We start from the raw sequence: 113,263 nt of genomic DNA, 5'->3' as shown, positions 1-113,263 counted from the left end.
TTTAAGAGAAATTCCTCCCGTTTGATAAACTCCAATGTGAAGAAAATGCTTGGTAAGGTTTTCACATAAATCTGTTGGCTCTGTGGGACAGCCTGTGAGAAGTTGCCTTTCAAGGAGTCCAGATGGTGCTATTTGTGTTAATCTACTTTAATCTTGAAAAAGACTGACCAAGTCCACTCCCACAATTAAGGAATTCTGTGAATCTGGGCCAAAAGAGGTTGTCAGACTGCAGAGCTTAAAAGCCAAAGATAGGCAGGTTACAGATCGCCCATTTGGGGCAGTCTGTACCCTCCCCTTTCCCCGTTGTATCGGGGCCTCAGCTGCCAGAATGGCAGCCGCTGAGGCCCCGATCCGCCACTTTTCAGGCTGCAGGGAAGCGGCAAAATGCCACTTCCCCAAAGCCTGAAAAGGGGTGTCCTTGGGGCTTCAAGCCCCAAGGATACCCCGCGGCGACGGGGAGAAGGAGAAAGGGGCCGCTTGGCCCCTTTCTCCCTTGCTCCGCTGGGTGCAGCCATCTGAAGGATGCGCCCAGTGACGCAAAGCGGCACCGCAAACCAGGAAGGAGCTCTGAAATGGAGCTCCTTCCTGGTCCGCGCAAAGGGCTCACTAGGCGCCCTGGCGCGGAGTGAGGACGTCACGTCCGTGCCGCCCCGTATAGAGGCGGCATGGCCATGACATCCTCATGGCGGCGGCCGTCTGGAACGGCCGCCGTCATTTTTTACACGCAGAGCGCGTATTAGGGTTAGAGAGGTGCGGAAGCACCACACCTCCCTAACCCTAGTACGCGCTCTGCACGTACTTTAATGGCGGTGTATAATGGCAGTGAATCCAGCTGCACAAAATATCACTGAAAAAAGGAAACAAGAGACTGTGAAATTCAGTTCTTGACTGCTCAAGCAGAACTGCACATCCTTCCTTCCTCATTCAGTAAAAAAATTAAAAATAATACAGTAGAACTTTGTTTATGAATGAAGGAAAAAAATAAGGCATTATTAAAAGTTCATAAGGACATTCTACTTCTGGTGCCCCTTATGGTTGAGAAAGGTTTAGATAGGACACACAGTTTTCCAAAGGATTCCCATGTGAGTACCTATATAGCAAAAGAAGAGAAGGAACTGGCAAAATCACCTCTGAAGATTCCTTGTCTAAGAAAATCCTATGAAATTCATGGGGTCACCATAAAGTCAACAGGCAACCCTAAGGCAAACCTATCATGGGGTTTTCTTGGCAAGATTTGTTCGGAGGCCGTTTCCTGCGAGGCCGAGAGCATAAGACTTGCCCAAAATCAACCAGTGGGTTTCTTGTCTGAGGTGGAAATTGAATCCTGGTCGCCAGGGTCGTAGTCCAACACTAAAACCACTGTGTCACATGTATGGTGTATAAAATGGGTTGCTCTTGAATATTCTACATAGCTTCCATCATTTCTGTTTGTGTTCATGTGGAACAATCTCCTTGGTGATGCATTTGCCAGAGATCCTGCTGCATACTAAGGGAACTGCTATTGCCATCTCTTCAGGATCTGCCTTTGCACTTGCTGCCAATGATCGCGTGAGAAAGCAACAATTTCTGCTGGTAAAGAAGTGTCAGTGGAAGTGATAGCCCATGACAAAGCAGACGTGAGGTTTAATCAGCCAAGCACAGTGTGCAGAAACAGATGTGGCAAGAACCATGTTATAAAATGTCATTTACACTTTAAAGATGTCTGAGTCATTTGGGGGGTGAGAGCTAATGACATTTTATTTTCCTAGGAACATTTAAACTGAAAATTTTTCTTCCTCAATTCTAGCTCAACATAAAACACTATTTGTCCAGAATACAAACATAATGTCTATGAAATTATGAAAACTATGTTTTCCAGTTCTAGGGATCACAATTACATAATACGTTCATAATATTTTTTATGATATTATGAATGAGGAAGATTATGGGACTTGCAGTCCAAGTTGTGATATTTTTATATTGCAAATATTTTTATATTTGGCAGACAGTGGCCTGAACCCTATTGGAAGTCCCAGTAATAGTGTTATTGAGCCAATATTACATAAGTCCCATCAGTTCAACAACTCTGTTCTAGCTGGGACAACCAACTAGATCCTGGCCATTACTTCTACTTTTCCAAGTATCTATTTACAGTTAAATAAATTGAATACCTCTACTGAGATGCTGATCCATTATTTAACTAGGTAGTGAAAATTTTCAAATGATGGTAAGAATGTTGGAGGGCCCAAAGGTCTACCAAATCCAACATTTTGTTCATATAGTGGTTGGCCAACCAATGACCTATGGAGAACCTACAAACAGACATGAGTGCAACAGCACACTTATGGTCCACTAACTGGTATACAGAGACATTCTCTCTCTGGTACTGGAGAGGGTGTGTGCGTATCCATTGAGTCTACCCAGAGTGACAGCTTCATTGCCCATGAATTTACTCATTTCTCTTTTAAAGTTCCTTAGGTTGACAGCCATCTAGTGGCAGTGAATTCCACAGTTCAACTATGCACTGTATGAAGAAACATATCCTTTTAACTTTCTTTAATCTCCCACCATTCAACTTCATGGATGACTCTGGCTTCTAATACAGGTTGAGTATCCCTTATCCAAAATGCTTGGAACTAGAAACATTTTGGAGCTGGGATTTATTGGGGTGTGTGTGTGTGTGTGTCAGGATTTTGGAATACACAAGTAGCATAGTATATACCTGTAGTATATTTGTGAGGCTAGAAAAAGATGTGAGGATCTGTGAAATGGCAGAAGGCATGGATTTTCAATGAGCACTGTGCTTTGATTTCTGCCATTTTTGAGAGAACAAAGTGGGTGCTTGCAGTGTTCTCTCATTCATCTCTCTCCAGCCTCACATCTTGTTCATTCATTACTTGTGTTGTGTATGAGATATGAGGCTAGACAGAGACTGGGGATCTGAGAGACAAACAAGTAGGAGTACTGCAGCCATTTCCTTGAAGGTGAAACCAGTCAGCCTGTGGCAAAGACCTTCAGGTTTTGGAGGTTTTCAGATTTCACATTTCCGGATACACGTCCTCAACATGTATTATGAAAGGAGAAAAATTTCTCCTCTTTTCCCACATGACAATTTGTTTTATGCTTCTACATGCCTCCTCTTACTTGCCTTTTTTCTAAGTCAAACAGCCCCCAAGTTTGACCTTTACTTATGCTCCTTCATCATGTCAGCTCTAGATATCCTTTTTCAGCTATGGTTGCACCGTAGATTTATCCAAGGGCAGTATGATGATACTAGCAGTTTTATTTTAATTTCCTTATCTTATCTTCAATTTTATGGTAATACTGACTAGCAACAGCAAAGGCAATTGGTCTGGGGTTGTTTGCAACTTTGTTCCCCCTCTGGAAACAAGCAGCATAAAAAAGGGGAACTATACTTGTGTGTGTGTGTGTATAGCAGTCATTTCCCTTTGCTTTGAGCAATATACTCACACATAGTCAGTGTTATATTCCCCCCCCCCCCCCATAGTTACAGAGTACGGAAAAGGTGTTCCTCAAACTTCACTTGTTCTCACAAATCTTGATTGGGCAAATTGGGAAAATTCCCCTTGCGTTTTAAAAGTTATATATAAAACCATTTACTGAGACCCTTCCATTCAAAGTGATGTACTTTACAGATCTTTGAGAAATTCCTAGACAAAAGAATGAGGAGGTACAGGTAAGTGGGCATGGGGAAATGTTATTTTTAGAGGAGAAGGAGGAGAGATCATTGGAATGCACCTTTATGGACACCTTGAGTAACAAATGATGTGGAATTTATCAATTCAAAGATTTAGCAATCTTTTCAGTTATATAGAGCCAGGTGTAGAAGAACATGGGCAGATGGATTCTTGCACCTATTTAAAAATTATAATAACTAGGCTGAAGCTTTTGTGGCTTCTGGTTTGAGATAGAAATATTAAAAATTAATATTACTATAAAGCAGTAGTATGCAAAACTTTTTACCCTTGGGACCACGTTTACATCTACATGCAGGTATTGTGCCCCCCGACCCAACATAGTATATGAATTTTAAAAAAATATTTAGCATGCATATTTTCACTTGCACATTCACGTATATTCATATTTTAATGTATTATAAGGAAATAAGATTGTTCAAATTAGAACAGTTTTATTTAAGTAAATTTAATATTTAACTCAATGCATGAATAAATTTTATATATAAAAATTTGGGAAGAGTAGACAAAGGAAAGGTTAGGGTTTCCAAGTGTCATGCCCCTGCTTGAGCAACCCCCCCCCCCCATGGATCCCATCCCACTGTTTGAGAACCACTGGTATAAAGTCTGACATAAGTCGAAGGATGGTTTTGTTTGGTTGAGGTACAGCATTAAGGCCATTTTGTGTTGCATAAAATTATTTGTTTTTGTCAATTGTAAGAGGTCAGAAAAACCTGGAAAATCAGGCACTCTTTTTAACTGTCGTTTTGGAAAACTTAATGGATTGTTGGACTGACAGTACATGGCCAAGGAAAAAAAGGACAACTTTGATATTTAAAGGAGAGACACAGACTTCTAGTTTCATGTGTGCTGTCTCATTGATCAAGGATGTCTCTGAAATGAAGGGCTGTGGTGACATTGTGGAGATAGACAAATTGAACATGAGTCAACACTGCGATGCGGCAGCTAACAAGGCCAATGCGATTTTAGGCTGCATCAATAGAAGTATAGTGTCTAGATCAAGGGAAGTAATAGTCCCACCCTGTTCTTCTCTGGTCACCTGGAATACTGTGTCCAGTTCTGGGCACCACAAATCAAAAAGGATGTTGAAAAACTGGAGCGTGTGCAAAGGAGGGCGACTAAAATGGTGAAGGGTCTGGAAACCATGTCCTATGAGGAATGACTTAGGGAGCTGGAATGTTTAGCCTGGAGAAGAGAAGGTTAAGAGGTGATATGATAGCCCTGTTTAAATACTTGAAGGGATGTCATATTGAGGAGAGAGCTAACTTGTTTTCTGCTGCTCCAGAGACTAGGACCCAGAGCAATGGATGCAAGAGATTCCACCTCAACATTAGGAGGAACTTCCTGACAATAAGGACTGTTCAACAGTGGAACAAACTCCCTTGGAGTGTGGTGAAGTCTCCTTCCTTCGAAGTTTTTAACCAGAGGCTGGATGGCCATCTGTTGGGGATGCTTTGCTTGTGATTTCCTGCATGGTAGGGGGTTGGACTGGATGGCCCTTGTGGTCTCTTCCAACTCTATTATTCTATGATTCTATGACTGGAAATATATAACAAGAGTAGTGCATATATAAACATTAATTTGAGGGAGGAACAAGTAATTCTAGTACTACATCAACATAAGATTTGCCTCAAAAAGATTGTGACCTAAGTTTCTACACTTGAGAGCTTTTGTACTAGCCATTATCTCTGGGCTGATAGCATACACAGATTCATTTCACACCTGGAAATCTGATGGCATATATTCCTGGTTATTGCATTTTCATATTCTCCTCTAATCCTAGCTTTTTCTAGGGTGTATTTATAAATATTTACATCTCATCTTTCTGTGAATCCTTCTTAACATGGCTTTCAGTTGCTCCACCTCAACAAGCATATCTGCTGTTGTCTTGTTTCCCCAGCTTTCTCTTCTTTTTCTACAAGATGTTTAATGACAGTGGCAAGACTTTCCTATATGTAGAGAGGGAAAATGGGGGTGGAGGATGGAGTTAGCCTTGTTAGTTCCACCAACATTTCCTGTTGGTATTAATGCTGAGATGCACACACAAGGCCTTTGGATAAAAGAGGTCCCCTTTGGGAGGCAGAAACAGAAATGGCATAGGCAGGAGACCAGATGGGTACCATTTGGATATAGAGGACTATTTTGACTCCAAAGGATTGGAAAGGAATTGGAATTGCTACTGAGAGCCAAGGTAATGTAGTAGCTACAGTGTTGGATTAGCATCTGGAAGATCCATTCACACCTTCACTGGCCCATGAAACCCATTATGTGAGCTTTGACCAATCACTCTCCCTTTCTCTCCCAGTTTGACCTACGTCCGATGGATATTGTGAGGATAAAGTAGGGAAGAAAAGGAATAGGTGCCACACACCCTGACTTGAGTTTATTGGAGAAAATATGGAATATAAATATAAAAAACAAATAAAAAGTGGGAGGATTCTGATTAGGGCCCATACTGAGATGATGTTGAAAGCCACTCAAGCTGATGCCAGTGCTGTCAACATGTTTTACCTGATGCCTCACCCATTAACCTGTTCTACCTGCTTTCTTGAAATGTTTATGGGCTCTTCCTGATCACACTGTCCTAAAACTCCAAGTTGCAAGCTGGGTTTAGAAAAATGTAAAAGCATACATTCTGGACGATCTCCTTTCCTTCTGTCCAGATTTTCCATTTTCACTTGAAATCAGTTAATTTGGTCATCTCATTTGACTATCCCAATGCTAGAATTGACCATCCCAATGAAGTTTCATTCTACTATATTTCCACTTTTAATACAATGCAAATTGTGTATTGCAAATGTTTTCCTTGTTGAGTTGACACAGGGGCTGTACAAACAGCCACTAAGGGGCAGCATGCAGTCATCCCTTCTTCAGCCGGATTGGGGCTGCAGCAACCTCACAATGCAGCACCGATCCAGCCTCTGGAGGGTGCAAAAAGCAGCTCCTCTTTGCATCCCCCAAAGGGCGCCATAGCCGCGGTCGTGCGGCTATATGGCACCCCTTTGGTGCTGCATCATCTGGATGCAGCACCAGAGGGGCATCATGGTGCCCTGGTGGCATTGTCCAGGGCGTGCGTCATCTGGAAGCGTCGCCCTGACTCCGTCTTCAGGCCAGCACAAAGTGCCAGTCTGTACAGGGCCTTGGTCTTAGAAATCATTGTATTAGCATTTGAGTTCTAGTCAGTGTAGACATTTCAGACAGCCTTATTTACAATATGCCCCATTCTAAGAGCTCAGGAAGATGGTGGATAACCAGAATTTAAAAATTCCAATTAAAGCAAATCCAAGTCTCTCTCCATGCAATCAATTTGGACCAAAAATATCTTATAACTCTTCTAGAAGGTGCTCAGTCCCAGGCTTTGGAAAACCTCCAAGTGGAAGGCCATTGTACAGTTGTTATATGGCCACTCAAAGTGTCTCATTCCTTGCTCTAGCAATTGTAACTTGGCAAATAGATGCTATTCACTGTTGTGCTCTTTGAAGGATCAGTGGGATATAAATTTAACAATAGTCCCTTCCCATCAGAAGCCAAATCACAGTGTTTTGTACCAGCTGAAACTTCCAAATCACCATGCAGTATGATTTTAATTCTATGCTACTGCAGATCTAGACTGTGTCACAACTAGAAACAAATACAGATGGATTAAAAATGAGTAGAAAACTTGTTCACAAGCAGCAAGAATAGGGCCTCAAAAACCTAGGGAGATTATCAAACTGGGGAAAGTGACGGGAGGCAGCTATAGCAGTTAAAATTGGAATAATAGTGCTATAACAGCGTAGTGTGATATTCTACCCAGCCTTGTGAACAGTCATGTACCTTTGCAGCCCCATCGTCACCCCTGTCTTGGAGTGCTTTTGACTCTAGTCTACTAATATGAGTGGTGTTTACCTGGAGAGAAAAAACAAAGGCTGGACTATAGCACAGCTAGATAGATTATCACACCGGTGAAAGTGACAGGAGCATACATTTTCCAAAAAGGGAGTCTTCATTATTTCTTTAGAACATGATCCCCTTCTTTTCATTTGCAGATTTCCATGGCTCATCCCTCATTGTTCTCTTTCCTGTTTGCTATGGAACGTGGTGCCCAGGCTCCTATATATTTTCAGTGCTAATACACTGGATACATCTGCCTTTCGAATCCAGCCTATGAAAAGTTCAGGTGAAAACTATAATAGTCAGGACCAAATCCCAGGTCAGAATGTTCCACTGTTGTTGCTGCCACTCCTCTCCTCTCTTTTCTTTCACACCAAGGTTTTTGTTTGTTTGTTTTGTAGATAACTGCCAAGATCATACCATACATTTTATATGGACCTTTGCAATGACAGGCGAACCTGTGGTCCTGAATTGCCCTCCTTTCAGATACAAACACATGGATGCTTCTGGTCTGCTCTTTAACCTCACCTGGTACAAAAATGGCTCAACGGAAATGATTCCTTCGGAAAGCAGAGGAAACAGAATATGGTCACACGGTGATGCTCTCTGGTTTTTACCAGCTTCTCTGGAGGACTCTGGGGAGTATGTCTGCACCCGAAGGTAGGCATGAAAGCCATGAGAATATCAATACACAGGTTAACTATGCATTGTGTGACTGATCATCTGCAACAGTCACTGAGGACTTATTAGTGACAGATTTTACATGGCAGATCTGACATGCTATATTATGTGTTGATTTGTTTTTTTCTTTGGAATATCTTGAAGATTCTTGATTTCATAGTGCAGGTAATCATTCTATTGATGCATATCATGGCTGTTCCACATCCACACTGTGTTCTTAGTTGCTGGGGACAATTCTTCACTTTCTGGCCCACCTTCTGTTGATGTGCTTCACTGTATGCAGTGAGGCTGGTCCTCAGACATGTACTATCAGGGCCAGGGTTTGCAAGGTAGAAACACTCTTGGACTCCTCAGTTCCCTCTGGGTTTAGGAACAGTCTTAGCAGAAGCCAGAGAAGAATTAGATTTTCTTAGCAATGAACGTTTTGTATGAGCTGTCCTTGTTGTAAGTATGCAGTGGTGGCTTGGGTCTTTTTGTAGGTAAGATTAACTAGCTTTGCAAAAGAATTTCTGCTGGAGATAAAAAAAAAAAAACAGCTGGAAATATTTTAGATATACAAACTGACAAATAAACAGATCAATACACCTCCTTGCATTTTTGGACTATTCTTGGTGATGTTACTATAGACAAGGAATGCAGAACTAGCAGTCACAGGAAAAGATATTGCAAAGGCTGTGGCACAGATGAATATGGATGTGCTCAACCTCCTGCGGAGCTAGAAAGTACGTAATGTCAAGGAAATATTACCTCACTGATCTCAGCAAAACATGTGTAAAGGAACGTATGCAAGACTTCCATTTAAATTTCAGAGGAAGAGTAAGTGTAGGACAAAGTGTTGGGTGACAAATTCAGCTATTAAGGCCAAACAAACATTGCTTCCATCCTTTGCTTTCCATGGACATTATTTTCTAATGGAAAGCCGAGTCTATGCCAGTCATTCCAGAGTAGCAATAAGCAGGAAAAAATATTCCCTTGAGCCTAAACTTCAGTATACAGAGGAAAATAGAGAAGCCACAGAATTAAGCTGGAATTATACCAATTGCCTACTCTGAAAACCACAGTTCTATCAGAGTCTATAAGGAGATTATATATATATATATATATATATATATATATATATATATATATTTTAGAGGGGAGTTGTCCTTGCCATCCTTTGAGGCTGAGAGAATGTGGTATGCCCAAGATCACCCAATGGGTTTCCATGGCCTAGTTCAGATTTGACCTCTGGTCTCCAGAATCCTAGTCCTATGCTTAAACCACGACACTATGCTGGCTCTCGTGTGTGTGTGTGTGTGTGTGTGTGTGTGTGCGCGCGCGCGCACGTGCACACACATATACACATGCATATACTTCGACATCTATATCTATCTACATCAGTACATTTATCAGAACTTGGCTCCTAACTTGGCATATAAACCAATCTAAACATGCCCTGATAGCCATAGGTATGCACTTCTGGAATCTATATTGCTTTTATGATGCACAATGTTTCTTTGTTGTTTCAGATGCATATTTTAAATGGCTGGCTTTCTCAAAATAAAAACAACTTATTAAATCCAGGTTCATATTTTCTAGGGTGGAGGACGAGGAACAGGAGGTGAGTGGGTTGGTGAAAATCAGGTGTCAGGCCTGGATGAGCAAAAGCTTTTTCAGCAAAAGAAAAGTTGCCATTGGATGTGACATATTGGCCACCTGGGCAAGGATAGGCAACTGGCAGGGCTGGAGGAGGGCTGCACCCCCATTCCATACTCCCACTCTTTATACTAAACATTGCTTTAAAAAAAAAAGACTTTGGAAGCACTTTTGTCATGATTCCTCCAGCTATTTTAGGCCCAGGAAAGGCCTTTGCTTTAAATTAAGAAGCAAAGTGGAAGTAGGCTGCTGATTTACTCCCTGATTTAAAAAGCACCTTTTCTGGGTCTAAAACAACTGGGGTCACATTTTGCCAACCCACAGCTAGAATATCTAGCATTCATATTTAATTTGGTTTAAAATATTAAACATGAATAGAGAGCAGTGATTTTTGTGTTTGCTGTACTTATCTCCTCTTCACCTATTTTTCTGCTTCCCACAGGAATTCAACTTATTGTTCTGATGTGTCGCTTCATCTAATAATTGTCAATAAAAGTGCTGCACAAGATATCTCCTACCCACAGAAGGCCTTTGAGTCAAGTTCTGGACATCTTGTTTGTCCTGTCCTGGAAGATTTTATACAGGATACAGAGTATGAACTGAGATGGTACAAGGTACAACACTGACTACTTTCTCTGTGGTTATTAGAGGATTTGAACATGGATCACCAGTACTGAAACATACAGGATTAGAGCCATCTCAAGGCATTTTGTTCGCCATGGCTTTCTTGGGTGCTCTTGCCCCACTCATATTGACTTCGTATGTAGTAAAGCCAATCAATCTATTTTCATGTGAAGCAAATTCCATAAATTCCCCTAGCTGTCCCTGGCAGCAAACATGCAATAATAATAATAATAATAATAATAATAATAATAATAATAATAATAAATTACATTAATGCAATAGTAACAAACATGCACTGATAACAATTTCCAGCCGTTTTACGACATCTGAAGCAGCCACATCACTCTGTCTAACATAGAGCACAGTGTTGCACAATGGTTGGAATTAAAGGCAGATTAATATAGTAATTGCTTGTATGGTGGACGCCACACATAGTAAAATTCAGATTGCTTTGAATCATGTCACAGAGCTTGGAAAAATTGCTTTTCTGGGCTGCAATTCCTAGAATCTCCATAGCCAGCATGGCCCAAAGAGTAACATTTTCGAGCTCTAGACATAGAAAAGTCCATTGGTTTAAATGAATGTTTTAGCTTAGGTGTGCCTAATACTACAATGGATCCAGTTGCCTACTTGGTACAACAGTCAGTCTTTGTATCAACTAAACATTATGAGACAACATCACAGTTTCAAAAGAACTCTCTTTTTGTTTTCTGACACCCTCTGAAACCACAAGGAGTTTGAACCTAAAGTTTCGAGAAGTTAGTTTAGAGTTCTTCTGCTCTGAATATTTATTTTATCTCTTTATATGCTGCCTTCTCCCCAAATTGGACCAAAGGTGGGTCACAGGACCCAAGGTTTTGTGGAAGTGACGCTACTATTGAGGGAAAAAATGGACATGAAACATACCATTTAAAGTAAAACTTATAGCTTTAGAAATGCCTTCTGCCCTGCTGTTGAAGGCAACAACTCCCTGTCCTCTTGGCCTTCCAGTCACATTACTCAAGGCTTAGCCATGTGTACATTAATGTCTGGGATTGGCAATGGTTCCCCAACCATTACTTCCTATTCATAGGAGGCACATTCCAGCTTTAGAGCTGCAGACTAAAGCAAAGTGTGTTAGGCTGAGATCTTTATATCACAAAGTAGAGTTCTACCCACAGTCTTTATTGTACTTGTATGATGTTTCCAATGACTGGCTCAAGCTGCATCCTTTGTGTCCCTATCAGCAGTAACAATAGATTGTGTGAGGATGTGAGAAAGGGCCTTCTCTGTTGTGCATGCCGGCAGTTATACCACTACGGAAATGCGGGGTGTGTGGACCTCACCAGGTGACACCTAAAGGGTGTGTGTGACACCATTGTTCTTCAAACAACTACCTTTTGGCAGAAACAGGCTGTGGCATCTGCCTGCTTCCCTTTAAAATGCTTTAAGAGATGGTGGGAGTGGGGTGAAGCTCAGTGGGAGGAGAAAGGACAGACTCCCAAAAATTTTTAAATTAAAATTTCAATTATTAAAAAAATATTTTTAAATTTCTCATTAGAAACATCACATTTTAACCAACTCTTTACTATATATATATGTAAATACATTTAGGTTGTGTGTATGATATCGTAATTTAAAGGTATAATTTTAATTTTGCTAGATGTTTTATATCACCATTATTAGCATTACATTCAGTGGTGTATGGGAATTACGATTTACGAGTAACATTATTGCTAAAAACATTACTAAGGATTCTGTATGGTGCAAAATGGGAAGAGGTCAATGGGGGGGGGGGGTTACATCATGAGTTACTGCACCAGGTGACACCAACCCTAGTGACACTTTCCTTTCAAATATAGCCTATAGCACACGGTGGGCTCCCATCCAAGTACTAACCAGGGCTGACCCTGCTTAGTATACCAGTATTAAAATAAGACTCAACTGCTAGCTCACTCAGCTTTTGTACATGGGATGAAGAAGAGGTACCATCTTGTCCTTCACTTCAGGGAGCAAACTATAATGAGCTGTCCCTATGTATCAAGAAATAATTTCCAGAAGAGCAAAAAATGAAGACATGTTGGTTGTATTTTATCATTATCATTTTATTCTTTTTTATTATTGTTTTAGGACTCTACACTTCTGAATATAGACAATAAAAAGTTTAAAACTACAAAGGGCACCAATTACCTCACAATTCTTTCAGTGTCAATGGATGATTCAGGCTTCTATACTTGTCAAATGACCTTTGAGCATGAAACAGTGAAATACAACATCACCAGGACCATTCAGCTACAGATACTTGGTAATGAATTTATTACTGCTTGTGCTACTGGAGGGCTGTGCACACTCTACTCTTTTCTTTTTAAACAAATATCCGAATTGTGTATGAAGGCAATTTGTGCTTTCTACCAAGATAAAATGACATCTTCCAGTATGCATGGGAGATATAGGGGGCAGTTATTCATTGACAGTGCAGAGGTCCTGAGTTCAAACCCTTGCTATTGTTTTCTAAGACAGAAAATGACACATCTTAAAAACCTCGGACAGTTGCTGTCAGTCAGTATGGACCAAGGATGGAGAATATGTAGTCTTCCAAAGGTTTTCAGCTGCACCTCCCATGATCCCACTCCAGTGACCATGCTGGCTAGTGCTAATAAAAGCTGTTAGTGAACCACATCCGAAGGACCAAATATTGCCCATTCGTGAGGTAGTGGATTTGGCCTTGATATAAAGCAACTTGCAATAACATCCTCTGTATAGAGGGATGTACAAGACTGGTGCTTGGAAAGATCACTTTTTTGATCTACAACTCCCAGAATCTCCCAGCCAGATCTTTATGTCACAATATACTACACTTGATCTTAGCCAAAAGGCCGAGAAGCAATATGTCACAATATAGAAATGCTAGCTAAAGGATTCTGGAAATGAAAATTAAAATAAATAAATAATATTTTCAGTCTTTGCACAGGACCCGCATATTGGCTATTGAGATCTTGCCTGCCCTTGATCTCTCATTTCTGTAGCCATAATAAACTGAATTTTGTCTTAATTTAGAAACACAACCCTGAGATCTATGGTTTGCAGAACTGTGTGCCAGATATTCAACCTTGCACTTTTGCAAAGGAATTGCAAAAGCATGGGCTATATGTACCCTTGACTATAAATAAGAGTTCCTGGAACATGCTGTTCTGTCACTGAACTGTGAAAGACAGAAAAAAGAAAAGAAAAAGAATCTGCCTATTCTTTCTTAGCATTACAGCTGTCAACTTTCAATGCTATGAACTTACTCAACACAACATTCCAGCTCTGTGTTTCCGATAACATATGTTTTGAAATTGTACTAGAGGACAAAAACCATTGGCTAATGGGTCAAGGGCAGTGTTGGGAACAGCCAGCCCTTGTGAGAAGGAGGTGAAACAGTTCTGCTGTAAAAAGATGCATCTGTTTATAAAACTGAATAATTTTTCCCACAAGAAAATCCCAGAATGTGGCTTCAAACTGAATGGGAAACTCAATATTATAAGTGAGCAAAGGGGACAAAAGATGCATGTATTGTTTTTCCCTGTTAAGAATTTTGGATTTTGTTGATTTTCCTGCCAGTATGCATGCTGACCAGCAGATGGCATTGATGTGTTTTATCTCTTCAAGTTTAGTGAGTAAACAGCACCCGTTTGCAAGAAAACAAACTCATTTTTAATTTCCTTTTAAACATGTTGGGAACCCCTGAAGATTATAGATGATCACATATATGCATATACTTAGCAGAGTTTGGAGAATCGTCTTTTTTGGACTGGAGCTTCCAGAATCCCAAGGCCAACATGACTACAATAAAAGAATAACTTTTGCAAACTTTGATCCTGATTTGGGTGTTTCTGAGATGAAGGGCTCTTTTAAAAGCTGACTCTCCCTCCCTGCAACTTGCAAGATGAAAGGATGGTCCAGAGTTCCTTTTATGTCCTCCCAACTCCCAGTGAATGAAACCCAGATATGGCTTTCCTCTTCACTAATGTAGGAAAAGATAATCATGACCACATCAGCTAGAATTGGAAGATGTATGTATTAGCTACATCTCCCTAGTTATGTCTCCTGTCATAACTCCTTCCCTCCAATCCACCTTGTAAGCAGCGCAGCTTTCAGTTACATAAATCATATTCTCCATTAATCCACCTACATATTATAACCACAATTCTTAACCCTGCCTCTACAACAATGTGTGTCTGTGTATTCTGACATATACACCAACAATACTTCATTTTAAATGGTTCTTTTTAAGATCTTAACACAAAATGCATTTCAGTTCTTTTAACTATATTTTCCATTAATCCATGTTGCAGCCAAAATTCTCAGTCCCTTTTATCCTACCATCCTTAACTTTTTTTCCACTGTATACATAACCCATGGTTTCCCCCCCTGCTATGCAAATTTAAACACATCCCTTTGCCTTTGCTTGTATATTATTTACCTAAATTGGTATTATCTGAAGCAGAAACATAATCCTAAACAAAACAAACATTTTCCCCACAAACGTTTTCCCCAACAATGACAAATTTCATTTCTCCCTCTTAGCATATTTTTTTCAGTTTCACTTCACATCTTAACATACACTTGTTAATCTTTAAAGTGCCACATGATTCTTTGCTGATTTACGTTACAACTGGGAAACTGTGACTGTAATATACCCAACTAAATTTCTTCAATATAAATGATATATTCATAAAATCTTATTTTTGAAGCTGTATCAAGGTGATGATTTTGCTGTGAAAGAAACAGATTTAATAGTTATCTTATGCTTTAGGTTTCCATTAGTAAAGGTACTGAATCATATAGTTGACACTATTTTCTAAAGCTGTGGTTCCCTAATTTTGGTCCCCCAGGTGTTTTGGACTTTAGTTCCCATAATTCCTGACTGTTGGCCAAGCTGGCAGAGGTTTCGGGGAGCTGAAGTCCAAAACACCTGGATGATCAAAGTTTGGAAGCCACTGATCTAAAGATTCAACATCACAGCACTTTATTTCCTATCCTGTGGTCACACACATTGGTTACATGTATATTTCACCTTTCCTCTGATTTGCTCAAGGTAGCTTACATGAAACTTTCATCCGCTCCATGTTATCCTCACAACAGCCCTGTGAAGTAGATCAAAAAGGGAAAGAATGCCTGTCCCAAGGTTACCCAATGAACTCCATGGCTCAGTGGGAATTTGAAGCTAGATCTTCTAGCACTAGTCCAGTATTCTAACTATTACACTATACTAGTACTGTGAAAGAGAACTTGAAAGACACTTCATTGCATGTTTTAAATACTCAGGATCAGACTTCAGATTTTATATGACCCCACCCAGGGTTGCACAGTTTATTCTGAACTTTGAGTTTAGAACAGTCTTCTTTCCTCTCATGCTACACGACAAACCAGGGATTCCACTTTAACAGAGAAAAGACCAGAAGGTGTTGTTTTTTTTATTGTTCCAGTTTGCTGTTTTGTTGGTCAGTGGGCTGCGTCACCTACCTGATTTGTTCTTCCTACAAAACACACATGAACAAAAGAAAGAAGCCCAAAACAAACCCTGCAATCTTTCTCTAGGAAAAAAAACCCCTAAAATTGTCTGCTATATTCCAGTGAACCAACCCTGGGGTGAAGCTCCATGGTTTGTTTAGCTGTTTTTGCTGAAAACAGCAGTGATTTAATGGTGCTTACTAGTACTCTACTTGTTCATGACATGCCAGTTTTCCTTTTTCATGTCATATGGATGAGCCAGTAGCTTTATTTAGTAGAATCACAAAGGTTTGTACTCAAAGCTCAGTGCTGGCAGAGCAATATATTTTGACAGGGAATGATTCGATGTAACTTTATGGCACAACTCTTGATTTTTTACCATGTTGTGTCTTCTTGATAACATAATTGTTCTTTTTGCAGTGAACAATGAGAAAACTGTGTATTGCGGTGAGTTTTTAACCTATTGATTCACAGATCTAATGCATTTCTTCTCCACTGTGAATTCTTGCTAGGCCAGAAAAAGAAAAGCATACCTGTGATTGTCTATCCAACTCAAAATGTTACACTTGCAGTTCTTGGTAAGACCACAAACTTATTCAAGAGATTTCTAAATGCAAAGTGATGTTACTGGTTAATTACTTAATGTAAAGTAATTCTTTTTGGTGGAAGTATAGCATTAATAATAATAATTTAATAATTTGTTTTATTTATATACCGCTATTCCAAAGATCATAGCGGTGAACAGCAAGTTAGCTAATTAGCAAGTAAACTAATTTGCCCCCAACAGTCTGGGTACTCATTTTAGCGACCTCGGAAGGATGCAAGCCTGAGTCGAGCTTGGGCCCTTTTGCTGGTCTTGAACTTGCAACCATGTGGTTTTGAGTGAATGGCTGCAGTACAGGCATTTAACCACTGCGCCACCAGAATTAGAATTATAATGGGTCACACTGTCCAGTAAAATTCACTTCAAGTGTCTTAAGTTGTCGAACTACAACTCTCACCCTTGGCTGCTGGCCATGCTGGCACAATGACCTTGAATTGCACATCATCTGTTGTGAAGATGGTTGCCATCTTCTCCTCCTGCTCTCATACCCTCCAACATTTTACAGATGAAAACCAAAGCATGCGTGGCCAAGCAGAAAAAGTATAAATGAGGAGGAACACATAAGCTAGGAGAGGCTGTAGCAGTGTGCTTTTGCCCGAGTCTACAGGGAAGGACAAGATACTAGCCCTTCCTCTCTTCTGCCCATTGCCAAGTTAAGTGAGTGCAAGTCACTTTTACATTTTGAACTCAGTTTGCAGCAGTTGAAGTAAGCTAAGGGCAAAGGGGGAAAGTGGAGCGAAAGAGAAACTGTAACATTTTAAAAGTAGCTGAAAAAGCAGGACAGTTGGAATGTATTCACTGAGAGTAATACAGACTCAGGCAAATGAAGCAAATAGCAAGTGAACCAAGTCTATATAAAACCCATATCAAGTCTTGTGAGAGGAGGGCTGTCATAAAAGTTCCACACTCCCATGAGATCTCTGATCCTGTGGAAGCCTGGAGTTTTTGTGAAATAACCTCCACTTCTGAGACAGGGACGTAGCCAAGGGGGGGGGGTTCTTGGGGTCCGGACCCCCCTCCCTTCCATTAGAAAAATGAATGGTGTGTGCTGCCGCGCTGCCGCACTCAAGCCCCATTATAATGGTGGCACTTAGTCTGGACCCCCTCCCCCCTTCCCAAAATCCTAGCTACATCCCTGTCTGAGATTTGAGGGAAGCTTTATATTGACCCACCTTATTAGTAATAGTCAGTTTTGAGCTGGCTTGGCAAACGACAGGGCCATCCTGTATTGCTGGTTGTAAAACATGGTATAATTTGCGCCCCTCATATATACCATCAACTATCTCTTTTCTTTCTTCTTTTGTCTGGATCAATATTAACATTTCTTCCTTTCTTGAGAAATAGATGTAGCTCATGGCAAAGGATAAGCACAATGCTAAACTCATCTCTGCTATACTTTTTCCAGTTGCTGTTGTTGTTGTGTGCTTTCAAGTAATTTCTGTCTTATAGCAACCCTAATGTAAACCTATCACAGCGTTTTCTGAGGGCTGAGAGTATATGACTTGCCCAAGGTCACCCAGTGAGTTTTCATGACCAAACTGGGATTCAAACCCTGGTCTCCAAAACTGTAGTCCAACACTACACTACACTGACATTTTCTTAAGTGTCATTGAAAAAAAGGTCTTGAGGAAATAAGACTGCTGACTATTTTGTATTAGAGTCCGGTGGGGTAATTGTAGATTGCTGGGGTTTTATTTGGCATACCTAAGCAATTTTTTCTTATCTTTGCCTTTTTGTCATTCTGATAACTCTAGTATTTGATGCCCTTTTCAAAGAGCTGTCTTCAACTAGTATTGCATCTGTAGAGGGCTGATTACATAAGAGGCTCTGCTGATGTCATAGAACATTCTTATGCAGCAATGAAATATTCCCGGACACAAACCACTACACTTGACTCAGGCCAATCTGGATTATTGGAAGGCAGCCCTGACTCAAGAAGGATGTGGTTAAACCCAATATTGCTAGCCAAGATAAACAGAGAGGGAGATCAGTTCAACTATCTTGATTTGTTTGCCACAGTTCTACAAGGATTGTGTAATCATTACAGACACAAATAATGCAAAGTTTTGTTTCATCTGAAAAACTAATGGCCTTTTTATTTTTGTTCATTTGTTTCTGCATATGCTGTTTTGTGTTCTGTAGTCCATTTAATTGTGCACATGATCAAGCAGGCTTCAGTCCATTGAAAGCTTACACAAACTTTATAAGATATCCCAAGATTTTGCCCTACCCCACCTCACAAAATCACAGCTAAAGGCACTTACCAAATTTAGATGCTGATTTTTCCAGCTACTTGCCAACATTCTCTTACAGAAAAGGATGGATGGAGAAGTGTTTACTTCTGAGACATAGAAATATTGTGGGTTTTGGGGGGGGCTTTACTAGTCTGTGACCCTGTTTATATGACTGAAGCATAATTCTCACTTTAATATAAACAGTGTATGGTATTTAATATAATTCCTTCAGAGAAATTATGGGATCTACTGACTTTTCTTTGCCTCACCATAACACACTATAAGTGGCTTTCTGATTTTCCTTCAAACCCCACTTCTCTGCTAGTGCTGCTTTTTTCTGTGAGGCCTATACATGCTGCCAAACCTTATTCGTACCCTTGGGGTGGGTATTTGCAAAAGATTTGAGCAACCAACTGGTCAGTTGGTTTTGAATAATACTTTAGTATAGTAAAAGCATAAGTTTTATCAAAACATACATACAGACTGCAAATAGAGGATACAATTTAAGATTGTAATAAAGCAAAGTGACATAATAGGTAGTAATATGAGGCTCCCTGAATCTTGCAACACAGTGTGGAGTAAATGGAGTGCAAAGGTGGCTTCCATGTCAATGGGGCAGGTAAACCACTTTGATTTTCCTAAATTGGATAGCTTCCTTACAGCTACCTAAATCCTGGAATGGATTGCCTGATCTTTGCCGCAGACCATTGTTTGTGTTTCTGTTCTCAGGTTGGGAGATGACTGCAGTCATAACAGGTTGCTGTAGGCTCAGTGGCAAGCAGCCTTTGACCCTTGCCCTTGATAATTATTGACACAACAACAACAACAGCAACAACATTTATTTATAATGCCCTTTCCACCAAAGGGTGGTACATCAGAACATATACAATAAAAAAGAATGATAAAATACCCCACTATAAAATGCTAAAATACTACAAAAATATACGAATATGCTAAAAACAAAACAAACAAAATTCTCACCAGTTGTTACCTATCTTGGCCACCTTAGGTGCACTCAGCAACCTAATCTGGTGAATTGAAGAGGAAGGTCTGCAATCCTTTATGAAAGCGAATCAGATCTTCCTCCAGCCAGAGTTGCAAAGTAAGACTGTTCCACAAACGTAAACCCTCATAGTCTTGACAGAGCTGTATGCATGGCAGAACTGCCAATGAAGTATGCAGAATGAAGGAGTGGTGCTATTCATTGCTGTACAACATACAGTTCTGTTTCTCTTAACCTCTGATTTTCTTTTTAAAACAGATTCTCGACTGACCATCCCATGTAAAGTGTTTGTTGGAGCAAACAGCCATATTTATACTGATGTCTGGTGGCTAGCCAACAAAAGTTATATTGGTACAATTTTTAAACAGGGGCGAGTTACAGAAGGCGAACCTCTGTAAGTACTGTTGAAAACCCATGCTATGTTTTCCTTCCCAGTTGGTAACTTCATAAAAGACCTACAAGTCATCAGCTTCAACCTTACTTTCTATCAGGTAGATACAATGTTTACCTCAGTGAAGTATGGCACAGATCCCATTTGGAAAGAATGTGGAGAAAGTGATACTTGCCACATCATAAAAACAACATTTGAGACCTCTTTAAACATATATCCAGTAGTAAAAGTGTGACCTTTAGGCTGCATGCAGGCCTTGAGATCTCAAACTGCAGCCCTTGAAACCCTGCATAGCTCCAAGGCCCCTGCTATATTTTTTGCCCCCAAATAGCTCAAAATAGATGAATCCATATATCAGTCCTGTTCTCTCCACCCTGCAATATAGGCCCCATATAGAGACGCCAAAATAAAGCTACTTTGGGTCACTTTGGAGGTATGCAGTGTAAATAATGCACGTGTCCTAAGAATCCAGAAGCCATGCCAAAGCCACTCTCCAGTCCTAAGGACTGGAGCATGGCTTTAGCACAGCTTCCGGACTCTTAGGATGCATGCATCATTTAAACAGCATACCTCCAAAGCAGCTTTATTTTGGCTTCTCTATATGGGGCTATAGAGTGATAATAACTACTCCCCAAGGTTCTCTCTCTGAACTTCATTCCCTGCATGGAATTTTGAACATGGTTTTTCGTGACTAGGGATGATGGCAGATTTAATCCAATATATATGGAGAACTTGCTGTTCTCAATGCAATACAGATAGGTTTATTAGTGAATTAAGTATGCTCTCATGTACTACAAAAGTGCTGCAGCTAGGGATGTTTTCATCTCTATCTATCTATCTATCTATCTATCTATCTATCTATCTAATATAATATAATCCTGTAAATTGCTCTTTCTCATTTTAGAAAATTTGTAGAAAATGACAACAATTACGTTGAGGTGCCACTGATTTTTGACTCTGTCAAGGAAATGGATTTCAATACAGATTTTACGTGTGTTGCTCAGAATAGACTTGGGCATCAAGTGCAGGCAACACAAGTCAAGCCGGAAGGTATCTGTCTTTGTACAACTACAATTGTTGCCACAATTGTAATTTGTAGCTGTGGGTTTAGCTCATCAGATTTATTACTGGAATCAGTGCCCCACCCTTTATTGCACATAATTACAGCTATATATCAATTGCATTTATGCAATGTTTAGTGGGGTTATTAAGCTTTCAAATTCTTGTGGTAGGTCTGCAGTTCTTACCTTTCAACTCATCTGTGATTGAACCCTTTAAGAGTATCATTTTGCCTGTATCTGGAAACAAGATGAAGGCTAGCCTGGCTCCAATCTACCAGTATCTCCTGGGCTATGTCGTGCACATAGATGTATTAACAGATTTCTCACCATTTGGTTATAGATTTCCATTTCGCATTTTAACCCAGTCTTCCATAAAGAGAAGGGAAAGAAGAAGAAAAACAAAAGAAAGGCAAAAGATGCACATGTTTAGTTGGCCAATATTGCCAAGGGCCAGTTAGGTGCATTACTTCTTGGTTTTGTCACTTGGGTTTCTCTTTGGTTGGGCTCCATATCACATTCAAAATATGTGAAAGCACTAATCATGTGGGTCACTCAGGTGATTTGGTTCTGGATCTTTTGGTTAGTTCCAAATAGAGGCACAGAATCAATAGGACTTGTCTGTATTGAATTCCCAAATTGCATTAAAAATTGAAGAAAAATGGAGGATTGACACAAGTTGAATTACCATGTTCCCAGTTATTTTTGTTTGGGGCTAACAATGGGATTTAGGCCATAGCTTTCCAGGCCAACATGGCATCCAGCATATAATAACGGTAACAAATATATTGCCAAGTAATTTAAATACCAAATAAATACTAGACTCTTCAGACATAGTGCCTAAGGACACTTGCACACTATACAACAGTGCTATATTCCACTTTCATTGCCAGAGCTGCATCCTACAGCATCCTTGGATATGCAGTTTGTTTAGTCAGCCTCTAGGGCTCTCTGGCTGAGAATTCTAAATTGCCATTCCTAAACTGCAAATCCAGGATTCCGTAGGACTACCATAGGGCAAAACCATAGACTGGAATAATTGTGCTATAATTGTCTAGCATGAAAGGCCCTACCTCAGACTAGCATCCCCTAGGGTCGTGTGGCATAGAATCATAGAATCATAGAATCGTAGAGTTGGAAGAGACCACTAGGGCCATCCAGTCCAACCCCCTGCCATGCAGGAAATCCAAATCAAAGCATCCCTGACAGATGGCCATCCAGCCTCTGTTTAAAGACCTCCAAGGAAGGAGACTCTATCACCTTCCGAGGAAGTGCATTCCACTGTCGAACAGCCCTTACTGTCAGGAAGTTCCTCCTAATGTTGAGGTGGAATCTCTTTTCCTGTAGCTTGCATCCATTGTTCCGGGTCCTGTTCTCTGGAGCAGCAGAAAACAAGCTTGCTCCCTCCTCAATATGACATCCTTTCAAATATTTAAACAGGGCTATCATATCACCTCTTAACCTTCTTTTCTCCAGGCTAAACATCCCCAGCTCCCTAAGTCGTTCCTCATAGGGCATGGTTTCCAGACCCTTCACCATTTTTGTCGCCCTCCTTTGGACACGCTCCAGTTTCTCAATGTCCTTTCTGAATTGTGGCGCCCAGAACTGGACACAATATTCTAGGTGGGGCCTGACCAAAGCAGAATACAGTGGCACTATTACTTCTCTTGATCTAGACACTATACTTCTATTGATGCAGCCTAAAATAGCATTGGCCTTTTTAGCTGCCGCATCACACTGTTCACTCATGTTCAACCTGTGGTCTACTTGGACTCCTAGATCCCTTTCACACGTAGTTTCATTCAGCCAGGTGTCACCCATCCTATATCTGTGCATTTTATTTTTCCGCCCTAAGTGCAATACCTTACATTTCTCTGTGTTGAATTTCATTTTGTTAGCTTTGGCCCAGCTTTCTAGTCTATTCAGGTCATTTTGAATCTTGATCCTGTCCTCTGGGGTATTAGCTATTCCCCCTAATTTGGTGTCATCTGCAAATTTGATAAGTATGCTCCCAATTCTGTCATCCAGGTCATTGATAAAGATGTTGAATAACACTGGGCCCAGGACAGAGCCCTGTGGGCAGAGTGCAAACAGTCCTTCATACCCTCTTTCCCCCTAAATTTTTGTGTGAAATTTGCCTAAAATTCATCAAAAATCCCTGAAAGCAATGTTGAAAATACCCCCGTTCCCACACAAGATTGAAAATTGGCTGAAAATGGAAAGTGGAGTTTGCTTCTGAATAAAAGAAAAAGATCTTAAACGGCAGGTTATGTATTTAATACAGTGTATAGTTAATATTTGCTGGCCGCTTTGTTGAGTGTGAGGCACAATTTATCAGTCTCCCTCCCAGTCTTGGGTGGGTCCTGATTGGGTCACATCTTAACATTATTGTTGACTGGTGAGTTTCTACCCTGTTTACTGAATAAGAGACTGCACTATTCTTTGCTGCATGTGGGATGCTGGAGAAGACTACCTTTGCCCTGATCTAGTGGGGCTGCTCTTGCTTCATAATCTTCTGCATGTTAACGAAATTTCTTTTTGCAAGGATAGAATATTCTTCCTGGTTCTTGTTTATCTTTTGTGCAACTTTCCATTTCTGGGAACAGATTGCTCTGTTTGAGGGAGGATGGGATAGTTAGACAAATAATACCCTTGCTCCCTGATTTAGACTGAGCGAAGTTCAACACCTGATTTTGTGACTGAGTTTTTCTTTTCTCTTTATATAGACCGCCCTTTGTCTTGGTACGTGGCAGTCATCCCTGTGGCTTTAGCTGCTGCAATTGTGGGAGGAGTGTGTATGTATAGATGCTGGAGGCAAAGATATGCCCGAGGATATATTCTAGCTCCTGCTCAGTCCTAAAGAACAACATTTTTTTTAATATCCCAAAAACATATCAGAAGATCTGCTGGCTGAAACTAGAAATTCTGAAGAAATGGAGTAGTAACTTTGACAGAAAACCCAGATACTATTTCTTACAATGGTAAAAATACAATTGACTAAAAACATTGCAGTTTCTTGCCTTTTAGTTGTACTTTCCCAAACCCTGCTAAATAAGATGGACTTCCTCATCTTATTTAATGGTTAAGCCTGGAGATAAGCTGGAAGAAGAGCTTTTCATATAGAAACATCTTGCAGAGACTATGTTTAAAATTAGGAACATGGAATTAACACCACCATCAACAACAAATGTAGATCAGATTCAAAGTAGTGATGAAAAGAATATGAAATATTTGAAAATGCTCAAAACTCATATTTTTCAAGTGTTGAAAAACCCCGATGAGAAGAATCCTGGATGGACAATAATTTTCACAGTTTGGGACTTATTATGCACAAAATTTGCACGTGGTTGTTTTGCTCAGGAAACAACATTGTATGATACTTCTAGCTAAACTAACCAAATTGATTTATCTATTCTTCCACTGACTCTCCTGATAGTCCTTTGGAACTAATTTGATCTGTACTGACCCTTGGTTATAGAATTGGGAACTAAGTATATTATGTTGGGAATATTGTACTGTTATTTGATGGTTATGTGTAATTTTAGCAGGAGATGGGAGGGTAAGGGGATTAGGGTAATTTTACTATTGTCTGTATATTCATTTGATTGGATTGCTGTTACCCGCCCAGATCCCATAAGGGAGGGGCAGGATATAAATAATAATAATAATAATAATAATAATAATAATAATTATTATTATTATTATTTCTACATTTCCTGAGCAGGGATTTATTCTGTGTAAAATTTGCACATCGTTCATTTCTATAGAAAAGACTGTTTTATGCTCAGAAAACAGCATTTCTGATTATTTTTTAGCACTTTTGTGCCTAGGAAATGCTGTTTTCTTTGCAAAACAACCATGTGTAAATTTTGTGCAGCGGAAGTCTCAAATTACGAATAGCCTGGAAACACTGATTTTCAGAGAAATTACTCATTGCTATAGTTGCAAAGAAACCTAGTGAAGAATTACACCCCAACCTCAAAAGGAGGTTAGGCTAGTAGAAAGAGCTACTGTACTCTTTTCTTTTCTATGTTCCGTTGCTCCTGCGTCACAAATTACCTTTGAATTTTCTCTCAGTACCAAAATCAGTTTGGTACTTTGCTGGAAATCAGTTTGTTATAAGGCAATGGGAGCTAATAGACTCTAGAAATAAATTTCTCAGATATTTGAGATATCCTGGCAAATGCATACAGTGTCATGTTCTATATTGTCTTAGAGAGATTTGTTAGCACTTTATATATTCAATAATTAAGGAGCTTGTACTGTAGGAGACCCCTGGGATTTTTCTAGTGGATATACTTAAATATTTGAAAAGGTTATAGTAAAAGCCTTTAAAATTAGTTCCGAAAAACAGAGGTGCACCAGAGACAAAGCTGAAATATCTTTTTGCAATGATTGCTTTTGTGAAATAAAAGAATAAGAAAGGAAGGAAAGGAGGGAAGGAGGGAGGAAGGGATGGAGGACAGTTTTCATTCATGCCAAAGACTTTCACCCATGCCAAAGACTGGTGTCATAGTGTGCATACACTGTGCCTTTACATAGACTTCTCCATTATTTACTCGGTGACCTCAGTCTACGTTGTTCCATTTTCAAAATATTTATTTAATGACTGTGTATTAGTTGGATTGGAAAGTGTAAACAGATATAATTCATGCTTGAGATACACTGGTTTTGTTTTGCTTTAGACCAGAATCTCAGAATGAATAAAAGACAACTATTATGTTAAGTTCTTTATGTTTTCAAGGGGGGCGGGGGAGGAGTGTGACAGAAGTCTAGCTTCATTTTGAATGGGAAAAATATCTACATTTGGTTCACTGTCTCACCTTCAATAAATGATGTGATCACTACTATAAATTACTTCTGGTCTCTTTTTGAAATCTCCAAATGCTACTGAATCATCTCTATATCCACCAAGGTGTTAGCTACTTTAAATAGACAGATTTGGATGTTTTAACTTTGTGGTTCTCAGGATCTACCAGCAGTCAGACCAACAAACAAACAAACTGGAAATCAGACATTTCTGGAAATGGGATATTGTTTTGAAAAATGGGATATTGTTGGTGTTAAATGGTGTTTATGTGGGGACCCTGCAATCTGCTCCTGAAGGTTTCCAGGAGCAGCATTTCACTCTATTTTCCAAAAAAGAAACATTAGTAGAACGTTTTTGGGCTTGAGAGATTAGATGTCTCTCCTCAGGCTGCATTTCCATGGTATCAAATTATGACTTAAAAAAAAATTGGCACAAGGAGGATGTGGTCAGAGCCCTTTTTGTGACAGTGGAGGAAAGACAGAAACCACAAACCCTTAGAGAATATGTTCTCACACAGTATTTGCATTTTTTAAAATTGCTTCAGCCAAGAAAAAAAATAACAGTGTAATGATTCCGAGGTCATCTGCCAATGATTGTTTGCATATGTTAAACTTGGTCAGACTGAGAGATTCCTTCTGGATACAATAACATGCATGTTATAGAACATTTTATAGGCCGCAATTTTATTTTATACTATTTTTTGCTCGATTATTTTAATTGTTTTAATTTTTTATTGTAAAGTTTTAAAACAATTTTATTTGTGATCTGCCTTGGGCCCCTTTCGGGGTGAAAGGTGGCATAGAAATGAAATGAAATGAATAAATAAAATACCCTGTGCTAGGTTCAGTTTAGGGTACCCATAAATCAGAAATGACTTGTAGTAGGCACACAACAACAAATGTTCCAAGACTGATGGAACCTTTAGCAAGAGCACTCCTGCTGAGGATATGAATTCCACTACTGCCAGTTTAATAGTAGATTCACAATATCTTTGTAGTTAGAAGTCTATATACGATAACTTTAAAGCTGTACCTGACACAGGGAAAAGGAAAGAGCAAAAAATGATCACATGTCATTCGAGTTTGTCTGAGTTCATTTGCCATGTTGTGCAACTTCCTTGGTTTATGACGACACCTTCTGGCAGTGTGACCAGCCACAATTTCTGGTTTTATTCCACCATTTCCAGAGGATGTATGTACTTTATTAAGAGAGTTAAACAAATTTCTAGCCCAGAAGTTTCTCTGTTAGTGGTGCTATTTCCAAATGCAGAGCTGTTAAGGAAGAGAATAGCAGCAATGTATTATTTGCATCTGTCTCTCCACAGATTCCAGACACTGAGGAAGAGAGACTCCTTCCTACTGCTGTTGATGGAAAGTGATTCTCTAGTCACTCTCCCATGTGGTTTCCACAGTAAAGTAAAATAAACAGACTAGAGTCATAACTGAGCATGTTTTCCTGGAAAAAGAATATTCCAGTTTTGTGCCAGAAAACTAATGGTTCTTCCATTTTTTAGTTTTGGAGTTTTGTGGTGCTGTGTCCCAATATATTGATGACACCCAATTCTATTTCTCCTTCCCATCTGATTCCAAGGAAGCTGTCTTGGTACTGAACCATTGTCTGTTGTCAGTAATGGACTGGTTAAGGGCAAACCAATTGAACCTTTTTGCTAGAGGAATCTGTTGTAAATTGAAACACTTTGCTACAGGAATTAATGGAAATAACAGCTGAGTCTAACTCTTATGGGGAAAAGGCATTTTCAATAGCATGTAATGAAAAGTCCAGTTGAACTTCAATAGCTTAATAATCAGAATAACAGTTATTTTCCTCAAATAAAGAAATGTCAAAGTGGAGCAAAGATGATTCATGAAATCTGTAACATTTTTTATCTCAATCAGTCCATATTTTTTCCCTAGTCCTCATTCTGTTGAGTTCAAGGGTAGGTATCTGTAGCTCACTGGGAATGTAATTATTTCATTCACACTTCTTCATTCATGATAGAACATTTTGTTGTTGCCATCTTGTCCGTCTGAAATATCATTCCCCAGCCTGCAGAAACATTGGAATGATCCAATGTTCAGAGCAAGAGTGGAGCCAAAAGCCACAAATTACTGTTTAGGTGTCATGGAAACCTGGTTAAGCAGCAAAAACAAACAAATGAAGACTCATATGGTTAAAAGGGTCTAAAAGGAAATGCCAGGAACAGGAGGCAATCTTCCTTTCTCCTTTTTAGCAGGATATAGTATACATGAAGACAGACACACTGCAACAATTATTTAAAACTACATAATACAAAGCGGGCTCTAGCTGCCATCATGTATAGCATCCAAGGGGAAATAGAAGCTGTATTCAGGAGATAAACACTTCAAAAGCTCGAAAGCATGGTAAGACACTGCTGGCCCTCTTTCCCTCTTACCTATGGAAGGGAAAATCATGGTTGCATTTCTCTGAATCCCATTTTCTTACATTTTTTTTGTATCGGGTTACAAACCTTAGGCTTTTTTTAATTCCCATATTGCCATTTCATGCACTCTGAATGTGTGCACTGATTTATACTTTTTACCTAAGGTACACATTACTCAGCAGTCTGCCTTTTGAACCATTCACATTTGTAAAGCTGCATTGTTTAGAGCACATTTTATCTTTCCAAAATGCCCCATAAAGCTCACAAATGTGCAAATTCCCAAGGCAAGGATAATTTATTCTCATAAAGACTCTCAGGAAATGAAAAAAACAAAAACCAAACAAAAACCAATCCTCTACTTTTATTGAGACTGTTGAATCCAACATTTCATCCCTATTCTTGCGTAAAAGCATTATTGTACTTCTTTATATACTATTACTTATCTATTATATAAATATAAGTATTGGCCCATACAGAGAGGCCAAAATAAAGCTGTTTGGGTCACTTTGGAAGTGTGCTGTTTAAATGCTGCATGCATCCTAAGAGGCCAGAAGCCATGTCAAAGCCATGCTTCAACCCCAAAGGACTGCAGCATAGCTTTAGCACAGCTTCTGGACTCTTAGGATGCATGCATCATTTAAACAGCATACCTCCAAAGTGACCCAAAGCAGTTTTATTTTGGCCTGTTTGTATGGGCCCTATATAATATACAATAAAGTATGTTGCATTTGAAGCTGTCGCTATAGTTATGTGCCTTCTAGTTCACTCTGACTTATGCAAACTCTCTTTTCTTGGCATAATATAGTCAGATGAAGTTTACTATTGCCTCTTCTGAGGCTGACAGTGTGTGATTTGCCCAAGAGCACATAGTGTGTTTTCATGGCCAAGCAGGGATTCAAACCCTGGTTTCCCAGAGTCCCAGCGCATCACTCAAACAACTATACTGGCTCCTATTATTCTTAGTAGTATATTACTGCATTTAAATGGTAATTATACTATTGTCTTTTAATTTCAACAGATTCTCTAGCAAAGCTGTAAGAAAGGAACATCAAAATCTAAAATAGGAAAAGTATCAATAAATATATACAGTACATACAATAATGGCCTAAAATCAGTACTACACTGGCTCTTGAATGCCTGTGTGACAAATGTTCTTTTCCTCCCACTAGTCTTTTGTTTAGCTTTTTGGAACAATAGGAGGACAATAAATTTTCAGGATTGGAGTTTACCCACAGTTAAAGTAATCTGAGTGGAGATTGCTAGAGGTTAGGAGAGAGATGCACAATCACCCTTAGTCTGTCCCACAAGAGTTCTGGCTAGATGCATACATCTGCTCTGCCATCAACCCACTCCCCCCATTTTTTGCACAGATTTCTTTAAATTTTTGTACATATTTGTAAATATTCTTGTTGTGTGAATGTACCTCAGTAAAGGACATATTTTACATATACTAAAATTATTAATTATTATTATTAATGTTTATTTATATAACACCATAAGTCTAAAACATTGGTAAAATAATTTAGGTGACCCATTGAATTTAACATAACATCCTTCCAAGGCCTCCACTTGCAAAGAAGGTGTTGTTTGCAAGAAAGATTATATTCAGACCACAAAAATTTCATACATGAATATTGTTTATTTTAAGAAAATGTATTGTTTGCAAGAAAAGCTTATGTTCAGAGTACAAAAGTTTCATATGAATTTTTGGTCAAGGAGTCATACAGCGTTGTTACATTGTTGGGTTGATGCAGTAAGAAACTGAAGTCAATGAGACAGTAGCAAACTAATCATGGTTACTTTTTTGTTTCCTTTTTTACAGGATTCATGTGTCAGTCGACCAACGCAATGCAGCAGTAAAAAAGACAGAGACTCTGCATTGAAAATTTCCACTCTACTAATCATGGTTGGTTTTGTGCTGATGTGAGGTGAGTGAGCTTGATTTTAAATTTAGAATTACTGTATAAGCCAAGTTGCACAAAGACATCTACTGGCAAAAAATGATAACAATCTGTCTGTCTGTCAAACATCCAGCCGCTGGCACTTCAGTAAAGAAATTCAATGAAGACAATAATTTTCATATCAGAGGCATGATGGAATAGATGTAAAGGTATAAAGGAAACACTTTGGTTCTTTGAAAAGTGCACATGTGCCAAATGGAATAAATCATGAGTGCGTATCTCACAACCAGCTCAGGAAGAGGTCTTAATGGGAGAGGTGGAGAGGACAGAGGAGGAGGATTGGCAAGACAATGATGAATGGGAGACTGTGCACCAAGGTATGGAAAAATTTAAAAGCACTGTATACTGTTACAGAAGAATGTATGTAAATTTCAGCAGTTATTTGATGATTGATGATGCTGTGCCCAGGTATTCTGTAGGTTCTCAGCTGGCCAGTTGTAACATTTGGTTTCTTGGAACATCAAAAAATGGATGACAAAAAAAAAAAGATTCCATACAGATTTCTCCAGCATCCCAAGACAGGCGTATACTGAGCTGCCTTGTATGTCATTTTGGGAGAAAGGTGGTATATAAATCCAATAATAAATAAATAAATGTGAGCATGGAGGGAGTGTCTGTGTGATTTGATGTGTCTGTGTGACCATCAGTTTTCAAGCATATTATATAATCATAGAATCCTAGAGTTGGAAGAGGCCACAAGGGCTGCCCAGTCCAATCCCCTGCCATGCAGGAATCAAAATTAGGAATACATAATCAAAACACTCCCAACAGATGGTCATCTGGCCTCTGTTTAAAAACCTCCAAAAGAAGGAGATTCCACCACACTCTTGTGGCACACATGTGAATGCAGCCACAAGCCAAGGCCCTCAGAGTTGAAAAAGCAGAGCTGAGTGAACAAACTTGTCCAAGTAGTAGCTATTGACTGACACACATAACAGAGTACATATAGAAAAACTCTAGCGCTCCCATGATAGATTTCTCTGTCTTCCTTGTTCACTTGGGCAAGTTATAGCAGCACCAAAAATACCTCCTCACAAGATCCTGACACTTTCTTTAGCCTGAGCTGATGATTCATTCCAGGAACTGTACACTGTTTAAATATATGATGCATTTTTCTGTTACTTACAAGAGGAGGTTTTTTTGTAAAAAAATAATAATGGCAAAAGTGAATGAAAGGAGCATTTATTTAAGACACCAAAGTAATGTTTTTATTTAAGGCTACATGAAGGAAAAACCTGACTGAAAGAGACACACCCTCAGCTGGGCTGGATAATGAAATATAAATAATAAAAATAAACCCACACCCACTTACCAGCATGCATTGCAGTGTGGCTGAGTAGAATGACTCATTCAAAGAAAAACTGATTTACTCCTTTACTTCTTTTTACTTCTACCTTCTGCTTCATAATAGAATTGTACGTCATACTTAGTACTAGGTACAGAATACTATTCCCATCTCCATTTCATTCAGTAGCTCTAATGAATAAAAGTTCTGGAGAGCTCTATAGCTTGCTCTTGTCTGTGTGGCATTTTAGTTTATTCTAAGATTTTACTCTATTGTGTCTTTAGAACAGAAAGTTATTCAGTTGTAGAGGGAACATTCCTTCTGCTCAGCTACACAACATCTGTTTTGCAAATGTAAATTCAGTAATATTTGAACCAGAATATTGTATGGAACCACACTGTTAACTGGGTGCAGATGCAAGCAGAACTTTAATGATTTTTTTAGATGGGTTTGAAAATGTACAGCCATATTTAACAAAGTTTAATGAAGTTAATGAAAAATATGACTAGTTAAAGAAAAAACAACATTTACAGTTAAACATTCAGTACTTCAACTGTTGACTAGTTAAAGCATATGTTAAGAATGAGGGTGAAATAGAAAAACAAAACTCATCTAGTTACATCATATACAGTTTGGCTAATAAACATAATAAATGTAAAGAGCCCTGGTAGTGCAGTGGGTAAATGCTTGTACTACAGCCACAACGTTGTAAGTTCGATCCTACAGGAGAGCTCCAAGGTCCACTCAGCCTTCCATCATTTCATAGACTGGAGTACCCAGCTTGTTGGGGGCAATTGGCTTATACATTGTAAACCACTTAGAGAGTGTTAGTTCACTGATAAGTGCTATAGAAATATACTTGCTATTGCCATTGCCATAATAAACTGCACTAGTGAGTAAAATAGAAGAAAATGCACACAAGTAGCATCATAGATGCAATTTGGCTGAGCAGAGAGATTCTTCTTTTTTCTTGGAAAAACTGATTTAGGGGCTGTACAGATTGGGAGAAAGGGGCAGATAGAGGCCACCTCTTTCTCCCCCGGATAGAGGGGGAGATATATAAATTTCAAAAAGCAAACTTTGATTTTGCTATTTTATAGACAAGACAGCATTTTACTCTGCCATTGTATTTAATGGAACTTGAGCATCCACCAATTTTGTTATCCACGAGGGATTCTGGAACCAAACCCCAGAGAATAACTAGGGCCCACTGTACAGTCCTTCCAACATCTTTGACCCAAGTTCTTCAGAATCATCAAGGACCTGTTTTTAAACTGTGTGTGTGTGTGGTAAAGACCAGAATGAAGACAATATATGTAGCATACACAACCATCACAGAAGGGGCCTAATAATAAGTAGCTCAATTATTCTATAATAGTAACTAGGCCATATTCTGACAGGTAGGGTTGCCATAAGTGACGACCTCCAAGCCGGGACAAATGTAGGACAAATGTAGGACAACATTTTAAAATGTAGGACACATTTTTATAAAAATGGAGGACGCACAAAAAATTGAGGTTTTTTTAAAAAAATGTTAATATAAATGCATGTTTTTAGGCATGATCAAAATGGAGGACATTTTGGCATTATTCTTAGACAGATGGCAGAAATGTACTTGCCCTCGGGTTCAACTTTACTTCTCAGAAGTGTGTACTTGGGCAAGGGACTGTGGTTTTTCTTCACTGTGCATGAGTTTGTAAAAATCACTGCAAGTTACATTGGCCGTGCTTCAGAGGCTTGTTGATATCAATATCACCATCATCATCATCATCATCACTATAATTGTCCAGGAAAGGCAGACTTGTTAGCATTCAAAGCGACATAAATACACAGAAAATGCACTTGCATATATTTAATAATAAAAAATAATGAAAAAATAAATAAAAAACAAGGCAGGGATGTATATATTTGATAATAAAAATTAATGTAATAAAATAAAAAACAAGCAATAATAAAAATTAATAAAATAAAACAAAAACAAGCAATAATAAAATTAATGAAATAAAACAAAAACAAGCAATAATAAAAATTAATAAAATAAAAAATAAAAAGCAATAATAAAAATAAAATAAAATAAAATAAAATAAGTATTTTATATTTTTAAATATAATTTAAAAACCCCAAAATACCAAGGCAGACCTAATGGCCACTCTCAGCTTTCGTCCTCCTCCTCCTCCTCTGGCCCAATTCTGCCCTGGCCTTCAGGCACCCTTCCTCCGGCTCCTTCCTCCTCCTCCTCCTCTCCCCCCTCCTGCTCTTTATGATGGCTGGCACGGGAGGAAGGCAAGCAGGGCAGGTGCGCGCATGCGTGCGCGCGCGTGGAGGGAAGCAGGGCAGGCGCACGCGCTGCCACTGGCCCCTGCTGAGGCCTGGGCGGCGCGCAAGCCCTCACACTGGAGGCATGGTGGCGGCGGCGCTTCTGCCGCCAAGGAAGAGGAGGAAGGCGGAGCCGGAGGAGGAGGTGGGTTGGCGCCGTAGCAGTTGCGTTAGCGGCAGCGGCAATGGCCGGAGCGGGCCCCCAAACCGGGAACAAGGCACAGGTGGGGGCCCAAACCGGACCGGGACCGGGAGGGGCCTCCCGAAACCGTGATTGGCACGGGGGCCGCTGGGTTATGGCAACCCTACTGACAGGGGACCTTGAACAAAAAAACTATAAAGCATGACTGGGAAGAGAAACAGCTGAATTGGAATATACCCATAAACTCCAACCCATCAACAGTGGGGTGAATGGAGACAATGGCTTCCTGACACACTACACACATTAGAACACTGGTTAACATCCCAGCCTCAAAAGGGTGTTAGCACATCTCCTTTCTGGTTTGTAGCTTGCACATGACATACGTATTTCCAAACTTCCTCCACCATTAATATGGTCTTCCACTCATCCTGGCCTTAGGCAACAACTTTTCACCTTTATTTGTCCGTCAATGACCATAGTTAAAACTAAACTTACCACTGCATCACCATACCCACAAGTTTTGCATTTTTATGGCCATTCATATAATCTGATTATAAAGGTCCTTCTTGGACATGAGTTCACTCCATGCATCTGAGGAAGCAGACGTAGTCTATGACAGCTGGTGCTACAACTTATTTTGCACAGTTAATCTCAAAGGTGCTACGTAGCTGATATCCTAGTTAACATGGGCACGATTCAGTAATGTTGGAAATTTCAAGCTATCATTGTACTAATGATCACATCATTTACTGAAAATAAAGCAATAACTAGCCAAATATTTTCTGGAAATAAAGTTAGGTCTGTAATAACATTGCACTTCCCTTTCAATTTTTCATGACAAGCAAAAAATTAACATGATATGTGCTTGTCTTTCATCTTCTAGTAGTCATCTTCCAGTATATAAAAAACAATCCTTTAAGCTTAACACCATATAGTTTTGGAATGTATAAAAATTGTTTATGTCTTCTCTCTTACTAATGCAAAACCTTTAAATGAATACTTAGAAGAAAAATGAAATGACTTTAAAACAGAGGCCACTGAACAAATTTGGAGAGGTTTGCGGAAATACAAAGTTAATAAGTGGACACTGTGACACAATACTTGGCATGAGAAGAAACCTACTCTATTGTTTCTTTCTTTTGTTCACAGAAACAACCATTGTGAAATAGAGTGTCTTCTTGGAACTGAGTTAAGAGGCTCTCAATTACTGTAACCTTTTCAAATATTAAAGTACAACCATTGGAGAAATCTTGGGGCTTCAGACTTAATTATTGAAGGCTGAGTCCCTTATTCAAAACGCTTGTCACCAAAGGTGTTTTGGGTTTTGGACTTCGTTGGATATTGGAATACCTATATTTGAATATAAATGTACACAATGAGATATTTTAGAGATGGAGCCCAAGTCTAAACACAAAATTCATTTATGTTTCATATACATTTTATGCACACAGCCTGAAAGTAATTTTAAAGTAACCTAGCATGGGCTAAAGCAGTGATAGTGAACCTTTTAGAGACCAAGTGCCCAACTCAATGGTTTTCCCACACTGGGGGGGGGGGGGGGGAGACTTCCGGGAGGTGGGGCTGACTTTCCCGGAGACAGTTAAAGGTATGGGGGGTGGGGGCTCCTCTTTCCCCATGCTCCCATGCCTTCAACTGTCTCTGTGTGCCCACAGAGATGGCTTTGCATGCCAGAGAGGGCACATGTGCCATAGATTCACCACCATGGGACTAAAGTGTTACTGGACTGCTTTAATCTCTAAACATCATAGCTGTGGAGGGGGGGAAAGGAGCGGCAATCCAACAACATATGGAGAGCCTTACTACTTCTAAAAAAAATCTTAGTAAATAGGGCATCAACAACATCTGGGTGAGTCACACAGCATCTTCAGTGTCTTCTCAGTCATGGCAGGCAGCTGGATTTCCCACATGGAGTATTTTCAACAGTAACTTTTCTACAAATTCACAGTTCTTCACATTCTAGACAGTGTTCTTCCCAAACCATTACAGTACAATCCTGTGTTTTCCTTTATGTTCTTCCTTTCAGCCAAATGCAGCTGTGTGCAAATGTGTGGCTTCCCTTAAACACAATTGCAGTGCATGGGTAGTTGGTTTTTTTTTTTGAGGAGGGCATGATTGTCTTATTTGTAGCAGAAACGTGGTCAACTTCATTGATATGACTGGGGTCTTTATCTATGGCACGTTACAGACTGCCTGAAAGCAGCGGTCTGCCGCCGCTGCCATTAGTGGCGCCGAGGAGCCCCAGCAGCCAAACCGCGTGGCTCCCTGGTGCTGCAAAAAAGAAGCGCCAAAATGGCGCTTCTTGTTGCGGTGTGCTAATGACGCCGCAAGGCGCCAATGGCACACTCACAGTGACATTAGTGCTGCGTGACGTGTCCGCTACATCAAGATGGCACTGCTATGTCAAGATGGCGGCGCCCGTATAGAATGGGTGCTGCCATTTTGTACATCCCCAGGACGTACTAGGGTTAGGGGCATGTGTAAAGCACGCCCTTTCCTAACCCTAGTACATCCTGGGGACTGACTTTACGCCCGTGCGGAACAGCCCTATCTTTCTGCATTTCCCATTATGGGGCTACCATATTTGTATTATGTTTATAAAATTAATATTTGTAATTCTACAATTATTAGAAACAAGCAAACCACTAGTGATCCAATGGCTTTTTAACAATCACTTCATAGTGAGATCCCCATGGAAGTGTGTAACAAAAAGAAGAATCTTTTCATATACAAACAATACCTGTGTTGAAGTCTAGAATTCTATCACAAACAAGAAGGCGGCTCCATCACACTCCAATGGAATGTATTCAACACTTGGAGAGTGGAGAAGTCTCCTTCTTTGGAGCTGTTTAAACAGAGGCTGGCCATCTGTCTGGGGTGCTTTAAAAGTAAATTCCTGCATGGCAGGGGGTTGGACTGGATGGCCCTTGTGGTCTCTTCCAACTCTATGATTCTATGTAAATTTTTAAACCCTTATAAAATTTGAATTTATCATATACAAAGCTGAAGTATAAAACACTAAAAGTCAATTTCGCATAAACTATTTCCCAAGCCGATGTAAAAATAGCTTGCAATTTTTCAAGGGGGAAATCTTATCTAATTCCAGTTCAAGTTGCTAATGAGCACATGTTTTCCAGTAATATCTTCGTGATAAATCAGTTGGCACTATTCTTCCAGAGTGCAGGCTCATCCTTCCTGGATATATTCCAGATTATACATATTCCACAGCCTAACAAATCAAAAATGAAAGGAACAAAACCAAGTATCCCATTCTACTCACTATCAGTGGTGCTTATATAAAGTGACTGTTTGAAACTTTATCTTCATGTTGAAAGCCCAAGAAAAGAATGAGCATAGCTAAAATTCCCTTCAGAGGACCATGCCAGTCCTGAAAGAAACACAAGTGACCCCCATATGGTTGTTTTTGTTTTATCCCAGACAGCCCTGAGACATTGTCATGTATCACATGTTCAGCAAAAATTGGCCAATTGTTGACCCACCATTGCCCAGTAGAAGTTTGGGGTTAACCTCTGGATGATTTTTGTCATTCCTCTTTTCCCATTTGGTACACATATGTAGATCTCCCCTCCACAAAAATATAAATCACAAGCAGTCTTACCTTTAAAAAGACACCCCCCCGCTTACATCTCTCTCTCTCTCTCTCTCTCTCTCTGTATGTCTGCCCACCACCAGATCAGGATAGATCACCATAGCATTATAGTGTTCTAATGACAGAATAGGACAGGAAAAGGAGACAAGCCCAGGGGTGGTGGTGGCAAAACAATCATTTTTCAAACATTTTTTTATCTATAGGGGAATTTTAAAAAAATGTTTCCCAGGGCTCTGTTCTGGGTCCCCTTCTGTTTTCTCTCTACACACTGTCCTTAGGAAAACTCATCAGCTCTTTTGGTTTTTCCTGGATGACACCCAGCTGTATCTTTCTGCCCCTGACCTTTCTCCAAGGCTTGAACAGCAAGTCTCGTCTTGCCTTACAGCTGTCTCACAGTGGATGCGCCATCGGCGTTTGAAGCTCAACATGTCCAAGACGGAGCTTCTTGTCTTTCCTCCTAAGCCCAACCTTCAACACTCCTTTTCTGTCTCTGTGGACAACATTTCCATTCAACCAGTCCAGCTAGCCCGCAGTCTTGGTTTTATCTTTGACTCTTCTCTGTGGTGTATCCCTCAGATCCAGACCACAGCCAAGGCTTGTAGATTCTCTTTGTACAATATTGCCAAAATCCGACCATATCTCTCCGCCTCTACTGCCAAGATCCTGGTCCATGCCCTAGTGATCTCACGACTTGATTACTGTAATGTCCTCCTGGCTGGACTTCCTCTTTCTCACCTCCGTCCTTTAATCTCTGCCCAGCATTCAGCTGCACGCATTATCACTTCCACCCACCGCTCTGACCACATCTCTCCTGTGTTGGCATCCCTTCACTGGCTCCCTCTCCCTTTCCGCATTCAGTATAAGCTCCTGCTGTCGACATTCAAAGCCCTCCATGGACTGGCCCCTCCTTACTTATCAGACCTTCTTTCTCCTCACCTTCCCACTCGGGCCCTCCGTTCTGGTAGTCAAGGGTTCCTGTCTCAGCCCAGGATTTCCTCTGCCCCATCCCAGATTCGCCCCTTTTCACTTGCTGCCCCTCACTCCTGGAACCTTCTTCCTCCACAAGCAAGAGTCATAACTTCTTTAACCAGCTTCAAAACGGAGTTGAAAACCATCCTGTTCAGAGAAGCCTTCCCAGACATCGCATAATTGTCGCTTACTATCTGATGTTCTGTTGTTGACTGTTTATTGATCCATTTCCTGTATTGCTATGTACTGTATATGTATTATCCTACTTGTGAGTATGTATTTTCCCTGGATAATGATTAACCTTCCATTTTGAAGCCAAGCCCTCCCTCCTGTCCATCTGCCTTGGTCCAGGCCTCGGAGGTTGAGAGGAACTGCTGGACCTCTTACCCTTTCCCGTCACCACTCCCTTCTCCTTTTGTGTCATGTCTTTTTAGATTGTAAGCCTGAGGGCAGGGAACCATCTAACTAAAAAGATTGCATGTACAGCGCTGTGTAAATTTACAGCGCTTCATAAATAAAGGTTAATAATAATAATAATAATAATAATGTCCACTCTCCCTTTCCCTTCATCCCCGATAACATTTTCCCACCCAGAGTACAGCCATTAACCAACCGTGACCACCCAAATTCACCATTAAAGTGAAATGTAACTTCTGCACTGCAAATTAAAACAGGACAGTTGTGGAAAAGGCAGTCATTAGCAGATTTTTTTAATATTTGTATAGAAAAGGGGTTTCACAACACTCCTCAGTGGGAGAAAACCAGGAGAGCAATGCTGTTTTGCAGTGAGACCCAAGCAAAGGTATAATTATCCAGTGGAAGTTCGAGTTTGCCTTCCTTGTGTGATAATGTTCTTAGTTTAAGCATCTTTCTAAAGTTTTGTCAAGCTGTCAGATTTATGAATAAAGAAACTTTTTCTAAGACTATCAGTATTCCCTACCCTCATGTGCCTAGGCAGAGATAAAGAACTTTATCGCACTGCGTTCCTTCCACGCGTTCTGAGAACGGAACGGAAAGAGTAGGGATGAGTGCGGAATGAGTGGGGGACGGATTTTACCGCACGCATCCGTCCCTCATTCGTTCCGTTCCCCCTCTCTTCCGTTCTTAATCCGTTCCAGAGGGGGAAATTTTTGAGAACTGCTCTGAACAGTTCTCAAAAAGCGTCCCCTCTGGAACGGAAGGGGCAGGGAAGAGAGGGGGAACGGAACGAGTGAGGGACGAGTGTGTGCGGTAAAATCCATCCCCCACTCATTTCCGTTTCCTGCTGGACCGGGCCGAGAACCCGGTGCGATAAACTTCGTAGTCAGGATTTTAGGAAGGGGGGGGGGGTCCAGACTAAGTGGCACCATTATAATGGGGCTTGGGTGCAGCGGCGCAGCAGCACACACCATTCATTTTTCTAATGGAAGAGGGGGGGGGTCCAGATCCCAAGATCCCCCTCCTTGGCTACGTCCCTGGCCTAGGACAAGTACCATATTTCTGCCCACTGCCTATAGTTGATTTTTTCAATTAAACCTCTCCAGGGCCTACTAGCCATTAGCTGAAACAATAGTCTTAATCCATGGACCATCACTTTGAGTAACAATGTTCTAATGACAGAGAAGGTTAAGTAGGAGAGAGCTGGTCATTTTTAAAAATATAAAGCTGACAACTTTTCTTAGTGTAAGAATGTAAAACCTTCAAACAAAATTCTTAATCAAACAGCAGGAAAAAAGTCAATACTAAGAACATTCAGGTACTTTGAAAAGAAGAAAAAGGGTTATTTCTTTTTCTTGGAAGGTATAAAAGAGTACAATCAAAACAAGGTGTGATGTGGTTAAGTGACCTGATTTTGGATAAGTGTCAGGAAGCAACCTGATCTGATGCACCATTTTGCTTCTTTCTTCTCATTTATTCTCCTCCCCCCATCTCACATTAATGTGAGCCAAAACAGTTACGCCTGCCATAATTTTGTAGGTTTTTTGGCATTGTTTTCCTTTGCTTCATCATTTAAATCCTTTGTTGCATGTCTCTAAGTTTTACCCTCGACTTATCCAATGGTCATATCAAAAGCCATAATTTTGTCCCCAAAACCTGCCCTCGGCTTATACATGAGGTTGACTTATAGTTGAGTATATACGGTAATAGGAATAAGAATCAGAATCCATGTGCATTTGGGAACCATGTTTATTCTGTCTGGACTTTCTGCTCTTGTTAAGGAATATGACTACATTGGTGTAGTTATCAAGCTGCTGAAAGGGCCTGTCTCCTTTTGGAATAAATTCCAAATATTAATATGGCATTTGGTCCCTGAAGTGAAAATAAATTTAGATTTAATTGCTGGTTCCAACTTGAGTAGATCTATTGACTCAAATGGACATACAGAACTGTTGTTGTTTTTGTTGTTGTTGTTGTTGTTGTTGTTGTTGTTGTGTGCCTTCAAGTCATTTTTGACTTACGGTGATCCTATCATAGGGATTTTCTTGGCAAGATTTGTTCAGGAGCAGATTGCCTTTGCCTTCCTCTGAAGCTGAGAGAATGTGACTTGTCCAAGGCTTCCATGGCTGAGTGGGGATTTGAAGCCTGGTCTCCAGAGTAGTAGTCCAATGATTAAACTACTACTACAATATGCTGGTTTTGCTCTATTTGGGATTCATAATTGGATTTAGGCTAATGTTTTACAGGCTTTTGTCGTCTAGCCTGGTTCCAGTTCAGCACATAAATCACAGAAATTTTATGAGAAAATTGTTGTGTACACTTAATAAAATCCCAAAGAGTTACTTAGTACAGGGTGTTCTTTACAGAGTGTAGCAGCATGCCAGTCGATCTTCTTTCTTGGCTCAAAATATGTATGAATCAGTCTGTGAAGTGAGATCATATTAACATCATCAATATGACAGCGAACTATTCTCCATGTGTCCTGGGCTCTATGGTTGTGCATTGATCAGGGGCATGGTTGGTGCAAATCCACTAGATCTTTCACCAGATGGCCACCAGAATTTAGTGGGCTATAGTCACTCCAACAAGTCATTCCAACAACATTCCAATAATTTTTTTTAAAAAAATCCAACAAGTAAGTGAAAATCCAATGTAATATTGTGTTGTAGAACCTGGAGGTAGACAAGTGGACAAAGTAAGGCATTTGTAGGTTTAAACTGTTGTTAAAAATGGAAAAGATTTTACATGTATATGTGTTTAATAGACAGTCAAGGTGTCATAATGGTTTGAGTGCTGGAGATCAGGGTTTGGTTCCCAACTCAGCCATGAAACCCACTGGCTGACCTTGGCCAAGTCACATCTTCTCAGCCTCAGGGGAAGGCAATGGCAAACTTCCTCTGAACAAATCATGCCCCAAAAAAGCCCATGATAGACTTGAAGGCACACAACAACAACAACAACACATGTTTAATAAAATGTATTAAATTGTTAAATATATTTAAACTACTAAGAATATATATAAAAAAGAATATAATCATAGCTTGCTCCTGCAGCCATTTGGAATTGTACCAGCCAGTTACTGTGGTTTCCAGGAACTGTTTTCATCATCCCATGAATTGAATAATGAACAGCCATTTTTCTGCAACTCAGATTTGTCAACAGTATTTCATGCTTTCACCACCCTGAGGTGTGACTCCTGACATCCCTTCAGACTGAAAGCCTTTTGAAATGTCTTTTCATGCAGAAAATCATGAGTTACCAGTAATTTATAACATGTGGTTGGGTGGGTGGGTTGCTAGAAACATATCAGGCCAGAGCTCCATGACTGGACAAATTTATAATAATAATAATAATAATTTGTTTTATTTATATACCGCCATTCCAAAGATCATAGCAGTGAACAGCAAGTAAGCTAGTTAGCAAGTAAGCTAATTAGCCCCCAACAGTCTGGGTACTCATTTTAGCGACCTCGGAAGGATGCAAGCCTGAGTCGAGCTTGGGCCCTTTTGCTGGTCTTGAACTCGCAACCTTGTGGTTTTGAGTGAATGGCTGCAGTACAGGCATTTAACCACTGTGCCACCAGGGCTCCTTTAGAGGTTTTAGATACCAGCAGGCCAAAAAAATCTGATCAAACTTTCATCTTGAAGTGCAAGAGGTGTGAGACTCCAAGTCCAGTTCTCTTTAATACTAGGCCAGCCATTTCTGTCACAAGAAAGCTATCATTTCAATAAGGCAAAAATCAGTTGGGGAAAAATTGAAAACTTTCAACTTTATGGGGGCAACCCCCCCCCCCCCCCCCCATACACACACAAAAAAACATGGAATTATCATCATCTCATTCTTCAGACTTTCCTTCATTCTAACTCTTCTGTATGTATTATATTTTGTTTTAGAGAGTACATGTGAGAGTGACTTAGGCTACATCCGCATTGCAGAAATAATCCAGTTTGAAATCACTTTAACTGCCATGGCTCAATGCTATGGAATTCTGGGGATTGTAGTTTTGTGAAACATTGAGCCTTCTCTCAGTCAGAAAGCTCTGGTGCCACAACAAACTACAGTTCTCAGAATTCCATAGCACATATGGCAGTTAAAGTGGTGTGAAACAGGATTATTTCTGCAGTGTGGATGCAGCCTCAGAGAAACACTTCCTACTAATAGCAGCTTTATCTGCTGTCTCTATATCTGCAATCTATTCTGTATAAACATTAATAAAAACACTATATTGGTGAGATTATTTTATTTACCATTTTTGTGCTTGGGAACAATGGAGGAAGTTCAAGATTAGGTACATGTTTCACTTTAATTGGTGAAGCACTTTTATCTTCCAGGAATGTTGGAATGAAACCAGATACTGGATCTTGTCATGTTGCCACAAAGTGTCAGTAAACACCAAGAAAGTTGTACAACAACATGGATTAAGCCAAATCCTTGAATGACCCATGGATCTAAATTGTCTTGGTTAGTCCCACTAAGTTAATTGATGAATGCTGAGTCAACACAGATGCATCTCATTGATGCAGTGGATCTACTCTAATTGAGGTCGACAGTAGGATTTGGCCCATATGAATGACACTATTCTTTTTCAGCAGAGAAGGAAGAACTCAGTGTCTTACAGCTTTATCCCATGTGCAGGGAGAAATGGACAAACGAGAATTACATCTTAGCAAACATGCATACTATTACGCCACAAGAATTTAAAATGCGCACATATATTATGTTCAGATTGGCTGCAAATGTCTATTCCATGGTGAAAAACTATGGCAGTAATCCATGATAGGCTACACTGCACCATTTGGATGTAGTGCTGGAGGTGCATCATCATGGTGCACGCCGTGTGGTCCGATGTGTGCTAAAATGGTGCCCTGGTGGTGCGTTAGGGTGTGAAGTGTCAGGATGCTCAGCCCTGACTCCGCCCACAGGCTGCCGCTTTTTGCTGGTCTGTAGAGGGTCTTAGTCTCAAAAATGCTATAAGATCCCTTTGCAGAGTGATTTTCCAGACTAACACAGCTATGCCTTTGCATTCCATACCATAGAATGCAGATATACCCAGTGAAGTAGATATCTGTTCAGAGGCATAAAGATCAAAATGCTTATTCATACTTCTGAGCAGCATGTGGGGTGTATGAGTTTAAAAATATAATGAAATAACTTTTAGGGAAGGCGAGGACAAGGATATTTCCTAATAATTTCAAAAGGAATCACAGTCTGTGCAAGCCTGAACATTTGCATACAATCATTGGCAGATGATTTCTGAATCATTTGAGTGTTATTTTTTTCTTGTCCTGAACTAACAGAAAGAAAATGCTAGTACTACGCAAGAACATATTCTCTAGGGTTCATGTTCCCTGTCTTTCTTCGTAGATTACAAAAGAACTATGACTGCATCCTGGTTTTTTTTAAACAATCACCACTCTCACTCTTCTGTGCACTTTAGTAGATTTAACTCAAAGCTTAACTAATATTATCATGATTAGAATTTGTACTACAGCTGGAATTCCAAATGAGAGGGGATGATTGAAGTATATTTTATTTGGAATAAAAACTGCAACTGCAAGTCACAAGTAGGAGGAGTGTTATGGGAAGAGGTGACAGTGCACCTACCCATTCTTCAGCATCACCTCTGTTATGCAGAGTACTGTATAATCACTAGACGTAGATCACATGTTGCTTTAGTTTTATTAGGGAACACCCCTTTTCTCCCCTTGTCTTGTTCATGGAGTCATGTAGTTCATGTCCATTCTTTTTCTACCCCTGACTAGAAATTAACACATGGTCTCATGCACTATTTGTTCTACCCTGTCATTTGGAAACCTTTCTGCATTTTTGAAAAATAATCAAATGAAACAGAATAGGGTTAATAGAGACTTAGCAGCCATGCCAACACCACACAACCAATTTGGCTGCTCCCACTGACATCTATGGTGGTACTAACTGTATCCAGAAAAGAACAAGTTGCCCTCTCTTCCTGGCCATGGCTCAATGCTAAAGTTTGGGGATTTGTACTTTTGTGAGAGCCAGCATGGCGTAGTGGTCTGATTGTTTGACTCTTCCCAAAGAAAGCTAAATGTCTCACAAGTTCCCAGAGAAAGCTAAATATGTCACAAAACTACAGTTCCCAGAGAAAGCCAAATGTTTCACAGAACTACAGTTCCCAGAGAAAGCTAAGGGTGTTACATACCGCCATTAAAGTACGTGCGGAGCGCGTACTAGGGTTAGGGAGGTGCGGTGCTTCCGCACCTCCCTAACCCTAATACGCGCTCTGCGTGTAAAAAATGACGGCGGCTGTTCCAGACGGCCACCACCATGAGGACGTCACGGCCGCGCCGCCTCTATACAGGGCAGCGCGGACGTGACGTCCTTGCTCCGCGCCAGGGCGCCTAGTGTGCGGACCAGGAAGGAGCTCCGTTTCTGAGCTCCTTCCTGGTTTGCGGCGCCGCTTTGCGTCGCTGGGCGCAGCCTTCAGATGGCTGCGCCCAGCGAAGCAAGGAAGAAAGGGGCCAAGCGGCCCCTTTCTCCTTCTCCCCGCCGCCGCGGGGTCTCCTTGGGGCGCCCCAAGGACACCCCTTTTCAGGCTGCGGGGAAGCGGCGTTTTGCCGCTTCCCCGCAGCCTGAAAAGCGGTGGATCGGGGCCTCAGTGGCTGCCGTTTTGGCAGCTGAGGCCCCGATACACTGGGGAAAGGGGCGGGTACAGACCGCCCCAAATGGTCGGTCTGTAACCCGCCTAAGTGTCTCACAAAATACAGGGCTTGATTCCCAATTTGCAAACCCATTGGGTGACTTTGGGCAAGTCACACTCTCTCAGCCCCAGGGGATGGCAATGGTAAATCTCCTCTGAACAAATCTTGCCAAGAAAAACCCATTATAGGTTTGCCTCAGGGTTACCATAACTAGGGCGCAGTACACACGGTGCTAAAGCGCCGTGCTGGTACCATACTAGGGTTAAGGGACTGCGCAGCAAGCACACGGTCCCTAACCCTAGTATGGTGCGGCACCATAACAATGGTGGCACCCTGTGGATAGGGCGCTGCCATTGTGACATGACAGATGCATAGCATCCACATCCATCCATTGGCACACTCGTAACGTCTGCCCTGCAGGGCAAAGGCATGGTACAGACCTCCCAAAAAGGGAGGCCTGCTGGCACCTGTTTTTCCTCCACAGGGAAGCTGCAGCCACCAATGGTGCACACATGACATCACACGTGGCGCAACGTGTGGATGCTATGCATCTGTCACATCGCAATGGGGTGCCCATATAAAGGGGCGATGCCATTGTTACGGCGCCGCACCATATTAGGTTTAGGGACCGTGTGGTTGCCGCGCTTTCCATTAACTCTAGTATGGCACCAGCAAGATGCTTTAGCGCCGTGTGTACCATGCCCAAAAGAACCCACTTTTCATCGATTCTTTTTCCTCCGCAGGGAAGCCGTGCAGTTGAGTGGCTGCGGCTTTCCAGTGGAGGAAAAACAGGTGCCAGCAGGCCTCTATTTTTGTGAGGTCTGTAACATGCCCAGAAAACACAACAACAAGCTATTTAGCCTTCTCTTGTTAGAGAGCTCTGGTGCCCCACCAAACTACAAATCCTAGGGTTCTATAGGATGGAGCCAGAGCAGCTAAAGCAGTCTCAAACTGCATTATTTCTGCAGATTCAGCTGGAATCCAACCTATTTCTGCAGAGCAACTCTGGTGAACAAGGTCTAAATCTCCCCCTGCCATGTAAACCCACTGGATAACCTTGGGCAAGTCACACTCCCTCAGCCTCAGAGGGGAAGGCCATGGCAGATCTCCTCTGAAGAAATCATATCACAAACATCCTGTGAGAGGGTTGCCATAAATTGGGAACAACCTGAAGGCCCTACAGCAATAAAAATTCCACAAGTCTGTTTCTCTTTGGTCCAAAACACACGGCAGAAATAATCTGGTTTGAGACCGCTTAAACTGCTGCGGCTCAGTGTTAGGAAATTCTGCGAACTGTAGCTTTGGGAAACATTTTATTTCACCCCGGGGACTGAAGTTTTGTGAGACATGTAGCTTTCTCTGGGAACTGTAGCTTTGTGAGACATTTAGCCTTCCCTGGGATGTGTAGTTCTGTGACACATTTAGCTTTCTCTGACAACTGTAGCTTTGTAGCTTTCTTTGGGAAGTGTAGTTTTGTGAGACATTGAGCTTTCTCTGTCAGCTCGCTCTCAGAGAGCACCACGTTTATTGGTGCCACAAGAAACGTTCCCAAAAGGGCTAAGGAGGTCCAAAACCCACTTGCAGAAGTAATCCAGTGTGAGACCGCTTTAAGTGCCCTGGCTGGGTGCTAGGAATCCTGGGGGTTGTAGTTTCCTGGGCCCCAGAGAAGGCTCAAGGTCTCACAAACAAACACCACAGTTCCAAGGATTCCCTGCTGCACTGATCCAGGGCAGTCCAAGCAGTCTGAAAGCGGGTTCTTCTTCTTCTTCTTTCTGCCGTGGGTCTGGGGCTGAATCCAAGCGGCTTCTCCCAGCCTGCCAGGGGTGGGCCTGGTCAGGGTGGAGGGAGGCGGGGAAAGCGGGGCTGGGCTGCAGTGGGGCCTCTCTGCCTTCTCTATTATGCCGGGATCCGCGTTGGGCCAGAAGGCGGTGGTCTGGGTCGGTTCAGGGTTCGGGTGAGTCTCCTCCTTTCCAGAGAGTGGAGCCCAGAGGGAAAGGAGAAAGGGATCCCCCTTGGACCGGGGCTCCCCCTTTCCCTCCCCGCTATTGCTGGACTCCTTTTTAATTTTATATCAAATCTAATGCCATACTTAAATGTATTTAATTTATATTGTATATTTAATTCAATTTTAGATTTACAAGGGGAGGGGGAAGAAGGGAGATGCACCAAGAGAACCATCAAACTTTATTGTTGTGCTTGTTTCTGACCGATGGCGACCCTAAGGTGAACCTCTCACAGGGTTTCATTGGCAAGTTTGTTCAGAGGGGTTTTTATCATTACCACCCTCTGAGGCTGAGAGTATGTGACTGGATCAAGGTCATCATGGCAGAGACAGGATTCGAACCCTGATCTTCTGAGTCACAGTCCAACACTCCAACCTCTGAGCCACCCTGGTTCTTAAGATGGAGCTACACTCACTAAAAGTATATAGAGAGATCTTGTAGCACCTCTGAGACTGACTGACTGAAAGAAAGAAGTTGGCAGCATAAGTTTGCTTCCTGAGATGTATTTGTCCAACTGCATCTGGGGAAGTAGACTCAAGTCTAGGAAAACTCATGCTGCCAACTTCTTTCTTTCAGTCATTCTCAAAGGTGCTACAAAATCTCTCTCCATACTGATTCTACAGACTAACACAAGTATATCTTTGAACTTACTTAAAGTGGTATCAAACTGTGTTATGTCAGCAGTGTAGATGCTTTCCTGTCACACACTCTGTGCTTTTCTTTAAACTCTCCTGGAAGCAAAGGAAGGGGCTGAATGCTTGGACCCCATGGCTTCCTCCCTCCTCCTGTGTGGATCTTCTTGTTGGCATATTTCTTGGGTTAGTTACCTTAGGAAGTGGTATCTTTTTCCCTAGGGCTTCTTTGTGCCTTTTTTGGCCCCCCAGAAAGTCAAGGCTGCCCTCTGCCTGCTTGATCTGCTCACCTTGCTCTGCGTTTTCTGGGTGTCCATCAGATAGGCAGGTAAATCAAATCAAATCAGTCTTTATACTTTATTTGCACTTTGATCGACCCTGCGAGATGTGCTATACCTTAAAACAGTATAAACCATATAAAAATACAGGAAGTTTCCATACAATTAAATTATCAGATTGGATTACAACACACTGGGGATTATTGTTGGTTATAAAATTATAGATCAAGGGTATGTTGCCATTAGTCTGGCCCCTTTTTGATAATTCAATCTCTCTAATTTTAACAGCTTTTTTTGACAGCCAGGTAAGTAAAGCTGGATCCACACTGCAGACATAATCCAGGCTAACACCACTTTAACTGCCATGGCTAAATGCTATGGAATTCTGGGAATTGCAATTTGTTGTGGCAACAGAACATTCTACAGCTAAATGTCTCACAAAACTACACTTCCCAGAATTCCATAGCATTGAGCCAGGCCAGTTAAAGTGATGTCAGACTGGATTATTTGTGTAGTATGAATGGAGCCATAGAGATGCTGAGAGAGAGCCTTGAGTTCCATATGCTGGCTGCATTGGTGACTGCTACTTGCCTTGAGTTTGCAGCTGATGTGTAAGGAAATCTGGGACTATTGCCACACTGCATTGGTTTAATGCTGCTGTAACTGTCATGGCTCCATCCTATGGGATTCTGGGATTTGTGGCTTTGTGAAGCACCAGCACTTTTTGGCAGAGATGGTGAAAGACCTGGTGAAACTGCAAGTCCCAGGTTTCCATAGCATTGAGCAATGGCAGTTAAAATGGTGTCAAACTGTATTAATTCTGCAGTGTAGAGAGCCATCATAGCATAGCAGCTTGAGTGTTGGACTACAACTCTGGGAGACCAGGGTTTGAATCTCTGCTGGACCATGGAAACCTACCTTGGGCAAGTCACATTCTCTCAGCTTCAGAAGATGGCAGTGGCAAACCCCCTCTGAAAAACCTTGCCAAGAAAATCCTATAATAGGCCTAAAGGTATCCGTAAGTCAGAAATGACTTTGAAGGTACACAACAACAACAACAACAACAACAACAACAACAGATGCAGCCTGTGTTTCCCACGCTGTGAAAATGTCCATGAAAGTGCATTGTGCTCTGAATTAAAAAAATAATTTCTATGCTCAAGGGGAAGGTTATCAAAAACCAATAAATCTGGAAGAAGTCTCCTCTTAATGATATAGGATTGCATCTTACATCCCATGAGAAGGTGTCTATCTCATTGTGGGGAAAAGGTGGGATATAAATCCTTGAAATTAAATAAATAAATAAATAAAATACTTGTGGAATGGGAAGCCTCTTGCTCTTTTGCTCCCCCCCCCCCCATCTTCTTCAGAGGGTCCTCTAACCCCCTGAAGTAGTTTGGAAAGATGGGGAGAGGACATTAGAAGTATTCTTCTGAGGTACAGCTCTCAATGAGGAACTTAATAATTTATCCTGTCATTTTAATCTTCAAAATTAATATTTGCAAAGACTTTGAAAATGTATTGGCCAAGATCAGAGGGATAGCAAAGCCACCATAGCTACACTCCATTTCCTGATCCGACCCCTGAAACCCACCTTAGAAGTCAGCCAACTCAGGCATCAGTGTTTTGTGGTGCTGGGAAGCAGGGTGCTGTTGGATGAGTAGAATGAGGTGGAAGAGACCACAAGGGCCATCCAGTCCAACCCTCTGCCATGCAGGAACACACAAAGCATGCCCAGCAGATGGATTTCCAGCTTCTTTGGATCTTTTAAAAACATCTGAAGAAGAAGACTCCACCATGCTTCAAGGGAGTGTGTCCCATTGTCGAACGGCTTTTATGGTCAGGAAATTCTTCCTAATGTTAAGCTGGAATTTATTTTCCTGTAGTTTAAATCCATTGTTCCAGATCCTATTCTCGGGAGCAGCAGAAAACAATCTTGCTCCAACCTCAATATGACATCCCTTCAAATTTTTAAATATGCAAACCACCTCTGAATAAATTTTGCCAAGAAAACCCATGATGGGGTCGCCTAAGAGTCGCTATAAATTAGAAATAGCTTGAAGGCACAGAACACACACACACACACACACACACACACACACACAAATCATGTTATCCCCCAGCAAGCGGCGGTGAGATAAATAATTGTACCAGGACACCATGGGATCATACACTGTCATTTTAACATCAAGACATCATACACTGCCAGGAAGGGACTGGTCACATTATCCTGCAACACCCCATTCACCAACACTACAGAACTCCAATGGCTGAGATGGTTGACTGACTTTTAAAGTGAGTTTCAGGGGTGTGTATGATTGTGGCAAAGGTATCATAATCCTCAATGTGAATAGAAAACAGTCACGTGGTTGTATGGCTGTCTTATGACACTGTAGCTAACAGGATGTTAGTCCTCCTTTATAAAGTGTGCAAAACCACTGGTTTTCTTATTTTCATGAACAGAGCAGATTCACTGTCTCAGGACTGGGTGTGATTGCATTTTTAACTAGTTTTAAATTTTTTGCTAGTTTAATTACTTTTTTACTTTTCTATGGCCGGTTACAGACCGGCACTTTAGTGCGTGACGAGCACGCACTAGGGTTACGAAAGGGCGGTGCTTCCGCACCGCCCTAACCCTAGTGCGTGCTCATCATGCACTAAACGGCGGCGGCCCTTCCATACGGCTGCCGCCATGAGGATGTCACGGCCACGCCGCCTCTAGACGGGGCGGTGCGGACGTGATGTCCTTGCTCCATGCCAGGGCGCTTAGTGCGCCCTGAACACGGAGCAGGAAGGAGCTCCGTTTCAGAGCTCCTTCCTGGTTTAGTCCGCTGGGCTCAGCCTTCAGACGGCTGCGCCCAGCGGACTAAAAGAGAAAGGGGCCAAGCGGCCGCTTTCTCTTCTCCCTGCCGCCGCGGGGTGTCCTTGGGGCTTGAAGCCCCAGGGACACCCCTTTTCAGGCTGCGGGGAAGCGGTGTTTTGCTGCTTCCCCGCAGCCTGAAAAGCGGCGGATCGGGGCCTCAGCGGCTGCAGTTCTGGCCGCTGAGGCCCTGATACTTCGGGGAAAGGGGCGGGTCCAGACCGCCCCAAATGGGCGGTCTATAACCCGCCTATGTTATGAATTGTTCTTTTTTAAAAAAAAAAAAAATAACTATGTTAAAACTAGAGAACTAAATACAACGACAGCAATAATATAATCCTGATGATTCATTGCTCATAAAGTGCTTATTCATACATGAAAGAAATAAAGACAGATTCCTAAACTCTGAGGTCATTCATGTGTTTCTTTCCATGTATTCCTGAAAAACCAAGTCTTGTATGCTTCGGATTCAGGAGGAAAACAAAGTAAACATGGTATCTGTAGGAACAGGGCATCCAAAGAATTTCTCAGTCCTTGAGGATTTTGTATGTTTTTAGCCAAGAGGAACACAGTTTTAATGCAATCACACAAAACAGAGAGCAAAATAGACCCTTTCAAAAGATCTTTGATAAAACACTTAGGAATATGGCACATATATTGTCATAGGTAGGGAAATAAACCATAGGTGGGAGAAAATAGCTTATAGTAATGATTAGATAGGGAGATTGAGCTCCATAGGGATGGTTGGTGTAGATGAACAGAGAATAGAAGCGAATTGGAATGGATCTTGGGATCAATGGAATGTTTATCTTTAGCAATGTTCAGAGAAGGCAGTGCTATTTGCTGGTCTGGAGAGGTGGACTGCATTCCAGGATTTGTAGGTGGTGAAACATTTTAAAATGCTATGAGTCAGAGTGTAAACTTCAGGACTGAGCATTGGATTTTTAACCCTCAAGCCTTTTAAGCTGAGACAGAAATGTCACGATTCTCATTTTGGCAGTATGCATATATACTAAACCTTCTTTAAAAATTCCAGTCCTGCTTTGCACTGCTGAGTTTGGAAAAACTCCACTGATATATGGCGCTCCATGTAAAGCTTGTTACATTTCATCATGTTCCTAAAAGAGCAGGGGATCCATATTCTTTTTGTCAAAGCAAAACTAAAAAGAAAAGGAATGAATTATGATCAGTTTGAAAGCCAGTTGTTAAGGGAGGCTTAACAACATGCTGTTTTGGATTCAGGTATTACAATGTGCATGGCAGATTTGTTGTGAAAGATTTTTCACTTCTTATTTTAGTTATTAAAAACTCTCCACTGTACTGTATCAATTTGATTTCAAGTGTTATATAGTTGTCATCGACTGTAATAAATTTCATTTCATTAACAAACTAACAGTAATGATAACAATAAAAACAATTCAACAACTAGAACTCTTCAACTTGTTTTTAAAAAACTGTTATACTATAACATTTTAGCTAAACTTTATTTTAAATCATTGTATTTTGTCACTGGTCCCAGGGAGGAAGAAGACCAGGACATAAATTGAACAAATAAATAATATAAGCAGCAAAGCATAATAACAAAACAAAAATACTTATTATCCACGTTATCCTTCAAATTATGAGAAAAGAGATTCTGCCTAAGCATTAGAAAATATATCCTGCCAATAAGAGCTGTGTGAGAATGGAATCAGCTGCCTCAGAAGGCAACCCTCTTCATTGGAGATTTTTAAACAGATATTGGATGGTTATCTTTCAGTGTGGAAAAAGACATTGACCACAAAATTACAAAATATGGGTCTTCCGCCAGATACCCTTCAAACTATGGGGCACTCAAAAGCTAAAACAGCTATACTTCAATGCATAAAAGATCTAGATCTCCAAAATCATCGTAGTCGGTCTGCAAGATATTTCAACTATTGGGATTGGGCCAGTTCATCCATTATGGCAAATTACTTGATGAACCTAACAATACCCAAACACAGGAAAGCATTCTCGTTAGCTAGACTAAATGTATTACCTTCAGCACTACTCGAGGGCAGATATAGTAAGATTCCTGTGCTTGAGAGAATATGCCCTTGTAACACAGGAGATACTATTTCATTGTCGTTTTTACAGTGAAGCCCGTAAAGTCCTGATCTCCCCAATCCTTCTAAATAAACCAGGGAGATCTGAAACTTTTTATTTAAATTATCTTTTGTCAGATTGTAACTCACAAATAACTTGTAAAGTGACACAATTTTGTGTGTCTGCAATTACTTGCAGAAAAAGCAAAATTAATTCTGTTAGCAGAACACATTATTCCCGATTTACCTTAATCCTATCAACTGTAGTTGTTCTTTATTCTTATTTTAATTCATTTTATTGTTGATTTAAATTGTTTTATCTTCCCAGTGGGCAGATTTATCCTCCTGCTTTTTAAGAGCACAGCACCCAGTTCTGTAACCAACCCTACTGCATTGTTTTTAATGTAATACTAATGTATCATTATTTTTTTTTCTTTCATATTTTTTTTTAATTTTATTAATAGACTACAAATATACAAATACAGGTTCACATACATTATCACATATCGAGCATCTATGCCTTAACTACCTTACTGCAATACGAACATAACCATTATAACATACTCAACAAACTCTAAGCTTTCTTAAAAAACTTCCCCCCCCAAACTTCGATCTTCTATTCTTCCTACTTTCCCCCTTTCACACTTCTGCATTCACTCTGACATTCGTACAACTTCCTTTCCTTTTCCCACTGTTTATAACATGTATAACCATTAGTGACTTTCTATTCACCAATATATCATTTGTAACTTCACCCATTTATATAAGACTAAAATACATAAGTAAAAAGAATTGTTGAGATTATCTTGACTTAGTCCGCTAATACAAAGTAATCAGTACAATTTCAAGTCTCAGCAGTCATATCTATTTCAAATTATTCCATCATGTCATAACAGTCCTTTGCCTGCTATGTTTAAGTAATAGTTCTTGTACATTCTGAGTAGTACCTAGTTACAGCCCCGCGTCGCATCTTCTTCTCTTTAAGCTATCCAGATCTTTTGTAAGTACTCCGTTACAGGTTTCCAATATTCATCTATCATCTCTGCTGATTTTCCTCTCAAAATGTGTGTTAACTTGTCCATCTCTATTACTTCATAGAGGTTGGATAACCATTCATTTTTGTCTGGGATCTCTCCATTCTTCCATTTTTGAGCTAAGAGGATTCTTGCTGTAGTAATCGAGTAAAACAGAATTATACCAAAATCTTTTTCCAGGGTTACATCAATCATATTGAGTAAATACAATTCCGGTTTTTTCTGTAAGGGAGTTTTTAACATTTCTGATAATGTTGAATTAATCATGTCCCAATACTTCCCCACTTTTACACAAGACCACCAGCAATGGAAGAAAGTGCCAGGCTCTTTTTTACGTTTCCAACAGAGATTGCTGCTATTTTTATATATTTTAGAGATGATGTCGGGAGTCAAATACCAGCGAAAAAAAAGTTTATAACAGTTTTCTTTTATTCGTTGTGAAGCGGTATATTTTCTAATATTCCGCCATGATTTTTCCCATTCTGCCAATTTTATATCATGACCAATATTCCTTGCCCATTTGACCATCACTTCTTTTATTGTTTCGGATTCTAGGTCTTCTCTCAATAGTAAATCATATATCCTCCCAATCATACCTTTCTTATCCATCAAAATAATTTTAAAAATTTCAGGGTTTTTATTCTTTCCGTTAAATCCCCACTGTTTTTTATCTAAATAAAATCTCTCGTGAATTTGCCTGTAAGGGAACCAGTCAATCTTAAATCCTTCCAATTCTAGTTCTTCTCTAGATTTTAGTTTTATTTCACTCCCCTTAAATTTTAACAATGTATTATATGTGAGCCATTTTTCATACTGAATGGTATCTCTTCTCTGGAAATCCTCTGTGGGGGACACCCATTCTGGCAGTTTAGTTACCCAGCGCTTCTTGTACTTTTCCCAGACATTTAATAAGGACCTCCTGATACAGTGATTGTTTACATCCGGATTAATTTTCACCTTATCATAGATTAGGTAGGCGTGCCATCCAAATCGGAGGCCTGCACCTTCAATAGCTAACAGTTTGGCATCTTCCAAAGTGATCCAGTCTCGTAACCACGTTAAACAGCAGGAGTCATAATATAATTCAAAATTTGGTATAGCCAAACCACCTCTTTGTTTTGCATCTTGTAATATTTTTAGTCGAGATCTGGGTTTTTTCCCTTGCCAGATAAAAGATGAAATTTCTTTATGCCAATTCTTGAATACTTTTTTGTTTATTGGGATCGGGATCATTTGAAAATAAAAAATCAATCTGGGGAGTATTGAGAGTTTAATTGCTTCCATCCTTCCAAAAAGAGATAGCCTAGTCCTACTCCATCTCCTCATATCTCCCTTTATTATTTCCCATATTGGCTTGCAATTTTTGTCAAATAGATTTCTATTATCATTAGAGAGGTTTATTCCTAAATATTTTACATATCTCTGGGTCTGTATACCTGTCCGGTCCAATAACTCTTGTTCTTCCACAGGTGTTAAATTTTTGGTTAAGAAAGCTGATTTATCTTTATTTATTTTACAACCGGTAGTTGCCCCGAATTTATCAAATTTTAACATTACCCTTTCTGCCCCTGCGTTTGGATCATCTAATATGATTGCCAAATCGTCCGCATATGCTCTTATTTTATAGGAGTGCGTCTTTATTTTTAGTCCTTTGATCTCCTCGTCTCGTTTTATGTCTTTAATTAAAAGTTCAATAATCAGATTAAAAAGTAGTGGTGAAAGGGGGCACCCCTGTCTCGTACCTCTTTCTATCTGGAAAAATTGTGTTCTTTGTCCGTTGATACTAATTTGGGCTTGCTGCGTTTTGTATATTTCTTTAATCCAATGTCCGAATTTGTTACCCAGTCCCATTTTCTCTATAATATAATGCAATGCCTCCCAGCTAACAGTGTCAAAGGCTTTTTCCAGGTCAGCAAATAATATGCCTCGTTTCTTGTCGTTTCGTGACTGATAGAATTCTAATATATTCAAAATTATTCTTATGTTATCCTGCATATGCCTGTCTGGAAGAAATCCTCTTTGTTCGGTATCAATCCAACAGCTCATACAATCCTTCAGTCTGTTAGCTAGTATGCTTGCAAAGATTTTGTAGTCTTGATTTAGAAGGGATATGGGCCTGTAATTTTTCGGGTCCTTGGGGTCTTTACCTTCTTTAGGGATAACCACAATACATGCCTCTGTCCATGACTGCGGGATCCCTTCTTTCAGTATGGCATTCATAGTTATTTTTAAAGGTTTGCCAGTTCATTTGCAAAAGTTTTATAAAATTTGACTGTAAATCCGTCTAAGCCTGGAGCTTTGCCCTCCTTGGCATTACTTATTGCTTGAGTGACTTCTTCTAGTGTTATTTCCTGATTTAATCTATCCAATTGTTCCTCAGTTGGGGTAGAAACACCAATTTTATCCACATATTCGCAACATTCCTTTTTGTCTGAGGGCCGTGCTTTGTAAAGGTCTTTGTAAAAATTAAGAAAAACTCCCTTGATATTCTCATTTCGAACCAAAGCTCCTTCTTCATTTTTAATCTCGGATATTATACCCCTGATTTTTTTTTGTCTTAATTCTGTGGCTAACCATTTACCTATTTTGTTAGAGTGTTCAAATATGGTTTGTTTTGCCCTTTTTAGGGTTTTCCCTATTTCCGAGGTATTTAATAGATCTACCTTTTTTTGGAGTATTTTAATTTCGTCCTTCATATTTTTATTAGTAGGATTTCTCTGTAGAATTCTTTCTTTCTGTTCTAGTTCTTTATATAGGCCATTTATTTTTTCTAACTTTTCCCTTTTTTTAATTGAGCTCTGTTGCATGCAATATCCCCTTAGTATTGCCTTGCAAGCTTCCCATACGACAGTGTTTTTTGTTTCTCCTGTCCTGTTTTCTTTAAAATATTGGTCAATAACTAATTTTGTATTACAGATAAACTCTTGGTCCATTAACAAGTCTTCATTGAATCTCCAGCTGTACTGATACGTTGGTTCTTTTAGAGTAAAGGAAATTTGATTATGGTCTGAGATTGTTCTTGGGTAAGAATCTGTTTTAGTTAGGTGCACTATCAGGGATTTGGAAAAAAAAGCCATATCAATCCTGGAAAGTGAGTTATGTCTTTCAGAGAAAAACGTGAATTCTTTCCTGTTCTTATATAACTGTCTACCCCCATCAACCAAGTCTAGATTTTGAATCATATTGAAAAACGCTCTAGGGAGTTTCCCCTGATTTGACCCTATTTTCTTGTCTGATTTTCTGTCAATCTCTGGGTTTACCACTCCATTGAAATCCCCAAGTATTATGATTTCTGTATATCCAAGTGTGTTTATCTTCTCATGGAGTTTCTTATAATATTTCCCTTTATTTATTTGGGGACCATATATTCCTACCACTAAAATTTTTCCTTTACCCCAATCAACCTCTATACCAATGTAACTTCCATCGGTGTCATTAAATAATTCTTTAGGGTTTAGGTTCTCCTTAGCATATATTACCACCCCTCTCTTTCTCACTTTGGCTGCCGAGATAAATTCTTTACCTAATTGGTGACATTTTAGATATTTCTTGTCCTTGGTTTTAATACGAGTCTCCTGTAGGCAGATCAGGTTATAACCCCCTTTCCTAATTACATTGAACGCTTTCTTTCGTTTAATTGGCGAGTTCATTCCTTTTATGTTCCAGGTTGTTATCTTCATCTTCCCTTTAATCAATTTTTATACTATGAAATTCCTATAATGTGTCTCCAAACACTAAAATTAAAGCAACTTCAGTTAGTCTCTACTTTAGGTCTCAATTCTGTTTTACTCAATATCAACACTTACCTATTCAGTATAATAGTCAGAATTCCAGATCCTCTCTCGCGTTCTCTTCCAAGTCAATGTTCGGGTCCGGGTCCTCTCCTGCTGTTTCTTCTCTTGACTGCAGTTCATCACCTAGCGACTCTTCATCTTCGGGTCTCTCTTCCTCGTCCTCGTCTTCTTGCTCATCATTCCTTGTTCTGTAATTTTCAATTTCCTCACGATATTTCCTCCAGAATTGCTGAGCTGCCTCCACCGAGTTCAAAATGACTCTCTTTTGTTTCCAGTATAGTGAGATTCCTTCTATCTCGTCCCATCTATATGAAATCCTTTGTTTTTTCAAAGGATCTGTCAGAAATTTGTAACTCCTCCTCCGTTTCAAAATATTTGAGGGCACATCTTTATACACATGAACCTCTTCTCCTTGAATAACCAATCTTGTTTTAAAATTCTTCTGTAGCAGTTCATCTTTAATGCGTTTTCTCACCCAATAAATGACAATGTCCCTCGGCAGTCCTTTTTCTTTTGCTACTCTCGAGTTCAAACGGTACATCCGGTCTATCTCCCAATTAAATTCCTGAGGGATTTTGTCTAAATATTTTGCCAAGATTGGAGTTAAGAAGGCATATAAATCCTCGTTTGGTTGTTCTGGGACTCCTCTCAATTTTAAGCATGATTCTCTCTGTTTTAGTTGTACCTTTAATACCGTTTCCTGCTCTTGTTGTTGTATGGACGAAATTTCATCTACTCTTTTCTCTAGTTTTTTTGATGTCACTTCCAGTTTCTCTATCTTCCCTGTTATTTTAGCTATGTCTTTGTTAATTTTGTCCAAATCATGCCTAATTAGCCTAGTCTCAGCTTTTAATTCCATTGACATTCCATCTCTAGATTCTCTAATTTCTTGCTGTAGTTCTCTTTGTGAACACTTTATTGCTTCTAATAATTGATTGAACTGGTCTTCACCTTTATTACTTGCATCTGTAGAGAGTCTTCTTTGGTTGTAATTTTTCGGTGGCATATTTCTTAATGTGACCGGCATTACTTTCCACAAGATCTTGTATTCGTGTTGGAACCTGCTTTGTTGGTAGCAGCCGTTTACTTCCTTCACTCCCACTCCTCTCCCAATGTAGCAATGCAGCTGTTCTTATCTGCTAGTGTCCTTGAGTATGTAAATCACAGACTGCTAGAGTAGTAGTTTCAATTTATAGCTTGTCCTCCTCTGATTTCCCCCCTTTAGCACAAACCCCCAAACGGACCTCAATGCAATACAATACAATCAAGAAGAAAAAGAAAAGGAAAAAAAACAGCTCAAAAGCGACCAGATCCGTCTCCGTCACAGTAGTTTCCCAGTTGAATAATGAAAATAGTCTCTCTTCAGCTTACAGAGTCCTTTAAAGATCGGGGTTGAAGAGGAGGCACAAGCGAGGCTAGATTTTTTTTTTTTTCCTCTCCCCCCTCAAGTCCTCCTTAGCGACCTCGGGGCTCGAATCCTTGAAATCTTTTAAACTGGATGCAATAGGATTCCTTAGAAAGAGGCAATAGTAAACTAAATACTCCTCAGGATAAGTTCCTTCTCTGAAGTCCAAACAGATACTCTCCTCTATTATTATTGTTATTGTTTTTATGTTGATACACCAGACCGCCAAAAGCTCCTGTGAGAACAAATTATATATTCCATCCACATGGACTCCGCCAAGTAGTCTCCCTAAGGTCAAAAAAAAAAGTTCCCAGGGACAATGAAGTTAATGTTGGAAAGTCTTTCCACAGTGCGAAAAGGAAAAAAGATAATTGTCAGCTGAACTAGTTGAGTAGTTGCAATAGGTGGGGGCGGCCCTAGCGCCGCAAAACGGCTGCACTCACGCGGACGTGGCTTGCTCTTCCTACCCGTTCCCTCTGCTTCTCCTTCTCCTTCTCTCACACCGGCGAGGCATGCGCCTTCGTCGGCGAGCTGTTCCGTGGGAAGCATGGGTCCTGGGAGGTTCTAGGTGAGCCCCTCTGTTACCCCTTACTTTCAGGGTTTTTATCGCGCCCAACGAAATCACCAACGGGCACGCTAATCCCCGCGAGAGGCAAGCACCTCTCAGAGCCTTCTCTTTGAGGTGCTTATCGGGCGGCCATACCACCGGAAGTCCAATACTAATGTATCATTATTAATGCATTATTTTTTATCATTATTGTTTTAATGCTGTTGTTGTTGTTTTGTTTCTTTTATGCTGGTCTTTGACCGTAATAAAGTATTCTAAAGGGGACTAGCACTTGGGTTTATTCCAGCTTTCTATAACTATATGATTCTGCAGGGTTGACCAATTGTAGCTTTAGTTGTATTTTCTGTCAGTTTACTTAGGAAAAAAAAATTAAATTAAAAGACTAGGGTTTTGTATGTGTGTGTGTTCCCCTCCATCTCTTAAAACAACAACACCCTGGTGCTATATCAGCTTCCAGTATTGCATTCAGATGTTTGTTTTAGTCACAAATTGTATATTTAAGAAAACATACAAACAGTTCCACATTTTTAAGAATTTGGGAAATTTACTTTTTTAAACTACAATTGCCAGAATCTCCCAGCCATCCTTGCCAAAATGGCTGGAGAATTTGGGGGGGGGGGGGAGGTTGTAGTCCAAAAAATAACTCTGCTGAGGTCTGAACTTTCTGTATGCTTAAAGAACCCCTTGATGGATGTCGTCCAGTCCATGTTTTTGTTTTATTTTGTAGCCCTAGAACCTAATCTATATGACTCGTTCCTTTGATGATCTTCCTGAGGAAAATGATATATAGGAGAAGTTGGTTTCTGTCCAGCTTCTCCTGTAGTAAAGACAGAAACAAAGAATTCATCCATCATTTCTGCAACTTCTCAGACTTTCTATAGCAGTCCAAGCACACCTTTGTTGTCTAATGGTGTAGGGGGATTTCTCCCTGCCTTTCCCAGAGGCAGAAGATTCCCATTTTCAAATAACTCTTCCCTTGAGCCTTCCTTCTTCCAGGGTGCCCCCAGTAACCAGCAACAAAGCTCAATGTTACCTGAGGGGTTTACCTTGGCCCTTCACCTAACTCTGGCTTTCCTTGTGCTTTCCTTCTCCTTCCCATGGAACATGGAACAAACACTTGTTTGTTGTTCTGTGCCTTCAGGTTGTTTCTGACTTACTGTGAACCTGTCATGGTGTTTTCTTGGCAAGATTGGTCCAGTGGGGTTTGCCTTTGCCTTCCTCTGAGGAATGTGATTTACCCAAGCCATCCAGTGGGTTTCCATAGCTAAATGGGATATTCAAACCCTGGTCTCCAGAGTTTTAGTCCAGTGCTGAAACCACTACCCTACACTGGCTCTTCAGCCAGTCATATACGTGAATAGAGAGAAGGAGTTCTTGTAGGAAAGATTTCATTTTAACTAGATAGCTATGGGCCAGTATAGACAGGCCAAAATAAAGCTGCTTCAGGTCACTTTGGAGGTATGCCGTTCAAATGACACACGTATCTTAAGAGGCCAGAAGCTGTGCCAACTTCGCCAAAGCTGTGCTCCAATCCTTTGCATCATTTAAACAGCATACATCCAAAGTGATCGAAAGCAGCTTTATTCTGGCCTGTCTGTACAGGCTCTTCATCACAGGAGGTCATATCTATGAAGACCACTTTCCTTTCAGGCACAGCATAAGCAGTTATAAAGCACAGAACAGTCAGTTGTATTCATTCATGTTTAAAAAGAAATATATGTCCTCTAACATATTTTTAGTACACAGGTCTCTATTCTAACTAATGGAGGAGCTGCGATCTGATTCTCTGATGTCTATGGGGAAAAGTAGGGGTCTGGATATTTTAATCCAGTTTTAGAATTGTAGAGTTGGAAGAGACCCCAAGGGCCATCCAGTCCAGCCCCCTGCCAGGCAGGAATACACAATCCAAGCACTTCTGATAGATGACCATCCAGCCTTTGTTTAAAAACCTCCAAAGAAAAGGTCTTCAATCATGCTTTCCTGGGATACAACAGATTAGTCAAACATCCTTGCCTACTCCTCCATCAGTCCAAAAGCTCCATTGCATTACTGGATGCTGTCTTTATATAACCTCCAAACTGAAGGATCTGGATGTTTTCAGACATTTTCTCAAACAGTGTTTGCCGTTGGGTGAGTGTTGTCTCTTGTAACTCTCTAAAGATCCTACATAACGTTGTGTCTAAAAAGAAACACCTACTCATTGACCCTTGGGTTAGCTGGAAGTAAGCCAACACTGATACAACTCTGTTATCCATAGTGTCCAGGGAAATAGCAGGGTTCCATTATCTCAAGTGGTTTGACAGCCTCCATGATGCTTGTGGTGTTCTTAAAGAAAATCATATGCTGTGTCTTTAATAATACACCTTTAACCCTTTTTTAAAAAATATGACATACATTATTGACTTAAAAATTTTCCTGTCAAATATTGCTTTCCTTTGTTTTTGGTTTTCTTTCCTGCAGTTTAGCAAGATCTGCCCTTTGTCCTATTTGCCTTCACAGCTTTCTGTCTTCATAGTGTTAACCCTTTTTCTACAAGGGCAAAGGTGGGAATTTTACAGCTTTCCGAAAGCTCTTGGACTGCAGCTCAAAATAATAACATGTCACTTTTGCATTGTGGGTATTAGCTGGCCTCAGTGAATTTCACTACTCTCCAGTAAAAAAAGTTCAGTTTCTTCTTCCCAATTGGGGCCAACCTTCTCATAAATGGAATACATCACATATGCTTGCTGTATCACATTTCTCTCTGCCACCAAACCAATGAATGGTATATCCCCCCATACATAACACCAACTGGAACAAAAATTGGTTTTTTTTTTTGAGACACTTTTTATTCTGCTTGTTATTTGTAGGAGAACCCACTCCTGACTATAGATAGCGAATTGGTGAATTGGAGGACATTTCTTTTACAGTTGTTTAGGTGATAATGTAGAATCCCTAGCTCCCCCCTTCAGTCTCCAGTTTCACTTTCTGGGCTTCCTTACTCTCCATTTGAATTTCCTCATGAATAATCAACCCCACCATCTCCACTCTCCCAGCTTCTTATTTTGAAATTAAACCTGGTTGAGTCTGGGAAAGTTTCAACTTCTGTGCTGATTGGATTTGATAGTATTAGGGTCAGTAGTATTCCTAGCCGGTTTGGAAACTGTTGTGTCTGTGCCTACTGAACACTTCTTGAAATTAGGTCCGTATTACTGCTGCTGCTTCAAGGCAGAGTGTATCTTGATTGTGTTGTTAGCTTTTTTTACTCAATCAGTGAAGGGGAGTTAAATATTTCTATGCTTACAACACTTTTGTCTTTGATGGCCTCCCTGATTTTTTAAAAGCAAATAAGATCTCTGCTAGATCAGACTAAATGCTTACCTAGTCTAGTATTCAAGCAAGAACAGAACAGATGTCTATGGAAGCATGGAAGCAGGGGTATTATGTGTCTCCATGGTCCCATTCCCACTGGGCTATAAAGCGAATCAAGAATCGGATTATAGGAACATTGTTCCCATTTGAATTTGCGGCTCAGATGGTTCCTTACCTTACTCTCCCATTACCTTAATGAAAGAACCCACATCACCATGTCTTTGAGGTGCCTGACCATATGGGTGCAGCCATATGCCCTGTTTTCATGTCAGGCAGGACAATGGGCGTCTCTTTGGTATTATCAGTGGAAGAGTAAGGTAAGGGGCATGTGGCGATACTGGGTCTATGGCATGGGGACAGATGAGTGTGTAAGTACCTGCCTATTCCTGCATCAGTACAGGGACTGATTCGGGTTAGCATTCAGGCCAGGAAAGCATGGATTAAGCCTATGCTTTCCTGACCCATCTGCTCAGCCCCTGAATTGCTTTAGTGCATCAGGTTGTTCTTTTTCTCCTATGTGCACATCATTAACTTTTAGGCTGTAATGGGGATCATTTAAAAGGCTGTGAATATTTGAACATTTTTCTATTCCTTTACCAGGAACGATGATATTTGCCTTGTGGTGGACTTGTTGGATCTCTTTGGTTTATTCTTCTCTCAACTTTTGTAAGTCGGCTCTTTCTTATTCATTTGTTTAGTTGTATTATCAGCATCACAAAATGCAAACACATTTGGTTTTGGCTTAAATTACAGAAATGTACTAATCTGTATGCTTGTACATGTAACCAGTTTTAAACAAATTACACTGAGCCCTGGCTATCCATTTTGGTTTGGTTCTAGGACCCCTGTGGATGCCAAAATCTGTGGATGCTCAAATCACATTATATACATGTGTAGACTGATTGTTTTTTTTTATAAACTTATTAGTGTTTTCATATTTTAGTGCCTTTTTGTTAAATGAGTTCACTGTAACGTGTATTAAAAGATGAAGTTCTCAAAGTAAGCTCTCCTCTTAAACTAGCATCTGAAGGAGATGCTAAACAAACTACATGTTCTCTCTTTCTCCCTCCTTCCTTTAATAGATAGTTTCATTTTATAAGAATGCATCCAAACAGAATTTCTTGTCATTAAGCAATCAAACATGCACATAAACTGCTAAAGGAAAGGTTTTTTTGGCTGTACAGTTGGCCCTCCATTTTTGCAGGGGATCCATTCCAGACCCCCCCCCCCCCCAAAAAAAAAACACAAAAAAACGGAGGCTTGTGCACATCCAAGCCCCATATCCAAGCAATACTATGCTTTTAAGATAATATAATTTCCTAAATTTCCAGGTTTTGAGCACAGCCGTGTATCAAATCGGACACAGGACTGATTTTCTGGGCTTTTAGTGCATTGTATTTGCACTAAATGGTGTTGTTCACAAGATCACGTTCTATCACTATTGGAATCTTCAGTATAAGCTGTAAACCTAGTTGCTAGTGAGCACATTCCCCCTCCTGGTTTTTGTTTGGAACAGGAATTAGTAAATGGAAGTACAATACAAGCCCTGTATCTGCAGGGGATATGTTTCCATACTTACCAGTGATAATGAAAATTGTGGATAATAGCAAACCCTATATTTGTAGTGGAAGTTGACCATAGAGTCATGCTGGAGGACCTCCAGAGACCTAGAGGGACCATATTTTTGGATGCAGGTAAGTGAAGCAGTGGTTACTGGTCCCGCACATATGAGGGTTGTACTGTACTGAAAACTCTTATTTTCATCCAGTTCACATTTTGCATTCTTTGTTACACTGTGGGGAATGCATAAGAGAGCAGATATCAGCCACCTCCTTGCAAGTCCTCTCCAGGTTGGGCTTCAGATTGCTATTCCCATCCTTTGAGAAAGAGGGAGTGAGGGAGCAGGAAGTCTATCTTAAGCCTCTAAGAACTTGTGCAACTGAGGAAGCATGTTAAGTAGAAGAAGGGAGGATAGGAAGTAGAATGCAGGGGAGGTACAGGTGAAGGTAGAGAAGAAGGCTCAGGTTCAGTAGCTTGGATCTAGTCTGATCAGCCTGTGTATTCCTGCTTTCTATGCATCCAAGCCTTAAGAATAATACATTTATCATTATCAAAGAAAGGTAGGATTGGCAGAGATGGAGCTAGAAGCAAAAAAGAATTATGTGCAGGTTTGAAGCTGGCTTTTAATATTATTCTATCTGATAATGAAGTCATAATGATACCCAAATAGCTAGGGTCCTGGGAGGACACCCACAAATTAATATGTTTTAGGGCAATTTAATATTAGCTCAAAATGAGAGTATAGTATGATCGGGGCAACAGTGACCTTGGATCACACCTAAATGTATACCATGTCCAAATCACACAGGAGTCCAGAGGCAATTCCAACTTAGTAGTAGTTTTATTAAGGAAATTCACAGCATACACACAAAAACATGTGTTCTTGCATGTGTGCGCGTGCGCACACTCACACACACAAGAACTAGGAATCAAAGAATGAAAGCTGAATAGATTGAGTCTTTGTTAACAACAACAAGGCTTGCTTCCAATTGATGGAAATGAAGAATAGAAAACAACCCCATAGCTGCTTCAAAACAGGGGTGCAGATAGCCGTTGAGGAGAATCTAGAGGAAGACCAGCAGCATGGCAGTCTGCAGGCAAACTAAATCCCAAAGAACTGGATGCTAATGGCCAATATTTATGCCGTGAAAGTGCTTCGATGGCAGAAATCAAAGCCTTGGGGTGATTAACTATACCAAATGTTTTCCAGGAAGGAAAGTTAGATGGGAATTGCAGTATATGTCCATGATGTTTTGCCTGGAAGATTGATGGGAGCAGCAACCATTTCCACATCAAGGCTGAGAGCTGTAGATTCCAGAGAGAGGTGTTATTTCCCAAGACAAAGGACAAACTCACACCCTGGAAAGAGAGAGCTTTATCACAAAGAAACCACCACCTTCCTTTCTCAGGCTACCCATCAACTTCCTATATTGATCAAAGGGATTATGTTGATGTCTCTATGTGATCTATTGAGAAGAGTACTTCAAATCCCTCCCTAGCTGGAGTCGGCTGATCAGGGGCCAACTGCATGTCTTGAGAAGATCCCAGCTCATTCACAAGTCACTTTTGGTATCAAAAATTCCTTTTTTAATCTGAAGTTGATATAAAAATATATAGGGGCCAAACATGGACCTAACAATGAAAGCATACAATCTGCCTCCAACACAGCAGAATAATTAATACAAATGAACTTAATTTTTTTTCCAAAAGCAAATAGTTATATGTAAACTTTCTGGTACTGTATTAATTTACACATTTGAAGTATATCATTTGTTCCAGTGATACAGTAATGTAAACATTACATTAATTTTATTTATTTATTAGGTATAGCCTTTCCCATCTATGTTCCTGCAGGAGAGCCTTGGGTTATTCGTTGTCCACTAAGACCACTGCCTTCATTGCAATCTAACTACAGTGTGACTTGGTACACAAATGGTAGTGATATACCCATAACAACAAATAACCTCTCTAGGATCTATCAACGTGGAGACTTGCTTTGGTTTGTCCCTGCAAACATAGAAGATACAGGAAATTATCTGTGTGTCATTAAGTAAGTTCATAAGAATTTGATAATTTTGATTAAATGTAGCAATTGAATACCTTAGGCTTAAGATAGTCCAACACTGATGACAGGTAAAGGTGAACACTGGAGCACTAAAGTATATAGCATTCATATCCAAATAATTCTTCTGGCAGCATAGTGGTATCCCTAAGTCCTTTCACATTTATATCAGAATAAAGCCAATTCCTTTTTCTTTTCTTTTTTTGGTACTAGATTACTACTGTTTGTGTTAAGATTCAAAACCTCATTCTGATTATAAATTCCAAGATTTGTTAATGTTCAGCCTGGTTGCTCAATGTCCTCTCGAGATGCTAGCAACACTTATTGTGGAAATAAGCTATTTCTTTGTAGTTTTCATACTGATGCAATATGATAAAAGACTGGAAATTACCTGGGAATATTTCTTCTAAAGATATGTAATTCTATAAAGGTAGTTCATGAACAGTGAAAAATAGGACTGAATAACTGAATTCTGAACTTGCTTGGGGTATATTGTTGCCAGAAGACACAGAAATAATAATTCATGTTTTCTTAACTTGGAGGTGTGATTGCTATAATGTCCCTTCTCTAATGGGCTAAACAGAAGGCCCAAAGGAGCAGCTTGCTGGTGCCCCTTTGCACACTGGATTGGGGCTGCAGCAATTGCATGCTGCGGCCCCGATCTGGCAATTTTCCGGCTCCAAAAGAAGCATCAGAAAGCTGCTTCCTTTTGGAGCTGGCAAAAAGCAGCCCTTTCAGTGGCGGCTTTTCCCTATTTCTTCAACGTAGCGTGTCTAAGGAGTTTATCACACTAGCAAGATCCCGTGGGAAAACCGCAAGAATACAGGAGTTAAACGAGATTTAAAGTACATTCTAATTCAAACCAAACTTACAAATTCGGGGAGTTTATCACACCAGGGGACTGCCCAAGTGAAATAATGTGAAGTTAAACCAAACGCAAAGCAGAGGAAACTAGCAGGGTTTTGTTTTTTTTTACTTTTGGGTTTACAAGGAGTTTAAAACCAATTTAAAACCGCCACATTAAAACACTATAAAACTGATTAAAAATCATACAAAATTTAAAAACAGGTAAAACATACATCTATATATTTTTTTTAAAAAAACTTTCCCTGCTTAAGCATTAAAAGCTTACGGTACTTCAGTAAGAATGTTTTGCTGGTTGGCAAAAGGAAAGCGGAGAGGAGGCAGAATTACACTATACACTTAACTGCTTAGCCTATATTACTTTGTGTTGTATTTTGTTTTGGCTTTTTGGTTAGTCTGTTCCTTGAAGAATAGAATAAGGATAATAAAATCTGGAGAAACAATGAGAATATTATGATCTAGGGTTGGGGCAGTGATTTTTAAACTCCATATCATAATAGTCTAAGCAGTGATTCCAGAGCTGCTCGTGCTTTCATTAGTATTTTTCTACATTAGGTGTGGATAATACCAGCTTAATTGAAGTACTGATTTCTTTCTGTCATTACAGTAATGTCACAAAAAGCAGGAAGGACATAGAAGTTGTCCAGAATAATGATGGTTTATGTTTTAATGAAAAAACAACTTATCCACAAAATGTGGAGTTGGGTAAAAGTAGAAATTTAGTTTGTCCTGATCTTGATGATTTTCAAGATGAAAATACTCCACTTGACATACAATGGTACAAGGTAAGTGCATAACTGAGTGTACCATAATCTGTGGGCATACTAGCTTTCTCTATAGAATGGTATTGACAAGAAAGGAGAAACTGGATGTGCAAGATGTCTGACATATACTTAATCTCAGCTGTAGTAGATATGTTTCTTCAAAGGTTTTTTCCACTAGAAAATCTTTCACATTGGTCCATTTTTGGCAAAAACAAAATAAAAAGGGGAAGAGAAACTTTAATACAGGGGAAAAAGACCAATATGATTATCTAGAAAAAAGGAGAAAATTATTTATAAGAAACAAAATACACATTATACAACAACAATAAGAATGTGAATAAAATTCACAATTGTGTGTAAATTGTATACTTGAAAGTAGAATAGATACCCTGTTTGCTATGTCAAAATAATAGTTGCAATAGTGTAAGAACAATTCTTTCAAAAAAGAAGTTAGCATGTTAACAGCAAAAATGGATTAATGCTACCCATGAAATGGTTCAAGTTTTAAAGGACAACTGCTTGGGGATTTTAAAAGAAGACAACAGTGTTTGAGGTGTCTTTCTTCTTATGATAGCACTAAATGATCCCACTTTAGTGCCAATAAAGGCTCTTGTGGATTTTGGATTTTGTCTTATTTGACCCTAGTTTAGGACAAATCATCTTCCTCTTCTGCCTGAAAGAAGTGCAAGTTACACTGATACCTGGCAAACAGCAAGGAGAATCATTTTGTTAAAAGATAGTGGTGTTTCTGAAGAACAATTCTACCCATTCCACAAAAAATTGTGTATGGGACATGCTACCATTGGCATAACTGTAATTGTATACAGAGAAAAAGATTATCTGTGTAGGGCTGAATCTACACAGGCTAAATAATGTGTCCTTATCTCAATCCTAGTCCTGTTGAAACATATGATATTCCTCTCCTTCTAATGTGAAAAGACTTACTTTGAGATTCCTGAGCACTTTAAGGCAATTAAAAAAAACCCCTCTAGTTTACTCTGCTGGTTTGGGGAAGAACCAGGTTTTTAAAATGTATGTTTTGACACCCAAATTCAGATTGTGGTGGAATTGGTGGAGAGGAGGGCAGGGCCGGTTTGGTGGGTGATCACCTAGTTTAGGTAATCACCTGATCATTCTCTCTCCAGAAGGATAGCTGTCTTGTTTGTATCAGAATCTAGAAAAGATGGTGTTGCCTGGCAGGGGTTGGGTGTGTGGGGTGGATTTGGTGTTTCTACGCACACATTTGAAGGTCAGAATTTCACCTGCTCCTTCTCTACCAGTTTCACTGCTCACATTCACAAGTTGGCATTTTACTTCCCCCTTTTCTTCCAGCTTTACTTTATAGAAGTGGAGGCAGGCAATCAGAACAAAGGGGAAATAAGGCTATTTGATTAAGTGAATATGCACATGTGCTGTAGTCATTTAAAAACAACAACAAAAACACACACACACACACACCCTGCAGTTGCTGCAATTACATGACCAGACAGAAACCTATACAGTGAACACGTGGGCACACAGTAGATAAACCTCTTGCACTGATGTGGCTATGTAATAGGATCCTGTGTAACTTTTCAAACTGATTCCAATTTGTATTTGAATAAGTGTGTGTGGCAGTAAAAGGGTCAAGCTGGGGTAAGGATACTACATAGTGGAGCAGGGATACAGCCCTTGTATAGATGCTTGGCTCAGAAAACTGATGCATGAGATAGAAGCAGGGCTTGAAGCAAGGTGCCCTCAAACTATTTGAGAATACAGAAGTCACCCCCCCCCCCCACCCGCTTGACTTACTTGACTTCAGATCAGATATGAGCCATTTTTCTGGGGGATCTTAAATTCCTAGATGGTGCATACCATATTAGCTGAACTGCAAGGTACTGGGGGAGAATGGAGTACAGATTTGGGGCTATATAAAGGAACCATGTTGATTGCTTGTTATTTTTACAGTATTTGTTTATCTTTCAGGCATGTAGTCCTGGATTACTTAATGATAAGAGATACTTGGCTTCTGAAGACAATCTCTATATTAATGCAATAACTAAGAATGATGAAGGAACATATATATGCCGGGGAAACTATACTTATATGGGAAAACAATATTATGTTTCAAGGGCCATTAATTTAACTACTTTTGGTATGTGTATTATTTTCCATCTTATCTTTTACTTTGGCATGTTTCTTTTATATTTTATATATATATATATTATATATATATATATTAAAATATAATTAAAAAATTAGATGGATTATAAATTCAAATTTATAAAAAATAAATTCAAAACAAGGAGAGAAGAAAAACAAAAGTGAAAAAGCAGTGGGAAAGATTAATGGAATATGCTTTGCAGAATTATTCACTCTCCTTTGACTTTTCCACATTTTGTTGTGTTTCATTCTGTTGTTGATATAGATTTAATTGGCATGATACTATTTGATGTGCACAAGATATTCAACACTGTTAAGGTGCAAAATGTTTGTATTGTGGAACAAAAGTTAAGTAAGCTGGGGGAAAAACCGTGATACTTGTTGACTGAATAAATATTTACCTTTCTGAGCCCATACTTGGTAGAATCATCTTTGGCAGCAATTACAGCTATGACTCTTCTTGGGTAGTTGCAGCTTTGTGCATCTAGTTCCTGCTATTTTTGCTAATTCCTTTTGAGAAAAATGGTCCAGCTCTGTCAGGTTGGATGGGGATGGTTGGCAAACAACAACATTCAACTTTCTTGCCACAGAGACTGAACTGGGCTTGACTGGGCTATTGTAAGACATTTTTATAGTCCTTTTTGACACGCTATGCTATTTTAGCATTCAGCTGAAAATGTAAAAGTAGTATTTGTGTTTATAGAATGTGTGTTACTCCAGATAATCGTGCTTATGTTTTAAAAATATTCCTTTTTGGTGGGAAGATATGTTAGAATCTACCTTGCTGCTTACATGTGTTAAACATTTGCATAAATATTGCAGTTTTAGTGAACAGTTCCAAAGCTGGAAATACTTTTCTTTTCAAATTGTTATTAAAGGTTCTTACTGGATCAGGATACTTTGGATCATGAAACTAATTTTCTTAACAACAACAATATACTTGCCCCTTCTTTTCAGTTGGTGATCCTCACGAAAATGGGGTTTCGCCTGTATTCAAGCCCCATTGGCTTCAATATAGGTGTGCAGGCGTGCACCCCATTCATTCTCCCTCCATTTGCGAGGGACATGAGTCCAAAGACTGTGAGAATTGAGGGAGGACTGTATACTCCTGAATAGCTACTTGTATTTATTGATTGATATCTGCCTGTCATACCTTAGGGGAAATGTCCTAGACAGTTCAAAAGGTGACAGGAAATTATGGTACTGTAGTTGCCCCAGAATTGCACAGTGTTTTTGGCTGTCCTCTAAGATGCAATGTCTGGTTTTCAGTGAAAAAGACATTATTTCACACTACCTTCCCAGAAAAAAAAGGAGAACCTGTCATGGTACACATTTGAAAATGTGACAGTGTTTTCAGTTATCACCTGACTTGCAGTGGCCAGTTACAAGTCAAATTCCAAATGAGGACTTCATTTTTAAAAAGGGGGGCATCTGCCTCAACATATCAAGGAATAAGTGGATAAAGTGCTAGAGAACAGGAGAGCTCTGAGGTTCTCCTAAGATTGGGGAAATGGAGTTCCGAGATACTCTGATAAGTTCCTCAAGTTAAAAAAAAAAAGGGGGGGGGCGGCAAAGGAAAACAGGAGGGCCCATGTCAATATTAGATATGGATCCATGTCAGGACAGCATTATTCAATCCAGTAATTAGTTCATTTTAAGAATTTAAAATTGTTACAGTGTAAGAGATGGTGCAATGATTTATTTTTGATTATACTTCCTTTATTAGATCCTCCACAAGAAGTACCAATAGAGATTATATATCCCCAAAATAATTCAGTTGAAGTAGAACTTGGTAAGTAACTATTTGATATTAATATGAAAATCTCTGTGCGTCCCTTAACCTTTAGGTACACTCATTTACAGTCATTCTTTCTTGTTTGTAGGATCCAGCATTGTCATCGGCTGTAATGCCTCAAGAGGCTTTAACAAAGATGTATTTCTAGCCTGGGATTTCAGTGGTGAACAGCCAGATGATTTTACATTCAAATATGAAAAGTATAAGTAAGCATGAAATAAAATTTCTATGATGGTTGGGTTAGGACATTTTAGGGTTACACATGCCAGGTGGCCAAAAATCTGCTTACAGGGTCTGGGGCAATACCTTGAGTTTGTGAGAGGCCTTCATCCCTTCTGTCAAGTTACGTTACTTGTTTTTTGTTTACTCTGCAAAGAGCCATCAGTGTTTCTAATGTAACACAAAAAGTTTTTGTTGCCAGTTAGTCTTGTGTGAGGCAAGATGACTTCAAGCTTGTAGTGTTTGTTTTTCATGAGAACAAGATACATTTACCAAGTTAGTGTCTGAGAGTGAAATGCCATATGCGTGTAGCACAGTTATCTCCGTGTCTGTCTGAAATTAGGTTGCCATTATTAAGCATATTTAATATTGCAGCCTTGGAACTAACAAGCAAGGTTGGTATTAAGTCAGTGCTCACCCAGGCCTTTTTAATCACCCAACCAGCACTTGTAGCCACGTCTTACAAAAACCCATGCCCTATTCCCCCCCGCCCCCCAATCTTGTCTTGTTTCAACAGGATATTTTGGATTAGAAGTCTTTCATTTGTAGCAATTGGTATTAAAACGTCTTGTAAGTCTGCTGTAAACACCCAGAGACCCACCAGTTGGCCTTAATTTGCCTTCCCACCCATGGTCTAGCTTACAGAGTAGAGATCATCATATGTTTGGAGACTGGCTTTCCACAGGGTTAGCCTAACGAATGGAGCAGGCTGTTCTGCAAGTTACATTGCACTGGAGTTAATGATATATAGAAATCCACTGGGATATTTTGCCCCAAGTAAAAGTGGCCCCAAGTCTTTGCCAGATCTGTTTTATGTATGACTTGAAGCATTTACGGATTACATTTGTTGTGTTTTATACCCTATCTTGAATCTTGTAGAGCTGATTCTCTTTTTTCCTGGATGAATTTTGTTTTCAGGTTACTCTATAGTGTAGCAGCTAGATGATTAAGTATATTTCTCCCATTAAAGGAACTTGTTGACAGACACCAACACAGTCTGAAAATATTAATTATGTCTTTTTTTTTTTTTTTTTTTTGTATGATGACAATTGGTAATTTTGAAATTCTGTGACAGTGGCCACTCTTAGGACAGGCAGAATGGAGAATAGTGAGCAACATGGAGCTGAAGGGGGATAGTGTGTCATTATAGCAGCCACAGTGAACATACCCTTAACTCTCCCTTGGTTTGAAGAATTTATGAATGTACTTCAGTTTAGCTGTTCAGAGATTTATACATTTTTTGTCTATGTTGCCCAGTTCATATACAGAATTGAGCACATACTGGAAGGTCTGAGATACAGATTCAATCTTATTAATATAGGCTGGCATTCTGTATTGCAATTACAGATTCATACGTTAGAGCTGCACAGCTTGCAGCCAGTTACATGTTTGGATTTATGTAGATGCACAGGTAGCCATAGACATGAAAATGGAGATGGTTGTTTGCTTAGACGCTAGTGAAGTGTAGAAATCCAAGGTTTAACTATTTTTATCCATAATAAATCATTTTAACTTGTTCATTTTTCTAAAAAATAATGTGACATAATTTTCATTTTTCTCTGTTTTGCTCCTTTATGGTAAAAGGGAACGACTGCCTGAAAAACTGATAGTGGGATTAAGGTTTAATATATCTAAAATGAAAGCCAAAGATTATGGAAAATATTCCTGCAGTGCATGGTCCTTTGGAACGAAGGAACGAGTAGCATACATCATGCTACATCGGCCAGGTAAGTTATTCAGAGAGGGACATAAAGACAGACCAGGGATCCTTTCACATTATACAGTTACAGTGCTGTGGTTCCATCCTGTGGAATTCTGGAACTGGCAGTTTAGAGAGGAGTATTTAGAGTTGTTGGGATGCAGTAGCATAGTGGTTAAAATGACAATTCTGAAGATTGTAAGGTCGAAAGGTTGGCAGTTTGAGACCCAAGTAGCTCATGATGGAATGAGCTCCTGTCACTAGTCCCAGCTTCTGACAACCTAGCAGTCTGAAAGCATGCAAATGCAAATAGATAAATAGGTGACATTTCAGCGGGTAGGTAAACACGTTTGGTGCAGTCATGCTGGCTACAAGACCATGGAGTCATCTTCAGACAACGCTGGCTCTTCGGCTTAGTAACGGAGATGAGCACCACCCCCTACAGTTGGTTACGACTAAACATTCATGTCAAGAGAAAACCTTTACTTTTGTATTTAGAGTTGTCAGCAAAAAAGCCTAACCAAACTACAAACCCCAGGATTTCACAGGATGGAACATGGCAGTTAGTGGAAACATAGTGCTACCAGTGCGTAATGTGAAAGGGCCACAAATGGTTTGTGAACATCCATGACAGGCAGTGTTCCATTGTAATTGCACACAATTTGCTGATTGCTTTCTCCAGGAACCATCTATCCACAAGACTCTAGTTGGGACTGAGTTTCAATTTATTGGCTTTTCATCCAGCCTATTCCCAGTTCAGTGCACCAGTTCAGCACTTCCATAGTCCAGTTTAGCTGCTGAGGAGATGTAATGCTAAATGTCATTGGCAATTTCAAATATTCTATAGCCCTATAGATTTTTTTACCTGTGTTGACCAGCATGGAGGACAAGATGAAACTTTGCAGAATTCCATAGTAATGATGATAAGGGAAAAAGAAATTGTCACTGGTATCAGAAGCTAGGAGAGCAAGAAGAATCTCCTTTCTTCTTGCCTCAGGATTCTTTGGCCTAAAATTTAGGTTTAGTCTGTAGAGCTCACTTGGGAGGAGAAGACTCTGTTTCACTGTGATGGTTTTTAGAATCATAGAATCATAGAGTTGGAAGAGACCGCACGGGCCATCCAGTCCAACCCCCTGCCATGCAGGAAATCCAAATCAAAGCATCCCCAACAGATGGCCATCCAGCCTCTGCTTAAAGACCTCCAAGGAAGGAGACTCCACTACACTCCGAGGGAGTGTGTTCCACTATCGAACAGCCCTTACCGTCAGGAAGTTCTTCCTAATGTTGAGGTGGAATCTCTTTTCCTGTAGCTTGCATCCATTGTTCCGTGTCCTGTTCTCTGGAGCAGCAGAAAACAAACTTGCTCCCTCCTCAATATGACATCCTTTCAAATATTTAAACAGGGCTATCATATCACCTCTTAATCTTCTCTTCTCCAGGCTAAACATCCCCAGCTCCCTGAGTCGTTCCTCATAGGGCAAGGTTTCCAGACCTTTCACCATTTTAGTCGCCCTCCTCTGGACACGCTCCAGTTTCTCAATGTCCTTTTTGAATTGTGGTGCCCAGAACTGGACACAATATTCCAGGTGGGGCCTGACCAGAGCAGAATACAATGGCACAATTTTTAACCCCTCCCAATCTGGAATTTCTCTTTATAGGTCCTAGTGGTCAAATTATGTCCACCATTGGATTTGTATCCATCAGAATATCTAGTCAGTTAGAAATGCTATCATTGTTGTGTACCTTCATGTCAACTGCAACTTAGGTGACACTATCACAGAGTTTTCTTAGCAAGATTATTTTGAGGAGGTTTGTCATTGCCTTCATCTAGGGCTGAGATAATATGATTTGCCCTAGGTAACCCAGCGGGGTTTAATGGCTGAGGGGAGATTTGAACTCTGGTCTGCCAAAGTCCTAGCCCAGCACTCAAGCCACTACACCACAACTGTTCACAGTCACTTGGAAACATGTGGTCCTAATTTGAGAACAGCTGAACATCTAATTTGCACATTAAACCCCCTGTTTCAGGGGGACTACATGCTATGTGTTATGAGCATTGAGCAAAAGAGTAGCTAAATTAATGTTGCACCAATCAACTGATTAATTGAATTGATATGAGATTGTACTCCATTCTTTGTTTTTCCTTTTTGCCAATACAGCTCCAAACTTTAAAGGTTATTTGATTGGAGGACTAGTTTCAACACTGTTTGTTATACTAACAGCTCTGCTCACCTACAAGTTTTTCAAAGTAGACATTGTGCTCTGGTATCGTGAATCTTGCCATCCTTTTCTCCATGAAGGAGGTAAGTCTGGTGTTGAAAATAGCTTGATGCCCTCTACTGGACAAAGAGAACAGAGTATGTCTTGGATTCCAAAATTCAATAGAGCAAATTGTCAGTGACTTCATTTATGAAGGTCTTACAAGACTATTCTGCCAGATGTGATTGGGATTATTTCCTTATTTTTAATTCAACAACCAGGAGATTTCTTATGGAACTAAATTTCTTGTGTTTAATTAGATTTTTTTAAAAATATTCTCTTTAGATCTTTAAGAATAAATATCATGGGAGACTTGATTAGAGGATGAAAACAAAGCTTAAAATGTTGAGTCGATGTTAACTCCTGTAAGAGTTCTGTTTCCAGGTTCAGTCATCACTTAATGCTGTAGTCAATAAGGGGTAGTGTATGTATGAATGAATCTTGACTCTTTGTAACAGGAGGAATTATATATATGTTATTTTGGAAAGAAAAGGTTAATTGACAAGAAATATTAAAGTTCACTGTTCCTCTCTCTAGTTTCAGATGGGAAGCTCTATGATGCTTATGTGTTGTATCCCCGAAGTGTAGCAAACTGTGTATATTCATCTGATATCTTTGTCCTGAAAGCATTGCCTGAGGTTTTAGAAAAACAGTGTGGCTATAAGCTTTTTATCTTTGGAAGAGATGATTTGCCGGGGCAAGGTATGTATTTGAAAGAGCATCCTCCACCAACAGTAGAACACATTTTAGAATTGTTGTTGTGTGCCTTCAAGTCATTTCCAACTTATAGCAACCCTAAGGCGAACCTATCATGGGCATGTTTCTTCAGAGAGGATCTGCCATTGCCATCCTCTGAGGCTGAGTGAGTGTGACTTGCCCAAAGAATCCTGGCCGAGCTGGGATTGGAATCCTGGTCTTTAGAACTCTAGTCTCCTAAAGGTTATTTGTACTGTGAAAATAATCCAGGATGAATCCAGGTTATCTCTGTTGTTCACACGCATTCCAAATACACCTGATTACATTGGGGGGGGGGGGGCTGCCAAAAGCCCTGCTTAATCTGGGATGATAGTATTTTTGTTCAAGTTTTTTATAAAGATCATTGGTAGTGTGAATAACTGATGCAAATATACTTGAATACTCTGGGATAAAATGCATACCAAAAAGGGGGTTCCAAATGCATTCACATCATCAACTCCACATTTATTTGAATGCTTGCATGTGTGGGCAACCGAACTCACAGAGATGCAGACTGATGTAGTTCCATAATGTGAATAACAAACCCAGTATGCATAATTGAAATGATTCACATTATTGTTCTAAAAAGACCTCCGACGTCTTAATGACCTCTTAGTTGGAGGAAAAAGGTATATGCTGGTGTTATTATTTCAACAAAAAAATTGTTTGTTAAGTTGTTGTTTTTAACAAAACTTTATTTTATTCAGCTGAAATGTTTTAGGTGCAAACCTTTCTTCCCAAGCTGTACAATCAACAAATAAACACATTTATTTACAAGAATTATAAATATAAAAAGATACATTAAGACATTTAAAAATAGATTAACAAATAGCTTATAGTTTATATATCTATTTAATATTTTATAATATCTAGGTATACAGAATAATTGTAATAATTGTTATGTTTCAGTTATTAATTGAAATATATCTAAACACTACTGTTTAGAGATCATCTGTATTATATTTCATTATCTATGCCCATGGGTGGTTCTGCTTTCTGTACATGTTTTCTACTGTCAAACAAACTCACCGTTTTCTCAAACAAACATTCTTATAGATATCAAACAGGACTTGTAACTCAATTTTTGTTGTCTATTTTTTTGTCTGTTTCTTGTCTCTACAGCTGTGGTTACAGTTATTGATGAAACTGTAAAACAAAGCAGAAGAGTGATTGTTGTGTTAGTACCTGATTCATCGTCTTCCAGCATACAGGGTACAACCTCTGAGCATGAAATTGCAGTGTATAGTGCTCTTATTCGAGATGAAATTAAAGTAATACTGATTGAGCTAGAAAAAATAAAAGACTACAGCAACATGCCAGAATCAATCAAATATCTTAAAAAGAAACATGGAGTGCTCACATGGCAAGGAGATTTCTCAGCCAAATCTCAAATGGCAACAACAAGGTTTTGGAAAAATGTAAGGTACCAGATGCCAGTGAACAAAAATTCTCCTTCGTTAGATCTGCATTTGTGGCCAGTAATGCTCAGTTCTTCTCAGATCTCAGAAGGATGATAATGCCCTGTTTGCAATGCCGTTCTATAATACATTGGATGCTGTGAAGATCCTTTATGTGTGAACATATACCTGCCCTTCTATTAGGAAGTGTTCAAGAGTGAACATTGAGCAGTATAATTTGCACAGTTTGCACAGAATGAGAGGAGCCAATGGATCAGTGAGCTACCCAGATAAATGGGGAAATAATGTGAATGCTTCAACATAGAGAGTCCAAATTGTTTTAATATTGTCCTGATTTACAGACAGAAGAAGTGACTATGAAGGAAACAATTTGTCATTTTATATGAAGGCTTCTATTTATATTGGGTTTTTAAAATCTGAAACACCAGATAACTGTTTTCATTGTCTCAAACGTGCTTGTTTATTTTCTAAATGTATGTGTGGAGAATTTAGAAAAAAAGGGGGCAAGAATTACTGTTGAAGTTCAATGAACAAGTACCATTTATTAGCTTTAGAAAAAGATCTGCATGTTCAGATAATCACCTTGTGAAGAAACTAATGTGCTTCCTTCAGAGGGCCTTAAATCAGGTAAAGGAAGAAGTTCTTGTGGTCTTTTCTAAGCCAAGCTCCTTGTGGTTAACAGCCAGTCTTTCTTCCTGCCACGACCCTTCACAGCCTTTCCATTTAAATTCCAAACAGGTTCTGCCCACTTTGCTCCTGCTCATTCTCTATGGCTTTGGGCAGATGAGACAGGTGCACTTCAAATGGAGGTCTTTTCCTTTGAAAGAATCCTTCATTCACCCAAAAAGCTGTCTCAGAGTACACACTAAATTCTACTTCCACTTTGCACTAAACTCTTACACTACACTTAGTCGGTAACAACCCAACGCCTGCCTGTCCAAACCAGTCTCATTTCCAAGCCAGTGTGATATAAGCAAAAAGATTTTTAAAAATCTTGTACTGACCAGTTAGCTGGCAGCCTGTTCCTTCACATTGAATCCTGCAATGATGGGTGAGTGGTAAGTAAGCAACAGAATAGGGCCTTCCTAAAGATATCCAGCACAGGGGCCTCTTTCATTCCCGAGTCCCTGTTGTTGTTTTTAATGTTCAGGTGGCCCTTCCTCTTCATTCTTTCTGGACTGGGGCTAAAGTGTCAACATGTCCAGCATTATGCTGGAGTTGGGGAAAGTGATGAGATTTCATATACTATGCATATTCCTACAGTATCTCCCAAGGAGAAAATTATATAAGGATGTTTAAATAAATGGTCTTTCCAGAGAGCAAATGCAAAGAAGAAGAAAGAAAAGTTCTCTGACTTGATTTATATTTTTTGTTAAATGACAATGCTGACAAAAAACAAAACAAAAACATGACTGACTGACTGGGTGACATGATTTGGTTGTAATTATTTCTCTCTCTTTTTAAACACTAATGTTTGCACAGTGTCCCAAAAATGCTAAACGTTTCCTGTTTTATAAACACTTTGACTATATCTGTGTTGTTTGCTGTCAAGTTAGCTTCAACTCTGGCAAACCTAAGACTTTAACATTCTTTTCAAAGGCTATGATCTGCAGAGCAGAAGCCCAGTCACGAGTCTTAAAAATGTGCCCAAATACGTGTAGGAAAGAAGGTCTAGAAAATAGCACTTTGTTAATAACTGATTGTTTCCATGACAATATTTGTATAATTATGTAACAATTCCTGGAACTTGAGAAATAAATCCGTCCCATACATTCTTTATATTTGCCTTCATTATGGAATGTAGGTGTTGCAACATCCATACCTGAATCATTCTTCAGGGAGAGAATGTGACCACACTGCTGTTTCAGCAGCACTACCTTTGGTTCATTTTTGAACCTGAAAAAGGACAAGACCAGGTTACTTGAATTACTACCTCCTCCTATATGATCCCACCACACCTGACATGTTGTCAGCGAAGTATGGTTCAGTAGAATGTGGGAGAACCTTCTTGTCATGGTGCCAAAGCTGTGGAAATCTGCCTCAGTAATAGGCTTCCTTCCAAGTGGGTTTGAGACACTGAACAGAAATGCATGTATTTGGGTGTGGTTATTATTTAAGAGATTTCTCCCAGCCCCAAAGGGCTCTTGAGGTGAGGGGCAAATAAAATGGCTTGGGTTAGTTATGGCTTGAGTTACCCTGAAATGGTTGTTTCCTAGCTTTTTGCTCTGTGTCTGTCTGTTTATTTTTATGCTTCTGCTAGTCTGCTGTCAGACTGACTTTTAAAAAGTTTTATGGTAATTTTTTAAAAAAGGAAATTATTACATGGGCTGTAGCCTTTTGAGTGTCTTGTCTTTGAAAAGAAAAGTAAGGGGGAAATATATTCTTAATCAGACTTACTGCCAAAGACTCTTCATAGCTTCTGCAAAAGGAAGTCCCGTCTTTCCTTACGGGAATATGTTGAAAGCCGAAACAAGGATGCAGTCGCTCTGTTATGACTGATGTAGCCATTGGGTTACAGCTCATGAAAAGGTTTCTTTTCCTAGTTTATCACTGGCAGTTAAAATGTGTGCAGTTGTGCTGGCAGAATCAAACTTCTCTGTCATCTGTCTGCCACAACTGCTCCATCCCACCTGAATGCTACACAGAGGTTCAGATGAACCCAGCTGAATTGGCTAGGGTCTGGTAAAAGAGGCAGCATCTGTTGTTTCACTGGAGGTAAGGAAGATTCCTTTGCCCAAGTTTTAGAGGCTTCATTCTTAAAGGAAGCAAACAAACAAACAAATGTTAGTAGTTTTCTTCCTGCTGAAAAAAAAATGTCCAAAAGGTATGCAGTTTTCAAAGACTATTTGCAGTTCAGGTCTTATTCTGCACAAATTTTGCATGTGTGTGTTTTTGTTTGTTTGTTTGTTTGTTGGAGGGAGATAGAAAATAGTATTTTCTGCTCGACAAACAGAATTTTCTACGCAGAAAATAATATTGCTGCCCAAAAATATTTTCTGTGCAGAAAATGATGTTTCTTGCACAGAAAATGGTGTTTTGGGCACCAAAAAGTGTTAGTTTTGCACAGAATAAGTGCCAAATTGTGTCATCAGTCCAGAATTCTCATCAGAACGCAAGAAACACATTTTCAAACACCTCCCCTCTGCTTTTCTGAATATTTCTGAAGGCTTATTTACTATTCAGAACATGAAGTGAATATTTCCTGCATCTGTGCTCAGTGGTGCCTATGCAGAGTAGGGAGTTCAGTTTCTCAAATGTTAGAAATAAAAGAAAAAGGGTTTGACATTTCCTCTATATCTTCAGGATCTACTAGTGAACCTTGGGCAGGTCTAGCACAACAATGTAACACGTTGTGCAGTTGTGCTAGACCTGACCAAAGTTCATCCATTACACTTGCCTCCATCATACTTAAGTGTCAAGTGTGTGAGTTGTGTATGTGTGCATACAGAAGCCCTTGTAGCAGTTTCCTGGTGAAAATCCCTTCTGCTGCTATTTGACCCTGAAAGGTACCCATATAGTTTGCAAGGAACTCTGCTCAGCCATAGATAAAATCATTACCTGCAGGTTTCATCCAGTTGAGGTAGAATCTCTTGCCTAAGGTTAAAGAATACACAACTCTTGGGATAAATGAGTACTTGTAAACCTGCCTGAAAAGTTGTCGAAAGTTGGGTTGTCATAGCTACAAATTTACCGGAGGGGAGGGGAGGGTTCATTCACCCGACTGAATGATTAAAAGTATTGGTGGTTTAGTTTTAATACTGCCATACATCCATGGCAGTCCATGGTCAAAGTGGGAGCATTCGGTGGAATAAACGACCCTTCCCTGGTTCCCTCAGAGTCCTCCCAAGAACATCATGCTATAGATACTGGAAAGGCTTAGTCACTCAGTTTGTCCTGAAAATGAATGGAATCTTTAAGAAAAGCTTGTTAAGCTTGAAATGGGGACCAGTGAGGCCAGGACATGCTTCCTGCTCATCTCATTTGTACAGCTACACTATTTAGAGACACACTGAGCTTTAGCTTTTCACACATCAGCAATATGGATGTGTGCAGAGGCCTTGAGTTCTCACAGCCAATGCCACATATAGCCCAGGTCCTGAGGGTCAGGGATAGGTGCCATATTGTCCCCTCTAAACCTGATAAGGGCTAAACTGACTGCCAAAATTCCCCTCTGGTGTCACAGTAGTTAAATGCCTGCATTGCAGCCACTCACTCATAAACTACAAGGTTGTGAGTTCAAAATCAGCCAGGGGTTCAGGGTTGACTCAGCCTGGCACACTTCTGAGGCTGCTAAAATGAATACCCAGCTTGTTGGAGGCAACTAGCTTACACATTGTAAACCACTTTGGGAGTGCTTAAGTGCATGGATAATGAGTATAGAAATGTACTTGTTATTGCTATTGCTCTCCAGAACCCTGGGACAATGAGATATCCACGTTTTTGTTTTAAAGAACTGGAGGCACTGCAACCTGTTTAAAAGGCGAATTACCATTCCTGGAGATTTTTAAGAATAATAAATCACACTGGTTGGAAAGAACTCAGAGGGACTGAGGATCACAGGACAGCCTAGGACAGCAAACTAAATATCTGTGGCCCTATGATGAAAATGGGTTAGGATTCCATACAGGTTAACGCTCATGTTGGTGGAACAGACCCAAGAGGCATAGCTGTATGCTTCTGCCACTAAATTTATCTGCTGAAATGTAGGGCAAGAAACATGGAGGAATTGGAGAGAGAAACCCATTCCCTTCAAAATTTTCAGAGTTCCCTTAGGCAAGATTTTGTTTAAGGCATCTTCAGTCCCCTCACCCACCATTTTTGGAATGAAGGATGCTGCAAGAGGTAAAATGTGAAAAGGGGAATGGAAAAGCCAAGGCCCATTCAACCATTTTTGGGCCCAAATCTGGAATTATCCATACCCATGGATGGACTGTCTCCAGTGCTGTGACTCCCACCAAGGGATTGCACCATTTCCCACCATATTCCTTCTGTTTGGAGCAGGGGTAGGCAACCCTTTTGAGCCGGGGGCCAGGTTGCTGTCCCTCAGACAACTGGGGGGCCGAAGCCATAATATAAATGCATGTTTCTGAGGCTTCTATAGACAATTGCCCCCCAACAGCCCCAGCGGCAATCGGCGGCAGGACCGGGCTGGGGCCGGGCCCAAGGCCTCATGGGGCCGCATCTGGCCCGCGGGCCGCAGGTTGCCTACCCCTGGTTTGGAGGAATAAACCCCTTTTTCTGAGGGTTATGCTCTTTCTTAACCAGTAGGAAAAGCACTAAGGCTTGTGGAAGTCGCTTCCTCTAATTTTTTTGAGAGGAGGGGGCTCACTCCATTTACTTCAGAGAATATCCATTCCTCATACTGCATGCCTTTCCTGAGGTTAATCCGGGGTATAGATATGGGGGAGGGGGCATAAGAAGAATTAGGGCCCACCAAGGAAATTTTCCTCCAGTTGCCAAGTTTCTAGCGCTGTAGAGTCTGAGATATAGGACTCATATTTGCTGCATTTACATTCCCTTGGGAGCTTTGCCTGCCCCCCCTTTCTGGATGCCTGAACTCTATTGCTAAATGCTCAACTGAAGTTTTACATTTCAGCACTGTTAGAAATTTGGGACTGAAGGAAAATGTGGGAGGCAAAATTCTTATTTGCCATGGAATCAATGCCCTCCTGGAAGGGACCAAATCCAGCCATTGACCAATCTACCTGTTGGTCAATGAGCTGATATCCAGGACAATAGCTATGGGTTTCCACATGGGCAGATGCTACTCCATGGCTTCTCCTGTCACCTGGGGTGTTTGGCAAACCAATGCCCCCTCCCCCAAACTGGGCATGACTCCTGTCATCCACACCCTAAAGTCCTTTAAGGAAATCCTTCCAATATTTTGCATCTGTCTCCCAGTTTACAAATGCCTCCTTCATGGAGCCAGATCCCATACCTAACTGCCCCCAAAGTACTGACAATAACATACATGTATAGAGAATTTTGACACCTGGGTCGGAGGGTGAGATCAAACTCAGACAAACCGAAGCTGGTGCACTAGGAGGATGCTTTATATGCCCCAGCACAAGACCTGAGGAAAACTTCCTTCATTTCCCACAGTTCCCAACCCCTAATTATTAGCTCCAGTTTCTTTGGCTGGTAGTTCCTGCCTTCCCAGAACCTGTTCAAGAGATGCAACTGCTTCTCAGAAGAAGACATACGTCCAGTGCCCAGCACTTGATACATAATACCCCCTGGACCTCAAACTTGTCACCAGTTAAGTTAGATAGTATGCTTTTTGGTGGACAGAAGCTTACTGGCATTCTGAGCATGTCACAGTGTGGGGAGCAGAAGAGAAGGTTCCCATTGGATGTTGTTGCAATCCTGCCTTGCCTTTGCCTAGCCAAGAGATTGCTCCTCCTCGGCAGTGATGGTTCCCATGCCAGTGATGTAGTGAATCTGTTCCCAAGCTGCAGTATGAATTATAGACAAGGTAGCCAAGGAGCTGAAGCTAGTTTGGGGATAGAGGCCAGAACTTTGGATAAGTGTTTTAAAATCTGAATCCAAACCCAGGGAGGTTTTGCTGCCGTTGAAATGCAAGCTACTGCAGGTGCTGATCTCACATTTCCTCTTGTTTGCTCTGCTGAATGGCAAGAGGTGGCAACCCAGCCAATCCTGTGAGTGTAGAATCTCCATTACAAAATTTCATGCTGGCTATAAATGTTGGTGTCTCAGGGAATCATTTTATTTTTTTAGTTTTTAAAAAGAGTTTGCCTTCTCCTTCCCCACTTTGGATAGAGCAAATCTTATCAGAGTTTTAATTTGTGCTTTCAACAGAAATATCAGTGTATAATTATTCTGAACTTGCCTTAACATCTCTCTCTCTCTCTCTCTCTCTCTCTCTTAATTTGAGATGCCTTCCAGATCCGGTAGAACCCGTTTAAAAGAAGAGGAAAAACCTTTACCATACATTGTTTTGTAGTTTTCCATTTTTCTATTGAATCAGGTGGTGTTTTAGTAGCTGCTTCAGGTTGGATGGGGAAATTCTACTTTGGGAGGTTTAGTCTATATCCTACATTCTATACAATCTGTGCAACTTTTAGCAGTTTTTTGTCTTTGTCAGCCTCAGCTGTGTGTGCCTTTAATGCTGATAGTGGATTCGATAGAGGCGAGGAGCTATGCAAAACCAAAATGGGGTAACTGTATTATTTTTTTATGCATTCTTACTGAGCTTTAAAGGGGAAGATGGATTTTTCAAGGTTTAAACACTGAAAATATGGATAGGTCTTTTACATCTGTACTTTAGAAGTAGTCTTTTTGAAGTGTTGCCTTTCAACCTTGTTATGCCCAACTGTTTAAGATCAAACGTCATACTCTGTTTTTCCACAAAGGATTACAGTTCACTGGACAAGTCAACTTTGTTTTGGAACCTTCTGGGGAGAAGACTTTAATCACCAGGTGTGTGAAATTTTACTTTACACTTTAAATGTTAAATGATAACTGGCTAACACTTGTATGATAGATATTTGTAAAATAAGTTAAATGTGCACTTAGAAATTTGTGACTGAACACTTGCATGAGAAATACTTGTAAGACAAACAATACAAACATATAATGCTATAAAGCATGGATGGCAATAATGCAGCACTTAAAGTATTGTTGACCACTAGCTTCCAGCATTCCTAACCATCGTCTGTTCTGGATAAGACTACTGGTTGTTGAACTTCAACATATGTAGGACGGCATGATTCCCACCCCTGCTGTGTGGTACTATTTGCATTCGTTGTTCAAGTGAGAGAACTGTTAAGATTGTGGCATGTTACTGCTGGTGGTTTCTACAGATGCTCCCTTGTTTTAATTTGTGAGCGGTGGAAAGTTTTGTGACCTATTCCTCCACAGCTGGGAGTAGGAAAATCACATTTTTTTGGACTGACTTAATAGTTCCTGTTGTGCAAATTCCCAAGAAAGCTATCTAGATTGTTTATTTAGTCTTGATATCTTTCTGTACTCTCTCTTTCACTCTTGGAGAAATACTTCAGAGAAAAAGAGCTGGTACACTTGAATCATGTATAGAGATGGAATGTGTTCACACTACTGAGTTTTGTTCTCTTTTTGTGTGTGTAGTAAAGCATGAAGGCTACATTAGGGATTTCCTGTGCTGTTATTCTGCCATTCTTCTATGTGCTCCAATCAGGTGGGTACTAATGATTGGTAACAGAATTTGTTGTAAAATTTCCTTGTTGTTACAGAAAGAGAATATTAAGTAACAGTGAAAAACAGTTGTCTTTTTACCTCATGCTCAAATACTCTTTGCTACAAATGCTGACTTTGAAAAGATATTGCTATGTGAAAATAGATAGATTTAAATGGACACAGGAAAGCAGCAGCAACAACAACACTATGGAATGCATGGTAGGATAGTTGTGAGTTAAACTGCATCCACACTGCAGAAATAGTCCAGGTTGACATCACTTTAACTGTCATGGCTCAGTGTTATGGAATTCTGTGAACTGCAGTTTGTTGTAGCACCAGAGCTCTCTGAGAAGGCTCAATGTCTCACAAAACTACAATTCCCAAGATTCCCAGTATTGACCCATGGCAGCTAAAGTGGTCTCAACCTGGATTATTTCTGCAGTGCAGATGCAGCCTTAGATGAAATATTGATCTTGCCTTTAAATTACTCTACAATTCTATATAGAATCTGCACCTAATTTGCATAGGCAACCATCTATTCCACAATTTGACTGTTGTGAACCATATGTTTATTGGCAGAGACCTGACATAGTTTCTGTCTGTAAAGTTTCACCATGAGAGAACTAGAATAATATCTCCGGTCGGAGGTCACACTGGCTTTTTGATTTCATTCACCAAGCCATTTGCCAAATTTTATTGTCATTTGTCCTATGACAACTTGGCCCTTGAAGCCAGTCATTAGCACAGTGGCCAAAATTAAGTCCTAAATGCCAACATGGATATCCAATAGCATTTTGCCAAAATTTCTTTCAGCTGTGTGACCCTTTTACTTTTTAAGATTTGAGATCAAGACAGACATATATAAGTAGAGTAATAGTATGGCTAAAGGAGAGCTACCCTATTATGGTTAACATTTGTTCTGATTTGTATTTGCTTTACCTTTTGTCCCATTATTTTGCTACTCTTTTAACTTTTGGAGAATGAGCAGCAAAGGAGTCATGAGAGGCAAAAGAACCTCCTCCTAACAAGGTTGTTATTTCTAGTGCCTGGGTATAAATGTTTGCTTGCTGTTTTAAGAGTCAAATTTGAAAGGCCCATAGACTTTCTTGTAATATTGTTTCAGACACTAGACAGATAACTTAGAAAAAGTTTATATTACTTTAACTAAGCAGTGACTTAGTTAAAACCTGGTATAAAACCAAGAGGTCTTCAGAGCTAATTGGACTCTTCTCAGGATACACAAGCAGCAATAGCTATTTCCATGAAAAAACAAGCAATTTGGGTGCTGATTTGTTGGAGCCATTTTACTCCAGGTCAAGCTGCTTACTGTCCATAACAGCTTTTTAAAAAGAAATAGTACACTATGAAATCAATGCTGGATATAATTCTTAAAGTTTATTGTACTCTCCACAGATTCCAAGGAATGGTTTCAACAACGATGGTACTTAAATGCTCAAAAAGAGGAAGTTTGCTTGTTTAAGAAAGGAAATGTAGTCCATTATTTAATTTCAAGATAATATTTTGTTCCAGATCCTAGAATTTGTCAATCTTCATGAAATTATAGCGATAATGAGCAATACTTACATATGTAATCTTGGATCCTAAAATAAGTTAATTAAACATATCCATACATAGAGGTAGCAATGTTGAGGATTCCAAAAAACAAATTCCCAACTCCATAGTGTGGAAAAGCCTTTACAAGGCCAACGAAAAAGGCACACAATTTTCTGTGCAAGCTTTTGAAATCATATGCTTACATCCTATTAAGTGTGTTTTGCATGGTAGCCTTACACTGTGGTCCTATGCATGCTTAGCTAGACAACATAGTGGGACTTACTTCTACATTCATGTACATGAAAGCCAGGTCATTAAACCCTTTGTTCATCCAAGGAACACCATGCTTCCAGTAATCTGATGTGCATGCAAGGGGAGGGAAGTACAGGAGATATGTAAGGGAATTGAAAGTCTCTGCAGCCCACTGAGTACCTTGAATTGTAATATAGAAACAATATGTGGGTGACATGATGCAGAGCAAAGAACAGTCCCAAGATGTGAGATGGTTGCCTGAAATTCATGCATAATAACCAGGACAACTACATTTGCAACCTTCTAGTAGCCTCTTTCTAGTTGCATGTTATCATGGATAGCTATTGTTTTCTCTTTTACATGTACTTCAGACTCAAGATTTCACATATTCAAATTTTAATTTCATTCCTTCTCTGCAGAGAAATGTGTTTATCAGGAGAAAAATATGTATCAGAAGCGTGTTGAAGAAGGAGAGATTCTTGGAATTGATTGTCTTTTGTACACCATGCCATATCATCAGCATACAAACTATACCATCCACTGGTACATAAATGGAAGCAAAACTCCCATAACTAAACAGAATTCATCAAGAGTTCATCAGCAAGATAGTGTGCTTTTGTTTCTTCCTGCGACATACAACGATTCTGGATCATATCAATGCATTACACAGTGAGGGCTTGTATTTATCTGTATTGCTTTTGGGCAGTGTGGACTGTGTATGTGATGAATCATTTTTAGTCATCCAGTAAGCATTTGAATCATTTGTATGTAGTAAATCATAGAGAAGCAAACCCCTGATTGGGAAAGTATTTTGTAGAGAAGCTGAAGATAAGGCTTTAAGCTATTATTAAATGTCTCTCTTTTGATATGTCTGTATGATGAAGTTTGTATTCGGAACATCCTTAATCTGGCAGAAATTGGGAGAATTCAAGTCATTTTAACAAATATGCTTGTATATGCTTAGTTACAGGAATTCAAGAAGATGTTACAATTTCCACATAGCAGTTCTCAACAACAGTGCTTCACTATGTTTTAATGAGAAGCTCTTCTATAAGCAAACGATACCAATATCAACAAATGCAAAGCTTGTGTGCAATTACATGGATTATGCAGGGCAAGAGACAGATGATTTGTCCATCAACTGGTATAAGGTATTGATTTTATAGGGTTTTTTTTTCCTGCAGCACAGTTAGCAATAATGCCTAACTATTGCTATAATGCCGCATGATGGTGTGAGCTCCTATAACTTGTCCCAGCTTCTGCCAACCTAGCAGTTCGAAAGTATGCAAATGCAAATAGATAAATAGGTACCACTCTGCTAGGAAGGCAAACGGCGTTCTGTGCAATCACGGAGGCCACTTGATCCCAGAATAGTATCTGGCAATGCTGGCTCTTCAGCTTAGTAACGGAGATGAGCACCGCCCCCTATGGTCGGACATAACTTGAAAACATTGTCAATGGGAAATATCTTTACCTTTAATGCTATAATATTTTGACATCGGATTCCCAATCGTACATTTCTATTGTAAGGCTAACTCTGCAGTGGAGGTATCTGTAATTGGGAAGGAACAGTTAATCTGTTCTTTGATGACTGATTTTCTAGACATTTTCCTGGGATTAGTAAAATAATGCATTTCTCCAACTGGATTCTGTAACTATATGTAAACCAGTTGGGGAAGTGTTTTTATGGGACAGTCTGTAGATATAAAGGGATCAAAGCACTTGTCCATACTGTACAGTGGGCCCTTCCTTTATGTGGGGGAACTGTTCCGACCCCTGTTCCGTTCTGACGCCCCCAATAAGGGAAATACTGCATATGGTGGAGCCACATTATAAACAATGGGGCTTGTGTTGGTGGTGCAGTGCAGTGCAGCGCACCCCAGCACGCACCATTACTTCTTCTGGCGCATCTTTCAGCATATGCTAAAAGCCGCGTATGGCATGCCTGCATATGATGCAGTCACATTGTATTCACTTTTCCTTAAAAGGGGCCACATACATCATATATACTCAACTATAAGTTGACCTCATATATAAGTCGAGGACAGGTTTGGGGGCCAAAATTATGAATTTTGATATGATCCGTGGATAAGTCAAGGGTAAAACTTAGGGAAATGTAATGAAGGATGTAAAAGATGAAGCAACAGAAAACAATGCCAAAGAACTTACAAAATCCCAGCAGGCATAACTATTTGTACTCATTCTAAAGGCTGGATGAGAGAGCAGAAGAGGGTCAAGGGATGGTTAAACTCTTGATTTTCACCAGGGGATCATTATAGAGATGCCAGGATCTGAACCTGGGAGTCCTTGTAAAGCAAAGCATGCTCTATGCCACTCGGCAACAGACCCTTTCTCAACACTTAATGACAGAGTTTAGATATAATGGGAAGTCATGCTTTCTTACTTTGATAATGAGCCACAGGTAGCTAACTATGGTTACAGATGATAAGTTGACCATAAACCCAGGATCTGAAACCATGGGTTGAAACAAACTGCAGTGTGGACATTACAGAATCTAGAGCAGGGGTAGGCAACCTGCGGCCCGCGGGCCGAATGCGGCCCGGTGAGGCCTTGGGACCGGCCCCAGCCCGGTCCTGCCGCCGATTGCCGCCGGGGCCTTTGGCATCTCACGTGAGGGGCATGGTGAGGCAATTGTCTATAGAAGCCTCAGAAACATGCATTTATCTTAACATTTTTTAAAAAAATCAGCAATTTTTTTCATGTGCCCTCCATTTTTTATTTAAAAAGTGCCCTCCATTTGAAAATTTTGTCCTATATTTGTCCCAGTTTATTCATTTATTTAATTTTTTTAAAAATTATTTAATTATTTATTTTTTGGCTTCGGCCCCCCAGTTGTCTGAGGGACAGCAACCCGGCCCCCGGCTCAAAAGGGTTGCCTAACCCTGATCTAGAGGTTGTGAATAATTGAAATCTGAAGTCAAAAGCTTTTGATCTTGTGCTCTGGCACTGAAAAAGAAGAGGAGGGAAATGGGTTATCCCAAGACATTCAAAGTTTCCCCCACATCATAGGAAGCTATTAAAGGAGATCCAGGGCTTGGAAAAGAGACTATTCAGAGCAATAACAGTGCCATATGCAGATGTAAGCCCCACTACTCATGTAGAGTTATTTTCTTTTTGACAATAAGCAACAGTTGTATCCAGGTGACAGAACTGTAAGTGGAATTGTACATCTGTCTTCCACAGTCAGCATGTTACATATATATTTTTTACTGGCTCAGTGTGTAATTAAATAGCTATACCTTGTTTGCATTTAGGAATGTAAACCACTACAGGGTGAACGATTTGTCTTCTTTGAGTCATATGTCATAATAAAAGATGTGAGGAAAGATGACATGGGAAAATACCAGTGCAAAGGATCCTACAGTTACCTGAGGAATAAATATAATTTCTCAAGGAGCATTCAGGTATCTGTTTTAGGTAAGTGTAATTTTGTACATGGGCAATCACATTTGTTTCCATTCTAATTTTTTGTTGTTGTTTAAATACATAGCTCACTTTTCACTTTACAAAGATGTAGCCTTGTTAGTCTGAAAAATCAGTATGCAAATGGATCTTGCAGCACTTTTGGGATAACAAAAAGAAAGATGGGCATTCCATCTTGGATCTCAGAACAGTGGTCCTTGAACCAAAAATAAAATAATAATAATAAAAAAATACAAAGGAAGATTGAAAAGAGAAATAGCAGAATTGGAATGTATCCACAAGTTGCAGTCCATCAACAATGGGTTGAATAGGGACGATGATTTCCTGGCACATTACACACATTATGACACCAGCTAACTTCCTAGCCTCATGAGGGTGCTCTTGGCTTTTTCATCACATCTCCTTTCTGGTTCCGACACTACATCTCGATACTCATTCATATGGTTATCCACTCACCTTGACTTTCAGTAACATCTTTCCTCCTGCCTTGTCCCACACCAAACATAGTTAAAACTGAACTTGTCACCTCAAAACAAAAACAGCTTCATTTATATACCGCTTCATACCGAACTAATAGTGTCTAAATGGTTTACAATTGTAAGCTAATTACCCCCAATAATCTGGGTACTCATTTTAGTGACCTCGGATGGAGGTAAGCCTTAGTTGAGCTAGAGCCCTTTTGCTGGTATTGAACTCGCAACCTTATGGTTTTGAGTGTCTGGCTGCAGTACAGGCATTTAACCATGTGCCACTAGGGCTCATCTCCACTCCCACAAAGTTTTGCATTTCTATGGACATTCTCACACATAGCCTGCAGATATAGGTCTGTCCATGGACTTTCCACTCTACCCCATGCATCTAAAGAAGTAGATTCAAGTCTTTGAAAGCTCACACTATCAACTTCTCTCTTTCATTTAATCTCAAAGGTGCTACAAGTTCCCATCACTTTATAGTTTGACTGAGATAATACACATAAAACCACCATTAAAAGTTAAGTTGATATCATAGTCTAGTACACTGAATGAATACATGGGACAGAGGGACAACATAGTGTCATTACATCCATCCACTTCAAAAGGACTGAATCACTTCATCATTTCTGCCTCCCCACTCCCAATCACGATCTGGAAAGATCAGTGATAAGTGCAAGTTTTGCATACAGGAGGCAGGGATCCCAAATACCACCTGTGGCATTTGCAGTTTTAATCATCAGGGTTTTTTTTTATAAGCCCACTCTTCTCTGTACCCTTCTTAACTTAAATGTATTATAAAAAGGGATGGGTAAGGAGGAAGAAGGGGAGGGAAAGTAAAGTAAAAAGTGGAATGGGAAGGGTTCAAAGAGAGGAAGGGAGGGAGAAATCAAGAGAAAAAGAAATGAGAGAAGGATCTGAGGAAAAAAATTGACTTAATTATCGAAGAGTAATACACTAAAGAACTGCAAAGGGGTTCATTGCAGCTCAGCCCAGATAATATTAGTAGGAAGCAGGAGAGCGTGTTCTCTGCTGTGACACCTCAGTTATGGCTGCTTCTCCCCTTTGAGGCCTGACTAGTGCCAACATTGCTGTCATGCTTGTTCATTTCAGCTTTTGGGGCCTAATTGGTTTTACACAACACTTGCATATACATGGTTTAAAATCATTTTAAAGTATTTTAACCAGCTTGAATCAATTTGTTTACTATGGACCAGGACAGATGGGCCCTTTCTGGCATGGTGGTGGCTCAACTACGTTAGGGATTGTGCGGCAACCACATGGTCCCTAACTCTAGCACGGACTGGCAGCGCTATAATGGCAGCACCCCATGTACATGGGTGCCGTCATAATGATAGCATAGCATCTTTACAGGTTCTTTTTACTTCAGAGTGACAGTGCACAGTTTGGGCACTGTGCAGTCCCTCCGGAGTAAAAACAGGCGTCTTTGCACTTCTCGGCGGTCTTTACTGCGCCTTTTGTTAAACTATGTAATACGTTTTTAGCCTTTTACAATCATTTTTATTGCCTATACTGTCTTAAATATATCAAATTGTTTTTTTTTGTTTGCCACCCTGAGAAGGTGAGGTGTAAATATTCAATAAAAAATTTATATGATAGTTGTATATTACACAGTGATATACAATAGAAATAAATATAATCAATATGAATGAGAAATTATTGAAGAGAGTCACAATATAGTCCCACATTCCAAAAAATGGTCCAGATCTACAAGTCTGGGGGAGGTTACCTGCCTCTCAGGGGGTGTGATCCAGTGCATATGTGTATGCACATAGCGATGTGGTCTCTCTCTCTTTTTTTTGTGGAAATAAAGAAATGTCACTGACTTCTCTCATTTCTAGGAATTGAGAGGAAGAGAACTGAAATTCTGTATCCTAGAAACCACACCATTGAAGCTGAACTTGGTAAGTCTTTTAGTTGCTTTCTTATTTTAATAGAAAATCTGTAGAATTGGTTAAAATAGGCAGCATCCCTTTGCTATGTGCAACTGCACTCATCCCTCCACATTTGCTGGAGTTGGGGCACAGAACCCCCATTAATGTGGAAAAACCACAAACAACAAAAACACTATGTTTTTACTTGATCTGTCAGACATTGACCATAGAATTGTGCTAGAGGAGCTACAAATGCTTAGTGGAGTCTTTTCTTTAGGAATCTCTAGGTCCTTCAGTGTGACTTTTGGTTAATGTTGACCATAGAGTTGCACTGGAGGACCTAGATATTTCTAGAGAAAACATTAATAAAATCCTTGAATAATCAAATCTGCAAAAATCAAATCCGCAAATGCGGAGAGATGAATGTATACTTTAATCAGTGATTAAAATTTAGATAATTACAGTTTTTAACCATCGTTTACTGGCACTAAAAATGAACAGTGCAATATCTTATCCCCCCTCCCACCAGTTCTTTTATTCTAAATGTTGGAGATGGTTTATTAGAGGTTTCTAATGACCATTTTGTGCTACCAATTTTGCAGGATCCAACATATTTACAGAGTGCAATGTGTCAAGTTCTAAAGATACTTTTATTTCTATTTCCTGGATTGTCAATGACACTCTTGTGGATTTTCTTTATAATGGTAGAATTAAAGAAGGATATCAGTAAGTACACATGTTTCATAAGTAAGTAAAATTTGACTTATTTTCTTATTGAATCCATTGGATCCTATGAATAATAATTTCATTCTTGTAATTTACAAACCTGCAGAGCCAGGATTCAGCAAAGCGTTGATAATTTGTTCTAAAAGATTTACAAAATAGTTGCCCCCCTCAAAACATTCAATTTTCCCTACAATACCTCCCTTAAAGATTTTTGTCATCTAAAATAAGTGACAGCAATGGTTTTTTTTCTCAAAAAGAACAGAAATGTATTTTAAGGAATAAAAGAGAGGATGGGTCTACGCTGGCCAGAATATTCTGGGAGCAGCCCTGAAACTGCACCAAATTCACCATTAGCTAGGAACTCTGGAGCAGCTCTGGGTGGCTGTTCAGTCACACATGTGAATCAAGCAGGACATGTTGTAAACAGCCATCCGGAGTGATAAAGAACTCCAGCGTCCTGTCTATACTTTCACACATCTTCTCCAAAACACGCAATTCAAGTTGTAATGGCTTGAAGATTAATCCAAAAACTTTCAGCCTATTGATTTTAGAAGACAGTGGTCTTCTAGGCTGTGCAAGAAAATAGTCTTCTTAATCAAGAGAGCATCACACTACAAATGGCATAGTTGTGATTGAACTGCTCTCATTGATTGAGCTGTTCTCTTGACATCCTTGTGAGCGGTAAACACAACACTGTCTCTTCTCATTGTATCTGCTCAGAAACTGTCATGAAATGGTTCACACAAACACTCACCTATTGGGCCAACCAAATGGAAAAAATACACATTACAAGCCTTTGAAGCTTCACTGGCATCTTCACCAGGCAAAGATGTTAAAAATCATATTGGGAGGGGGGGGGGGGAGGCCATATTAGTCTCAAGAATGCATTTTGTCAAGATGTGGCTATTCTCAGTTCAAATGGTTCTGGAGCGAAATCCATGCAGTTGGGCTCCTCCACCTGGCCATATGGGCACTTCAGGAAATAAAGATGTTTTAAATTTCTTTGGATCGCGGGAGGAGCAGCTTTTTTTGTCTTGTCAGTCGAACTTAAAAATTCTTTTAATCACTGTTTTGTGGATTTTGGATGCTATTGTACTTTGCCACATGGCCAACACAGCTACCCCTGGATATTACTCAACTACTGGTGAGGGTTCTACAGCTGTCTTTTCAGGACTGAGCTAGTTACCTCTGTGTTTCCAGCTTCAAATCAAAGTGTTTGTGGTTACATTGGAAGCCCTGAATGATTTTGGGTTCAAGGATACCTTGGGGGCTGCTTCTTCTCATACCAGCCTGCTCACACCCCAAATCCTGATAAAGAGGCCTTTCTCTGGTCATGTTCCTAACTACAGCAGAGACATGGTTGATGGAAACAAGATGGAGGAGAATTTCACAGTATGACTATTTTTCAGTAACCATACTGTGGAAGTATTTTCCTCAGGAAGCTAGGTTGACAGTAAAATACTCTTTCATTGTATTTTGCAGTAATGGTGAAGGCATCTTCATTTAACAGGCATTTGATTTATGAGGGGTTTTTTGGTAATGCTTCATATTACATTTTAATTGTAGTGAATTAAATTGCTGCAGTTTTGGAATGTTATTTTATTTTATAATTGGCTTCAACTGGCATGAGCTGCCCTTAGCGGTGCTGAAGGATACAGGTTTTTCTAGAAATATATACAGGTTGAGTCTCCCTTATTTGAAATGCTTGGGACCAGAAGTGTTTTGGATTTTGCTGTTTTTTGGATTTTGGAATATTTGCATATACATATACAGATCTTGGAAATGGGACCCAGGTCTAAACATGAAATTTATTTATGTTTCATATAGCTGGAAGGTTACTTCATACACAACATTTTAAATAATTTTGTACATGAAACAAAGTTTAGGTCCATTGAAACATCATAAAGCAAAGAGGTCACTATCTCAGCTATCCATGTGGGCAATTTTGGATTTTGGAATCTTTTGGATTTTGGAATTCTGGATAAGGAAGACTCCTTAAACTTTTACAAAAATGTGTTCCATTACTGCACACGCTGCAGATTTCACAGCATATAAAAACCGAGATAGCACAATTGCATGAGAAGGCTCTATCAGTGCTGATTCCTGCATATATACATAAGTGCAGAAATGGCTTAGGTTTAGTCCACATAATAATTAATTCAGAGCTCTCTGTGTGTGTGTGTGTGTGTGTTTGTGTGTATATATCCTGTATATAGCACCCCTTTGCCCCAAACAAGCCCAATGATGGCTCTTTAGTGCACATTTTCAGTGTGTGCTTTCTTTGCTACTTTTTGAGACAGAGATGACTATCCCATTGATGGAGGGCAGCTCTCTGTGGTGCCTCTGAACATTACAAAGTTGCAGAATGACGATTATGGTCAGCTGTTTGTTTGTCGCGCTGGTCCAGTTGCCGCATACATCTCCATACAACAGCCAAGTATGTAATCTAATTTGTATTAGTGCAAACACATGATTGTGAAGCATATAAATTAATGAGAAAAAGGGAAAGATATTGACTTGCAAAGGAATTGAAAAACTATAGGATTTCCAGTATCTGAAATATTCTACACAGGGGGAAGAGGAGTGAAATGAGTAGAGGCATCCATACCTGTAAGCAAGTCTTGTTGGTTACAGTAATATCTCTTTCCAATATGTGGATAATTTGCAACAATAGTTTAATTGTGCTTGAATATGGATTATATCATATGTTTATTATATTTCCATGTCTCAGCTCGCACACTGCAGTTTCCAAACTCAATTCTGGTGTGGAAAATTGAAACATTCCTGAAATGTTGATGTTGCATATCTAAAAACAAAACAAAAATTCATTTAAAGTTAACTAACAGTTAGCAATACCTGTGGCTGCTGTCTTGAGAAACATACTCTCAGATCTGTACATGTAGTTCTCATTTTGACAAAGAGCCACTCTTTCAAAAGCATCTCTTCATACAGAAGAGGGCAGAGTTTGCTTAGATGAGGCATTTTATAGTGCTGCATGTAAAGAGAGTGTGAAGGGAGCTCCCCTTTTACTTTGAAAGGGTGTTGAAAGTACATCCATGCCTGCAAAAAGAGTTATGAATTTACAAGGACAAAACAGAAACAAATAACAAGGGTTACTTGACATATACTAACCGTTGCCTTGCATAGTCATTTTTCTCTTTTACCTTGACCAGGAGTCTAGATTTTCACACAGTTATAGCACTATGATTTCACTTTGGATTTACATTTAATAATATTTAGATTATTTTTTTTTTTACCAGAGAGCTCTAGTGTCTCACCAAACTACCAATTCTAGAATGCCATCAAATGCAACCGTTATATTTACAGTGAAAGCATTATTATTATTAGGGCCCAAGAGTATGGTGACTATTAACACATTACATGGATATTGGCAGATAAAAAGAATTTAAAAATGTATAAAATTCAAATTGGGAATTAATCCTTCTGTGTGATAGAAAAACATTTTCAGTGTGTCAATGCTATAAAAACTACTTTTCACTAGAGTATTTTCATTACAGATTTTGGTGCCCAGTGTGCTACTTTATCTGAGAGTTTAGAAAATTTACATTTTTAGACTAAAGTTACCAGAATTTCCCAACCAACCTGGGCAGCAGCCTTACAGCTTAGGAGATTCTGGGAATTGTTGTTCACAAATTGTCATTTCTAACACTGCTTTATTCTTTGTCTCTTGTGCAAGTGGAAGGCAAACCAGAATAATTTACACACACACACACACGTTGTTGCTTCAAGTATGTTTGCGTATGATGCCATTTCTAAGGTTTTTCTTTTTTCTTTTCTAATTCAGCCAATAATCTTACAGGTCTTGCTGCACTGGTATTGATCATAATTTTTCCCATATTAATCTGCCTGTTATTCAAGACCGAGATTGTACTTTGGTATCGAAAGTTATGCCGCCCTCTTTTCCATAAAACAGGTAATACTGTACTGTTAACTCTGTCCTGCTACAAAAGTGAAAAGAATGCCATATTTATATCCAGGGCAAATAAAAACATGCCACACTGAATAAATGGGTAGCGTTTGTAATTAAAACTTACAGCAGCATGAATTTCTGTAGATGACAAGATAATTGCCAGCTGCTAAGATTTGAAGCCAGTTATGATATTATGGAAATTTCCACTTCTTTGTAGTTTCCTTTTACATATTTACTGTTAATGACTGAATCCTATCCTATTGATAGGCCCAAGGAAAGTAGAACCATTACATCGGTAGGATTTATCAATAAATTGATTCAATATTCAACAGTTGATTCAATTTCTCTACTGTAGTTGGGATTAACCAATGGGATTCAGGTCATTGTCAATCCCTCTTCTATATTTTCCTACTGTACACATTACCAGAGCATTGTGTGAAAGAACCACAAGAAAGCTGAAACCATGATGTTCAGAGCTAGCTCCAAATAGTTTGCTGCCTAAAGCAGAACAGGAGATGTCCCACTTCAATCCAACCACAAGGTGAAGGAAGACAGTCAGCATGCACATAACTGCCTTGAAAGAAATGATCTGATAACTAGAAATAATAATAATAAATTCACCCCACTATGCCACCTTCAAGTTCTTCCCACCCCTCTCAAAGCTCTAGGGGTTCTGGGGCCTATTTCCCACAATGATACCCCCAACAGTAAAGAAAACAGATAAAAACAAACCAGTAGTGGCCAGAAATCTTGTATTTTTACTTTTAAAAGTTGTGCTTCATGCCCCATTTTAGAAAGAGAGTTTCCACATATCTGGATATTACCAGGAATACAAATTCTCACTTGTTGCTGATTTATTTTTGGCATTGGGGGGTTACAAGAGGGGAAACTGAGTGCTGTAATAATGAGCTTGAGTAGGCATGTGACCCATGGATGACGTGGTTCCCATCCATGCCATGGAGCCACAGATTTGGGCTCCAAAGTACTGAAGTTGGAGCAGGGATCACGTGGTGTGTACATTGGTAGAAAAACAGTATGGTGTAGTGATTTGAGTGGCTGACTAGGGCTTCTGCCAAACTGCAGAATGAATGCAGTTTGATAGTGCTTTAACTGGATTTGTAGTTAGTTGTGGCACCAGAGAAGGGAAAATATTTCACAATACTATAAATCCCAGAATTCTATAGTATTGGGCCATGGTAGTTAAAGCAATGTCAAATTGCATTAATTCTACAGTGTAGATGCAGCCTAGGACTCCTGGAGACCAGGGTTTGAGTCCTCATTCAGCCATAGAAATCCATTGAGTGTCCCTGGGCAAGCCACACTCTCTTAGCATTAGAGGAATGCAGTGGCAAACCTCCTTCAAATAAACCACAAAACAAACAAACAAACAAACCTAGCATTTGGTCTTCATAAGTCAGAGTTGACTTGAAGTCCCATAATAAATAACTTAAAGGGGAAATATAATACCATTGGTATTATTTACTCTGCAAGCTACTTTAGTGTCTGATGTTCAGTTTCAGATGGGAAGATCTATGATGCATATGTATTGTATCCAAAAACTGACACTCAAGATTGGTTTGCCCTGAAAGTGCTTCCTGAGGTCTTGGAGAAGCAGTGTGGATATAATCTATTCATACCTGGCAGGGATGATTTACCGGGAAAAGGTAAATTGTGACATTCCTTTTTTTCTTAAATGATTTTTAATGTAAAATTTATAATTTCATCTTAACCTTACCAGTAATTAATGGGGCAGGATGGGGGAAGCATTAATAACTTGCAATAAATCATCATTGTGCCATTCTTATCTTAACCACCAAAGCTGTGGTTGAAATTCCTCTCATTTTCTTAGTCTTCCTGAATTGAGGGAGAGTTAAAACAAATAGCTTATCTGCTGCCTGAAGATGTATTACAAACAACAACCCCAGTTTCCAAACATATATTTCAAGGTGTAGGGCCTGAAGTACCAGTTGAAAGAAGGTTTTTCTTTTCTTTTCCTTTAGTTTTGCTTCTTCTATAAAAGAATAAGGAGAAAATTATTGTTAGGATGGTTGTAGTAGTTGCCTTCCAACTCAAAATGGGTCATGAAATGAAGGTGTAAAATAATATTGTGATAAGCAGATACAATAAGCAAATTAAAAGGAGAAAAAAACATTGTTAAAACAAGCAGAACTGCACTGAAGGCAATCTAAAAGCCAAGTGTAATGAGTTTTACAGGCCAGTCTAATGTATTCTCATGACCCCTCAGTTCCATTTTGACAGTCCCCAAGACCTCGCCCTGATAGATCCCCCAAAATAAATACAAATTATTAATCTCGACCAATTTTGAGGAGATGTTTTTATCCCTAAATGGCTCTAAACCACCCCAAACTATTCACAGTTTCATTGACACATATCCTACAGGCCCCAACACCCTTGTTTTGCTTTGTTAAAGACTAAAATTAACTGAAAATAGGGGGGAAAGTCACCAGAAGTAATATTGTATCACTTTCAGTGCATCTGTGGGTGAGGATGAATATTGCCCCCCTGCTCCATAAGCAGGTATCTGCCCAAATATATATTGTTTCTGTGGTTTTTTCCCAACCCCTTGAGACAATTTACCACAGTGTTGCATGCCATCAAGAAATAGATTATTTATCTGCAGAACCATTTTATAAAGTGGATGTATAGCCTTTGTCTTGCAATTTTCAGCTTTAGTCAGTGTTGTCGATGAATCCATTAGCCAAAGCAGAAGGCTGATCATTATTTTGGTACCGGGACTGCCTAGTTCAGAAGAGGCTGCTGAACAGCACATTGCTGTGTACCGTGCTCTTGTTCCTGATGGAATTAAGGTCATCCTGATTGAAATGGGCAAAATAAAAGATTACAGCAACATGCCAGAATCCATTAGATACATCAAGCAAAAACAGGGTGCTATCAGATGGAAAGGTGACTTTACCAAGAAAAGCTCTCACTCTGCAAATAACAGGTTCTGGAAAATGGTCAGGTATCGAATGCCACCAGAACATCCTCATTCACCTGGACTGCCTTTGGTACCAACAACACATAGCTCTAGTGAACCAACAAGAACATGACTTTGACCTCTTGTTGCAACTGCTTTCAAAAGCTGTTTTGAAGGATGCATCTTGGACATTGGTTTGGACAACATAACCTGGATGTTTCATCAGCAGTCATTCTGCAAAAGTATATTGAGGATCACTGACTTTTGCAAGAGAAAATGCACATTTTGATTCTTTTTCAGCCACATACCTGTGGATCTGCTGTGGCTGTGCAAGCAACTTGTTCAACAAAGCTGAAACTGAGATGATTGTCAAGGTGTTGAAACCTGTCCTGCTGCCTTGCTCCTTTTGCTAAACAGCCAGCCAAAAGAAACTGAACTTCATGTAAAGCAGGGATATGGAAACTGATGCCCTTCTGAAGTTTGGATAATTCCCTTCAACCAAACCATTGGCTGGGATTTACAGGTATTGTTGTAGCCCAAAGTATCTGGGAGGCACCAGATTGCCAACTCCTGGTGTGAAATGCTCCATTTAAGAAGGAAGTTGCATCTGTAGCAAAAGTATAATGTCTCTATTTTATTTTATTTCTCCAGTTCCTATCTCAGTTCTTACTGTATTCCATACTAGGTTGTCCATGTAAAGTTCTGAAATGTCAGTCTTTTTTCCTGGATGGCAATTGATATATACTTGCCACACATCTTTTTCGTAACAGACATGTTAATTTTTGCACTTTTCTAAATGTACATATTTCTACGTGTTTTCCCATTGACTTAAGAGTATTTGCATGTATTTTTCAGGTGAAGTCCCATTGTCCCTAATGGCAACGTGGCTGTGTGTACGTGCTGCCACTCAGAACAACGGGGGTTTGTCATCCGCGGATGTTTAAATCCACGGATGGCAAGTCCGCGGATAGCGAGGCCCCACTGTATAGTGTCTAGATCATGGGAGGTAACAGTACCACTCTATTCTGCTTTGGTCAGGCCTCATCTGGAATGCTGCATCCAGTTCTGAGTGCCACAATTCAAAAAGGATGCTGACAAACTGGAGCATGTCCAGAAGAGGGCAACCAAAATAGTGAAGAGTCTGTCCTGTGAGAAGAGATTCAGGAAAATGGATATGTTTAGCCTGGAGAAGAGAAGATTAAGAGGTGATATGATAGCCCTTTTTGAAGGGATGTCACATTGATGTCATATTTGAATAGATGTCATATTGAGGATGGAGCAAGCTTGTTTTCTACATCTCCAAAGAATAGGATCCAAAGCAATGGATTCAAACTACAGGAACAGAGATTCCACCTCAATATTAGGAAGAACCTCCTGACAGTAAGAACTGTTTGACAGTAGAACAGACTCTCTCAGAGTGTGGTGAAATCTCCTTCTTTGGAGGTTTTAAAGCAGAGGCTGGATGGCCATCTGTCAAGGGTGATTTGATTGCATATTCCTGCATGGCAACGGGTTGGACTGGATGGCCCTTGCGGTCTCTTCAAACTCTATGATTCTATTATTAGAAAAAGAAATAAGAGAATTGGAATGCTCCCACAGACTACAATGCAGCAGCAGTGGGTTGAACAGAGGTAGTGGTTTCCTGGCACAGTACACACATTTCCATTTTAACACTCTCTAACCCCCATCCTTCTGAGGGCACCTGTGACCAGTTCATCACAATCCCCTCTCTCTTTCCCAGACTAATTCCAACAACTCATTCATATGGTTATTACTCTCCTTGGTGTTATGCAACAGCCTTCTTCCTGACTTCATCCCTGGATGACTATTGTTTTTTTAAAATATTTTTATTAGTTTTAAACATACTTAAAAACCCAAACAATACTGTTATATTACATATATAAACATGACCATTGTTAATACTGAACTTGTCACTTCATCTCCATACTTACAAGGTTTTGAATTTGAATTGACATTCTCACACACAAACGGCTTATATGGGTCTCCACTCCAAATATGCATCTGAGGAAGTAGGTTCAAGTCAATGAAAGCTCATGCTACCAGATTTTTTCTTTCACTTGTTCTCAAAGTTGCTACAAGATCCCTTTGCATACAGAGAATTGTCTATTGAGGATAAAAAGCTGGATGGCCATCTGTCAAGGGTGATTTTTCACAGCCTCCACCATGCTGTTCACATCCTTTGGCAGGCTTTGGAGTTGGCCTTTTCAAGCCTCCCTCCTTGCCCTGCTTCAATCCTTGTCTGGCTCTCATCATAAAGGACCTCTGATGTCACTTATTATAGTGTTGGGGATGCCAATTTTGCTTTCCCACCTACCGTGATTGTCATTACTGACATGCCTCTACATGTTGGGGTGCAAATTCTGTCATGGGACAAAAGGGGCTTCCTACATTAATGATTTTGAGTTTGGCAGTTTGGAATCCTTTTGATAATTTGATGAGATAGTCCTGATAATCATTATATTTACCTGAATCAACAGGTGCATGCACAATCAGACACGCCTCTCTCTCTCTTGATAAAATTATAGGTTTGATGCATCTCCCATCTGGAGAAGAAAATACTCTTACAGACACCTGGAGCCAAACATCTGTGTCCTTTCAGAGAGTAAAACTGCCCATGGGCACTCTTTAGATCATCTTGCAGAAATAAGACAGGCCAGCAATGTATTTGTTCGTGTCATCTCACAACAGGAAGTGCATGCTTTTCTACTCAAGAGCCCTGGACTGATGGGCTATCTGAATGATGCATGCCCTGTTTTGGAGACGTTACATATTGTACACCTTCCACTGTTCCTGTTTTATCACCAGTGTATTGACTATGATTTGATGGAACAGGACCAGGTACATTTGGATCACCTGGGATGGCCAGGTGATTGTGGTTATCTCTCTCCTGCATAATTTCAGAAGTCATTATTGGAGACTCCCCTTCAAAATCCAAGTCTGTTTGTACTCTCCGTTTACAAGGCAATCTATCTAGTTCTCTAACCAATGAAGCCCATGGTAAGGAAGCTCTCTCTCTTATTTACTTTGCTGATCTGTGTTAACTACATCATTGCTGAGCTCAGAGGCTGTTCACTTAATGCTTTTACACCTATAAGTGGATTGAATTCTCAGTGCTTTTGGCTTCAGAGAATCTCATGTATTGGACCTTCTGGTGACCTTATCCCGTTGTTGTTGCTGTCTTAAGTAAGCCTCTTTTTACAGCCATATCATGGCACTTCCAGTGGCTTGGTGAACCTTCTTGTTTATCAAATTCATGGGTCAGGCAAATTTTGAATTGTTTCAGGGCTTTACATCCTTCTGGATTGGGTGCATTTCTTTAGATGGTCCAAGAAAAGCTTGCAAACAATAGCTTCTTCTGCTTTCAGGTCATGCACATGGTGGATAAGCTTTCTGTTCGCCATCACCACTGTCAGTGGAGTTGTGAAACTATACACTTTGCAAAGGGATCATTCTCTCCTTTGTTAGGCTGGGCATTTCCTTCTTGTTGATAGTCCTGTCTGCTATCCATCCCAAACAGGACATTTTCTCTCCCAGTATTCTTCTATAACTGCCTGGATGTTTGAAAGGTGCTAACCTTCAGGGTTATCTCCTCCTTCACTAGCCTATCAAGTAGGGACAGTCTGTGTCTACACAACATTTCTATAAGTGAATTACATCAACTCTCTGTATGGCATATGTAATCAATCAACCTTCTGCCCAAGTGAGAGGTTTTTTGACCAGAGTGACTGCAGCCTTGACTGTATTCCAGAATGGGATTCTTCTGCATGACATCTGCAAAGCTGCCACATGTTTCAGACTGCTCACTTTTGTATTTCACTATCCCCTAGATACAGGATCACAGATGGAGGCTGTGTTTGGAAGAGTTGTGTTTTTCTCCTGTGTGGCATGACACTCCCTCCTCCTCTGGTTAGTAGCTTGCTAGTCTCCCATTTGTATGATTCACAGAGACCATGAAGAAGAAGGACAGGTTGGTTACCTGTAACTGTAGTTCTTTGAATGGTCATCTGTGAATTCACACAAACCCATTCATCTTCCTTTGATGATGTCCTGCCTCTCCTTAGATGCTGAGCAGTTGCTTTGACGTTGTGACAGAGTCACTTGGCAGACTTGGTTTCAATTATCAATTAAGAATGAGGGACATGGACATATCAGAGGCTTGTACAAGAACTAAAACAGAAATAAATAGTTCCCCAAATTGGCATGAAAAGGTTTCTGAGATTTTATTAGGGAGACAATATAAACTCCTTTTTTTTTTTTTAACCAGTTTTGGGAGAACTTGTATGGAGTTAGGGATTAAACCTGAGGAAAGAATGGATTGCAAATTTGTGCCAGTTTGTCAGAAACCTATGCAGAAATGAGGATGGAGGAATCAAATAATTATGATTTATACAAAGATAGAGTCAAGCAGAGAGTTATTTTAACACCTGAACATCATAGAAGATATTTTCGTAATTTAAGGAAGAAGCCTGAGGAGATCTACACTCAGGGGCAGTACAGATCGCTGTGAAATGGCAGTCTGCAGGTGCCCATTTAAACTCTGGAGGGACAGCACAGCCCCCAAACTGCGTGCCATCCCTCCAGAGTAAAAAGAACCCAGTGTTTCCAGGTGCCAGAGTGATGTTGTAAGTGCGCCACTGGTGCATTCATAACATAAGCGGCATACGATAACGTGCAGATGCTGTGCCTCACTTACGTCAAAATGGCACCTGTATGGACGGGACGCCGCCATTACTCTGCCGCCGTGCTAGGGTTAGGGGCTATGTAGTTGGTGCAAGGTCCCTAACCCTAGTATCGGTGCCACCAATGGCGCATTTGGCCTGTCTGTTTTGGGCTTTAGTTAGGCTATTGGTTCGATCACTTATTAAATAGTGGCATTGGTGGTTCGAAGGTAAATACAAAATACATAGGGACTCAAGGCAGCTAACAGGAAATTCAAAGCAATACAATTTAAAAACAGTACAACAATATTAAAATGTATAAATATAAAATTAAAAAAACAATTAAACAAATTAAAAAGTTAAAACAGTTACAAATTAAAATGTAACATGTTAAAAATACAAATCTTAAAATTTAAATCACACAACATTTGAATCCCTGCCTTTATTAGCTTGAAAAGTCCTGACAGCATAAGAATGTCTTTATCTGCTGCCAAAAAGACAGCAGGGATGGAGCCATCCTGGCCTCTCTAGGAAGGGAGTTCCAAAGCTTAGGAGCAGCCACTGAGAAGGCCCTCTCTCTTGTTCCCACCAAACGAGCCTGAGAGGGTGATGGGACAGAGAAGGGTCTCTCTGGATGATCTCAACACTCTAGTGGGCTTGTAAAGAGAAATACAGTCCTTCAAATAACCTGGAGCCAAGCCGTATAGGTTAGGACAGTGATGGCAAAACTTTTAGAGAGCGAGTGCCCAAATTCAGTGGCATTCCTGCACCAGATGTCACCAAGGGCTGAGGCAAGACTTTTGGGAACGGGACTTCTGGGGTTGAAACTTCTGCCTTCCAGAGGTGGGACTTCCAGGAAAAAACCCAAGGCACACTCTCTCAGACTAAGGCTAGCTGTAGCAAGCCCCCCCCCCCCCCCCCCCCGACGAAACTTACCAAGAAAACTCCAGAAACAACTTGAAGGCACCACACAAGTAACGTTCTCTCAGCCTCAGAGGCAGGCAATGGAAATCCCCCTCTGATGAAGCTTGTCCCATGACAGTTTCACTTCAGGGTCACTAAGAACCAGCATTCTGGAGGGAAGGAAGGAGGGAGGGTTCTCTGATCGCATATGTTGGAAATGACTTGGAGGCACAGCACAATAACAAGAACAAAGAACAATATATATACACACTTTATAATTTTACCTTATTAGGTGCACATACTCTGTAGAAATAATGCAGTTTGACATCACTGTAACTGCCATGGCTCCATCCTACAGAATCCTGGGATTTGTAGTTTTGTGAGCCATCAGCACCCTTTGTCAGAGAAGGTTAAAGACCTTGTAAAACTACATATTCCAGGATTCCATAGGGTGGAGCTATAGCACTCTGAGAAGTGTCAAACTGCATTATCTCTACAGTGTAGATTCACTTTTTGACTTTAGTTGTAAAAATATAAAATGAATTAACAACAGACAGAAGGGTGAAAGATGCAAAGTTTAATAAACATTGTGTGATTCTTACTAAAATTGATCTCAAGATGGCTACTACCCAAGCTTTTAATTCTCTGAATGTTTCATTTCTGCACCCACTCACTATCACTACTCTTATCAAACATAGTATAAAGCCTGAAATTGCTGATATGCTACCAATAGGAAGGAAACAGCAATGGGTTTTTCTGAGTAATGGGGGGGAAGCCTTTCTGATAAGAGGATACTGTTTTAGACATCTGGTTTTTTTAACTGTCATCTTCTGGCCTCCTATTCCAATCCAGGTATGCTCCGACTGTGTGGGGGAGAGGCTTGTGTACCCTAATAAAGTTATGAGCTATGCTGGCGGTGGTATAATAGTCACTGACAGGGCCTCCCATGCCAGACTGGTCACAACCGAAGGGTCTGACCAAGAGCGCCAAAGGGCAGGATGGGCTCTCTAGCCTTACGGCAACCATCCTAGGAGAATGAAAACTCTAATCCCAAACGCGGGCAGATGGTGCTCGTCTAACCCTGCAAGGTCAACCATCTCAGAGAAGGAAACTCTAATCAAACCTACGACCCAAGGACCTTGCTGCCACCATCCATGCTTGTCAAGGCCTCAGCAGTCGAACCTCTGGTTTAAAGGGTGAGACCAGTTCTGTGCATGCTGCGCTCCACCAGAAAAATCCATTGCGCAAGCTTGAAGGATACATCCAATGTCATCAATGCGCTTGTAGAAAGCACGGATGAGTCCTTCCTGAATCTTCGTTCGCGAAGTAAAGCCAAGAGACAAGAAGAGTTTGTATGCCACACACTATCTCTCCTTCTGCAGCCCATCTTGGCCCCATCCGTAGATCCTGTCTGTCTCTGGTTATTGCTGGGATAAGTCCTGTTTCATTGAGATGTGTGTGAAAAATCTTCAGTGTGATTGCATGATTTTCATGGGATAATATCTGTTTAAACCCCTGCTTTCCCCCCTATTTTCCCCTGTGTGATAAAGTTCAAAGACCATACAAGGTACCAAATGCAATATAATATTTTTAAAATCAACAAAAAAGAGGAAGTGAAGTAGTGTTTAATCCAGGATACAAGACTTGAAGTTGGTGTGATAGAGGCCCAATTCCCACTTAACTTTTGATTCGATTCCTGAACTGATTCCTGAAACCGTTTCAGCAAACAAAGTGGTTCCCACTATGTTTGCGCTGGTTTCAAGGATCAGTGCAGGAAGCAACAGCTGTGGCTTCCCTGCCATGCCTCCCTCCATTCTCCTGGCCATACCGGTAAGCCAGGAGCAGAGGAGAGGCCGGAGCGGAAGGAGAGAGGCAGGCCGGGAGGACTGAGGACAAAGAAGGCATGGAGGTATGGCCAGGAGGCTGGGGAAGCTGCTGCCAGTGGGAAGCAGGGCGGATTTGAATCTGGTACACTGTTTAATGGCAATCTGTACCGCGCCATAGTTAGCTTCAAAAACCCCCACTTGTTCTATTCATGGAAAGTAGTCATTAAAAGCTTTTAATTACTTAAAAATAAAGATAATATGAGCCACTGGTCCTGAGTTGAAAACCCTGCCCAACGTGCTGAGACTAACAAAAAACAGGTGAGCTCCGCTGTTTTTCATTTGCATTAAAATCTCTCACAGGAAAAAAAAAACTTCCTATTTCAGTTTATAGTGGCCATGCTTGAGTAGACCATGGTGGCTCCATTCTGACTGAAGTGAAGTCACTCAGGATGTGTATTTCATCTTCCAGTATCATACTGTTCAGTATAGATCTGTATGAGAATTATAATTGTATTTTTTCCCAAGCAAGGGAAAAAAGAACTGCTTTTGGGAAATGGATTTGACTGCAGAAAAGAAATGGCTGAACAGGAAGGGTCAAAACTAAACATTATTGCCCCAAGCATTATTACTTGCTAATCCAGTTTTCCTGTTCCTGATGGCTGTTTTGAATTCTTTAAAAACAAACAGGGAGGCCTGCTCAAATAGGTTCCACGCTGTGTATACTTTCGTCCCTGGAGAGGACAATGTGAAATGTTCCCTGTAGTGCTGTTTGCAGTTAGTGAGCCTTTGTCTGGGAGTGTGACACATAAAAACGTGCTGAAGGTCACATCTGCCTGAATAAACTAACTGAGCTGAAAGAGGAATGGATTAAAGTGGAGATAGGGAATGTGTGACCCACCAGATGCTGTCAGAACATCTTGTGGAAGTTGATAAGGGATGGTGGAAGATGGAGTTCAGTGGCATCTGGAGGGACACATGTTCCCCAGTCCTGCAGTAATAATTCCCAGACTCTGCAGATAGCGGCAGTCCTGGGGGGGAGGAGAATGTTGCCTGCTGCCTTCTTCAGAAACAAAGATGTTGGGTGTCAGGCCAACTTTTAAAAGTGCTCATAGAGTTGCTCTACACTTTGCGTTTTACCTTCCAACATTTCACAGATGAAAACCCAGATGCATGTGGCCAAGGAGATTATCACATATCGTTCTCAGAACGTTCTGCATTGTAACGTGATGAGAACGTTCCTGGAACGGATATTACCGCATTGAGTAAACTGGAACGTGATTGGAACGCATTTTACTGCACAACGCTTCCTTTTTCTTGAAACCGTTCCCAGAACATTTTCCGACGAGAGAAATCTATTCTCTCATTCCTCCGTCTCCTGATTGGCTGAAAGAATGACAGGCAGCGAGGCAGGCAGGCGAGCGACTACAGTGAGGGAAGGTGTGTGTGAGGGGGGAAAGAAGGAGGGAGGGAAGGGAGGGAAGTTGGGACAAGGGAGAGAAGAGGGAAGGAGGGAAAGAGAGAGAAAGAGAGAGGGGACCAGGGCAGAGAGCAAGAGGGAGAGGGTCTGGCTCTTTGCTATGGAATTCTGGGAGTTTGCTTGCTTTTGTGTGGTGCTCCAAACAGAGGAGATTTTGTGGGTTCCCTCTTTGAGGGAAGGAGGAGAAGGTCCTGGGCATCCCAGCCATCCCTGCCTCCTGCAGGCTGCCAGCACAGGAGCCCTGCTGGACATGACACAAGAGGCCCCCCCCGCAGAAGCAGCCAGACCCTCTCCTTCTTGCTCTCTGCTGCCAGACCCTCTCCCTCTTGCTCTCTGCCCTGGTCCCCTCTTTCCTTCTCTCTCTTTCCCTCCTTTCCTTTTCTCTTCCTTGTCCCAACTTTCCTCCCTTCCCTCCCTCCTCCTTTCCCCCCTCACACACACACACACACACACACACACACACACACACACACTTTCCCTCACTGCAGTCCCTCGCCTGCCTGCCTGCCTGCCTCCCTGCCTGTCATTCTTTCAGCCAATCAGGAGACAGAGGAATGAGAGAACGGATTTGAGAACAGATAAGAATACCGCACAGACCTCTGTTGGAACGTTCTCAGAACGTTTCAGCTCGCTGGGAACACATTTAATCCATCCCCTCCTGGAACACATGTAGAACACATTTAGAACGTTCTGAGAACCCGATTGGAACACATACGTGCGGTATTCATAAATGTGTTCCGTTCTCATCGGGTTCTCAGAACGTTCTGAGAACGCAGTGCGGTATTCTCCCAAGTGTTAGCACACTCTGCATACCCAATGCTGTATTTGGGGGTCCCCATGTTTTCTTATTTCATACCTTGAGCGAGCATGTTGTCAAGTCATGATGATCTTTGAAACACTAGATGAGGTTCCCAAGAGAAAAGATGCAAGGGCATGTTTTGAAACCGTTCCCAAAAATGGCCTCCCTGGAACACATTGGGAACACATTTGGAACGCCCGGCGACGACGGCGGCATTCCGCTGTGCGGTAAACTAGCGTTCTGGTTCTCATCATGTTCCAGGTTCGCGCCCGTGAGAACGCACTGGGGAACGCTTTTACCCTAGTGCGGTAATCTCTTAAAGCTACCAACCAGTCCAGAATCCCATTGTCAGTTCCTGGGAAAGAACATCAAGGCTTCGTTACCTTACAAGATAGCACATACCCAACAGGCTAGTTTTCAGGTATAAATATTGGTCTCAAAACCCCAGCCTCTGTGCCAGGCTGCACTCTGTGTCTGTTCTGTGTCACCCTCAGACCTCAGTCTGAGTCACTCCTGCTTTCCACGGTCTAGTCTTTGAACAGGGAAATACTGCTGTTATAAAAATACTGCTGTTATAAATCCATCAAACTCTGCTGTCCCATTTCCATATTTCCATTTTGGTTAGCTCTGAACTCTGTGTTTGTTTGAATTTCTATTGTGTGTGTGATTGAATTCTGTATTTTTCTAAATAAAACCTTCTTAATTCACTCAAAAATGGATTTCTCCTCATTTATTACTGGTATACACAGGTGCCAACAATCCTAAAGGTTACCTAGCCCCTTGCCAAGTTAATTTCCCCAACCT

General features: G+C 40.2%; 3 protein-coding genes across 8 annotated transcripts; all 3 read left to right on the top strand.

Annotated features, from left to right (window-relative positions):
* Positions 1-3,662: 3,662 nt before the first annotated feature.
* On the top strand, positions 3,663-30,347 carry LOC149319274 (interleukin-1 receptor type 2-like). The gene is made up of 10 exons (XM_089508014.1): positions 3,663-3,676; positions 7,724-7,854; positions 7,970-8,228; positions 10,327-10,498; positions 12,618-12,792; positions 16,496-16,561; positions 20,083-20,218; positions 21,120-21,265; positions 24,000-24,254; positions 30,307-30,347. Exons 1-9 carry the CDS (start codon positions 3,663-3,665, stop codon positions 24,131-24,133), a joined length of 1,233 nt encoding a protein of 410 aa, XP_089364140.1. The 3' UTR covers positions 24,134-24,254; positions 30,307-30,347.
* A 17,427-nt stretch (positions 30,348-47,774) lies between these two features.
* On the top strand, positions 47,775-81,167 carry LOC149319273 (interleukin-1 receptor type 1-like). Of its 2 annotated transcripts, XM_089511405.1 has the most exons (11): positions 47,775-47,836; positions 64,474-64,539; positions 67,258-67,483; positions 68,967-69,144; positions 71,089-71,257; positions 72,992-73,057; positions 73,149-73,266; positions 74,864-75,006; positions 77,138-77,281; positions 77,775-77,939; positions 79,095-81,167. In XM_089511405.1, exons 2-11 carry the CDS (start codon positions 64,479-64,481, stop codon positions 79,484-79,486), a joined length of 1,662 nt encoding a protein of 553 aa, XP_089367531.1. In that variant the 5' UTR covers positions 47,775-47,836; positions 64,474-64,478; the 3' UTR covers positions 79,487-81,167. The 2 variants fall into 2 exon arrangements, with proteins under 2 accessions (XP_089367531.1, XP_089367532.1); XM_089511406.1 differs by lacking the exon at positions 77,138-77,281.
* A 4,663-nt stretch (positions 81,168-85,830) lies between these two features.
* LOC149319272 (interleukin-1 receptor-like 2) lies at positions 85,831-104,902 on the top strand. 5 transcript variants are annotated; one of them, XM_089511401.1, is made up of 13 exons: positions 85,831-86,049; positions 86,496-86,568; positions 86,764-86,830; positions 87,497-87,566; positions 89,791-90,040; positions 90,336-90,522; positions 92,647-92,809; positions 95,148-95,210; positions 95,783-95,906; positions 98,207-98,343; positions 99,712-99,840; positions 101,352-101,501; positions 102,526-104,902. In XM_089511401.1, exons 4-13 carry the CDS (start codon positions 87,503-87,505, stop codon positions 102,906-102,908), a joined length of 1,650 nt encoding a protein of 549 aa, XP_089367527.1. In that variant the 5' UTR covers positions 85,831-86,049; positions 86,496-86,568; positions 86,764-86,830; positions 87,497-87,502; the 3' UTR covers positions 102,909-104,902. The 5 variants fall into 5 exon arrangements, with proteins under 5 accessions (XP_089367527.1, XP_089367530.1, XP_089367529.1 ...); XM_089511404.1 differs by lacking the exon at positions 85,831-86,049 and having other exon boundaries at positions 86,292-86,568; positions 99,727-99,840; XM_089511403.1 differs by lacking the exon at positions 85,831-86,049 and having other exon boundaries at positions 86,292-86,568; positions 101,358-101,501.
* The last annotated feature ends 8,361 nt before the right edge of the window (positions 104,903-113,263 follow it).

The sequence above is a fragment of the Sceloporus occidentalis genome, unplaced genomic scaffold (genome assembly GCF_023333645.1).
Source record: "Sceloporus occidentalis isolate IW3139 unplaced genomic scaffold, rSceOcc1.0.p SCAF_2, whole genome shotgun sequence".
Taxonomy (NCBI): Eukaryota; Metazoa; Chordata; class Lepidosauria; order Squamata; family Phrynosomatidae; genus Sceloporus; species Sceloporus occidentalis.
This window is presented reverse-complemented; position numbering and strand designations above follow the sequence as displayed.

Excerpts from the sequence above, each read along its gene's own strand:
- LOC149319272 (XM_089511401.1), top strand. The coding sequence starts at position 87,503 with ATGAAGGCTACATTAGGGATTTCCTGTGCTGTTATTCTGCCATTCTTC. Across the intron at positions 95,907-98,206 it reads AGAATTAAAGAAGGATATCA|AGATGACTATCCCATTGATG; the intron begins GTAAGTACACAT and ends TTTTTGAGACAG. Across the intron at positions 98,344-99,711 it reads CATCTCCATACAACAGCCAA|CCAATAATCTTACAGGTCTT; the intron begins GTATGTAATCTA and ends TTTCTAATTCAG.
- LOC149319273 (XM_089511405.1), top strand. The coding sequence starts at position 64,479 with ATGATATTTGCCTTGTGGTGGACTTGTTGGATCTCTTTGGTTTATTCT. Across the intron at positions 67,484-68,966 it reads AATTATCTGTGTGTCATTAA|TAATGTCACAAAAAGCAGGA; the intron begins GTAAGTTCATAA and ends CTGTCATTACAG. Across the intron at positions 77,940-79,094 it reads AGATGATTTGCCGGGGCAAG|CTGTGGTTACAGTTATTGAT; the intron begins GTATGTATTTGA and ends TTGTCTCTACAG.
- LOC149319274 (XM_089508014.1), top strand. Across the intron at positions 12,793-16,495 it reads CATTCAGCTACAGATACTTG|GCCAGAAAAAGAAAAGCATA; the intron begins GTAATGAATTTA and ends AATTCTTGCTAG. Across the intron at positions 16,562-20,082 it reads TGTTACACTTGCAGTTCTTG|ATTCTCGACTGACCATCCCA; the intron begins GTAAGACCACAA and ends TTTTTAAAACAG.